Genomic DNA, 144,179 nt, shown 5'->3' with positions numbered 1-144,179 from the left:
AGCCGTAGGTGCAACATGTCCTCGTAATAGGTGAAGGAAAATATAGACTTATGGAAAATGAAATGAGGTATGAATGACCATAAGCGTGAAGACAATTACACCCTTCGGAAATCGTATATATTTGTGAAGATCATTTCTAGGGGAATCTGCGCGCTCGGACCCGCTGGGGTTACGCCATCGTCTCTTGAACTCTCCTTGAACTTGGAGAAGAAGGTTCGCTGAAGTGGGACGTGGCTATCTGCCCCTGCATCTGGTTATTTTAGCTCCAATTTGCTGCCTAATGCCACAATTACCCTGATCTATGGCTCGAGTCACCCCGTTAATGGCTCAGTGTCAGAATCAGCACATTCGCTAGAAGCACGAGGGCCTCAGAGGAAGTCGTGACTTTGCCCCGTTGATGGCTCGATTGATTCGGGGAAATAATGTTTTTGTCCACTCGACTGATCCGAACGGACTCGAGGTTAAGAGCAAAACAAATAACCTGACAGATAAAAAACCGACCGGCGGCGGGAAAAAAAAAGGATTAATCTCTGAAGTCTCCTTTATAGACGTCATAATATTTGTAATAAGAGCCCAAGTATTAGACTGACCGAGGTTAATAAAACCATTAAAAAGTGGAAAACCTGATAAAGCCTGGATGACGTCATTGGTTTTTCCTCCTCAACGTTCTCTGTCAATGAAACTGATTCTGTCCACTTTGATATCAGACGTCTTCGGTCAGAGAAGAGTTCCTGACAGCAGCGGTGGAGGAGGTCGTGATGACGCAGCATAAGCGGCTGTGCGGTAAACAGCTGTCGTTCTGTGAGGCCTTTAAAAACATCGCAACCTGAAAACGGTCGAATTCCGTCGTCTCGCTTAAACTCTTGGCTACACTGCCCCCCACCTCCACGATTTCCAGCGCTACTGCTCCGTTTCGTCTGTTTCCGTCAGCTTCCAGAAGACGCTCACAAATACGCACAAAATGAAAGAAGTGTCCTGCGACTCACCAAAAATGTTTGCTGTCTTAATGCGTCCAAACCGGAGCAAAGAATATAATGTGAGATATTATTATTCTGATAGCATGATGAGGACAGAGACTGCAGTGTGGAGAGAGTGACTCTGCTTTGGCTGCACAGACTCCTCTCTCAGCGATGAAAAGCTGCCCCCTGAAGTCCACTCCATCACGGCATGGCTCTCTGCCCTCGCTGTGGCGTGACTGGGACAAGGATGAGTGGCGGTAAAGGACAAACTCATGGACACCAGTTGGGCTCCCAGAACCAGCACACATTATTACCCCCAACAGAAGCCGAGTGGAGGCGGGAGCCAGGAGCCCGTCCTCCGCACAGCTTCGGTGGGAGATGCAAAAACAGATGGCCACCCCCAGCAAGACATTAGCAGCAGAGATTTGAAAACATCTTGAAGCCCCTGTCGCCACACAGGGACTGTGGTCAGGAGGCTAATGTGAGGAGAGTAAAACATGGGAGTGAACGGTGAAATGAGCTGCTGTCCGAGTGCATTTATCCGGGTCCACGGTGAAATATTCAAAAGGCCAGCGTCCGCTTCTACACGGGGAAACTGCTGAGTGAGACCAAATATGACGACACTGGAAAATAACAAGCCAATTAAAATAGAGATCTGCCGTCAAGATTCTTCATTAAACATATTCTCAACATTTTTTCCGGAGGAGCTGTACGTGAGAACGCACCAGAGTTTGTTGTTCCAGACATTTTCCAGAAGTTTTCCTGCAGTCACCTGTTAAAATGTCTGGAAAATGAATGAGCTCAAACATTTGCGATAAATTCAAGGTGAGCAAGTTGTTGACGTTAACATGGACTCACAACTCGAGGAAAAATAGAAGCCGAGGAAGATGTTACCTCGGAAAGAATACGAGATTCCTTTTGGAGAGAAGGATCGATGAGATGTAAACATACACTGATTTTACAGAATTCATGTCTTCTGCTGCTCCACCCAGACTCCACCCCTCGACGTCGTGGAGAATCTCCGGTTGCGTTCAGTCAGTTACATCGAACGTTAATCACCTAATCTTTTAAGTTTTACTCATGATTTTTGGTTTGCGTTGATTCAATCTGCCCGAACCTTTGCACGACACAGTGCAACACTCAGTTGCGTCCGTCCTCTCCTAAATGACACCGTCACCCAGAGTCGACTGTTCATCTGTGATTCACATATTCTACAGAAGGAAGCAAAAAAAAAAAAAAACACAACCAAAACAAATAACCCAAGGTGACACGCGTCGTTGTCTCCAGTTGTTGGGCGCTGGTGATATTTGTCTCCTCGGTGTCAGGAGACCCGTGAACAGAGGACCTGACTCTTCCTGGACATATTCTCCACACCTGCGCCTGGAGTGCACTGGGTTGGCATTTCAAACTTTATCACCTGTCACACGGCCGCTCTGGAGAGCATTGCACCCCGCTGCCGTCACCGCCAACACTCCCCCCCCACTTCACCCCCCCCCCCCCCCCAACCCTTCCCCTCGCGAGACATCACACCCGTCCGTGGAAGTCGTGCTTGGACAGAGCAGATGAAGATTCCCCCAGCAGGAGGCTGCAGCCGCTGGCCAGCCGACGTCCATATTGTCTTCGTGGCTCCTAATTGATTTGAGGACTATGAAAGCGTCTTGATCATGTGAAGCTGCTGCTTCATGTGAAAATATCCACTGGGCACAAAGTAAAGAAAGTGACTTGAATATTTAACTCGTCAAACTGTGTCAGTATTTAAAATATAATGAATAAACTCGAGTAGAAAAATATTAGAAAACCTTTTACTCAAAGTTTTATATCAGTACTATTATGAGTAACATTACAAATCACTATTATTGTGTGAATATGGTCAGGAGTCCCCCACGTCCATAAATCTGTGTGCATGTGTGTGTGTGTGTGTCTCCCGGGGACACAGTGATCAAGGTGACACGTCTCTCTGGACTCCATGGGGGGTGTCTGGGCTTCAGAAGGCCATGGGTGTCACAGCAACAAAACCCCACACTGGATGATGTCATATTACACACACACACACACAGACACACACACACACACACCGATGCCACTACAGATTGTAAAAGGTTAGTTTGTGAGTCTACTGTTGAGGTTCAGCTCATCGTGTGTGTTGGTCTAATTATAATGTTTTGTTAATTTGGGGTATCATGTCGTCCACCTTCAAACTCTGCAGCTACAGCCACCTACTCAGGCTATAGGCTACACACTGTGCTACCGATGCTAGTAATGCTAACTTAATGTCATGTCCTTCGAGATGAGGACCGGTCGGCTGAGGGAGGAGGGTCTGTGGCCCCCGCTGTTCTGGCGTTGGCAGCTATTATGGTACAAGTACTAGTCATAATCTGTCCCATAGTCTGCTACGCCCACTCAGTGTCTGTGTCTGCGTGTGTGGTGCGACCATCAAAAGTGCACGCCGGGGGGGAATTAGGGAATTAAACATAATGTCAGCAATAACACAAAGGACCTTGGTTTAACATTTCAGCCCGTGTCCCTGCTGCAGCCGGGAGCCGACCACAGCCCGCCGCCGCTGCTGCTGCTGCACCGAGACCCCGCACATCCACAGACTTCTTCTTCACCCACTTTTTTATTTTCCAGAGAGGGAAAGATGGAGATAGTCACTGTATGTGTAGGATTTAGTTTGGAACTCTGTTATTTGATTGTAACTTAACAGCAGAACAAGCAATATTTTTAGATTTTTGTGTGTTTCCAACTTTTTGGCAACAGTTTGGATAAAACTGTAAATATGTTGTTTAGACTGAATTCTGACAGCGATGACATCACCACTGGCATTAAGATCAAAATAAAAACCACTATTAACACTTAAACAATAACTTCATCAATCTCATTTACTTTATGTTTAAGTTTCTGTCCGTCCACACTCAGACACGACCCGGGAAGTGTTGCTAGTTTAAGCACGTGAGAATTGCACGACTACAAATATGCACAAGTAACAGTGAGTTTAGACAGATTGTACTGGCAGCTCATTGTACATTAACACCACTCAAAGACTGAAATCATCTCAAACAGATTCTGATTATGAAGCCTGCAGATTCCTTTCTCTGCACACACACACACACACACACACACATACACATATACAGTCAAACACACATATGCTACATTGCACACATGCAAACACACACACAGAAAAAACATCCCTTCTCCATGTTCACAGTTCTCAGTCATAAATCCCCTCCCCTCCCAACACACTACAACACCCACACATTTTCACCCTCTGCTTTTCCAAGTTCTTACCCCCCCTCCCACACACGCACACACACACACACACACACACACACACACACACACACACACACACACACACACAAACCCACGCATACACACACACCTCCTCAACCAAACTGCTTGAGCCACTTGCCTGCCAGGGAGGCAAGATGGCCCTCCAGCCCTCCAGCCAATCAGACAGCTTGGCTCGCACGGGAGATCACAGGCCAGCTGATGCAGCCTCCCGATTTCTTCCTTCGTCTGCTCTTCTGGAAACTTTTGGAAGCGAGCGCAACATCGGCGAGCGAGCCAGCGAGCTTCACAGGTCTGCTGGAGAGAGAGAGAGAGATCTAAGGGAGCATGATAATGGAGGACTGAGGGTTCAGGGTGTGTGTGTGTGTGGGGTTTTTAATCCTCCGTGTGCTTGAGAGCATAAAAATATATATATAATCAATCTCATCCCTGTGATTCCAGTAATGGGTAATGTTTCGTTAGCTTACCACAAAGCCTGGAAGAGGCTGAAACAACTGGTTGCATTAGAGGTGTCTTAACAATTTAATTTATAATTTAGATTATTACTTTAGATAGTAATTAAAGGCCGGCTGCTAACAAAGGCTGCGTAAAAAACAGTTGCAGTTGCCAGGAAGATCTAAATGTGAAATGATGACATACATTTGTAGTAGTATTTAAAAAAAGAGCAAAGAAAACTTGAAATATTTAGAGAAATAATTAGGAAATAAAATCAGTATCAGTGATAGGATTAATTAAAATACTGAATTCATTAAGACAAGTTGACATTATTCTGATGGTGTCATTTTAACAACAGGAGGTATCACAAGTAATTTCTTATATTATTCTATGTTAAAATGATGTTTGTTCCTTTGGTCTGACAACAAATGAAGCACACGTCTATCGTTTCTTTCTATACTTCGGTAAACTGACTCTGCACCGTGCACAGTGACTTGACTTTAACAGAATCTTGTTGGCACTGTAGGCGTTCAGCTGATGCTCCTGAAACAGCACAATGAGCTTCTTCTTACAGATGAGCACGAGCGACCAACGAGGAACGAGCGTGTGCTCACGCTCGCCGCGGCAGAGGAAACGCCGGTCATGCTAAGTGGCATGTGGCTGAGACGGAGAACTACATGCTCCGACTGTTCCACCTTGAAATCCTGCTCTCTCAGAGAGAAAGATTAGACGCAAGAGGAGACAGATTTTCCAAATGATGAGGTACAGAAGATCTATTTTTGGATTTGAAACACTTCTCTATTTGTAAACTTGTCAAGATAAATCCTGTTCAGGGTTTGGGTAAGACTTGGTCTCCATCAGGTGTCTCCACAAAATGATCATTTAAATCTTTCACTCAGTTTAACTCATTCACTTGGGAAGTGGAAACTATTATTTCCTGTGTCCATGTGTCCAGAAAAAAGTAATTCATTAGTATTTTATGACATAATAGAACATGGTGCCATTTAATCTGAGATAATCTTATATTAATTGTCAAATAGGTGTTTCTTTGTTGAGCAACATTAAAAATATTATTAAATCAAAGCTCTAAAATGTTTTTTACTCTTCTTCCATTCGCACATTATTACATTTATTACATTTACACCTGGCGTCCACACGATTCTGGAGTTCTCCAGCCCTGAACTCTGGGAAACACAAGCTGCTCATGCTTTACTTTAAATACTGCATTGGGCTGCGTTGTAGTCTGGACGGACAGAAACTGAAGAAATGCCGCACACGTAAGAGACAACAAGCGTTCAGTGATGAAGGCTGACGCTGGCTTCATCAGCAGGGTTTTTTTTTACGTCATGTCCGGCTGCTCTATCCAGGCTCCACCCCTCATCTGAACGCTCCAGAAACGCTCCTGTGGTTGTGAACGAGTCTGACCCGAACGATCTCCTGCTGCTTCTTTACGTGTGACGGACAAACTCCAGAAAATGTCCAGATGAAATGTTCCGGACATTTTAGTTGGAGACTGAATAGAGCGCTCGTTTGTGTTCGGGCTGTCGTTTGAAATGAAACAATAAATAAAATGGCACCTAAAACTAGTTTTAATCATTGAGATTAAAACACTGTAATAGGCTGTAAAACACACACACACACACACAGACACACACACCCATCCGTATCTGTCTGGAAACAGCCATCTGCCCACACAAACACACCACGCCGCACACTGACGTGAAAATCACATCCTCGTTCTACCGGGAGGCGAAACTGTTGTGTGATTATGATGAACTGGTTAAACTGCAATTACGCCGGCGAGCGATGGGAGAGGAGACGACAGCAGTTTAGACGACAATTTGGGAGGCGGCTGCCGTGGCTGCTGCAGCTGGGGCCTGTTTTAATGCAGTAATTGATAGACTCTGCCAGTCACTAGTGGGTTCAGAATTAAAACTCAAATTATCATCATTAGGCACCCCCGCGCTAATTGCTGCATCAATTGCACATCAGCACTTTTTGTTTTTCATGATAAAATTACACTTGTGTTATTTAATTTCATCAGCTGCACTGACGACGTCCACCAAGACCTCGCCGGTGATTTCGAGGACGTCTGTCAGAATCATGGGCCCCAAAAAAAATCCCTCTCTGGTATCTCCATCGCCCCCTGGTGGCCGGCAGCAGTACAGGTCATGAACCCCGCCTCCTCCATGTAAGCAGATGGGACCAAACTCAACAGTGAAAGTACAAGTCAAAATAATTTTTACTTAAAGATGGTTTAGGCAGTTCCTCTGACACTGATGTGTTCAGGTGTCCGTGTTTCTGATAAGTTTGTTTTTTATTTGTTATTTGATGAAACGAGGTGAGATGTTTTGATTGACAGGTGACGCAATCTAAGCTCGAGGCATCAGTGGGAATTGTAGCTGTGCCTAATAAAGTCCCGTCAGTTGGAACGTCTGCGTTCACAGTGGCGACGGCGTGACCTTTTCAGATCCTGCTCCGAACGAAAGGACAGTTCCCGGTTTTGCTCACGACACGTATTCATCCTTCACGTTTCTTCTTTCTAAGACAACATTGCTCGTGCACATCAATGTGCTACTTCATATCCACCTTCTACTCTGTAATCTTTGCTTTTCATGCTACAGCCGTGACCAACGGCGTTGAAAACCTGCACTCATGCACTCTAACCTCTGTGGATTAAGAAAACTATGAAATGAAAAGTAAGAAAATAAATAAATACACAATCTCTGCAAAATGAAGAAAATCTACACGGTGATGAGATCGATGCTAAAAAACAAAACACAGGTTACACAACATGTGACGTAAATAAACAAATCCATAGAAAACAGGAACGGTAATAATGAGACTCATCCACAAACTAAACAACACAATCGTGATGTCACTCTGAAAACATGAAAGCTAAACTGTTGTGAAATTATACAAAAGACAGTCACCTTGCCCCCAGCTCCGTTTGTGCCTTCGTGTGTGTGTGTGTGTGTATGTGTGTATGTGTGTGTGTGTGTGTGTGTGTGTGTGTGTGTGTGTGTGTGTGTACTACGGTAAGCCTATACATACCTCAGATATATGCTGAGCAGGCTAATGTTCTATCAGACTGACAAGAATGAGAGGAATCTGTGTGTGTGTGTGTGTGTGTGTGTGTGTCTGTGTGTGTGTGTGTGTGTGTGTGTGCCCTTGACAGCAGGCCTGACCTGCTGTTATCCAGCTGTAACACAGTCAAACACTGAACAATCAGCCTCTGCAGAGCTGCCAAGCATTTAGCAAGATGTAAATTAGCCAACACTGTATTCACAGCAGAAGTAAACCGGTCAAACGTAACACAAAACCTGTTGTCGACCAGAAAACTACACATCACACGTGACTGCTGTGATACTCTATAACACCACAACTGATGCTGGACCCCTGGAAACACTGTGATGATCGAAACCCTTTATATTAATGTTTCTGTCGAGAGCAGCTGACCTTGGAAAAACTTTGCAAAGCTAATCAACTCTGAATTACCTCAGTTACGGATCGTCACAACCTTTCTAAGTCTTTATTGTGAAGTGTCCTGCAGATCTGCAACACCAGGGAAACTGTTGTGTTCTTCAAGAGTGTTTTTCTCCTCACTAAAATCTGGCCCAATTAGAGAATATTAATGATTGTTAAATGTGCATATGTTGGAGCTGCAAAATGGGAAGGTTAATAGACAGGCAGCATCACGCGATCACATTTATCAGTTTCTATTTATCTCTCCTTGGGAGGTGGCAGGTTTACAGTAAATACCTTCTGTCCCCCTAATTTCCTAATGATGGTGATAATGATGGAGAATGGCGCAGTCATTAGCAAGGACAGGCTCTGTGCATCACTCTGTCAGCTACGTCTCTCCCAGGCCCGCGATGAGAAGTGATGGGGCCCAGCTGTTCCCCACATCCTCTCCCCAAACTGAACCTCTCCCAGAGACGGAGGAGAGGGGGATCGATGGAGAGGGAGAGAGAGAGAGAGAGAGAGAGAGAGAGAGGAGAAAGTACAAGAAAAAGGAGACCTGAATACCTGCCGACCAAGAGAGGACGCAAAGGTCACGGGGACATTCTGAAGCGACGATCCCGTTAACTGAGAACAAAGAAAACAAAATATCCCCACAAGTGTTGCTCAGCTGTTCACGCAGGTGTTCCAACCACACACTTCAGCTAAACGCCCTGATGTCAGAGATTCTGAGACGCTTCAGTGCAAAGGAACGATCCTTTTCAAGGCACAAGGCTCTTATTTTGAAACATGAGACAAGGAAGGACTTGGTGATTAGCTTGCGACGTGACACGTTTAACAAGACGTCACGTGAGACAGAGATGCGTGAACACAGACGTGATCCATGTTTTACTATCCAGATTAGAACAGATAATACTGTTCGTACTGTTCGATGTGCTCATCGTACAGAGGGCGACATTATCGTACAAATTATCGCAGATCTGGCAACACCGGGCGATGTCACCGATGTGAGCTAACGCTTTCCTGAGAGACGACAAGTTCAGTCAGTACATTTCAATGAATCTCTTACTCATTGATAAACAGTCTACAAGCTAACACTTTAGCAAAATGTATGCTAACAAACAGCAACCGTATGATGAATGACACGAATATCACGCTAACATTAATCAGTGCAGGCTCCATGCTAACAGTTTAGCAGGGATGATTGTAGTCTACGTGCTAACACTTTACGTTAAGTAATGAGCTAACTCTATGTCGAAGGTTAAAGGTACCACAGTTAATATTCAAACCTTCAAAATGTATGAAGCCACGAGGTAAACAACCAAAAAAAGTGACACAAGTGAAATATTTACTTGTTCGACTTCCCATCTTGAATAACGCTTGTAGGCTACGCAAGATAGCTTGCTCTGTGCTAAATACTCACAGGGACACTTGGAACGGAGCTAATAACAAGTCTTATATTCCTACAATTACTATTTTTTCATCATTCTTTAATTCCTCGTACTTCTCTGCACCTCAATCAGCGACCAGTCTTTTTGTTTTCAACATCTTCCTTCTTTTCACTCTGGCTCGCTCTCCCTTCCCTCTCATTGCACTTATTTTAATTGTGCACACTCCCTTTGTCTCCACCGTCTTAATTAGTAGTCCACACCACATGCACTACTATCAGCCTTGCAGAACATGTTACAATTAGAGCTGACAGCCAAATATTCCTCTTTTGCAACAGATTCATTTGAGAGTGAGGCTTATCAGGCGGGCCTTGCTTGTCCTGTGCAGCGATAGCTCTCCGTCAATGAGCGCTGAGTAATAGAGTAATCTGTCAGGGCCGCTAGCATTATCAGAATTAAAGTTAAACACTCGCAATCCACTGTATAAATTCAGGGGAGAATAAAAATGAACATTTTCATTTGTCTTCCTCGTCCTTTTAAACATTTTTCTCTTTGTTAATCGTTGTGCAAAGTGTTGAATCCTTCAGAAGCACATATTTGGCAATTAGGCACCGAGGCATGGCTGATAATGCGCCGCGTAAAACCTTAAGTTGAATAAATCATGCCCCCCGAAAAAATTCAGTCGGGCTGATTTAAAACAGGCGACGTTCAAAAATTTCAAAGTCACCTCTGATGAATAGCGCAGGGTGATTAATTCATGATGGGCTACGCCACCTTGTCAGGCCGAGCCCTTCACTGGGTAATGGCAACACATGCATAATAGAAAGATGGTTCTCTGCCTCCCCTCGTTGTCTGAGTGACTTCAAAAGAATTAAAAATGAAGCCATCAAATGACATCTGTTGTGTTACTTTTCTCAAACAGTTGTTTCAGAACAGGGGAGTCGATCATATCGCTCGGACTGAGTCTCTAATGGGGCGAAATACTTCAATGAAGTTTGTGTAAAAACTTTTATTTCATTTGGTTTCTGTGTATTAACGCTGTGTTTTTCTTAATGATATAACGCAGACAAGTTCACTGAAAGGCAACAAAACTAAATTAAGTAATTTTGCTCTTGACATTCCTCATTAGCTGTAGTGCAGCAGCAGCAAACTGTAACGACTGGGACTCCTCTGTACGTCTCCCCTTCACTGAGAGAGAGAACAGTCAGTTCAGCAGTGGAGTGACCTTTTCTCTAAACCCTCCGATAGCTCTCCGGCTGACAGGCCGAATGAGCAGATGATCCCGGACTCCTTCATGCTATGTTGCGACTGCACTCGGTGCAAAATGACAAGTGAATCAAGCATCTATTTTTACCTCCGGGTGGGGAACTTGTGTCACTCTCGACCACTGCACCCAAGAAAATCAGGCATGAAGTTTGGTTTTGGGCAATCTGACCGCTGACACCGCGGAGCTGTCACTGCGATGCCCTTCTCCTCCATCAACCAATCCCCCGCCTCGACCTCGCACCACTCCTCACACCTGACTGGCACCAGGGGTAGCGTGCCGGGCCAAAAGTGTGATTGACACCTCGCCCGATCTTCTGTAAACACCTTGAGATCTCGACACCCTCCAGCAGGGAAGATCAGTGACTTGTGTGAAAGAGGCCTCTCCTCCTGGCCTCGGCTCAAGTCTGCTGGCGCTCGCTATGATGCAGCTCGACTTGTCAGGGAGAGTAACGAGATGCTGAGTGACTTAGCACCTCTGGAAATGTCAGCCCCCGAGCCGGCAGACGCCAGGCTGAGTGGAGTGGCGAGTGCACAGACCCCACTGCGACTGGCTCAGCTGCTGCCTGTAAGAAGCAGGGAGGACGACACATACGCTCGATGAGACAAGACAAGCAGCAGAGATGAACTGGGCCCAGACGCTGCGTAGCGTTCGCGCCCCATTCCCCCACATTTCTGTCCCACGTCTTACGCCTGCTTCTCTTTTCGGAGAAGTGCATCTGCTATTGTCCAGCTGCTGATGTGGCTGAAACAGACCTTTGCTGCCCTAGTGCCCGATGTGCAGTGGGTACGACAAAGTCCGCGCGAGTGGGGTGGTGATGATGATGATGATGCGGGCGAAAGCAGAAACCGCAGCATGCTTAAGTGCCCCGTTATTGCTCTGGTGAATCATGTTAAAGGAGACAAAGCGCCAAAGAGACACCCAACACAGAGGGGAACTCCGTCACGACACAGTCTGTCAGGCCGCAGTTATTTAACATGCCGACAAACACATTTTTTCTCTCCCCGAGGAAACTCAAGGATGTATAACGCGACATATTTAGTGCCACATATTTATAGAAGTCAAGCAGAAAGTCAGTGTGGTGAAGCATTAAGGAAACCGGAGGCACAGAAAGGAAAGCTTTTACAAAAAGAGAGAGAGAGGAGATACTTCGGAGCACGATGATGCTCAGTAAAATCTAATGGGCTGTTTACTCACCGCCTGCCGAGATCCACGCTGCTACATTGACTCTTGATTTATATTGTGATTCATAGAGGCGCATGCACCTTACTTTAATCAAGGTTTTCCCAACAACCCCACCCCACCTCTGGCTGCCATCCCTTTTTTCCCCCACAATGCACATTAACAGCAAAAAATATAATCAGTTTTATGACAGACTATGTTTTTAGCACATGATGGGTGAGTATAGCATTTTGAAAATGGCCCGTCCCTATCCTCAATCTCCAAATAGATCCGCTGGGATGGAATGCAATATCAGCTGAGAGGACAAAGTCTCAAGGGTGCGTGTGTTTGTGTGTGTTTGTGTGTGTGTGTGTGTGTGTGCGTGAATGAATGAATGGCTGCAATCTGATGCCTGCTATTTTTCACGTTTGTTAACAAAATACAATTTGAGGAAGGAGCAGAGAATTGAGATAAGGACATAAGCACATTATTAGTCAGACAAATAAAGTTCAAAGTCCGCAGAGTGTCTGGGACTAAGAGGACAAGAGTTTATCGAATAAACGGGAATAAGACTTTTCATATTCACAGAAATTAAAGTGATAAGATTTTACAATCACGCTGTAAAGGCTGGTGTGCAACACGCCTGATTAGACTGTCATAAATATCTGCTCACGCCACTGAGGCGAATCAAAACACCCGAGATCAAACCACATTCGTCACGCGGGCGAACAATAGCGTCTAAATGGTCTTGAATGCGACGAGGAAACTTTGGCTTCCGTCTTCCAGGGGTTAAGTTTCAGTTTCATTTCTTGCTGGCTGCCATTAGCCGCTAAGCAAGAGGGCAACAAGGCACAGGTTCGGCAGATTAAGGCTGGGGGGATTTCTCTTGACCTTTCAGCCAAATGCCATGCTGTTTGAGGTGTACAAGCATAATTAGATCTGATCGTCCCGTTGCTTTCTAATCTTTGCCAGGAAAACTTTTTAGCATCGCAAATCGCTGTTGTTCATTAGTGGAGTTTAAGATGCACAGGGCACAGGCTAATGACGAGAGCTAGTAGAGTTGAAGTAATCCTGTCGTGTCTGATGCTTCCACATGATGCCCACAACTGTTGCGTCGCTTGCTTTCCTAGAAAGCGTCTCGTTAATGAGGAGGCCGGCCTTCCGACGGCCCCGGTTTACTGATGTACATACAGTTCGTCGTCTAGGAGAGAGAAAAACAAACAAACGGAAAGAATTATGCGCTCTCCCAGCGAATGTAGCCGCCAATTCACAGTGACATTTGCCATTAGCTCCATGCTGACTTCGACCGGCGACAAAAGCAGAAGAAAAAGCTCAAATCATTCCCAATTAACGGAGGCATCAAACAGGAAAATCCTAGCAGGAGATTTTTACGGGCAGTGCACGGAGAAAGGTCAGGCTCCAGTGGAACAAGGCAAAGTCACAGGATTTATTAGAACTAATGAGCACTTTTGTTAGAGCGAATTAACGCCAGCACACAGGCACAGTAAATAAATAAATAAGTAAAGGGGTCTGAGCGTAACATTTGTTTTGTGACACACACACAAACACAGACACACACTCGACTGACCCAGACGCAGCTCTCAAATGGATAATGTCACCTCAAATATGTTAGTTTGGTCAAATTGGACAGTTAAACTATACAATTATGAGACATATACAGTAGATGCTGCAAGAGACATGCAAATGTGGAAACACAGGGTGTACAAATGATGTATAAATATAACAGTTACTTCAATTTTACTTTATAAATTGCATTCTACATAATTATTTTATTTTATGACAAAGAAATTTGAGGCTTGATATTTCACAGTTGTGGTATTTTACATTCCCATAAACTTCACTTTAAATAACGGTACATTTAAATGAAAACACAAATTCAATCAAATATATAGAAGTTAAATTTAAATTTAAAAAACAAACATGAATTAACATATTGTCTAAATGATCTACTCATTTTTCACACTGGTGCACGAACACTGACACCGATGTGTCTGTGAAACGCAGCGACCAACCAATAATTTATCTAACTCGATATCGTCTATAAACATTGGTTTTCTCGATTTCGATCTTGTGTGTCTCCATCTACCTCGACCACCTGAGCCTCCGTCTAGAATCTCCTCATTCTACTCACGAGCCCTGAGCTCCTGAAAGGAGGAGAATATTTATAGAGATACTCAGATGGATTCTTTTGCTTCCTTGTGTTTCTCCCTCTGTGAAACCGACGGAGGTTTGGGTCGAGAGCTGTAACAAAGATTGGCTGTGACAGCAGTAAAATGGGGATAACAAATATCCTAATGAAGAAATGCCAGCCATGTTCCCTCGGCCCAACCGCACCAGATGAGCTGGCGGTGAGAGACAAGAAGCTACAGCTGAAACGCAAACTGACCTCTGACTGAAATACCAACGAAAATATTTAAGCACAAACTTTTGTTCGAGTCTGTGTACTTTGGAAAGTACCTGAAACTTGTGTTCTTACGAATAACCAGCAGAGGGCGACTCAACTGTTTCTAATAGAAGTCAGTGTATGAGAAAATGACTCCACTTGATTTATAACATCAGAGTTTATGTCTCAATCTTTAGTTTCAAGTCGTCTTCAACACAGCTGATGTTCATTTTGTAAATTATGACGATTATGCACAATAGTCATTAGGGTGTGGACACTGGGTCATCGATATCCAGCATCGTCCAATGGGTGCAAGCTCTCTGTCAGGCTCCACCCCCTGCTCCTCCATATTTGGTTACTTGTCGTTCACTAAAAGATAAAGATGGCTCGGGACAAAATGCTGAAGTAATCCAAGACGACCAAAGTTTTTGGTTTGGACGAAAACACAAACCCCTGTCGTGAGTGTAGTTAGAACATTCTCTCAGTTGGATCAGTTCTCGTGAGGTGCGCTCACATTCTCCTCCTCTGTTTCCTCGGGACCCTGAGTAGTCACCTCAGGGACCCCTGAAAGTACCCAAACCCCATTTTGACAACCACTGTCCCACTCAGACAAATCACACTCCCCTTGCATCATTCCGACAAGACCTTTCAGACCAGAGACGAGGCCTGATTGTGACAAGCGATAACATTGCACACAGACGTCTCTGAAATCTCTGTGGAAGCTGGATTCCATTAGAGAACAACAGGGACGGGCCCCTCGGTCCCCCGGGTCCTAAAGCAACATATGACACGGAGCCCGAGGGCAGAGGAAGTAACTCAGGCTTAAATAATCCACTGGACAAGCTTCACAGGAGACAGACTCTTAATGCAGGGGAGATATTAACGACAGTCCACTGCAGCAGTGATATCACTAATGCTGCTGATAATGACTTATTAACTGACCGACAAAGGCCGACAGCAAATTCAGACCAGCGCTGAAGTTGATTAATTGATTCCTTGATCAAGAGAAAATCAATAGGTAAGAGATATGAGAAGTGATTAAGCTTTACGGGCGCTCAACTTTCCTTTTTTCCGCTTCGTCACAAGGTGTTTTATCATAAAATAAGTATTTTTAATCAGTTCTTGTGGATATTCATCCTTATTTTTGTCAAATTCTGTTTTGATTGATAGTTTAATTATGACAGCGGTTCCCGCCCTGAGGAACAAGATGCGATGACCAACAACATCAAGCAAAACATCATAAACGAAGCAGCAATATCATCATCATTTAACAAAACAAGAAACACAGTGCTGCGGAGAAACTCAAATAAATAAAGTTCAATGAGGAAACAGAGGTTTGTGTTTTACTCGTGAACCCGTCGTCTCCATCTTGTGTGCGTCCCGATGAAGAGACGGACGTGTTCTCGGGTGATGACAATGGTTAGTGTCGTGTCGTAGCAGGAGGAAGAGAGGGATGTCTGGGCTGGGGGTAGTGGTGGTGGTGGGGGGGGATTGGCATATGGTCACATGAGAGGCACGATCTTGAGTTAGGGAGTGAAAACCCTGCCTTGTGCATGATCTGTGCTGTGGCAACAAACATGGGTTGCGTGTTTCTGAGGCGTGTAGGTTGCAAGCACGGGTGGTGGAAGGGGTAAGGGTTGGAGGGGGAGTAGGGGGTGTAGGGTTTGGGGGACGTGTGACGACGGGCTGAATTGAAAAGAGCCACCTTTTGATTTTGGACGGGCCCCGTTCCTGGCACACTGGCCGGCCATAAGGCGGGGTGGGGCCTGAGGATAATGGCAGCAGAAGGGAGAGGAAGCCGACAGCTGGCGAATTCTGCCCCAATATGTTTCCATGAAAGAGGCGAGGAAATTTCAGAAGACGCGATGCCCGAACGACACGCTCGGCGGCAAAAGGGAAGATTAAAAATAAAATTAGTTAACATCTTGCCCGTTTCACCCCACGATGCACATTTCAGCGCGGGGGGAGGAGGAGGAGGAGGTGGAGGAGGAGGAGTGGGGGGGGTTTGGGGGTGACGCACTCCGACGGCCGTTCACATTCTGACAACAACCAGGAGTAAAAAAAAAAGAAAGAGTTAATTAGAGGAAGTCATGTGTCGCCTCCTGAAGCTCGTTCAGCTCACACAGATGTGGCCTGGAGTGTTTTAAGCCACTTTCCATCATCTCTCTCTCTCTCTCTCTCTCTCTCTCTCTCTCTCTCTCTCCTCCCTGCATGCATTTCCTGTTTTCCCGTCCGAAGCATATCGTGAATCTAAAATGCAAATGACTCCCCGTCCCCCACCCCCACACCCCCCTTTCTTATTTTTAATTTTTTTTTTTTCAACCTCCAATCACCGTGCCTCTAATGAGGTGTAAAATATGTGCATTAATGACAGAAAAGTTATTTAGATCTGGGGGAGAGTTAATTAGTTTTAATCACGGCCTACATCCATCTGGTTCCACGAGACAACAAACTACTTCATCCTGATGCCTCATTAGACATATTGTGAGCTGCTACGACTAAAGGAGACACTCGTCTTCAACCGGCTCGCACACGCTAACTGTTCAGCTGCAGAGTGATTACGATCGAGAACGAGTTAAAGCTTCGTCCACGTGCTCTTTGACCAACAGGCTGGCGTCCTGTAATTCACTGTGCGACCCCTGACCTCACTGCTCCGATCGTGGAGAAGGAGACATGACAGTGAAGCTGAAGCATCTCATCCGCCCCTCCCCCCCTGGTGGTTGGCTGCAGTATAGATCATAAACCGTGCTTCCTCCATGTTAGCAGATGGGACGTGGACCATTGAAAAAAACCAGAGTGCACGTTTCTCATAAGTTTGGTGTCAATAAACAAAAAACAGCTGAACATTCCACGATGGTCGACGTTGTCAAAATAATATATCAGTAAAAACACTTTTGTGCTTCAGATTAGCTTCACCTTTTTCAATATTTAACAAAAATCACAATATTAATGTAAAAATAAGGAAAACAAATATATATATACTGTGGGAAAACGAATAATACGCCGTAATAATAAAAAACAAGGTATTTGGACGTAAGACTGAAAAATATTGTTGTTTTTTGTTACAGTTCAAACCTTCTTAGAGAAATTAATCCAATAATAACTGTGCTGACGATCTGATCTTGTGTCTGAGCTCTAAAGGGATGAACATTTTAAAAGCCTACATTATCTTTGACAAGATAAACTCTACAACAAACATTTATCTTAACATAACAAATCATCTTCTTCTTCATCTTCATCATCATGTAAGTGTCACAGTAGCCCGACCGCTTCAGGGCTCGACCTCATGTTGTCCTCATTCGTCTCAGTTTTTCTTAGTTCCCGATGAAAGCTTCGTCACATAAGTTTAAAAACAGACATTAATGACGCCTCAGGGGAGCATACATTTCACGTCGGCGCAGTTTTTTCCGTTGACGGGGACGGGTCTGTGTAACCAGAGCCCTCCGCTATCTGCTGCCTGTCTCCATCCGCTCAGCTTAAAGATGATCTCACCATCTGTTGGCGGTGTGACCATGTCCAAAGGACCATGTTTCTGAGGATCCTAACAGGCCAAGAACTAAAATGTGTGAAGTGCAGGCCTGCTAATCCGAAGTGTTGATAAGAGGCTTGAAAACATACCATGTGTGACTTTCACCATAAAAAATATGAGTTCACTGGGGATTCAGCCAAGATCCAGAGGGGCTCAAAATGAACCTTAAGGTTTTTTTTCAACAAATAAAGCCCGAAAGAATTCAGATCTGCCGCCCTGACTTCGTTTACCAGTCAAATCTGTCTTAAAGATTTTATCGCATTTTAGAGTCGTTAGTTTGAAAATCTAAAACATGACCTCGTACACTTTTTTTAAAGTTTGCAAAAGGAAGTTTCTCACAGATGACTCGTCCGCATGGGAGGAGAAGGAGAAGCCTCGAGCGGCTCCTGTTCCGATGAGCCGAATGAAGCGGTCGTGTTCGGGCGCAGCCTCACCTACAGTTATTATTTAGTTTCCCTTCTCGAATCACGGCGACGGTTGTTGGGTTTCCGTGTTTGCTTCGCTCATGGTCAACAAATAAAGCGGAGCTGCGTGAAAACAACGAGCTGTTTGTGTATTCACTGAACGGTTACTGTGATCTGTCAGTACACCGGGATGTCAGCGAGGGATTCAAATCGTAGATCTACACAAACTTAAGTTTATTGTATATACACATTGTACTGTTAAATACTACATCTTAGAAATCATAATATATTTAAAATCATAAGCGTCTGATATTAGTATTGGCATCGTTGATCGAGACACAAGAGACTGAGGGAACACGAGGAAAGAGATTTTTTTTGTTTTCTTTATTTCTGTGATGCAGCCTCGAGTCCTTCTGTCGCTTGTTGTCCAAGACTTTCTGTCTGATTAGTAAAACATACATGTTAATTATAGGAAATCAGTATAGTTGCACGCCTGTGTACAATAAGCAAAGTCGTGCAATTTAGTGATTTGCCGGATATGACAGTTAAACCAGCAGCAGCAGTGATGGAAATTGCTGTGGTTATAATTAAGAAGACCTTAGCATATTTAGCTAAATTAAGCAGTGTGATAGGCTCCATATTTATGGTGTCGTTTCCTGGCTAATTTGCCTCGCGTCCTTATGCCCGGTGTCAAAAATACTCTCTCGCTCTCTCCGTGTTTACATTTGGTTCACGTTTATCCGCTCGTTCATTCTGATTGGCGTCTCCGAATCTATAGGACCGGAGCGTTTGCTGATTCCAAACAAACCACAAGTTGCGGAGCCGGGAAACGACGAGTGTTGACGATCATTATCAGCGTCTGAACTTTGACTCCTAATCATGAAAACAGTATGCAAGAGTATCTGCAAGTGGTGCAGATAATTATGTTTGTGAGTGTGTGCAGCAGTTTGCCTGCTAATCATTCATGACTGGAAAAGGCCACTGTGTTTGGAAGAGGCATAAATATTCAAATCTGGATCCGAGTTTGTGAAATCTTCCAACTGAAAATGTGTATTTTTCAAATGCAACATATTTGTGTGAGTTTTATTGTGTATAGAAGAATACTTAAATATTAACATTGTATTTGCTGTTAAATCTTAATGGCAACCAAAGCTTTTATATACTTAATTAAAATTCATCATTATCGGTTTTGGTTTTAGTAATGCAACCAGTCATTATATGTGTGTGTGTGTGTGTGTGTGTGTATATCGTTTGTATTCAATTTTTTTTTAGTTTTCCCGTGTGCATTAATTTTGCTATTATAAATAAAGTAAGCATCACGCGGCTCATCAACTCCTAAAACTATGACCCTTGTACGCTTTATTATGAAACTGCAGTAAATTTAAATATTTTTTTTCCATCTCAATGAAAATAAGAAATTGTGAAATGAGCTTTAGTTTTCACTGCATGAAGCTGTATTGTTGTGATGGTTCCACAAATGTTAACCAATAATGTCAGGGAGGATTCAAGTTCTCTGGATCACACCGAAGGCCTCCGCTCAAACAGCATAAATGTGCCCTTGTAACAGTGCTGCATCATGGGAATGGATGTGTTCGAAAGGTTGACGGGAAGGTTTCCAGGCAAACACATGCAGGCACACACACACACACACACACACACACACACACACACACACACACACACGGAGCACTGAGGCTGTAAAACCACAGTGGATTTTTACATCTGTCTGGCCTCATTGCTATGCACAGAGCCCCGAGCCACATTTCTCTGCGTCCACCCAGGGCGAGAGCACATTGGCTACGCCACCGCCCTGACAGATTACCGCCCTAAACAGTGGTGCCTCCGCCAGTGAGAAAGAGGCCTGCCAGCAACAGCTGTCCTTTAGCATTGGAAATGCTAAGTTCCCCTTTGACGCAGACCAAACGGGAACGAGTGTCAACACTGCTTCGCCCCGCAGTGGTGGCTAACATCTTGTAACTTTCTGTGCTCCTAACCACTTCTGTTAGATACTTTTGGACCAGCTCAGCAGCTCAGTTGTAACATGGCTGGTATTTAAAAAAAAAAAAAAAAAAAAAAATTGGCCCATTTTTCCTCCTGTTGAAGAGGAAACCCAAAAAAAAAAACCCCCAGAGTGGAAACGTTGCTCCTGAACTTCAGCGGTACGTTTGCCGGCTGCTATGCAAATGAGTCTGGAGGAGAGGAAAGCAAACAAATGTGTTAATTGATACATCCTGTCGGCGATGGGCCTCGGGGATTACCTTGAAGAGCCGGAGAGTCACCGCTGAGAGCCTGGGACACACTGCAGGAGTTTAAAGTGCATCTAATGGGGATGCTGGGGGTCGTCCTCTACAGACTAATGGAAACCATTTTGTCGGCTGTGGAGAGGTGCCCAAGCTGTTGAGGGACGGGCATTTGGAGTGACCTCGGCGACCTGCGGCGACCCCGGCATACAAGTGTGCACGCAGGTTCAACAGCCTCTCCAGAGAAAAAAATCCGTCCGCGGCAAGAAGACACTAATTAAGGTAACACGGGCGGCTAAGTCCCACAAGTGTAGCACACAGTTGGAGTGTATACTGAACCTTGTCATGTAGGTCACTTTGGAGCTTTTAGCAAAGCTATGCATATTAATGGACCTCTGCCACAGCAGTCACTGGCGCTACGCTCATGGGGGGGGGGGGGGGTTGTGTACTAACTGTGGGGCTCTTTTCTGAAACATATGCATTGCAAATTGAGATTACGGCTGGTTACAGTTAGCGCAGGTCCCTGTGGCATTATTTAGCCATAACAAAAATAAGAGAACATGATGCTGAAAGAGTTATGAGTTACTCATGGATGAAATTATTACAGGAAGAAGGTGTAGAGGGATGAACATATGCTTAGGAACATGAAAATACATCTGTCACACGACTGAAACCCACAGGAATCCAGAGTGAGTTTTAAGCAGCGATTTACCTGAACATCAGGTGGTTTGTTGATCGCATGTTGGAAATATAGGCCACTCTTATACCGCACCGATCCATATGGTTTCCTGTTCATGGGAGCTTACGGTCCTTATGTTTGGTTTTAGAGATCCTGCTGCGACAAAAAACTCCGTGAGCGAGTCAGGAAATATAAACAACCCACAGAAATACTCGTTTTTTAAATACTTTCATTACATTTACCGACAGCAGATTCTTCTCAGTCTCGGTCTTTTGAGGAATAGATGTGATTATTGATTATTATTGTTTTAATCGAGTTATTTTAATCTTCACCTTTGAGTCCAAGTGAATGTTTGTGCCGAATAAGAAAGAACGTCCTCAAGGTATTTTTGGAGATATTGAGTTCATAAAGTAAAATAAACGTAAGGTCACAGTGACCTTGACCTTTATCGTCATCCGTGAAGTTAATGTTTCGCCAAAGTGGGTTTAAGTCGCCATTACAATAATCAATGAGAGGGTTCAATCAGAAATAAGTCACGAGGCGACACATGAAGTTGTTCATCAGGTGTCGTACGACTGCCCAGTGTCGTGTTGTGTTCCTTTACTCTGATCTCCTTCAGCTCAGTGGCATGCATGTGGCACGGATCTTCAGCTGAGCCTCACAAATCGTCTGCCGCCACGTCAGTCAGGCCTTGTTTACCGATACCCATCATCCCTTCCCTCTCGCTTGGCTGTCTCGACCGCAAAGTCGGTCGGGGATGTGTGATGTACATCATCGGTAATCAGATAAGTTGGGTAGCATCCTCCTGCTTTCTCTCCAAAACAACATGTCCACTGAACTGAAAGCCAGAGTGCAACTGTCACATTAGCAGCCAGGGAGTGCTCACCCCCGCTGCATGCCTGGTAAACAAACAGCGAAGATGTTTTGCATGACAGACAGACTGACGGCTCTCTGAGGCGAGGCCAGAGCGTCGCAGAGAAACAGCCGCCATCCTCTCGCTCTCTGTTGTCAGTTGAAACTCTTTAACCAATTAAAATGGCAGAGCAGGGTGCACATTTGAATATGCATGACAGAATGTTGCATTTATGAGGAAAAGGGGTTGAAACTGCTAATTATGTGGTCAACAGTCCTAACGCTGCGCTTTTTTTTTTTTTTTTTTTTTTACCCTTTAGTCAATTTGCACATGAAATCTGCCCTCTCATGACGGCAACCTGCATTTTGATCTTTTCGTCCAATTGCGTGAGCTTTCAAGTGCGCCGCTTTAATGAGGTATTTCATTTTCACTGACAGGGATTCTGTAAAAGAAAAGTGATAAAACCTCCCTGATCCCAGCTGACTGTTGTTTGTCACGTTTCATAACGAGCCTCGGCCTTATTAAAGTTCCTTTTTGTCCTGTACATCGTAATCGAGTCGTCAAAGCCCCCCCCCCCCCCCCCCCTCCTGCGGAGGTGATTCTACATGGTTAAATTGATCTCTTGATGAGTTTTGCTCTGAGCACTCTGGCAAAGTTGAACAATTATTTTTTGAATCCCTGGGCTCTCAGAGGAGCTAACGTGAGGGAAATGCCCAATTATGGATTGTGATTTAAAACAAAAACAGTGTTTGTGATGTTCTTGGAAATGCCGTTAAGCCAAATCGTAAATGTCTGTGAACACATGACTGACAGCCTCATTAATGCAAAACTCAGAAAGTAACGTAAATCTGAATGTTTCAGGCAACGCCGACTTCCATTTCAGTTAGAAACACAATGTTTTTACACAATTTCACTGCTTCATCCCGCGGCCCAGCTGGGGCCCTGAACGCCTTCCTCTGTTTCTGAGGTATGGAGAAAAAATTCCGGTCAGACCCGGCACCTCTTGCCAAAAACACTGCTCATCCAAAGTCATTTGCAGCAAAGTCCATTATCATCATCACTTGTGGTGATGAATTCCCTATGATGGTGGCAGCCCCGCAGCAGCCTCCACTCATAATGACATTCTGCTCTTGTTGGCAGTCACTCCCCGTCAGATGGCTCATTCCCAACAGCCAGCGTGTCAGACAGAGCGCACACACACACACACACACACACACACACAGACACAGACACACAATGCCGGGCTGGGCCACGCCGCCAGAAAGAGGAGGGACAACGGGAATGGCGTTCAGAAAGACAGGGCTTCAGTTGTGGGAAGGCCGCAGTGTTGAGTCCAGTCAGCATCTTTCCTTTAACGTGGTCGACATTTTACTGAAAAAATATTTTATTATAAATATAGCTTTATGCTGTTGTTTGACAGTGTCTACACTTCCTGTTCTTAACACAATGACGGGCAGTTACCTTTAGGGGAAATATTATTTTTTACCATTTACAGTTAAGTAATAAACAATTACGATACAAATATGGAGAAAATAAATAGACTGAAGATTTAAGGTTGTTTCTGAGGACGGGAGCGTTTAACGCCGCGGTGAATGCTTCATGGATCCATATTTGACAATCCAGTCGAGGAGTGAAAGGAACCATCGTAGATCTTAAGTTAAGTGAAAGGGAGCGACATTGATGAGCTTCCAGGACCAAATTAAGGTTGATGCCCCATGAAAAGAAACGTAAGAGGAGCTGCAAGGCCAATAATATTTAAAACACCATGCGGCCAAGTCGTCAGGTTAGAAATAAAACAGCTCTGTGGACACGCTGGGTCTGTTCGCTCCATCAGCGCCACTCAACAACTCCATATAACAGATGAGGAGCAGAGCAAAGTTGTGGAACCGGCGGCCTTAATGTTTGCCAGAGGGACGCACGGTTTGAACATGTGGTCGTGAAACTACAATACTTTATAGGTTTTCAAAAGTACTATCCCGAGCGCTGAGGTAAGTCAGCACATGATACTGTCTGCAAAGTAAAAATATATCGTGAGTTAATGGTGCTTTCGTTTTACGGATATTAACTTTACTTTTACGCTAGTAACTCGTGCCTTACAATTACAAATCAGTCCAACGGGAATGAACGAGCTCGTCTAACGATTTATAAAATTGCACACGCTGAAATACTTTCAGTTTCGGAGCTGCATCGGTTTATTGCTAATTGCTAATATTAGCTAACAGTGCTAACCTGATCTCTGCTCTGGTTTCCACGGATGATAACTACGCGCGCCGCCAAATATACACCTTGAATAAAACTACATTTTAGAGAGTACGCAGCGTTAAATGAAGGTAGATAAAATAAACTAACCTAACTGTACATTGTGATATTTTATCGTATTTAAGAATAATTCGTCTCCTGTGAGTCGACTCAGCGTAGTAACAGAGTAGGAACCATAAGAAGAGCAAAATGTAATTTCCCCTTCATTCTTGGCGATGCTAACTCGTACGATAACACAGAGCGGTGCTGAGCAAGATGGCTGAAGGTGACTTTAAGCCCGAGCTTATCTGGGGACTCGGTAAACAAGAGGCCTGGCAAGCGCCGCGCTCGGCTGTTGACAACCGGTGATGGTGACCAGGTGGGATATGTTATCCTAACAGTCTGGAACTCTTGTGAATTATTTGCTGATAGATATAAACAGCTGTTATTCTTGGTAATGGAAAGCAATTAGAAACATCTGTATACTTGGCCGTGAGCGATGCCTCCGAATGGCGGCCGCGGCTCCCGGGTGCCGCTGGGAAATAATTACATCATCGGGACAGAGGCCGAGGCTGGAGGAGTGCTAGTGATCTGTGAAGAGCAAGGAGGAGCGAGCGCACGCACACACACACACGCACACACACACACACACACACACACACACACACACACACACACACACACAGTCCTGGTCAGACATGTGAGGACTTCATGTTGTTTACATTTCAACCTCTTCACTGTTTCATTTGTCCTTTTAGTCCAATAACCCTGAAACCTAAGATCTGTCCTACAACCTCAGCTTAACCTGAACCCTTTCACCAACTTATTCTAGTTCATGTATTAGAATATTAATTTTTTCGTGTGGTGGAGGACGACCGACACAAAATGAATCCCATGAGTCTACAACCATAGGTGATCAAAATGGAGCCAAAATGTCTCATGCTCCCCCTGGTGGCTGACTGCGTTATATAACTCATGAACACAGCGTCCTCCGTGTTAGCAGATGGACCAAATAAAAAAAAAAAATCAAAGTGCTCGTCAAAAAACATCTTCTGGTATAGTTTTGAGATATTTCTTATGACACAGTTTTGTGGTAAGTTTGAATGAGCTATAAAAATAAACAGAATAGAATAGAAAGCTTTATTGTCATTGCACATATTTGAACAATGATTTTGTTGTGCAGCGCGTACACATCTGTCCCCATTCATCATTAATAAAGACATAGTCCCATCATGCACATGGGCACTGTAAAAAAAAAAAAGAAAGTGTTATTGTTCTTCACGATAAATAGTCTATGAGTTTGTCCTGAGGTTTTTAAGGATGCAGAGGTGGAGGGTGTTTCTTCCTCACTACCACAGCTACACCCCCTGAACGCTGCTGCACAGACCCTGCCTCTAGATGGCGCTCTCGGTGGAAGATGGCAGCGTTTGTAATCGGGATATTTTGTCTTCATTTCTGGTGAGTGAGAGGTGAAGATGTACAGTGTCCCGCTAAAAGTCACTCTAACACTTCTCTCTCCACTGATCGGGGAAGAAGAAAGTCAACCTTCACAGCCCCGTGAGCGCGGACGCTTCCAGGTTCATTTCCATTCATCAATCTGTGTTTTCGGACTAAACGTTTGATGTTCATCAGGTGGAACATCACACTCGGGCCCAGACACGTTACCCATCACCTCTGTTGTGAGTTGTGAACGACGGCAAGCTGTATGTTTGGTCTGGGTCCAACGGTGTCTCCTCCTCTAATCTCATTCTACGATCGTAACGAAAGACGAATATATCGACAGTTTGGTTCTGGAATATTCCTAAAACAGAAATGTGCTGATGTATATTTACTCTTTTGGTTTATTAGATTATAATCTGAGTGTTAAACCCAAATAGTTGCCCTGGATCCTGTTTTCTTATCCACAACTCTGACTTGAAACTGCCAGATTTGTTAATTTCGTTCCCCGCGAGCGTTCCAACAGAGATGGAGCATTTAAATGTTTGTGAAGGGAAAGAAAAACCCCCTCAAACGACTGATTCAAACATATTATTTGGGTGAAGAGATGAAGTGAGACAGCGTTGGCAGCGTCAGCGGAACAGGTGCGACCTGACAAACCTGATCAACTTTCCCCGACAGCAGAAAAGCATTTGCAGCTGCTTTGCTACATTCGACCAGAACTACAGACACGGCGACGCGTGAATTAAGGAATGTTTGAACATTTTGCTTTCAGAATAACCTCATTTTGTAAAATTGTCCTCTCACCAAACTGCTTCTCACAAGCGTGCAAGTGCAAGAACACACTGATGGACACGTACGCCCACAGATGAAGACAGCAGACATTTGTTATGGTGATAATTTATTCTGTTCCTCTCTCGGATTTTTTTTCTTCTGAAGTATGAGTTCAGTCTTTATGCCAATAACTCTTCAACCCAAATAAAGGCGCATGGTGAACCTGAGGAGCTGGTGACAGCTTCCTTGGACTTGCATTTCCTTTAAACAGTGTCTGGTTACAGCTTCAGAGACGGTGGAGACACCAGAAACAGGAGCTGAGACCTTTGACCTCTTGCTCGGATACAAAAACGATAAATCATCTAAATGAGTGTAATGATCTTAAAACAGATATCCCTACACCATCACAATGTTCGGACTGTAAATAAAGATGGACGACAGGACTGAGCTTCTAAACTGCCCCCTGGTGGATCGCTGCAAAATTTACCATACACCCAGTCTGCACCATGTTAGCAGATTGGACAGGGACGCAACTAAAACGAATCAACCTACACTGATGTATGTTCGAGAGTATTCTATTCTGTCGTCCTGTTACAAGGTTTGAATTCCTTGTGTAATTCACGTTTTCTGAGAACAATAGAATAGTAACACGTGCGAGGACGAGTGGTTTGAGTCTATGGATGTTCGGACGTGTAGTTTCATTTAGTACCACTGCACCGGAGCGGACCACAGTTGATTTCCATCGATGAGGAAATGTTTGAACCACCTCGAAGTCCAAACTGTTGAGTGTTTAAAGTAAAAAAATATTTGCAGCAGAGTGTCGCTTCAGACTGAAACTAAAATATCTGTCGGGCCTCTTTTTACTACAAAACGTCCTCCTCCTGTTTCACCAGGTCTGTGATATTTGATAAGCCGTCAGTCACGCCACAGCACGTCCTCCTCTAACTGTATTGTGTATGGATCCACTGACCTTCTGCCCCGGCCTGCTTCTCTTTCCAAACAACACTGTGGCTGCGAGAGCCCCCGACTGTGCCATGGCTCTGGATTTACCTCAGCTAAAGCGTGACTGTGACGCTCCACATATATCAACGTGCGGGCCCCTGCCGTGCGTGCTCATCAGCTGTAAATACCAACAGTCTGCACTGCCGTGGTGAAACGAGCAGTCTGGGGTATTTGACCATATTGTGAGGTGGCAGGCCGGCGTGATGGTTAGAGATAGTGTCCGGTAAGCAGAAGGTCACGGGCCTGATCGGCTCTGCAGGCAACGAGTCCTGACTAGCTGTCCTTGAACAACACACAGACCCCCCCCCCTGCACAAAAACCTCTATTAGCTGAAATGAGAGTCTCAGATAAAGGGTCCATCTATAAGCTTCGTCTGCAGAGAATGAATCAGGCAAAATGTTATTTCAGGACAAATCACTGTTCACCTGCTGCAACTTCCTCACGCAGGTTCAACGTCACCGTGAAAAATAAGAGAAAACAGCATTTTAAGGTAAAAGATTTAAAGGTGAGGAGTCATATTAGTCAGTTACAGTCAGTTGAGTTGGATTGAGTTTTGTTAGCTGCTCTAATCCCTCAGCGCTGGAAGACTAATTTCTGCAAACCGTAATATTCAGTGACCGGAGGAGATCGATGACCAGTTTCTCAACTCAAACATCAGAAGTGAAGGTGTGTGACAACCTTCCAAAAGCCCTGCAGTTCAACCACCGAGCCAGAAGCTGAAAACGTCTGATCTGTTGTAGAAATATGACTTTGATGAAGATTTACACAAAAACAACACAGCAAAAAAAAAAAAAAATATATATATATATGGTGTTCTCCTGCTGTGGCTCTGCAGCAGACAGGAGATACAAGCAGCTCCAACACAAAACATTATGTTTGTGCCTTTGTTTCATCGGGGGCCTGTAATCCCTCGGGCAACAAACAGAAAATATCCGTCAGAACGGATGAACCTGCGGCCGTGAGTCGCGGCTGCTGCGGCCGGATATGTTGATGCCGGCTGGCGTACCTGTCACAGAAAGCTGCAAGTGCAGTTCAAAAACGAGGTGGCTGGTGTCACACGAGTCTGCTGAGGGAGAGGGGGATGAATACGAGCACAGCAGCGCAGTCTGGGTCCGTCAGCACTTTCTTATCCTGACTCTTTTTTACTGCTTTGTCGTGATTTTGGGGGGTTGTTGTTGTACAGGGGAGGTTAATGTCAGAGACTCATCCACAAAATCAGGCTTTGGTCCTAATTTCTGTCTCTGCTGTGTGTCGCCTCAACGTTTTCATATAAGACGACTAACAGCTCTCAGAGTAAAAGTACACATGTATGCTTTAATCACACACTGATGATGTTAGTATCATTTTAAACACCTAATCTCATTTTCACCCTCAACCTGAACTGGGTTTTAATCATATGTTTAGTTTCTTAATACAAACAGTGCGCAACGATTGAGCGTTTGGATAATTAGATAAGACACAGGCGGCGTTACCATGGAAACCACATGGACTATCGACCTTATCCTGAATAAGACACGTTGTTTACATGAGTTGCAAATGTAATATTACTTCTTGTTCCTTTGATTTGAGCTCATCCGGAGTATGATCTAATTAGATAGAATCAGAAAATGCTCGTTACGTGGCAGCGTCTCATTCAGATTATTGTCTTAATTGGAATATTAAATATTGTTTGATTTCAGAATATTGTTGTTTTATAATAACAAATAAAAATATCACGTTTTACCATACGTGACCGTTAAATATCGCGTATTTTTGTATGTGCAGTGATTGTTGTAAATACTATATTTCACCATAACAAAGTAAACAACATACTTTTTTGTGTCTCCTTCACAAAGTCAATGAATAACTTGAGTTTGAGTCAGAAACTAAACATCGTGGTGTTTGCAGCGGTGCGGCCTCTGTGCTCTCCCCCTGTAAAACTATTGTTGTGAATAACGTGACGCTGACGTAACTGGGACTGGTTCAGTCTGTTAATCTATTCACGGGTTCTGTTGTGTCCTCATGCTACAAGTCAAGAACATGATCAGATCTACTCTGGGAAATGCTTTTCATTCAACCTGACCTGCTGCTCTGAGTTGATGAAAAACAATAATAATAATTGGTGTGTGTGGGTACAGTAGAGTACAGCGCAGCGGATGAAACCAAAATACTTTCCTCCTCCCAGATGGTCCTTCAGCCTTTTAATAATGAAATCTGCTTCTGTGTTATTTAAAAAATTACAATAACCTTTCTGCTAATCCCCCCCCCGACTTACGACCCCGTACACCTGGATTTCTGCGCTGCACGTACGTCCGAAATCCCTCCGGCTCTTGATAACATATTAGGATTATATCTCAGATATGGTTCTTTAATAAATAGTTTAGATAAGCATATCTGTTTAATTTTATCCCCCTCCCCCCACCACCGCCCTCCCTGCATGCAGGATTACAATGAAAGGGTTGGTTTTGTTGAGCTCGTGTTCCGCAGTCCGCAGACAGATCATGCAAACATCTGTACAACAATTCATCAGAAAGAATTATGTATGGCAGACTGGAGGGCTCTAAGCTGTGTGTATTTCAACATCCCAGTGTCCTCAGTGACGGAGGCACGTCATAAATAATGGAGGAAGAATTAATTGGTTTATGTTGTGAGCATGTGTCGTATATATATCGACGGCATGTCGCCGGTGTGCTGTTTGCTCTGTGCTGGACTGAACATGTCGATCTGCATTTGTAAGGTTGAACTGGAGTCAACACGAAAAAAAGTGATGAGACAAAAGAAAAGTAAGAAACTTCATCAGTTCAGGTTGGAAATAAAATAAGTTGTTGACACTTAAAAGGTGCAAAAAACATCTTTAGGTCAATGGACAAACTTTATATTAGTGTCTGAAGAAAATCAAATCTTCCACCAGGTTCAAACATCCTGAGGAAAACCTGGAGACTGAGGATCAATAACTGGTTAAACTCGCCTGATTTATCAGTAACACATCGTCCAACATTATATTTAAGTTCATGGTTAAATTGTAAAATATAAAACCTCACTCTCGTCTCTTTGTCTTGAGGGATAATTGTTTTCTGTATGTGCTGGTTCCACATAAATACTGATGCGTCGGTGCAGGAAGTGTTTTACTCCCTGATCCTGGTTTTGGGGTGAACATACAGAACTAAATGGATTTAATTTAATCGTCTGGTTTCTTCCTTCATACTCAAAGTTCCAACCTATGAGACAGAACGTGTGACAGACCTCTACATTATTCATGCTGCACTTGACCATGAGGTCTGATTTTCTAGGCCAAACACCCCTCTCTCTGTGGGTCACGACCACAGCCCCCACCTCCTGCTTTGTTTTTTCTCTTTACCTTGCGTGCTGGGGTAAATACCTCAGCACCTGCATGTTGCACTGATTTCACCCAGCCCCGGCAGATGGTCCTCACCCTCCACTGAACACACACTCCGGCACCTGGGACGCTGGGGAAATCCTTCCGTGCTCATGCCACTCTGTCCGAGCGCACATGCACACATTACAAACACAGATGCGGCGGCATGTGTGCAGGCGTGCGCGTCCGCGAGCGCGCACAAGCAATGACGTAAAATGCAACAGCGAGTGGGCGCGAAGACGGGCGAAGGCCTCTCGGTTCCACATGCGAGAGCAAATTCATCGATGTGTGGAGCAAAAACCAAACAGAAACTAAAAGTTAACCGGTAATCAGAGCTCAGACCTCCGCCCGGCAAGAGATCAAGACGAGTCAAGATCCATGAATTATTCTCTGGGAAGTTAGTGAGAACAAATTCTCACCATGTCAGAGAAAGAACATTTTCCTGGATCTGCCCCAAAGTTTAATATGTTCAAGATTCAAGATGATTTATTGTCCAAAACAGGAAGTACACGAGAGGGAATGACACTAAGAACTCTGCAATCTAAAAACTAAGCAGAAGCAGCAACTAAATACAATGAAATAGAAACAATAAGACAATAGAATGAAAACAACGCTAATTAAAAAAGGTACAAACTGATAAACATGAGTATCGACACCAAGTTTTGTGGAAATGTGTTTCGTAGTTTTTGCGTAATCCTGCCGAGAAACAAACGACTAAACAAACAGACAGGTGTAATTCTGCTGTTCTTTTGTAATTTGACTTTAAATAGAGTCATGATGTTTATATCGTCTGCTTTAGTGCATATATAAACTCTCTCTCTCTCTCTCACACACACACACACACACACACACACCAGCCGGCAGCTCAGCTCCAGACTCGGTGCTGTCGTCCCCTCACAAAGAATCACGTAGTAAACACGCAGCCTCGCTCAGATTGGTTGTGATGAGGAGGAGCTGTTCCTTCCTTGAGCTTAATGTGAAAATATGCCCCACAACCCAGAGAGAGCGTGCCTGGACGGACGCGACCGCAGGCACCGCGTATAGACACATAAACGCCTTATGGCGACCGGGGCTGCGCTCCTCGCTGATTTAATTAAAGAAGCCTTCTGTGCTAGCAGTGCAGCACAAAGGAATGTTGATGATGGAATTAATGGCGGCTGTTTTCCTCGCTGAGCGCCGCACCGGCCTCGTGCCGTCCGACGAGTGTCCCTGAGCTGAATTACAGGAACTTCACATGCACGGAGACTTCGCTTTGCATATCTGCACTGTCAAAGTGAGCAGCAGCAAACGCCTTTGGATTTTTGGAGTTAATTAAAATCTCCACCACGCTCATGTGATGCGTCGCTTCAACCACAGTCTGAGATTCATTTAACAAGCTGAGCGTAAACAGCTTCTGTCAAGAGGAGGGCCGGCTTCGTTCTCGGTTTGAGGCGACCGTCATGTCGCAGACTTGAGTGACACCGAGGGTCTGCAAGTTCAAGTCGATCACGAGTCACGAATGACACAGAGTTTAATTTGGGCCTAAATGAGAAACTTTATTTACAGTAACACAAAACATGTTGTCACACCAAACACTGTAAATAAAGATTGACACCAGGTTCACCAATTCTTCCCTCTTTCCACAAATGAAGCCAAAACCTCCTGGACACAAACGCTGCCATCTTGGACGGTCACGCCGATACACGCGCCCGATCAATCGTGAGTCAGTCTAAGCTGTCAATCATCATTCACCCTGTTTTTATAAAATCAAATTGACCAAATTTATCAGAAACATGACAATCGGAACACACATCAGTTTATTTTACTTTTCAGTTTGACCGCTGACCCACCTACTATCATCCAGGAGGCGGGGTTTATGACTTATACTATAGCCAGACACCAGGGGGCAGTCGAGAGGCTTTGGCTTCACTTTTAGCTGTCATGGTGTCTAAACCCTATCCCTGCAATTTCTTATGGATGCATTTGAAGTAAATATCAATAGATATTTCAAACCTGTAAACCTCCTCACCTCGGGCGGGGGTGTCTCTACGTGACTCCACTTCCTGTACCCGCCCTTTAAAATTAAAAGCGCTCTGCAGAGGCTTGCCATTGCGACTTCATGACATTGCAGCAGCAGCGCCGACAGTTCGGCTCCTGCTGCAAAAGGCATAAAGAGGAAGCATCAGTAGAGTCGCCGCTCTGGATCGGAGCCGTTAAACAGTGAAGCCAGTTTCCCTCTGATCTGACGGGTGAATTTACCCTTGGCCTGTCGGAAATATTTACACACAAAGTGCGGCCGAACTTCACTCCAGCGCCGGCTTCATTTTTGTTCAGCCTTTGGGGATATTAATGAAACTTCGCACAATGTTTGTTCAAGAACTTAAATGAATCAGAGGCAGTAAATAACGCCCACATGTCCGCAGCCCCGGGACACCGTCAAGGGAACAGGGCGATAAATCACCGGAAGAAAAGGTAATGTGGCCTTATACTTCAAAGTTTAATCGTCACGCAAAGAATCACTCTCTCCTCGCAGGCGACAGAGTCAAAGATACTCGGAGGTCTGGACCTTCACTCCTGTCCCACATCAATCACGGCGGGGCGTTTTTTAATTTTCTGACTGTAGATCTCTGCGCTGCTGGAGATATTAAGATTAGTAAAACTCAACACGTACAGTAACACCTCTAACCACATGACATACAGAGGGAAGCACGGACTGGACGAGTGAAGGCAACACACCGGACGTGTAAGAAGTGAGCAACAACACACACACGATATGAAACGTACATTATTCTCAGCAAATTTACGTGGAAAGCAAATGAAAACAAATGTGTTTCAACAAAGATCGTGAGTCGTCTGGTTCCAGATCTCTGACGGGTTCAACGATGGTTTCATGTCTTCCTACATCTCTTCTTTAACAGAAGCAACAAGAAAGATGCTGGATGAGACCAGACCAGCTCAGACAAATAATCATTACCTTCATCGTCTTTAAAAATATGAAAGATTAACTTGTTATCTGATGTGGAGATTTACAACTTCTCTCTTACATGTGTATCGTAAATAACATTTCTTTGAGTTTTTCCGCCTTTATTCAGATGAAACATGATATTGAAACGTGACCATTTAGAATCTGAGACCATACGTGGGCATTTAGACTTTAGTTTGAACCCATAACTGATATATTGATATATCGGCTTGTATCTCTCTTTAAGACAATAATAATAATAATAATAGTCAAATGGGTTTAAGATCCCAAATTATGCTTAGTTCAAGTTTCAGATTCTGACAAACGCAGGATTTTAGTGAAAGTAGAGTTCTTCAGGTTAAGGAGTTTGTTTTCAAAAAGTATTTAATATTTAATTGACCAAGAAAATAATGAATCTTTGACGTTCATAGAGTTTAACGTGGTGGAGGTGATCGGTCCGAGCTGTACTTCTGTTATATGAAGGTGTTTCAGGGTTCAAGGAAACATCTTTATTTTGTTTTCCTGTTTGATGTGTTTGTTTTTTCCTCCTTCTCTTCGGCTTGTTTCCATTTTACATTCAATATTAAAAACCTGATCTTCGTTGACTGGTGACCTCCGGGGAGCTGGTCTCAAATCTGCTCAGTGGAATATCTATCCAATGTGCTGCACGGATTGGATTATCTGGCTCACCATGCATCCAATCTCAAAGATTCTTTCTTTTTGTTTGGAAGGTCGAGACGCTGCACTGACGGACGTACCTCCTGCGCTCAGATAAATACCTCACATTCTGTATTCACACAAAATAACCACACGACCCCCCCGCCTTCATTAAAGATCTTTAACTCAGATGAACTCCTCCGGCTGATGCATCTGTTTTATTTCTCAAACTCTTAAAACTCATTTTTATCGACTTGCCTTTTGTGTAACGACCTTTGTTTTTGACAGATTTGTTTTGTGTTGACCTCTCTCTCTTTATGACTCTGCCCTCTTTTAAATATTCCCCCCCTCGCTGATTTTATGTTTTTGGATAATTATTACCGCCATCTTTCTTCTTCTTCATCTAATCATCATCATTATTATTATTATTATCGTGACAAATTGTTTACTGCAAACTTGCCACAGATGGGAGCGGGGACATCGAGTGAAAACAAAGGATCGGACGCCAAGCGTTACATTAGCGGTTCAAATCTCATGTTAGCCTCACACTCACATTTTGTCTTTCACATGAGTCAGTGACAGTTTAGGATGCGAGTCAGTGACTTTCTCACGTCTCCGCGTCCTTGTGCAGTTCAAGCTTTTTTCTTTTTGCGTATTTCTCTGCACTCTAAAGATTAACCAAATACATCTGTGCCAAAGTGATGATGCTGCAGTTTGGGGGCCAATAGATTAAAACACTAAGCTATTGACCCATAACTAAAGTGATGTTTGAGCTCATAATCTTTTCATCTCGTGGTAGGTGAAACCTGCTTTGTTGGATTTTGACCGGCAGCAAACAATAGGGAGGGAGGATCATTTTAACTCCGTGCCGAGCAGGTGGGAGGGGGGAGCTACAGAACAAGGGGGAGGGGCGGCGGGAGACTAATATTCATGAGTCGACGAGTCTTGACGTGTCTTTCTGCACGATACCGTCACCCTCAGTCTGTACTGCACAGTCTGTCCTCATACTTCTACAAACAAACTGAGTAAATCTCATTTACAAAAAAAAAAAAAACCCCACGAGAAGCATCTTCAACATCCTCTCGGGCTTCTCCCACCGTCTCTGGCAACGGGACTGTTCCAATACAGCGATGCAGAAAGGAGGATGCACATGGGATCCAGGCAATTTCATTACACCGAGTCAAGCTGTTTCAGTTCAGGATCCAGGCCTTTGTGCCGCTTGCCCAGCGCTAAGAGCTGGAAACATGGCACAGACAACATTATGTGTTATAGCAACTTCGCGCCGGGCCTTGTGATATGTCCATCTGCCGCGACTAGTGTTGCAGATCGCGCTGATATCCCTGCCTGTGTTCCCTCGCCTCCTCGCACTGAAGCGCTCCAGGTTGCACAACCACTCAGCCATAGTCGCCCTCAGTGCAAACTACTTTTGTTATGGGGGGAAAAAAAAAAAAAATCTTTCAGTGCTGTTATGCTCTTTGTGTGGATGTACAAGTTTCACTGGCACGGTGAAGTCTCTGGTGAACTTTAAGGCTGAACTGTAGCTTCGTAATATCAGTGATTACATCTTATTCTGCAGCGAGGAAACACTGTGTGTGTGTGTGTGTGTGTGTGACAGGACGTGCACGTACGGATGAGGTGTTTGCAGATGTTTAGCTTGAGAAAACATCTTGATCGCCACCTAGTGGCTGGTTACAGCACATTTCATAAACCTCTGTGTTAGCAAATGAGTCATGTGACTTAAAAGTCAAAGTACATGTTAGAGAAAGTTTTCTCATAGGAAGTTTGTCATTTTAAGTAGTTTTTATCAAGTATGTGTGTGTGATGATGTTAGTTGATAATTCACACAGGCTCTGGCTGCAAATGTGCAAAATGCTAGCGTCGTATCCGAAACATTTCGGTTTAATCTTAAAGTCTCTGGCACAGATCAGGTCATTGCAGATGTTAAAACTTTTGGCGCCTGATAAAGTTTTAATTTTGCATCATTAGTTGAGGTTGGACAGAAAAGTTTAGTGACATTAGAAAATAGATAATTAACTTTATCGTTGCCTTGTTTTAAATCTTTTCTTCAGAATGAAAATGTGAGTTAAGACGAATTGATTCAAACACCCGAGAAAAATTTTCATTGTCTTGAAGGAAAAATTCAAATTCAAACATCAGTGATGACGGCGTGAGCCGAAATCCAAACAAGCGAATGAAAATCTGTTTTTTTTTTTTTTAGCTTCACACCTTGGATCTACGTGATCTGATGTTGTTCCCCAAGATTACAACATCACAACCACACAGAGCATATTGACAGGGTGGTTCACAGACGGCTGATCCTTAAATCCGACCAAACGAGGAGATGATTCATATCATACATTTATTAGAGAGAGGTTTTTTTTTCTTTTTATCTTTAGGATTGACATTTCACGGGGGCAGGCGGGTCGACGTGGACGAGTCTATCGGGGTCGAGCTGCAGCGTCTTGCGGGCTAAGCTCATCCTGCAACATAAGCTCATACACTTTCATCTTGCGGATTATTGTTTCTTGGGGAGGGTCGGACAGACGTTTGTGGGCAGATGATATTTTGAAATTTAAATAAACAAACACATGTCGTGGAGGGTAACGAGGGTGAGGGAATGAGGGGCCGGGGGATGGGAGGGGAGCAGAGGGGAGGGGAGGGGAGGGGAGGGGAGTCACGGCCTGCAGCTATCTGGAGAAAGCTGATTATGCTAAAGTCAGGGATTCAACCAGACAAGTTTATGTCTGTATTAATCAAGGAGGAACAGTATGAACGCAGCAGCCTCTGTCCTGGTGATCACTTCCTTCATAATCAGATAAGGTGAGAGAGTTATCTACAGTATGGAGGCATACGGTGATGAGAGCAATCTGGGATGTTCTGGCTGAGCGAACACGATGGTGCTATGATATCAGTGGTGCAGTTTTATGGGTTTAGTGGCGTGCTCGGTCCACGCAGGATCAGCCAGTGGAAAAACGAGTAACGCATTAATACCGGAGACAATCGTCCTTTTAATGTGACGCAGCGGAAACGAATTATTAACACAAAGAAATCCTAAATGTTATCAGAACTTTTCTTGCAGCAGCTTATGACTGGAATTTATCCTTTCAGGGACGAAGACAAAGAGAAGCAATAATGTCATAAATCATTCAGGAGAAAAGAGACACGTCTGTATCATCACACCACTAATTAACTCCACCGTGTTCAGGAGGAAATACAGGAGACTGAGTGTTTTTAGCAGCCGGCCGTGAATCAGTCCAACACTTAAGTGCAATCCATGTAATTATTTCACAGGAATTAAATAAAGTTTGGTCAAAATCTACGGACGTTTTCACATTTGAAACTCTGGATCGAGTTTCTGGGAGCGAACCAAAGTATTTTATATGATACGCCTACGAAGGGGGCGTCGATTGATTTGGTTTGTGGATCAGCAGTTGGGCGGACGGACCACTGTTCAGTGTGATACGGATCGAGGTGGCACGCATTTTGGTCGGACTAAATTTTGTCTGTTGGTCCGGATCTCGGTCCACCGTAACTTTCACATTTCACATCATGTCTTGGTTCGGACAAAACTGAAAGATGTCCAGACCGAACAGGGAAGGTGTGAACCACATTAAAAGTTAATACCATGAGGTGCAGAAATACAGGTGATCAGTCTCTGTTGGAGAACAAACGAGCTAAATATGATTAAAGTGAAATTTGATGCGAATGCATATAATAAGCACATAAACGTGTGAATGCATCACTGCTGCTAATAAAATTATACGCTCGCATGAATCGATTTTACAGATATTTTCAGGTGCAGCCCCATAAACTAAAGTAATCTATATTTTGCAGCTTCATTCCTGACCTACGGGTTTTCCACAGCAAAATCTGAACAAATACTTTATTTATCATGCACATTTTATATTTTCCATGACTTCTATTGTCTGTATAGTTGCACCGGAGCCCCTGTTTTCCTGGTTTTAATCCATGTGTCCTCGTGTTAATTGTTCATTTATCCCTTACATCAAAATTCATGTCTTTTCTCCTCCTGTAAAATGGCTGCAACAGTTTGATGACTCATCCTCCACTCAAGGGCGTGACGCACAAACGGCAGTAACATCAATATCTGTGCAGTTCTCCTCCACAGCTTTGTGTTTATATCAGACACATAAACACTCGGGATCGAACAGTTTCACAGGGTCTTTAACGCCAACGACAGAAGTTTACAAGACTTTAATCACCTGGAGGAATTACTGCTAAAAATAAAGAAATACTATATACAATTATATAGAGTACCACTATATATGTGTATATATATATATATATATACATATATCTACTGTATGCAAGGCTGTTTAGAGTTTAGAGATATGGATCAAAGTTGCAAGTTCATAATATACAAAGTAAAAAATGTCTTATATTATATGTTATACGACAGAGCAGGGTTGTAACGGTGGAACCACGGCTAAAATCAGCGGTGTCTCAATTCCCGAGGAGGAGGACCCGGTCTACGAAGAGCATCCGTCCTCGCGTCTGTCCAACTGAAATGAGACGCTCTGGTCTTCTTATTGCATCACCCGCTTGTCCCGCCCCTTATAGCCGTCGCCTAGCAACGCAGCTCCCGACGGAAAAATGTTTGGTTGATTCAAAAGAACTGTAAGATGTAATATTTGTTTAAATACCTGCATCGTTAGCTGGTCGGTTGAGCACTCGCATTTAAAAAATAAATTCTTTTGAAGTTTTCGGCTCGCTGTCACGGAAGCGCAATGAATCGTGGGATAATTTGGCCCGGGAAGGCGGAGCCTCCCTTGCCTGGATGGGAGGAAGGATGCGTTGGACGGTGTCATGACGCCACCGTGACGCAGCCGGTCTTCGGATGCAGCCTCAGAAGGATGCAGCCCCGAATCCCTTTTGACTCTAAACTAATCTCCAATGTCATTAATGGATGAAGCTCATTTCTACTTTATGTCGAAGCGAGAGAGGAGCGAGGCGCGTTTCATTCGCCGCCGTAATGACATAAACATCAATCTGTCTGAACTGCTGCTTAAATGACTGTGTAACCTTTACAGCTCTGTTAAAGAAAGATGTATAATTCCTGCATAAAACAAGGCAGAGAAGCTGAGGTAGTAAAAAAAAAAAAAAAAAAAGAAGAAGAAGAGGAGCTGAGCCGATGCACTTTCACTTTACTGGGCCTGCAGTCTTTTTTATGTCCAGTGAAAAAGTCGCGCCCTGAGAGTCACTTTGTAAAAGACTCACTGATATTTCCTGACACGCACATTAAGATATTCACTGAATTTTAACAGATTTAAAAATTGCTGGGAACAACAACAGATTGAGAGCCATAAAAAGTAGAATAAAGCCTTTATAACCCACTGACATTCCCCACATAATGGAAATATTTTACAATGCCTCCGATTTATGGACCTCCACCTACTATAAATTATATTATGCAAGAAACATTATCACGACTGGTGGCATTAACTACCTTATATTAAATAGGTTTCCAGAGGGAAGGATTGACTTGCTGTATGTAGCCTGGAACAAAATTCAATCTGCCGCCATGTTTAATGTCACATTTTTTATTATCTTGCAAGCATATGTTGGAATGGCTACAGATGATGAAGCTAGCTGCTGGGCAAAGTGATCATCGGTGCTGTTTTTCCTTTTTTTTAATTTTTTTATTCAAGCTCTCTTAATAACTGGATCCGGCAAATTGTTTGTGACCTTTGTCAAGGTTTTTGCTTTAAACACAGAGGCTAGCAGCGGCTGTGCTCGCCCGCGGCGTGTGTGAATATGCAAAGCTCCCCCTCGTTTTTATTTTATTTTATCTCTTTTGTTTTTTTTTGTTGTTGCAAGGTTTCAACATGAAAACGTGAAATCGTTTGGAAACCTTTTGCCTCGCAGGGCCTTCATGGAGCGGAGCCACGTAGAGCTGAGCTCTGCAACAATGCTTGATGTCGCATTCCTTAGTTGAGCATATGCCACATTCTGTTTTGGGGAGTCTGTGTGTTTGTGCCGTGGCCTTTTTTTTTTTTTTTTTTTTTCACGGCGCTGCGACCGAGGCACCGGGGAGGAAGGGCCGGTCAGGGACAGCAGCTGTGCCGCCCTCAGTGAGCATCACGACATGCGTGACCGGGCCGAAAACACACGAGGTAAGCAAAAAAAATTCTGCCTCGTGTCACTGGAGGTGGCGGGTGTGTGTGTCATGATGTCGCTCAGTTTGTTCACTGGAAGCGACAATGCAGGAGAAACATGTGGGTCAGGAGGGTCAAAGAGAATGGAGAGGCTTAATGGAGAGATCAAGAGAAAAGGCCGCAGCTCGGGGATGAAGGAAGGAGCCGCGAAGGAGGGAAGGTGTGGGGGGGGGGGGGGGGGGGGTCGGCCCGGGCAGGGGTATGCTGGTGCATCCGCCCGCGGCGCTGGTACTGACGGACATATTTCCCACAGCTCCGTGTCACGGCGGGATCATCGCACGTGATTACGGGGGGGATCAGCATGATCGGCTGTCGCTGATTCCGCTGACATCTGTCGTTGAGGTGATACAAGCTGTGACAAGGATTGTCCCAGACATGAAATCTTGAGCGGCTTTTGAGGCCGCGCCGGACGAGGCTCCTCGTACGCCGGGCCCGCGGCGACGTGGCGTCTTCCTCGTGGTGTTTCAGCTCCGCAGCGAAACCCCCCCCCCCCCCCAAAAAAAAGTTTCTCCATCTGCCAGCAGACGTCCCACACGCTTGAAAACAATGTTTGGTGGAGCTACAGCGAGAATCAGTGAAGAGAAGAAAGTTGTATTCACATGGATTGTGTGCAGATCTCAGTTTTTTAGGATATAACAAAAAGTTTATTGGACAATTTAAAAAAAAGGGAACGAGAAAGAGGAATCTCTAGCTTCATTACGTTGTGATAGAATCACTATATAAAATAATCTTACACCCAAACTTCTACTAATCCGTGGATTAGCAGGGTTCACTCACCAGCTGCCTCATGTGACATGTTCTTCATTGATAAGTTGATGTTCAGCTGTGATCTCTTTATTATAAGACACCTGATCGAGACACAAAACTTTTTTATATTCAGCTCAGATTCGATTTCACATGAGCTGTGAAAACCTACTGGACCTGTGACACTGCTCTGGAATCAGTGAGGAGACATATCGTATATCAACAAGTCCACGATCGTGATCCACAACCTGCGGGTTCGGACACAAAACACAGAAAGTCCGCTCTGTTAACTTTCTCTCAGATTGAAAGACGCACTCTACAATGCATCCATGGAAATACACATCATCAACGTCACCAAGAGCCGGCCCCTCTGTATTATAAAGTTGTTGAAATTTAAATAAATCTTTATAAATCTAAGTCAATCTGCATACGGCCGTAGATGCATCTGCAGAAAAACCGATTTGTTTTCTTTGTTCTCGGGTTTCAGGACCAGCACACATCAGCCTCTGTCGAAACATGTTCAACCAGCGAGAGTGAAAAGCAATTTACACATAATCCACTGATTGAGCGTCCTTTACTGAAACCAATATCTGTCCAGCTTCAAAAGATGGATTATTTATCCTGCGGTAAGTAATTGCATGGTTCATAACAATGAGGTTCGGATTAAAGAATTCATTACGGGTTAGAAGCGGAGCACAGCTTGTGTACAATTACCTTTAAGTCCAGCCAAAGAGATAAAAAATCATTTCCTCAATATGGAGCGCAGGGGCCGCTTTCATGTGACCCGCCATCACAGCGGAGGCACAGAAAATTATCTCGCCGCTAAATCCTTTCTTCATTTCATCTCGGAGATTTGAGGGAAATTCTTAAACATATGGATTAAATTGCTGGTAATGGCCGAGTCATCTGGGGCCGGGGCCTGAGCCCTTTCTCATTTTTTGATACGAGGTTCCATCTCTGATTAAATGTCCGACTTTCACCGTCACATATGCTGCAAGAAAATCCGCCTTTTTCCTTGGAGGTTCCTCATTGGGTCGTTTCCAAGAAAAAGATCTTAACTGCAACCTGACCACGACGGAGACTTCCTGCACAATGCTGCTTGTTCTGGTCACGAATAATCTCCGAGGCTGCATTCCACAAACCAGTGGACGGAAAAAAAGCTTTTAGTTTTGATTGAGCAGAAAATGTTCTGTTGTAGGGTCACAAAAGCTTTTTTTTTTTTTTTAAATCATGGTGCACAGCAGTAATGAAGCATCAGTTTAATTTAATTTCTGGATTTCAAACATCAATCAAATGCCTTTTTCCTGCCCAGCGAATAAACAAAGTTAAAAAAAAAAAAAGGTTTGTAGAGAAATTCTTGAAAAGCGATTAAGACTCAGATCTGTGGCACTGAACACAGTCTGCAGCGTCTAATCCGGCTGTCTTGATAATGTGTGATTACAATTTACGAATTAATCTTTTCCATTTAACGCCTCGTTTGAACCAATAATGAATAAAGATTTAATCACACGGTTAAACAACAAACACGGAGCTGCAGCTGAAGACGTCACCACGGACAGTACGATTCCTACGGAAGAGAAATGTAGAGAGGAGTCGAGAAACTTCAGATTTTGTCGGCAGCAACTGACAGTTGAAGACGTTCGGTAGCTGTGAAGCTGACGTCTTGTTTGAGGTTGTTTATCGCGTATATGACCCGTCACTTACGTGAATAATGCCCCCCCCAGCCCCTCCCCCCACACACGCTTTACCACCAGAAGTGTTTATGACAGATTAGGAGGCCGGCATCCAACTGCATTTTCATTCCAGTTATTTTTGTTTTAATGCATGTGTGAATCAATTAATTCTGTCATAAAAGGCCGCCATAAACTGTGTGCAGAAGTTAATGAGTCCGGCATTACCACATCATTACACCAGCTGGCATAATGGAGCATGTGTTGTTTGTCATAATATACGCTGCCACGCTTAACAGTCATAAATTGTTTGGATTGGTAAGTTTGGTTTTTTTTTTTGTGTTTGGTGACAAAGACGAAAAAAAGGTTTGTGCAGGTTTCCATGGTAACAGCAGGTACATGTGAACGGTGCACGTGTGCACGCAGGTGACTCTGAGGCTGGTGGGATTCATCAGGGTGATCTAGAAGCAGCTCATGAGCGTCTTTGGATTCTGTAGACAGAACTTTATTCGTGCCGTAGATGTGACGATGTGGAAGAGGTGTTTATAGAGGCCTTGTGTTGTTCTCACGGAAATCTCAAACACACACTTTTGAATCTTAAAGGTGAAGCTGGTGTTCGGAGTTTGGTTTAGGAGCCTCCGGACTTTCTGCAGATTTTCGAAAGATGTTCAACAACTGGGGGAGTAGCTCCAGAATTCACTTCTCCAGCCGTCAAGTTAAGAAAACATGAGAAAACTAATAAATACTCAGAATTGTTCTCCACATTCTCAGAAACCCTCGAGTGTTTTTAAAGGTATTATTCTCACGTGTGATCCAAACATACAGACGGAATCGTCCACATGTCTCCAGACTTCGCTGGAGCCTCCTCCGGCTGCGATCTGTGAAATGTGGGCGTTGCTGACGAGCTGACTCCTCACTAACAGTTCCACTGTGCTCAGTCAACCTTCCCACAGTAAACGCAGGTTAAAAGTGCATCGCAGTGAGTTCCACTCATGCAGCTCATGTATCACTCAGTCACAGGGTGAACGAAACGTGCCTCCATCCATCCCCTCATAAGCAGCCTGCAGCACGGCGAGGGGGAGGAGCCGCGCCTGTCTCAAGGTCACCGGGCCCTTCGCTGTACGGTGGCATGATGGGTAGCTCCTGCCTGTGCCAGCCAGCCAGCCAGGAACTACCCATGTCCGCCTGGCCAGCGTTACCTTGACAGAAAGGAGGGAGGAAGGCACCGGCGCCCCCCTGCCGCTCCGTAACTGGTACCAAATGGTGCCTCCCCTCTGGGGTCCTGACCCACGAGCAGGCGGAGTCCCAGGACGTCTCAGAGCCGAGCTGGAGGATGGGCAGACAGCTGTCTTCTGTCAGTGGGACCGTGGACCTTGAAGATCATCTTTTTCTACACAGCCATTTAGCAGGAGACTTAAAGAAACAGGGATGAAGAGGTCTCTGCAAAACCGGGATGTTTGGGTTCCGTTTACCCCGAAGCTAAATTCAGATGTTTCCTCACGCACACGATGCAAAAGCAGGAATTCTCATCTGACTGAAGGTTAAAAACATAATCATCATATTGAGCTCGGGGGGGGGGGGGCAGGTAATAGCTTTAAATCTGTCTGCACAGTGAACATGGAAAGTACAAAGTGAAACAATAAATTGTCTTTTTATTCCCATGAGGCAAGTTTCGGATCTTTATTTATTTATTTATTTATTTATTTATTTTAATTTAAGGGACACCACAGAAGAATTTCACTTCTGCTGAGTCTCGGTGTGAAGCCAGCGAGGCTCTGAGGAGCAGTGTTATATGGATCTTGATGGGAAGAAGCTGCATAATTAATTTGTATATTCTAGAATGACAGATGTTTGATTTTGGCCATAAAAGTAATTAATAAGAGAGTGGAGGGAGAGGCAGATTGCTGGAAGATTATTTATGAAGACTCCTCACTGAGCCCGTCGGAGGTTGGGAGGCGGGGGCAGTGTGTGTGTGTGTGTGTGTGTGTGTGTGTGTGTGTGTGTGTGTGTCAGGGGGGCATCAGCCCTCACTCGTGCCCCAGCGTCACCTGCTCCCATGACTGTCCCAGCTGTTAGCCTCGCTGCCACCACCATCATCTCCAAACATTTGTTTAATCGCTCCTCTTCACTCGAAGTAAAATGACTTAAATACACGAAGAGAGAAAAATATTCCTTCATCCTCATCGAGCTCAAAGGTTTTTTTTTTACACAGGGAGCTTTTATACTGGGAAACTAAACCACGGACACACAGTGAAGCACACGCTCCTGCTGGTTCCACAGGGAAAACCCGAACACCTGCTTATACTCACAAAGGGGAACGGAGGAATTCATCTCAAACAGATGTTGACATCTGCCTCACGAAGACGGAACAGGAAGTTTCCACCGTGGTCTTTGTTTGATGGTGTGTTCGAGGACGAGCTCTGTGCAGCAGAGATGATGACTGACACGTTTGTTACAAAGAAATCAGAGCAACTGTTTTGTAAAATGTAAATTTACATGGAAAAGAAGGGGAATCTCCAGGTTTGAGAAATATCCACCAGTCATGATTTTAAGAATATGGACTCCTACAATCTTCTCTGATTTCTTTGAAGGGGACACAAAGACAAAGATAAATACAGGAATCTGTCCTCGTCACATTTGTCTCCGTTTACCTGAAAGTTTTATTTGTTGCCACTTTGATTTAAATTCTTAAGAAAGAAATTATTCCAGGAAATAACTTTGTGTGACTGCACCTGTGTCCTTATTAAACTTAATAATCTTAATTCGAGTTTTATACATTTGATTGTATTTGGGTTTATAGTTAAACCAGAATATTAATAATTAACAATATTTTACAAAGTGAAGTCGGGAAATTGCAGAGAAACACAACAGTTCCCACAATGAGCAAACATTTCTCTTTGGTAAAGATAAAACAATTATTTTTTATAGATAAATCTGCCGATATATATCAGAATTTCTTTACCCTTGAATATTTGTATCGGCCTTAAAAATCCATATCAGTTGTTAGCGTGCTACAGCAGCACCAACGACTCCAACTGAAAGTTGAAAAGTCGGGAGTCGATCCAGATATTGTGATTATGGATCACACCGCAGCACAGTTTTCTGGAGCCGCCTTACGAGTGTGGCTGAAAATAAGTCCAATACGAAGCCAGGCTGCAGAACGTTGGTCAGAGAGCAGGACCTGGACTCACAGACACACTGTGGAGGAGAGGGACAATAATTACATACGGCTCAGTGTTTTGCAGCAGCAGGGACGGGACAATTTATGCCTCAATCTCGGCACAAACTTCTGCTTTTCTTTTTTTTTTTTCCCCTTTTTTTATTGCGGAGCTGTATACGGCTTCAGAACATAATAATGAACTATAATGGATGCCAAACAGTGAGGACAGGGAGTGAATGTAATTTTCTCAATGAGGGCATAAATCTCAAACAGAGGGTGTTACTCGGAAGTCTTCGGGATATTCAAATCTGCTGCCCTGATTGAAGCAGTCGCGGTACATCACGGGTCCGGGAACCGAACAGAAGGTTAGCACAGGGCGGTGCAGCTCTGTATGACCTGCAGGGACGTCTTCGTCAGCAGTGATTAAAAAAACAAAGCTTTGATAGCAACGCACAGGAAGATTTAATCAACCCCCGCCCGTCTTCCGTGACACACACACAACAATAAAACCAAGTACATGCTTTGTTGTGACAACAATAGGGTCTTGTTTCATTCAGCTGTGAAGTCTATGGGTTTACAATAATTCAGACCGTAGCCAGCGCTGTGGATTATGGGAATTAAACATTATCGGAATGGGAGCAGAGGTAGAGAGAAAGGCCTGCATGGGCAGCGACGGAGAGATTAAGGTCTGACTGATCTCTTTGTTGTAACTGCGACGTGATGAGAGCCTCCTGCTGAACAGATTTCTCTCCCGACTTCACTCAGGAGTCGTTGAGAAGAACCTTCGCCAGCAAGTTTCCATCTTTTACATCTGAAGAATCCCGATTCCCCAGTTTAGACTTGTGTGGGATAACTGAGAGCACTCAGGTGTGATAGACTATAAATAAAGATGGGTGGCGCATTTCCACTTCCTGTTATATCAAAATAAAGCTAAAATAATGTGATCTGTAGTCTCGCTGTAGTGACGGTGGAGTGTAGATACCCGTCAGGTGCCGTCAAGTTGGTCGGGCTCACACCTTCATTTAATTCCCTTCATGTGACGGTAATCTGCAAAAAACGCTGGTGTCCCGTCGATCGGGTCACGCTCACGTAGTTTTTTCGTGGCACCAGCTTCACCCTGGAGAAGAAGTATCCCGTCTTCTTAACCAATCACGGTCAAGAGGACTGTGACTCAGCTGTCAATTCTTACCATCCGATGACTTATCAGTGTTTTAAGAACCACCTAAAAATCCACTTTTGTTGTCCCTTCTACTAACATGGAGGAGACAGGGTGTATGACCTATGCAGCACCCAGCCACAAGAGGGCGATCCTGGCTTTATACAGACTATATGCAGTCTACGGGTGTGATGCCTTCACGACCAGATTTCAAAAGACAAGTAAGTGAATGATGATGATAATCGAGTTCGAGAACTCTGGGAGGCAGTAAAAAAAAAAAAAAAAAACACTCGAGCCAAGTAAAATATCACTTCAAATACTTGTTTGACCTCCTCTAAGTCATCAAATTAAATCTCTCTGGTGGTAAATGGGCGAGACTGCGGAACGGACAGGTGAGCTCGGCCATCGGAGAAGAAATTCTGCGCACATAACGGTGCAGATGTGTCTGATTAATGGGTAATGCATTTGAAATTAATTACAGAGCAATAAATTAGCGCTCCAACGCAAGACAAAGTGAACTGAATCTTTCTCTTTCTTGAAGGATAAATAGAGAGATGAAATATAATGAAGAAAGAGGGAAAGTGATCATAAAGAAATACATTTGCATACTAATTAAAGCCGACTAATAATCTTCCTGGTATTCTTCAAAGGAGGGTACTCAATAGAAGTCATTTCCATAACTTACTGAATTATTGTGGTTCTGTCCTACAGCGCTGTGGGGAACTTCTCGGCTTCGGCCGCTTCTCGCCTCGTTTTTAAACTTTCTCGCCGCTGAACTTCAGCGTCATTAATTGTAATTCCCGGCACGCCCTCAACACAGGGTTAAATGTCCTTTCAATCTGTTAATTGCAAGACTTTATAATTCAAAAGGAAGAGATCCAGGACCTGCAATAAATCACATGACTCCTCACAGGGTTGTTTTAATGAATTCCACTCTGTGACATTACAGAACGTCTAACCTGAAGACTCAACAGCATCCGGTGAGCTCACTCATCACCGTGAGACGAGCTCGAACAAATCATCTGCAAACCGAGGTGGGAAAAGGTTCATTCAAATATTACATTTATCAACAAGGAGTTAACCTCAATCCAGATGTGCACTGTTCCTTCAGAGCCGAGGGAAACATGTCGCCAAGAAAGAGGCTCGGCAGCAAACAGGGAAGATTCTCCTGCAAGGATTCAGAGTCAGAGGAAGAAAATAAACTGACGAACGATGAAATGATAGAAAACAGAAGAAAACCAGACGCTAACATCGGCTCGGCTCTTCACAGAGGTGCAGACAGTTCTCGGTGAGCAAAGGAACTCGCAGCGTTTCTGCAGCACGAGTTAGCAAACAGCTGTAAATGCTACTGTCGGCTGTGCAGCAACAGAATCTCGGTTTACAGACACGAACCGTCCGTGAAATTTGAGTCCAGGCATCTTCAACAGTTTGTCTTTCACATAAAGAAGCAGCGGGACATTCTCTGAGACGAGTTCACAACAGGAGAGAGTCCAGAACATTCATTTTGCAGAAATCACATGTTCTTTTCATGTTGACGTGTCTCCGGACGCAATCACTTTCTGAGCTTTCCTGCTGTATCGTCATTTTCACGAAGGGGCTGCAGGAAAAGTTTCAGGAAAGTTCTTGAAGCAACCGATTCAGACGTTTGCTTCCTCTCATACGACCACACGTCTGACAGCATGTTTACGTATCGCACCTTTAATCAATATTCTGCTTTTTGACAACTTAGAAAATTCCACTTCCTGCTTCAACACCAGAAACAAGCATCGCAGGGTCTGACGCGTGTGTTCACTGTATAAACGACCCCGTAAGTTACTCTGTCGGTAAAACGCAAAAAACTTTCACCGCTTGAGTTTAAATATCCTTCTGTTAATTTCCTGTCCGTCTGTCCCTCATGTGCCTCCATCCCAGCCGGGGTAAACCTCTCAGAAGCAATATGTAATTAAACTCAGAGAGCATATTTTCTAATCCTAAAGGCTATTATAGATTTATGGTCAGTACATTGTCTGAGCCCCACAATGGCTTTTCCTCACTGCACTCTTGTGGATACCGTGAGCCCATATATGTTCTTAAATGGGTAGATAAAGGTTTTGTAACCCTTTTAAATCTGGCTCGGTAATGGGAGTGCTACAGTGGCTTACTGCCCTCGTGGGGTAATACGCCGGCTTTTGTGTTTGGCCTGGTATGGATGGAAAAGCTTAGACAGGATAGAGGAATCTGTAATTATAATGCATCAGCCGTCATCAATGACATATTTCTGAACCCATTTCCAGTCACATTAGAAACAAGAGGAGCTGCACATGAGAAATTGTAATTACGGTATATTCATTTTTTTAGCCGGCAGGGATTAAAGTATTGAGTATGTTTAATTGTAAGTGTTCTACATTAGTGGAGACGTGATTAAGAGTGACGGTATCCCCACGACAGGATGCTTTGAAACGACATGAATACTTCACTTAATTGCCACTTTTATTTGCAATATTTTGAGTCAAATCTCAGACTGCAGCTCTGAGGGGAACCTCTGCTGTAACGTTTCATCCTGATGAGCGTTGGTGGAAACTGGGTCTCCCTTGATTTATTTGGCCTGTTTTAAAAAGATCGTTTATAAAACGCATCAGAAACACTGGATATCTAAATAAGTTCCAACTTCAGAGGTTTAATCTCAAACACATTAAACAGCAGCAGCAGGTAGATGATGACGGAAATCCAGGTTTAGATTATTTCTTATTTATTTATTTCCTTGCATTCATATCACATGTTTACTTATTTATCACAGCCACACAGCAAATTTAGGAAAACTATTAAAGGTCTATCTCATCCGATCTTAAAGGTACAGTCTGTAGAATTTAGTGACATCTAGTGGTGAATTTGCACGTTGCAGCTGAACACCCCTCACCTCACCCTCTCCTTCCAAATATGGAAAAGAACCTGTGGCAGCTTCAGTCGTCATAAAAACTCAAAAGGTGTTTAGTTTGTCCAGTCTGGACAAATGTAAAAAACATGGCGGCCTCCGTAGAGAGGGTCCCCTCCATGTAAATAAAAAGTATTTAAATATAAAAGGTATTTTCTGGGGTAAAGAAAACTACAATTTAGATGAAACAAACTCGTGAAAACATCATGAGGATTATTCTACATTCAGTCTCTCATTCACCTAAATCTGACACACTGGACCTTTAAGTCTGGTTTGATTTTCATGAAGATCTAACGAAGAAAGGAATAATCTTCATCTTACAAATTAACCAGTAAACAATCCTCCGGTTCTCTTATAAACGTGCATGTGTGAATTCTGAACAAACCAAATTTCGGATGAACAGAAAACACAACACCAGGTGTGCGATCGCAAACTTCACCCTCCACAAACAAACAGGCGACTTTCTCATCTGCTCCCAGCAGCAGTCGGACGCCTTCGTCCTTCTCTGTCACCCGCTACTGAAAATCATCAGGTCCCGGTGCCTCAATGATAATGTATTCTCTCTTATTTGACTTTTTAATGGGCTTTCGCCTAATTATCATCGCATGGTTCCTCAGATGTGAGCCGGAGAGGGAACTCTGGAGTCAGGGAACAAAAGGAGGTCAGGTTTGGAGGTGTTGGCACATGGCCTGATCCGCTCTGCTACTCCCCTCTGCCCGATTTTGCGCGATGATAAATTTTCCCCTTGAACACGATGTCAATATGTTGATGTGCCTTCCTTTATTAAGATACCATCCAACTGATAACAAGTCCTGCTGTGTGTTACCAACATAAATAATTAGAACAGAGACCGAGGAACGGCAGGTGGCTTTTGGCAGAAAGAAATAATCATACTTGATGTGGAAAATAAAGTAAAAGGACCCATCTGTTCACGGCAGGGGGAGGCGAAAAAACACGTTAACATATTGTCAGTAACATTATGAAATACACAGTTAATAATTTAGTCATGGCACACGGCTCCGGACACTTGTTTTAAGTAATCTAACAGAAGTGAGCCAGCGCCTGTGTTCAGGCTTCAAATGAAGCCCAGATTTGCACATGCATGACTTGTCCACCGGCCATTTTTTCCCCACGCTCTGCCAATTACTTGCTCAGAGGGTTGAAGGAGGAAGAGTTAGCAGAGCCATGCATGTAAAGCTGAAATAATCATCTCAGAGAGGAGATCGGCCAAGATGCAGCAGCAGTGGAGTGGAAACTGTCGAACCCTCAGATTCAATACCCGAGTTCCTCAGTGTCTCCATGAGCAGAGAGCGTGAGCCGCAGGAAGTCACAACTCTTCACCATGAAGTTTATTCTGCAGTTATTCTTTTTCCTTCATGTGTCAAACAATGAAAGGAACTAGTGACCCAAAGATTTGTAAAGATTTGTTCTTGATTTAGAACTAGAACCTTAGTGATTTGTTGAAATTCAATAGATAAAGATAAACCAGGATAAGATGCATGCTGGGAAAACTACAGGAAATCAACCTGTAATGTAGATTATATCAGAAACATTTGAATTACGTGAGTTAAACTGGTTTGTATGCATGAACTGCTATATTATATTAAGTCCACATCTTTACTGTGACAGATCAGACTGGGGACAAATGGACAAATACAAGACTTGACGGTAAACGATCCGTCAAACAGAGAAACTTTGACCCCTGACATTTAGTTTTTTTTTTTAGATTATTACAAATAAATTCATGTCACGGGAATCTGTACAGTCTGTGACATCTGCATGCACCCAGGCTGAGCAGCCATTTTGGAAATAGCGGAGACACAAATGACTAAAATGAAGAGGCTGTGTAGAAAGGCCACTTCAACCAATCAAAGATCAAGAGGGCTCCCGTCAAGAGCTTCTCAGCTGTTATGAGGCAGCACTGAGGTATTAAGGCCTCGGCAGGAGTCGGCACTCATGTGATTTCATCTCATTCTGTTGTGTACTATCAGGTTCATCCGCGAAAAGCAGCTCTGCAAATCAGACATCGCCCTCGGTTTACAAATGAGATGATCAAGGCTAAAGGGCTTCCCCGCTCGGGGGAGTGGAACACAGCGGCTCTTCCATTACGAGACCGAACCTCAACGCACATCTTCAGCTCATCAACGCTTTAAAGACGCGGTTATTTTAGTCTGAGCGCAGCGGCGTGCGCAGAAACCTGTGATGAACAAACCTCGACCGATCACAAGGAATCCAGTCCTCGGGCACAGATAATGGCATATAACCGCAAAAGTAGCGTAAACAAGGCAGAGGAGAGAAACCTTTAAACCTGTGGGATCATTAATCACCTGAATTTGCTGCTTTTCTTTGTCTTAATTGTCTTAATTCAAAAATTAACCTGCACTTTGAGGATTTTTTAAATTAGTCAGCGGTATAAAGTGCTGAAGGACGAGTACAACATCCACAGCTTTAACTTGAGAGTTGTTATTCTCATGTAACTCCCCTTAATGCTTTATTTTAATTCCCCTTCAACAGTACATTCATCTCAAGGCTCTTTCCAGTCTTGTTTCAATTAAAGCCGACTTGTTCCCCGCCGACGCTGAGGTGCAGCAGCAGCTACAGGGGAAGAAAAAAACCCACACGCACACACACATCTCCCCTAAAATGGCTGCTGCTGTGTCCCTCGCAGGGAAACATTATTCCTAATAAAACTCTTTAATAAATACTTCAGGTCCTTGGAGAGTTCCTTGAACCTGAAAAGAAACAGAGTCTATACCCACGAGCAAAGGAGGCCATTACAGCCTGTAGTGGAAGATTTAATAGGTGTCATAATTTATCATGTAAACCCAAAAGTGTTTCTTAATTAAGTGCGGACGTTAATGAATTTTTTAATTTGATCCCTGTAAGTACTTTGCCATGCTAATTGCAATATTCCACACATTAGTTATCGGCTATTGCCCTTGGCTATTTGCTGCCGTGAGGGGGGGACCCCGTTTTTTTTTTCCCCCCTCAGCTTAAGTTCATTAACAGAGACGGAGCCAAACTTCGGAGGCTGTGTCGTGGATGTGAGTTCGTGGGTTTTATGTTCCGGTGAGTAAACAGAAGTGAAGCCGTCTGATTCTTGAGGGTAATTTGAAATTATTGCTTGTTCTTCGTATTGATAAACGTCAGCCGGTTGCATTTCTTTATATTTCCAGCATCTGTTTGCCGGTTACACCACATCCCTGAAGCTCAGAGTGGAATTGCCGATGAGAGTAATCACTGAGTGAGCTATTTAAAATGACTAATGCGAGCCGGGCTCCGTCTTGACGACTGCCTTTGTATCCAAAGTCTCGCTATCACCGGTGGCAGGTTCATATTGTTCACTGCAATTAATCTGCTTGAGAAACATAATAATGAAGTTGCCAACTGCTGCCTGTGCTAGTATTTTATTAATCAACTGCAATTAGGCAGTGCTGCTATGTCCTTAGGATGACTTTTCATTCACTTGCAGAGGTGGGGGGGGGAGAGCGGTGCGCCAACACAACAGCGCGCTCGGTGAGAGTCTGTTTGCTGCGACAGAGATCACAGATGAGCTCGACAACGTGCAACAATGTGGGGAATCGAACATTATGCCTCCAACCAAAATGCTAACACAGACTTCTGCAAATAACAAACGCTATTTGACTCCATCTGGCTGCTAGTTTTCCCACAATGCAGTTCGTACTCGAGGCTGTACAAATAGACCGAATATAAAAGATGGACGCTGCGTCTCCACTTCCTCCCACTATCCAGAAATGAAGCCAAGATATAAGGAGCGCATGTCATCTCGCTCCAATGACGTCATTTGGACCCAGAGTTTGGAGCGACCGGGGCGTAGAGCTGCGACATCGAGGTCCTGCCATTACACACGTTCGATCCCGAGTCATGGTCAACTGTCAATTGTGGGAAAGATTTAGTCGAGTTGTAGTTTGACCTTTGAGTTCAGTCGCTCAGGAGGCGGGTTTATGAAATATAATGCAGACAGCCACCAGGGGGCACTCAAAACGCTTTGGAACATTTTATTTACACGTTTTAGTCCCGCCCCACTTCTTATTTAACGTTGTCAATACTAAACTTTAATCACAACTTACTTAAAACTTTACTATTTCACTGTACAACGAAAGTCAGGTTTTTGTTTTTGGAGTTTATATTAATTTTTGGCAGATTTTGAGGATTTGTGTAAGAATTTATCTGTTAAAAGATGAAAACAAGAAGAAAGAACTGGATCTTTAATTCAATAATTACTCAAACTAAACTAAGGCATAGATTAAATTTAGTTGGTTAAGGATCCACATTAAATTAGTGACCACACTAACAACTTCTCCCGTCTTCGCTCCCTTGCAGCACAGTCACGGTGAAGATGGATTCGCTAAGCTCTTTAATTTAGCCAAAGCCAAAGGAACACAAGGCCATTAACACAAATTTTTTATCCTCAAACCCCACCCCCTGTGTGTCATGACATTCAAGCTTAATGGAGAACTCAGCAAAGGCAAACGCTCCCCCCCCCCCCCATAAATGTTTCACGAAGTAATTCCACCCATATGAAGAAACTCAGAAAAAAATCTGTTGACATTATCCCGCCGATGTTGTCGGAGCATCTGCAGAGGAAATGTATTTAATATTCACAGGCCGTCTTACACTCTGACATTAGCCGAGGAAGATAATCCCTCAAAGATTAAATTAAATGTAGGCTGGAGTGTTTAGTGCTGCTATTGTTTTCATTAGTGCAAAAAGGAATTGTACTTGCTGCACATGATATTAAATTGTGCTTCTGGGCGAGCACTTGACATCAATACCCCCCCCCGCCCGCCCCACCCTCCACCCCCCTGATGAAACATAATGTCATTCAGGGTGCATAATCTCCAAGCAGCAGGTTAGCATTATAGTTTTTAACTACTCTTAGCGGTTACTAAATATGCATTTGTGGTATTAAAATAAATCTTCTGTTGAGATAAAAGCAGAAGGTGCATTCACTCCCCGGCAGCTTCCAGCCATTTGCTCCTCTTCACTTCAGAGAGGTGAAGGGTGGGGCGGGTGGGGGGGGGGGGCGGGGTTTGACGTGGCATTGTGAGGATGATAATAATGCATTTTGCTATTTATTCAAGCAATCAGATGCTCTCTGTTGCGAGGGCTTTTTGGGGGAAATGTCAACAGGTTGCAGTGAAGCAACATCTGTGAATGTTGATTAATTATGGTTTGACAGATGTTACTGAATGTCTGCAGAGTCTCGGATTTGAGAAAACAGCAGAGAGCTTCGTCCAATCCTGTTAGCAGCAGCAGCAGCAGCAGCAGCAGCGGACGAGCGCAGCTGCGTTCTCCACCGGTTAGCCTGGACATCTTCTGTGTTTATGCACAACTACATTAAACACTGTCAACCACTGATTATTAAATTACACCAAGAGAAAATATTGTTCTGATGCAGCTGACGAATGCATCCTCCCATCGCAGAGCGGCCGAAGATTCAGAGGGTGGATCAAAACTTTCCCCGGATTCATTTCGCGCCAGTGACAAAAGAAATCCTGAAGATCCGACCGTCTCCTTTTGGTTTTGCGTCCCACGAAGACGGGGACGAAGCTAATGTGGTACATCGCTAATATCTTTAATATATGAAGGACAGACGTTATTGTTCAGTCAGAACTTTGTCCGGTTTGCTCGACGTTGGGATGTGTAAACTCATTTAAACTCATTTCGAAACAGTACTGGTGTTTCGACCTTTCCCCTTTAACGTCGTTAATAACTCGACCATGATTCAGCCACATTTAATATCTTAATATTTACTCTCACCTTGTTATTTTCTAACTGAAAACTGTGTGTGGGGGGGGGGGGGGGACTCACCTTGTGCTGGACGACTCCTGGAAGTCCAGACGAGGTCGCGGATGGTCGGACTCTGCCACCTCAGGATCCCTGACTCGGAGCGCTGCCCCCTGCGTCACCCTGGCGTGGCTGATCAAGCTGTTCCAACAACTGGAAGACATCACAAGTTAAACACTCATTATTTTAATTCGATGCTAATCATGTGTTAATGAGACTAATCCTCGCAATGATTCAGGTAATTTGCTTAATGGCTGCCTAGAGTCCAGATTACAGCAATCAGTCACGTTTGATAAGACGTCTGTTGTGGGGCAGGGGGGGGGGGGGGGGGGACTCGGCGGAGGAGCGGAGGACAGGGAACAGGTGAAGGCCAGCGGGCCTCCGGGAGAGCGGAGACATGCAAGTTCACCAACCCTCTCACCTCTGAGCCCTTAATGTCTCGTCTCATCATCAGGCGCCGAGCCTTTTCATACTTCCCCTAAGTCATCACGCCACACGCCACTCGCCACACGCCGCTCGCTCCACGCCGGATCCTGAACATATTGCAAACAACTCAGAACAGTTTCCTCCTCAGAGCAGACGCACAAATCATTCAATGAAGTGCAGGTGGAAGTCTGGTCATCATGCAAACTATTATTCTACGACTTCACATCATCAGTTAATGATATCTGGTGTTGTTAAGAAATGTGCTATATAGATAAAGTTTAATTATTATTCTCTACATTAAGGTTTTCAAACAGAAGGTAGAAAAACATGTTTGTTTTGTTTGACTCGGTCACATGAAGAAAGTGAAGCACAAGACACGCTGCCTGCACAGCTGAGGTGGAAGTATTAAATACTCAGTGTTACAGCCGGACCCCTGGTGGGCGGACACGCTGTCGGACAGTCGTCCCTGAGAGGGGGAGGAGTGACGGAGGGAGCTCTCCTCCTCACTCAGATCAGGAAGCTCCGTCTCTGACAAATGGCTTCAGCATAATGACCTGCTAACAAACATAAATCGTTTTCTCTTGCATTTTTACTGTCATCAAAACAAATGCTCATTAGCCTTTTATGAGGGATTGTGTGAATAATAAATAGGTCCTAATTACCCCCCATCACAAATGCAAATGTGTGAATTAAAAGCAACGGGTAGTAAAACAATAGAGCTACTGTCCTGGCTTAATATTATTTGTACAGTCCCTGAGTTATTGAGCAATTAATGCTTGGAATTAATTTTTGTGTGCAGTTTCTTTACATTATCGTGTCCACTGATTGATCTGTGGGGGTTTCTGCTCCTTTGACTCTAATTATCATTTTATTTTAGCTGCTCTGTCGGCGGTGATTATTAAAACAGCTCTGACCTCTGACCCGTGCAGAACGTTTAGAGTTATGTGCAGAAACATGTATTTATTACCTCTTCCTCTAAATGTTTGTTTTTGTCTTTGTTTGTCTGTTGGTTTGCAGGATTACACAAAATCTATAGGATGGATTCCCATGAAACTTGGAGGAAAGATGTTTAATGGATCAGAGATGAACCGGTTGGTCCTCGTTTCCTTTTAGATTTTATTTGATTTCTCCGACAAATAAATTAATATTTAGGGAACTGAATAAATGATGTGTGGTTTCACGAGGGGCGTGTTGGGCCTCGGCCGAGGTGTGGTTTATGATATTAGCACCACAGTTATGTGCGTAGTGTTCAACAAACAAACAGCATTAGACGGCATTATCGTGGCGCAGGCATTAAAACAATGGCACTTAGTCGAATCGCCATCACTGTCCCTGTTTCTGGGAAGCGTACATGTCACCTAAATCAGAGGATAACCTATATTTTACACTCTAATCTGAGCTAAAGCATGTCAGATGCCTATACAGGGGGGCCCGGCCCATTGTTCAGGCCGAGGGCTTATCCATGTCTCACATGCTGAGTGACAATGGACTTATGAGTCAGCTGGGCTGTTCTCTGCAGCCTCTGACCACACAGTCCACCAGGTCCTCTGCAGCTAAATCTGATGCATGTGTTAATGCACCCACACCTTCTGTTGATGCTTCATACACACACACACACACACACACACACACACACACACACACACACACACACACACAGGCTCAGGGTGTGTCAGGTTTTAATTTCTTTCAAATTTGCTTGTTGAAAGTTTCAAACCTTTTTTTCCATCCAGGCTCTTTAGCTCACTTTACTCCTAATGTTTTAAAAAAGCTGGTTGACTCTGAAAATAAGACGATTGATTCCATTCCCCTTCTGTTCTTTGAAACGTTTGTTGTGCACTTCACACCAAAGTTGAAAACCCAAGTCACAAGTAGGATTCTGATTTTCCTTGTATTGTCCTCACATGTATTTTCTAAAAGCAATATAAATGAAGAGTATAATAATTCATATAACACTGTAAAGATAATCCTGATCACATACTTGTAGTAATTATTGTCACACCAGTAGAAGCATGTTGATATTGAAGTACACATTTGTATTTTTAATACTTTTAATAATGTGTACAATGTTCGACATCATGAAAGTGAAACCTGAGGTCCGCTGTTCACAACATGTAAAAACAATAAATGCACAAACGTTCATGACAAATGAAGAATGGAAATATTCATTAACTTCAATGTGCACAGTCTCAATCGCCCGGTGTCATGTCGACAAAAACCAGAATCCACTGCTGAGTCATTTGACCTGCGAGCGACTGATGATTATTCTCACTGGAAACAAACAGATGTTGGTGAGTGTTGAGGGTTTGTGACCAGTGGAGAAGCAGGTTTCCTTATTGTCTTTATACGGTTTATCAGCTACAATACAATTTAATTTCAGAACTGATTTTCATTTAAAAGATTCACCGTCCAAATGTGATTAAAATGTGTTTAGGTGAAAGTAAACCCTCCGTGATTGAGGTGATGGATGCATCGGGCTATAAGGTGCTTTGGATAAAAGCTGCTTGAAATTCCCTCACAGACGACGGGGGCGAGCGACACTGACGGACAGATTACGTCCAACGACAGAAAGCTCTTTCTCCTTCACTTACACTCATCACGGGGATTACAAATAAAAAAGGTAGCTCAACACACTGACTTTCATTTGTGTTATTGTTTGACAGGCAGCTGCATGAGGACTTAGCTCAACTGTAACTGTGTGTGGATTAATCTGCCTGATCCATTAGATGGATTATGATTATTACCACATCCCAATATCATTTCAGTCCTCACACCCCGATGCTTTGTTCCATGTGAGCATATGATTTATGTAACGGACAGAAGGACTCCACTGAAATAATGTGCGGAGCGTTCGCTAAGTCACTTTTATTCTCTTTTACTTGTGTCGTCTTGTTTTTAGACGTACGACAGAAGATTGAATCAAATTCTCATGTTTCTGTAATAAAGCAGAGTTTTATTTCCTCTGTCGCAGAATCAAAGGTCGAGTTCATCCCGATTCAAGCTTCTGCGTCGAAGTTACGCCGTCGCCTACACGTAGACATGTAACCTACACGTAGACATGTTACCTACACGTAGACATGTAACCTACACGTAGACATGTAACCTACACGTAGACATGTAACCTACACGTAGACATGTAACCCACGCAGAGCCGTGCGAAAATGGACAACATCTTTCTTTTCTTCGTTGCAGTTCTTTAACATCTATCAGGTCCAACTCCAGACCAGCACAGAAACTCTACTGCCACTAATGGTTCCGCGGTGTAATTGCAGCGCGCCGAAGCATGAATCAGCCTTTAGGTGAAACCTGAGGAAGGTAAATATCTCTGGTGAGATGAAACTCCACGGATGATGCAATAGAATGCAGCCACTTTGACTTTTTTAAAGGATGACGTCAGCAACTCACAAACCAACATTTTCAGCGACTTTCCGAGTTGTTGTTGTTGTTGTAGTTTCCATCGCACCACAGAGTCGAGGGCATTAAACAGGCAGGAGAGGCCTAATGAGAGAGAATTGCATCATGTGAAATGTAGTTAGAGACGAGAGGTCAGGATCCCCTGAAGTGATTTTATTTATATTTGAGTTTCTCGCAAATCACACAACTTTGTGGAACAAGAATAAACTGCTGGAGCTTTGTTTCGTCAGTAGTTGTCAGGAGCAATTGAGGAGGTACACCGAGAAAATAAAGCAATTAAACAAAGGTCACGAATGGTCAGGAGGTAATGAGATGGATAAATCAAACAAATAGACATTTCACATTTACTGTATTGTCTGGTGTGACATGGCAAGAAACTTCTAATGATGCTCTGTGGTTCAACAGTCGATGAAAACTTATTCTGTCACGTTCTCTGAAATGCGGAATGAAAATTAATACAAACGACTCGTGCGAACTCTAATTTGGAGCAAAAGCACAAACAAAAAGAGAGGATGAGTAATCTGAACAGAATAAAGCCCTGAAATGATGATTATTACCTTTCCTGTTTCTGAACTAACATCCTCCCTGTGGTTAAACGTCAAACCTTCTCTGGGAGTCTGCAGCCGCTCAGGTCTCTGCAGGAGATGCTCTGCAGCCTCTCTGATCACTGGCCTGATGAATGGGGGTCTGAATTGGAAATTTAATTGGATGTGGTTACAATTATAAAGCCGTGCTCTCCCCGGAGCGGAAACTCCTACTGTCGGACGGCGCCGACGGGGGGGAACAAGTTATCAGCGGGGGGAACGTGTTCTGTCACGCCGCCCCCTCGTTATTCCAATCGACAGGGTTGTGAGGTGTGTCGGATCGGCGTCGCCCACAGCGGAGCCGTTAAAACACCTGGACTGCTCTGATGGCGGCTGGTTGACCTCTGTGATGGCCTCCATTGAACGGCCAATTTATCAGGAACGGCCGGCGTGGGAGCGAGATTTCCAACACTTCTGCACGTTGGGTGCCGCGTTTTTACTGCAGGTGACTTTTGAGGTTGTCGAGGCGGAAAGTCTTATTACAGTATCGCGGCGTACAGACGCAACACTTATCTCCAGTTTTGCTCATCACGAGAACACAAAATGCTCGTCTGTCCTGCAACGTTAAACACATCACACGCGGGAGCCGCAAAGATGGAGTTTTATGGCGGAGCTGCTCCATCAGAGCAGCACTGTGCTGTGCTCACAGGGAGCCTCACCGGGAACCAATATGCTAAGCGGGGGCTTGTGCAGACATGCATGTTCTCTCCCGCTCTGCATCATTTTCTCTCCCTCAACATTTCTTCAGCATGTCTACTTTGAGTATATTTGATCCATCCACTCTCATTTTCCAACCGATAAACCCTCTCGCTCGCTCACGCGCCGCCTTCCCCCCCTTTTCTCTGCAGCTGCAAACCCCCCGAAGGCCTCCGGAGGTTGAGGGAGCCCTCTTTTGGTCAGAGTCAGTACAGCAGCAGCTCTATGGCTCCACAGTCAAATCTCATCGGTGAAAGAAAAGCTCTGTCACAGTGCAGGGATCGCTCCACACATGCGTGCTGTTACTCCAGCATACATTATAATCTCTGACATATGTAGGATCTGCCTCGTGCTTTTTTTTTTTCCAGCCATAAGATAAAAAAAAACTTCAAGAGAATGAATCTGCTCTGATAAGCTGCTTTTAGCAGAAACCACCGACTGATGGAAATGGAGCAATTATCAGATTGAGGCAAAGAAGCAGAGACTGGAAACTATTGTCAGGTTCAGCTGCGTCTCTGAGTCGCTCTGTTGTTCTACAAAGTAAACAGACTTCAAGGAAATTTTAAAAGTTGCACAGATTTTAACTCTGTTTTATCTTCATCCGTTAAATCGCTTAAAGCCTGGTTTCCTCAGAGAATCTTTGAATTACATCTGTCATATCCAGTTTTTATTTTAATTAAATCCACATTTTTAAGAAAAATAAGAATAATAAGAATAATAACTACTATTATTATTATTAACTATTCATGTAGCACATTTTAAAACACAGTGACAAAGTGCATCACAAGTTTAAAATGAAGAATTGAAGGTAAACATAGGAAACAATTCAGTTTGAAGATCACAACATGAGGTCAGAAATATAAGAATAAAATGTTACGGATGAGAAGAGAAACTAAATAAAATCATATTTTGTTAAATGATTAAGTGAGTCAGTAAAATCAGAGTGAGGATAATAATATCAATAATGGAAGAAACTCCACAGACCTGCTGTTTTAGTGTCGATGACAAACTGTGTCTCACTCATATGTTGCAGGTATGATTGTGCACAGTGACACACGTGGTGTCTGAATCCTCGTGAACAGACTTTTTAATACAGACGTTTTTATTATTAACATTTTGAACGATTTACCTGCCGCTCGCACCTGATGCTGGAAAGAAGCGTCAAAATGTTGTTCATCAACCAGAGTCCGAACAAAGACTTCACAACTCAGCAAACAGAACCTTCAGATGTGAATGCACAGTGCGTCCACGAGTTAATAACTGTGTCTCGAAAACTGAGAGATGGGGTCAAGCAAAAGTTTTTAAAGTTATTCCGTTACTGAAGTTTGGAGACGCAGCATGGGATCATCTCCTGTGACTCCATTAATAACATTATGTTTACATGGTGGTTTCTCTCCCACCGTGCGGACGGAGAGAGAAGCTTTAGTGTCTGAAGCAACAGTGTGTGTGTGTGTGTGTGTGTGTGTGTGTGTGTGTGTGTGTGTGTGTGTGTGTGTGTTATCAAGTGACTCCTCTGACTGGGTTCAAGGCTACTTAGCCATGTGTGTTAATCTCTCCATCTCCAGATCCCCCTCTTTACTCTCTCTCTCTCTCTCCCCCTCTCTTCAAAGAATGTCTCTTTCCTTCTCCCTCCCTCCCTCCCTCCCTCGCTCCTCCTCCTCCTCCCCTCCCTCACCCCTCGCTCTCTGTTGACATTCCAAGCAGTTGATAAAGAGAACGTTTCATTTCATGCCCGGCATCAGCACCGTGGCTGCTGTGCATGAGCGGGCCGTCCGTCAGAGCGAGAGACAAGTGGGGGGGGGTGATGCTCGTCGAATACGTGAAGTCAGAGGGAAAGCAAATGGGCCAAATAAAAGAGAGAGAGAGAGAGAGAGAGAGAGAGAGAGAGAGAGAGAGAGAGAGAGAGACAGACATATGTGTGTGTTGGAAAGTCATGTCCTATTTAAGTGACTATTATTAGAGCGGGTCACCATCTGCAAGTCTAGATAAAGCACAGGGGGGGAGGGGGGGGTGACAGTGGAAGATTATACTTAAACACAAACAAAAATATTAGCGCATGCTAATTCTAGCTCGTTAGCAGCAACATAACATCTGAAGCCACAGTAACGAGCTGGAATCCAGCGATGACGTGTTTCACAGGTTGTGATGGAATCATTTGAGTGTTTGTTTGTTTATTTGTTTGTTTGTTAGCAGGACTACACAAACAAACACTCAACTGATTTCCATGAAAGTTAGTTTAAGGGGTTGGCCGCTGTTCAAAATGTGATGCTGGTCTATTTGAGGTATTACGGTACAGGTACACGAGAACATACCTGCACCGCAACACCTCAAATAGACCAGCAACACATTTTAAGCTGCGGCTAGCTTGTTTTCAAAAACGACAGCTCACTTGACCACTTGTTTGGTAATCAGCATTGTCTCTCACTAATGTAGCGATTGTGTTGTGGTCATTTGTTTTTTTTCCGTTAACTTCCCTGTAGTTTTTGCAGCAGACACAAAATGCATCAACAAAACACAGGCGGGTGAATTCCTTCCCTCCTGCTTGTAGCGGAGCGGCGTCCGAGCGAGGCGGCACGATGAAGACAGACCTCTGCAGAGGCTCCAGTGTGCAGCTGATCGGAGCGGGGATGTTGTTCTCAGAGCTAATGTCACCTTGCTATGAAGGCACATATTGCGCAGTGTGAGAGCAACTGCTTTTCAGCCCACACAAACAAAACAGATGTTGCGGGTGTCAGGGGTCGGGTCTGCAAGCTGGACGGGACTTAATCAACTATTTAAACAGCTGAGCGGCGATGACTTCACCACAAACACAGATTTACAGGCACTTTGAACTCGCTCTGCGGCAACTGGACGCATTTGATCTTTCGTTCATCTCATTTCATTATATTTGTTATTGTTGGCTCGTCATATCTGCGTTACTGAATGTGAGGTGACAGCCCCAGTTAACCAGGTCACCGGGTCAACTCACCGGTTATTTCAGGATCTATGTTTAAGATTCATCCTGTTTAAGAATATTCTGCTAACATAAACCAAACTATCATTAAAAAAACAAATGAACTAATAGCACTCAGAATAATGCAAACCTCCACCAACAGTCTCATAAACTCAAGAAGCTGCACCACATTTTACACACAGAGATATAAATCCTCTCAATATGACACATCCATTAATTATTCCCCCGGAAATTGGTAAAAATGTAAAAAAACATCTTGATCTCACCACGTTAAAGAATTAAACGGTTAAATAATATTTACGAGTTCTTTCTCTTCTCATCCATCCAGTGATCAGAAGAAATCTGTTGGTTAGTTTTTGCGTAATATCGTTGACATACAAACATGGGGGGGGGGGGGGGGGGGGGGGGCATGTAACCTCCTCGGCGGTGTGGATCCAATAAAATTCTGGATCTTGCATATTTAATTGCACTTTCATAAGAGAACTGTTGGGCCTTGGAAAGTCCAGACTGATGAGCCCTTGATTTAACTGATCATCCTCCAATTCCACTGTAGCATCAGACGATTGAAGAACAGATAGCGGAGACAGCGGAGACGACCGTGTGTTCCAGAGGCGGCCATTGGCCGCTGGGACACTGATGACGGCGGCCTCCTGTCTCGCTGAATGACAGAACAGCGTGGCGTTGGCGGAGCGGACATCAGAGGACTGAGACGGACAGACAGAGAAGAAGGGAGAGGGAAAAAAGAGCCTGGGGGTGTTGCAGTCAGTTTGTCAGAGAAACTCAAGGGTCCAACCTGCGTCACTTTGAATTCCTGGTCTCGCCACATGATATCACCCACCCCCCCCCTAAAAACCAGCAGCCCCACCCCATCCTGTCCAACTGGAGATGGTAGATTAGTAGATAGATGCCCAGGCTGCTAAGAAGGCCGGCCCTAACAACATGTAGGCCCCGACAAATGATTGATTCCCTCCTAATTCTCTCAAATAGGATGTGTGAGGCTGAGGAGGGAGAGCAGAGGAGACTGAACGGTGATGATGGTGGTACATTCGATGGGTGGGGGGGTGTAGACGAAGAAGAAGAAGAAGAAGAGGGGCGAGAGACAATAAGTAGGCCACCCTGTGTCAGGTAAACTTTGGGCTTGTAGCTAACTGGACGTGTCAGGGCGGCTAAATGTTGAGCTGTCGCCACGGAACAATGGGGTTGAAGATATGGCCTAAAAATCTTATGCTAGCGTCACATAAAGAGAGACGTGAGGGGGGGGCGGGAGGTTGGGTGAGGGCAGGGGGGGCAAGTTTAACTGGGAGTTCCCGTATTGGTTGAGCGTAGTTAAACTACTTTTAACGACAGCTGTTGTTATTTCTGTGAGCTTTAAACCTTTTCGTTTCAGTCATAGTCACTAAGGCGTATTTATGCTCAGCATTAAGCACTGATGAAGTTTTCTGTCTCTGCGTTCATTCCGTCTGTAGTTCTGGACGAAAGCTTTTGGATACAGACAACAAGGAACAGCTGAAACACCTGAAATCATGGGAGGGCAGTGGAGCCAAAAGTTCAAGCAAGACGACCGAGGAGCGATTTTGAGAGTTGGAGAGAAACTACAGACGTCTGTGTTGTTACTTACAGACACCAACAGAAACCCATGAAAATGGACGTGGATGCATTTTTCCATCTGACCCTGTCCGAGTCCAAGATAGAAAACTAACTGAACCCAACTCAAACCCACGCTCAGCTTCATTGAGTTTGTCGCACCCTGTTCCTCAGATGCCTGGTACATTACAGACATCTGCAGCGTAAAAAGAACAAACCCGGCCAACGTGACCGACCAGAACCCCGATATGATGTTTTCGTCCAGACCTGGACCTGACGGGTCCCGAGGGGCATCCGTGGATCCAGATGCGCTCGGCTTGGGTATCAACACACAATGATATAGAACAGACAAACCAAGCTAATCCTTCATTTCCAAGGCTTAACTGGAAATGTATCATCTTAATCATTAATAAATATTCAACAAATCAGCCGTTACCAGCTGTCAGTCATCGTTTCAATCATCCGAGGTGTTTTAATGTTGCAGCAGGCAGCTACTAGCTGCTCTAATAAGTCATGTTAATGTATGGGACAAACAACTGTGATCCAGAGCTCCTCTACAGAGACTGGGCATCTGCCTTTGTTAATCAGCGGCCCCTTCCCCCTCCCCGAGTAGGAATCAGAATAATGAGTCAATTAATGTGCTAAAATTGCAACGAGAGATAGAGAGAGAGAGAGAGAGAGAGAGACAGAGCGAGGGAGGAGGGGAACTGGAATAGACAGTGACGAGAGAGAGAGAGAGAGAGAGAAAAGGAAGGAACTGAAAGGGAAACAGTACAGAAGAAATAGTGTTGTGCCATTTCATTGATAATTGACTGTGTGTGTGTGTGTGTGTGTGTGTGTGCGTGCCAGCAGTTGTTTTTGGCTTTCTGTTTTTTTTAATTTTTTTTTATATCACATCCACGGAGCCACACAGCAGCATCCAAGCATGACTGATGGTCTCGGCTGACACCCGCCTCCCCTGGCCTGTCCGTCTTAAGTGAGGAACCCCGGGTTTAATTGCAAAGGGCACATTGGAAATGAATCGTGAGAGAGAAATGAGACGGGTGAGAGAGGGAGTGTGTATTAGACGACAACAGAAACAAACACATAATGAAAATCTCACTTCAAGTTAACTGGCTCTGCTGTGTTTATTTTGGCAAATCTACATTTTCTCTTTGTATCATGATTCTTACTCATATATGTTTTCATGTTCAAACGTAAAACTGAAAGTCTCTCCAGACGATTCACATGAAATCAACTGCATGGACTATAAAGTAGATTTAGTTTGTTGAGAACTTTTTAAGCAATTAGAAATAAAGACGCCTATTATCTGCATCATTGTTGTGCTGCAGGTGTCAGTCAACAGATCGTTGTGATGGCAACGATCACAGTTTCATGCAGCTGGTTCTCATCGTGCCGCTAGCTTTCAAAACAACGCTTAAAGGAAATACAAGAGAAACTAGAGTGGTCCTCAGAATGCAGGGCCCAACAGTCTCCTTATGAAAACATATTAAACCTACAAGATCCGCATTTTTGTTTGGATCGCAACCAGATTGTTATCAGTTCGCTAAATATGCCAGGTTTTCAGAGAAATAACGAAAATGTTAAAACATGGTAGAAGACCTGAACTTTAAAAAGAAGTAAAACATTAAAATATACATTTATTATAACAAATCATCTGTTTTATGACACTCACACAAACAAATGTCAATTATCATTTCAATCATCTGAGGAACATCTGAGATCATTTTATCTTCACATGGGAGCTGCTCAGTAAACCCACAAGCTCCAGCTGATGGTTCACCTGAGATAACCCAGAGCCATCGTCACTGATCTTTAACGTGTCGGGCTGACGTGTGAGCGGCCGCCTGCCGACACCGTCGTGCACACGTGGCATTAAGAGACGCTGGTTTTACAAATTGACCGTGAGCGTAATTACCCCGTTGCTAATTGTCCCCCGTCAAAGTGGCACTGCCCAGGCCATTACGATGCACAGCCACTTCAACCTCACCGATCAATTATTTCCACTCTTGAATAATTAATATCGGCTTAATTGCCGGCGCCTCATTGACACGGAATGAGCAGGATTCTTTATTCACATCCTTGTTGTACACGATGTTTCTTTCTCACTTCCTGAGAAACTGATTTTAATTACACTTAAACACACAAGCGGAAGCGGGAGATGTTCACACGGGTCTAATCCATAGCCACGGTGACCTGAGCGATCAATTATTCAGAGCCATTTGCCTTTGAATCAGTCACTGACACACCGCACGGACGACAGGAGCTTGTACAGCTACGAGGAGAACACCAGGGGGTCCGGGCCCCAGCGGAGAGCCAGGTTCAGACGCCCGCACTCTTACTCTCAACCTGTCACTAGGAATCACCGACGACCTTTAATGCTCTCGCCCCCTCCGCTCGTCCTGAAGCTAAAGTAAATTAGCATGTGTCTCTGAGGAGGTTCTGCACAAAGCAAGGGTCTTTTAAAATACAGCGTGTCTTATGAACGTGTGATCGTGAAGTGGAGTCACTGTGGCGTTCAGAGGGATTCAGGAGGAACGGGCAGGCGGGGAGTGATGGCAACGACTCTGCAGGGCGGAGGATCAAGGAGGGAACAACCTGAATGTGTAAATCAACGAGAGGCTGAGTATCAAGACGGAACAGGAATAAACCTCAACGAACAAAGCTACTGCTGGTGCCTCAACACGTGAGTGTGAATCATGCTACGACCTGATGAGCCGGCAAAACAAAAAGCTCTGTATCCATCTATTTATCCACACAACTCATCACAGGTGAGCTGGAGCCACGACAATTAACCCAACTCCAATTTGTTTGTCACTGGTCTGTGGTAGCATCCGGAGAAAAACCACAAAACTGCAGGAAGAACTCCTGATCGGCGTTCATCCCTCAGAGAGACCCAGAGACCAAGAGAAGGTTGAATCAAGGTTTTTGCTTCGACCAAACACAGGAAATTGTTACTACCTTTAGTTAGAATATCCTAAAGTCAAATCTGTGTGGTCCAAAGTAGTTTATCAAATATGTGCTCATCTGCCTTTTTAGCTGGTGATGTAAAATCAGGCTGATGAAACTAGAACCTTTGCACAAGAACTTTTTCCAGTTAAATAATAAACCTCTCGGCTTTAACCCATCTCTTTAAAACAGGTCTGTCCAACCCCCTCTTCGTCCTTGTCCAACACATTTGAAATAACGCATCTCCCTGATTTCACTGGAACACACAAACCACAGAATCTCCGGGACAGAGGGGCCTTGAAAGCCTCTCTTTCTCGTCCAGATGTTGGCGACGTCTCCCAGGCCATTCACGCCTCACACAGGCGGCCAGAGAACACAGTCAGAGGGGAAATTACACGAGGAATAAGAGCCAGTTTGTGTTCTTTTCCATGCAGTCTTGAGGGAACAGTGGGGAGGGCGCCTGAATGCGACAGTGCGAGAGGTGGTGCGATGGCACTGGATCCATGGCAGCTGTTTCCTTCAATGTTTCATGCTCATAGCCACAGCTGCTCTCCAAATGAGAGTTAATATTGCAGGGGGGCCGTCCACCCTGGGTCGAGCCTTGTCGCATGGTCTGAATGTCAAACTCCGCCCAGCAGGGTGACACTGGTTCAAAGGACACGCTGCGTGGTTTTCCCCTCTCTCCTCTCTCTTGCCCTCTCCTCCCTGTTGATGTGTCTTTCTGCCTCATTGGATCTTTTTCCCCCAACTGGACAAGGGTGAAATCTGTATTTTTCATGGGCACGCCAACGTGGCCTCCGCTTTAAATGAAAAATAAATGAGGGAATAAAGGACGGTTGTGTAGCTGTCGTCAGGAGAAGTCTGCGTTGACGTGGAGTTTTGACCGGTGTCTGTTTTTTTAGGTCGTCTGACACAAAAGGAACAAACTGTATGGATTTTACATATATTTTTAAAACCGACTGAAACCTTCTAATTAAACTCTGCAGCCATTTGTTTTCTATTTTTTAATGAAATTCAAAGATATTAATTTCCCTTTAGAACAATTCGTCTACATACATTTGGAGCCGGAGAGATAAAGTGATGTGCGATTGTTCAACACCCAGTGATTTAGTGTTTCTACTATGATATACTATGAGAACATTTACATAAAACATGCAAATGAAGTGCATTGTTATACAGATAATCCCAGTGGTAGAGAGGGAATGACCTTTAGAGTATTTAAAGTACTAAACGATGCAGATAATTACCTCCATAGAGGAGCTCGTGTCTTTACTCTCTGTTTGTTGGTTTGTACACAGTTATTTTAAATTTTATTTGTAAAGCACCAATTCACAAACTACATTAACACAAAGACAACTGAACGGACGTCCTCCTGTGGGACGAGTCAGGGAAGAACTGTTTTGGTGCAGATCGGCTCCGATGCCTCGTTCCTGGACTTTCATATTTGCAGATATGATAATGTGTTTTAACAGCTGTATGCCCCTAACTCTGTCGCACCACCGCTGGCTCTTCAGATTCATCACCTCGATGGTTGAGAGGTTTTGCGACGTCCTCACTATTATTTCCATAAATACAAAATATCAGAGCTACACATTCTGATTCTAATTGTGTGAACAAATTAGCAGCGTTTTCATCTGCCTTCATCCGAGAGAGGGTGAGTTCCACAGAACATTCATCAGGATCGACGATCCGCACAATCAAAGTGAAAATGAGAAATGTTGGATTTCCGACCCCCATCAAACACTTTGGGCCAGTTTGAGTCAAATGACGTGAAGCCACATGAAGCATTTCAAGCTGGACGGCTTCGATCGTGGATATAAATGGAGGAAAAGGCCTTGACGCACTTCCCACAGACCGACACATGACCTGCAGTAAACCTGTGCCTCCTCCGTGCTGATCATATCCATAGTGATAGATGTGGGGTGCCCCTCCACTCTCCACCAGATCCCTCTGGACTGCCACGCACACACAGCGGTGGCAGCGATGAGCATGATTTGAAGTGTCCTGTCTGCGGTGGTGCAGCTGCATAAAGGAAACAGCTGCTGAAATATCACATGCAACCCCCCCCATGTCTCCTGGTATCTATCTCACACACACACACGCACACACACACACAGTGGCCAGCTCAGCTCGGAGACAGCGGACACAAAGACATGTGCAAGATGGCCTCGGAAAACACAACCCCACCGATGCGTTTGCTGCTGTGATGTTGTCGTCGCTGGGCGGATGACGAGCGCGCTGCTGTGATGAAGCTCCTCTTTCTTTGGGCGCCATCCCGCTCCTGCTGTTTCCTCTTCATGTGGACTGACACGCGAACAGGAGATGATGCTCGGGGTCTTTGTTCGAGGCGTCAGGATGAAATTTCTGATTCTGCGTCCAGGCCTCCGACGCCCGCTCTTATTCTTGAAGTTGTTCCACAGCTCCCGGTGATTTCACCACTTTTTATTTGTGTCTAAATATTTAAATCTAAATGCAACAAATTCCTCAAAGCTGATCTTCATCACGCTTTGTGCAGGAGGAGCATTTACCAGCCCTGACCAAGTGTCGACCCACCGTGACGTCACCTGGTGGTTTGTGAGCTGCTGTGTCAAACCATCAAATTTAACATTTTGTCCAGCGCCGTCCTTCTGAAACCAGAAGTAACCATATTTGGAGGAATGTGGGTGGAGCCAGGCAGACGCCACCTGTCACCTCCACCCATTGGAAGGTTTCTAGCTGTCAATCACAGGGTATCTAGCACCGTTCCGATACTAGCGCTGTTATAAAAAACGACTTCTATGATACGAACAGCTGATTTGATTTGAAGGAAACTGGATTAAACCTAATGAGGACGTGTTGTCAATGTACAAACACTGGAACACATTAAATAAAGAAAACCTCTCAAAGAACATTTACTGCTCATCTGTGATATGATCCCACAGGACTGGATTCAGAAAATGAGAATATTTGACCTGAACATCTGTCAGGTGATGATGTCTTATTGTTCCGAACCCACAGTCCAGATATGATGATGATTCTGTTCCTGCAGGAAACTCTGGAGGGTTTTTCTTTTCACCTCATCAGCTGTTCACGTCTCAGTGGGAGTTTCAGGTTGCCGGATTCTTTGAGCTTCCACAAAAGCGTTTTATCACATTGTGAAAGGAAACACAAACCTCCGCCAAGTTATTTCTCATCGACGTTAACCCTCGCACCTGTTGCCTGCGAGCTCCGTGGGGGGATGTGCCACAGTGCTTTACATTTACACGATTACACGACACAATAAAGATAATGTCGGAGGCATATGGATCCTGTTTGAGCAGTTGGGTTGAGCTCAACCAGATGTTTTGGAAATCAAACATGTTGAAAGGTGGAGTGTGTTATTCGACAGACGACCCCGCGGCCCGGACAAGAAGACGACGACGACGTCCAAGAAAAAAGCTCATTGTTCTTATGTGCAAAAATATTTTCCCTTTTCTCTTCTGAGAAAACAACGATCGCACAATCTCCGAGTCTGACATGCAACAAGTAATTTCACGAGAACTTCGAGAATATTTACGCTTATTTCAAATTCTGAAGAGTCAAAACACAAACACACCGTCTGACCTGCAGTGATAGATTTATTTAAGTATATAACTACGTCACCGCAGGAGCATTTTTAAATAACATTTAAAGAATGTACTTCTACATATTTAATATAAATATGACATCAGTACTGTTGCTGCTGCAGTTACTCAAAATAAACATGTAAAACTCAAACTACTGAAGCGTCACAGTTTCTATTATTGTTTTTTTTTATCGTTCACACTTCCATGTATTTATTTATATGTATCTTCTAATTCTATATTTGATTACTTTCCTTAGAGGTTCCCTTATTTCCTGAGTGGGGAGTTTTGTTTTTTTTGTCCTCATTCTATGAAGCACCAATCATATTAAATCAAATCTGACTTATTTAGATAAGAAATAAACAACAGCTGTGTGATGAGATGATATCACGAATCAATAAAGAACAATTGTTCCAATGAAGAAAACAGAATTATATTTAAATACAGTAACACAGGATAACTGAACGTAATGGATCCATCCTGGGTAACGATGGTTTCTGTCCTGCAGAGCTTCACACACATTTTTAAAAACGAAGATTTTGTCTGCGTGATATTAATGCGCATTTCGTAGCTTAAATATTCAGGATATTAAACATGTGCGGCTCCGTCGAGCGTTTCCATTATGTCAGAGTCGAATGAGTGAGTCGCTGAGTATCCGAGAAAAACATTTCTGCTTCTCTCCCTGTGCTACTTCTCACATATGGCCGTCCTCGGAGAAGCAGGTCTCCGCCCACAGCGAGCGTCTCGGAGCAGGGTGACGCTGAGCTATATCAACAGTGACAAAAGTATATTGAATAATTATCTTTAGAATTAATACATTAGCCCAAACTTAAGTAAATGTCAGCAGATCAGTATATCTGCGGCTGAGAGGCAGAGCGGGGGAGGAAAGTGAAGGACGCTGTGCTTCATTAATCACGTCTTCCAAAGTAATGTCGGCAGATGAAATGATTCTTACAGAGAGCTGTCATTACAATCACACCGGTCATTTCAGATATCTAATTCACCATTCAGCATCACAATCTTCTCCGTGGACGAGGAGGGAGGAAGATAATTAACTCATTCTGTGCCGATTACCTCCATCCGGCTCACACACAGGAATATTAAACAGAGAGCTTCAACCCAAACCTGAAGATTCTCTCTGGCAGAACAATGAGACGACAGATACTCACAGTTTAGTTCAAACACTCGGGTTCTCGGTCCAGATGAGTCGATCGCGAACCAGACGTCCAGAAACACCAGTCTGGATAAAGACGGGTCCGAAAGTTTGGGTTTGAACACATGGAGCGAACCTGCTGCAGTGTGTGAAGGGGTTTACTGGAAGGACATGCAGGGACAGGAAGTTGTCAGGTGACAGGCGTGAACAGGAACCAGGAAGTGAAAAGACAGGAACTGTCAAAACTGACTAAATAAAACAGGAAGTAGAACATAAAGCAGAAAACGAAGGTTTCAAAACACCGACCCAGAGAAAAACTGAATTCATTATCAAAGTATTATTCAGGAGAATATTTATACTATGTACTATAATATCTGAAAATTCACTGTAGCAGATAAAGTCGAAAAAATCAGCTAACGAACCTGATCCAAAACTTTAACGATGGATGAAAGTTGTTGCGTAAACTCGATTAACACATTTTATTTTCTACTCCTTCCAAAATGTTGGACGGAGACGTTTGTCCCTGGACTCAAAGCTCTCGTCTTCTCTCAGCCCGCGTCGCAGCGGTTACTGTAAAAAAACTCAAGCTAACTGTTGTCTGCATCTGTTCAGTCAGCGCTCGCTGGACGTTCCCCCACAGAGGAGCGTGATTGATATTTCCTGTGACACGAACATCGGTTTGTCGTGAGCTGAACTGAGTCGCACACACCCGGACCCGGAGCCCGCTCGCTCAAAAAAGTGTGCGTACATTATTCACTGGTATGAATAAATCACTCCGACTCCTGATTGTGCAGCATATGTGGAGCCTAAGTTGTGTTCATCTGCCATTCCAGGCATCTGCTGAGCCGCTCTGCTCGGGAGTGACCCAGCCCGAGCTGGAGGGACGAGAGGATGAAATATACATGACGAGTTTAGACAAGAAATCCAGGAGTGAGTGCAGAGCGGTGGGTTATTGATGATGATGCTCCGTCACGTCTCCGGAGCTGCGATCCCTCTTCTTTTGTTTCCCAGAACTGCTCCATATTACATGATGCTTCCAGGGGTCGGAGGGGTCCGCACACTCCTCTCATTACGTTTCAGGTTCGGAATGCACGCAATCATTGTGCTGTGCATGCTGGGAAGAATTCTACGTAGAACCGATTTTGGACGAGATTATTAACTCGTGGTGACGGATGCAAAGTGATTTACATTCATCTGTAACACTCAGTCACTCATCAGTCGTTTTTATATCCGGATTTCTTTTCTTCAAGATACATTCATTGTTCTCTAATTTCAAATCGTTCATTTCTGGAATTCTATCTTTATTTACAGTCACTGACTGTAATGAAGTTTATATACAGGAGGAATTAAAAGGGAGTTTTCTGGCTTTAAACTCTCGTGTTACGTAGTTTCTGCAAAGTGTCTGTGTTTGAGAAACTTCAACTCTTTGCAACTATACTTACGTTCCTCCTGGGAACTATACCGTTTTCTGATGATGAAGACGAGGCGCCTGCACGTCTGCTCTCCACATTGATCCAGATGAAGTCGTCTTGATCCAGTTTGACCTCCTCCGTGCAGCAGCAGGTGAAACGGCCTCGGGTGATTGATGCCTTTTCAATTGGTCACGATGTGAGACCTTCACATGTCACTCTCTCTCTTTATTAATGACATGCTGCGTTAACACCGGACGAGTTCCACCGCCGACCAATGAGCTTTGTAATTAACGCGCGCGAACTTAAAGACGCGATGGAGGAATCGTCCGATCGCAGCTGCAGGTGTTTCACTTTCACTTCTTTCTTTTCCAGCACGTATGAGACATCAAATTCTGTATTTATAAATGATAAGTTTAATGATATCGTGACATTTGATGGATGGAGGAAAGATTCAATCTCCTCCCTCCCTGAGGCCTCCTCCTGTAATCGTGTGTACAAGAGCGACGTCTCTGATGCGTTTCACACTCATTACTTTATTACACGTTTTAGCCAAAAGCGTCAGAATAATGTCGGTAATTTCATTCGGGGCCATAATTAAAGACTTTCTTCATTTGTTATTCTTCTCAAATCCACAATGAAAGTCTGACACGTCGTCGTCCTCCGAGCTGTGACGATCCATTGTTTCATAAACTCATTAAACACGTGACGTGAACTTCCTTCGTGCACGTGATCACTGAAGTTTGTAACTGATTCTAACTGAAGACAATAAGAGATATTTCTTTATGTCAACACGATGTAAACAGGATTCAGTGCAAGAAGGACGTTTGTATGAACTTATAGAAATGATGATATAGGCTACTTATTATTATTATTTTGTTATCTTAATGAAGAATCACTAAACAAAGACGCCGTATGTGTGTATTTATAAAAAGCGCCTGCGACTGACGGGCTGCTCGTCTCCAGTCTCACACAGAAAAGACGCGTCGTAGATCTTTTAATCTCATTTTCAGGACATTTCGTGTATGTTTGGCTTTACAGTATTAAGAATACACTGGAAACAGGATAAGCTGCAGATCCGCCCTCGCGTGACTTCAGATCAACGCTCGCTGCCCTCACGAGTGCACGAGCTAAGCTGTGTAATATGTCCGCAGATTCCCCAACAGATTTTCATTTGGGCCTCATGACAACACCAGTGACCTGATAGCCATTGATCCTGCAGTGTAAGTTTGGTGGTCGCGTAAGTTTGGTCACGCTACTGGAGATTAGACGACGTCCCCGGAGAAAACACAACATACGTGATTACACAAGTGCAAATGAAAAAAACGCGTGTGTGTTCTCGGTTGCACGCCGTGTGTTGTTGTGGGATGAGTCCCCAGGAGACACCTCTGATGTCCACGCGGCTGAACTCTCTGAGGCGACAGACGGCTTCTCGACGCAATCAAGACTTTTTCTCACGATCCCATTGGCTGAAATTCCCTCAGGTGGAATATGAACGGAAGCTCGGTGAATGCAGAGCTGACTGAATCCCGTGTACGGGAGACGTCTGCGTAGCTCCGTCTTTTATATTAACGTCCAAGTAAAACCAACTTTCTTGTGAGTGGACAACCCGCCGCTACACCTGATCCGGAGCCGCCCATTATTTATTTATTATTCAAACTCTACTGATATTAACATGAACTTCTCCACTTTGACCAGAGGAGACGCATCGATGCAGCCGCTGTCAGATCTCCACAGGCCTTTACCCACAATCCCTCATATCGGCGTCTGAGTCCGGCCGACATCAGGGGAGTGAAGGTGGTGAAACGAGCGGGAGGGGGAGTTGCGGGGGAGGTCAACCTGCACCGGGGGGCTTCCTCAGGTGAGAAGACGTCAAGGGAATCTGGGGACGGAGACGGATTTCCACACGGTCCCCCAGGGGTCGCTCTCACTTTATCTTAATGTCATTCTCTCTCATCCGTCCAGCTCAGTGAGATGATGGAGGCTGTCCCGAACAATCGTCCAGAGGGATTTGATAGAAGAGTGAGTCGAGGAGGAGGAGGAGGAGGAGGAGGAGGAGGAGGAGGTTTCTGTAATGAAGAGGAAAATATTCACAGTCACATTAGTTGTGGTGTTAATATGATGAAGGCAAATAAGAAAACAATGAAAACTGGAACACGACAAATTACAAAAAACAATCACAGTAACTTTGAACCGATCAGGTTCATGTTTAACATCATATTTTCTGATTTACTGTTGTTTCATTAAACGTTGTTCTCTCATTAAATGTTAATTTATTTAACTGTTTCATTATTTGCTGTCGTGTTTAGTGATTTGTGTTTTGCACTTCAGGGCCACCGTAGAGTGTGAGGCTGCAACATCACGACCATCCAACGATAAAAAACAGTTATGAAAACATGCATTCATTTATTTCTTCTTCTGCCAGTGAGAATGAGAGCTGATTAAAAAGTTCATCACAAACTGTATTTTGAAACTCAGACTTAATGATATTTACCTTTATGTTTTGCAGCGTACCTCAGACTCTGTAACTATTTAATCTGGAGGCTTTTCAACAAAGCAGGATAATCAGGAGGATAATCTCCGTTCTAATAGGACGGTTCGAATATGATTCACCGACGGTTTGAACTCACGTCAGAGCTGAAGACAAAGAGGAGGAGGAATCATCATGAATCCTGGTTTTGGGCTTTTTGTTGGCTCTGAAACTTGCTCTCCATTGGTCGATTGTTGTTGATCAGGGATTTGAACCTTCACTTGTTTTCCTCTGAGGTGCTTGTCGCGGACTAAACGGGATTTTAGATTAAAAAACAAAAGTTCCTCCTGTACATAGTAAATAAATCCATCCTGCAAAACAGAGTGAGACTCGCTCGTGAAAGATCAAACTACGAGCGCACACTTCAGATGGTGGCACCCACCGTCCTGCCAGCCTCATGAATAAATTATTCCCCTCCGCGCTGCCAAACTGTGCGACAATGAGCGAGACTGTATTTTGCCATTTAAATTTCTGAGCCCATTTTCATGCAAATGAGAAATTTATTGTCACAAACCATGTAACGTTGGCAGTAACACCTTATCTTAATGAATATCAAGTGTGGCTGTATTTCGCTGCCGCACTAATCAAGTTTTAGTTGGACTGTGATTCATAAAGGGACGATTCATGGCTCCTCCACTCACACTCAGGCTCCGCGGCCGATACGACTGCGTTATAAGGATTGATGAAGTCATCCATCAGATTGATCGCCAGCATTCTACCAAATGAAAATGATTATCGAATTACTGTGGCCGCGCCGTTAAAGGACCCCGCGACTCGTAAAACTGAGAAGTTAGAGCTTCTCTGAGCCCACTCAATTAAAAAGTACGAGGTAATCGCTTCTACATGCTGTTAGTTTGAGTTATGGTGGTTAGCACAGTCCCCCGCCGCTGGTGCACCTCAGTCTATTGTGCAATTACTTAAGAAATGATACATTAAAACCTCAGAAAGCAGCAAAGGTCACTTCAGGTGACCTTTAAAGTGTCGTAAAGTTAAACAGAAAGTTGAACTGTGGTGTTTTTTTTGTCCGTTGAACTGCTCAGATGTTGCCGTGGAGCATAATCCCCTAAGCCTCCGTCCACTGTGAGTAGCGTGACATGGATTCTTAGCCGCTGAGCCAAATATTGATATTAATCAAAACCTGAAAATGAATTAAGCTTCTTTACTTGTTTATCGGTTTGTTTTTGACCTTTCACACGAGGACGGAGCCGCAGTGTAAACAGTCGAGGCCTATTGTTGCCCGGAGGCCGGAAGGTTTAATCTGTTTTGTGTAAATACAGACAAGGTTATTATTTATTAAAAACAACGTCTCACGTCTGCGCAGCCTCGAACCAAAACCAGATCAAAAATAAAACTCTGACATGTTACATGTATGTGCTGCACGAACATCCACATGTTTACTTTTCTACCAAACTCAGTGACAATGAATTCAAACTCAAGATGCTGTTGTTTCCTTGTTGTTCGACAGGTGTAACAGACAACTGATAAATATATATATAAATAAATAAATAAATAATTACATGTTGTCAAAGGTTTTGTTTCTAATGCAGCATTGAATCATAATCAGAAGCAAAGTTTTGCAAATCTGGATTTTTAATCGACCAGAAAAGTTTTTTAAAGAATTCAAACAATGAAACTTGTTGAACAGAAAAAACTTCTTCAATGTTTTAAAATTTTGATCTTATAGGTTTTTTTTATTGAATCTGATATAATTTATTATGTTTATTTTGTTTCTGCAGAGTGAATCAATAAAAACAACATGTTGCATGATTTTCAGTACATGTATGTGAGTGAACGTATGTAAACATGTGCAGGCACCTTCATTCTAACTTGTTTCTGTCTTTTACTCTCTTTTAGTTTTAAATTCTTTAGTTTTCATTATTATCTTTATCTTTTTTTATTTCACAGAAGTAAAGTTACACTGACGTTCGTAGGATTAACACTTAAAAGTTTCGATCACTCTCCTATAATAACAGAAAACTGTTCAACACATCATTAAAGTACTGAACATGATTATCTCTTGTACTTGTACATATTTTCTACACGATCACCTCGACTGTACAACAACAGACGCTGCAGCAGAACATTTCTCACAAAGATTTGAAAAACAGCAACGTTCACTCTCACTGATGCAAACGGAGATTTTAACTCCTGTTGTTGTGTTTTGTTTTGGTTCAACCATCAAAATGAAAGTAAACAAGCTTCGTCTAAAACTGAAGATGTGAAAATACTCTCCCTCTCTGGGGGGGGGGGGGGGGGGAATCCCCCCCGAGGGCTTTGTCCCTTTGTTTTTAACAGATACTTCAATTACCAGCATGTGACTCAGGGGACAAGGTGACAAACATGTTGTTGTGTGTGTGTGTGTGTGTGTGTGTGTGTGTTTTCAGGAGCACCACCACACTCAGCTAATACCTCACAGCCTTCGCTTGATTACACAATGACTGAGGTGTCAATCAGCCGCCGCCACTTCCACCTCTGCACCGTCACTGACCTGTGCACCAATAGGAAGTGGCGAGAGGAGTCGTCGCCCTTCACCTCTCTCTCTCTCTCTCTCCCCACCCCCCCAACCCCCCCTACCCCCTGACTGCACTCCCTCCGTCCTCCTCTCCCTTCATTCACTGAGGATCAAGCCTCCATAATCCCTGGATTTTATATCCGCCAAAACAGCTTGGGCCCATCAGCAAATTGCGATGGCATATGGTATAGGTTTATGATTCATCTGGCACATGCATAGCAATGAGAGCCTCATCATCCGTGGGCAAACACCGGGAAAATATCGTAATGTTAAACGATGCCAGCCGTGGAGAGAGAGAGTGGCACAGGCCGAGTGGGGGGGGGGGGGGGGGGGGGGGGCTGTGTTTGCTCGGCCCGGCGGGAGCAGCAGCTGACGTCCTGAACAGGGTTTTGGATGTTTTTGGATGTGGAGTCCGAGTCTGAGGGTCCGACAGGGAGACAGAGTGTCCAGAGGTTGAAGAGGACGGAGACACAACGGGCCCCGAAACACAACATGAGTGGAAACGGCAGCGTCTCACCGGTGACGACTCTGGTTCGAGGAAAGAGATTCATGACATGTTGGCTCCACATTCATTTAAGATGAAATGAGAGTTTTTACAGCTTCAAAGCATAAAGAACATTATCTCAAGGTGGAAGGTTCATTCAGTCGTTAGTTAACGGGACATATTAAAGACTGATGCAGGTTTCAGGCCAGTTTGTGGGAAATAATTAATGTAGAATAATCCTCATGATGTTTTCACTAGTTCATTTCATCTAAATCGTATTAACTGTAGTTTTATTTACCCCAGAAAAGACCCTTTATATTAAAATACTTTATATTTACATGGAGGGGACCATCTCTACGGAGGCCGCCATGTTTTTTACATTAGTCCAGACTGAACAAACTAAACACTTTTGAGTTTTTATGACAACTGAAGCTGCCACAGGTTGCAGCTGCAACATGACACTTCACCACTAGATGTCACTAAACTCTACACACTGAACCTTTAAGGTTCTGTATCATTTGGATTTTTCCTGATTAAATCAAAACTTCTTAAATGTTTCTGAGGCCTAAACTCTGCCAGAACCAAAAAAAATAAACACAGGACAAGTTCGAAGTTGAAATTTAACACTGTTAATAATTTAACTCCCTTTTATTTTCAGGTACGTGTTTCATCAGTTTAACATTTTGTTATCGTGTCGACTTCAGTGTGAGGTGGATACTAGCTGAACATAAGTATTTTATTATTGTAACCGAGCGTCGTATAAACAAGTAGAGTCCCTCACATCTGATCAGATATCACAGATATCAGTCCTCTGTTATTTATATTCTTCATCAACATTCAGGAATTATTCTCTGGGAAAATGGTGAAAATGTTTAAAAACGTCCAAAAGTTCCTCAAGTCAAACAAACACACAAACTTTTATTTTTTAAGTAAATAATGTGGATTCAGTTAAAGTACATGAATGTGACTGAAATGTGTAAAAGTATTTTTTTATATTGAGCTTAATTTTCTCTAGTGTCAAGAAAACAAAACTTAATTTAAATATCAGATAAATGATGATATCTATAAAACTACTAAAGAGAAAATATCTGATTGTGTGAAACGTTTTTTTCTGAACCTGTTTCAGTTTTAACACAAAAATGTTTCAGACACACACACACACACACACACACACACACAGAAACCTGCCTTTACACCTGAATCTGGGCTGCGCTCCGTGATGCTCCTGCTAGGTATGAAATAATGATGGCACAATATGTGTGGCGAGGCGCCGGGGGGGGAAACGTTGAGTTAGACCGAGCGAGATCACCTGTCTGTCCGGAGGGGGCGGGGGGTGGGGGGTAAGGGGTCGCAGGTCCGTCTGTAGCCGATGATAAACAACACACTGACTGTCGGCTCACGGCTTCTCCGAGCGGCCCGTCGCTTCTGAACCGGCGTTGACCCGAGCACGCCGGCTCGGCCCTCTGAGCCAATGGCGTCGGGGGCATTGTGAGCCCGGGCTTACCCGGCGGGGGGGTGGAGCCCTGGCAGAGGAGGGTGGAGTCACCTTGCCAGCGGCGTCTGCTTTAATGAAGGCAGAGGGGAACTTTGGCTTCGAGGTGTTTGTGTGGAATCATGTCACATTTCCAAAGAGGCACGAGCGGCGGAGGCGGCCGATCGCTCCTGACTTCTCCAGCAGATGTTCGGAAATGGTGCTAATGTTGTGGATGATGTGAAACTCTGACGCTGATGAGAGCTGAGTTTAAACTCGGATTAAACAGAAGTATCTGCATCAAACATCCAGATTTATCAAAGTGTTCCTGTTGATTCCTCTGTTTCAGAAGCTCTGTCGTTGATTTCAGTTAAATTAAAACTCACGTCCGAGCAGAGATTCCATTTATTCCATTTTCAAATCAGTTTCACTGTTCGACATGAAACATGTTTAGTTTTAATTAAATTTGTTAAAGTTAAAGGTTGAAACACCGACAGACAAAAAACATTTGTACGTGAACTCAAGTTTGACACAGAAAAAATAAATAAACATGTGAATTTTTAAACTGCAGATAATTTGAGTCTGTTTCTATGAAGCTTTAAGTTTCGGGGCTCAGATTTGATTAAAGAAATGTTTTTAATCGTGAATATTTTTCCCTCATGTGAGTAGTAAGTGTAAAAAAAATGTATATTCCGAAAAAAAAAATTGTCTTAAAAGCGACTAAATACTCTTATTACCTGAATCAAAGTCAATTTAAAGCCTTTAAGAGTTTAAAGAGTCAAATTCATTTGCTCATTGTCTTTACTTTTCACTGCAGCGAACACAAATCTCACATGTAACACGACACATTCAGTGAAATACATTTTCCGTTTCCCCCTGCTGCTCTCCTGAAATATCTGAACACCACCACTGACACAGTCTCATCATCTTACAGGAGTCGTAAGTCTTTATCAGCATTTACGGTACATTGGGCTTTAAAATTCACAGGCAGCTCAGAGGAAAAGAGCATCAAGATAAAGCTCTGAAATCCTGAGTTCTGCTAATCCGCCCCACCTGCATTTCCCACAGCCGTCGCTGAACAGCAGCCCCGCGTTTCGCCTGAGAAGGGGATTTAGTTGTAATGCTCTCAGAAAATACAAAGCATAAAATCAAGTGTCAACTCTAACAAGCTGTTCTCAGGGGCGGCCCGGGCTCAACCTGGGGGTCCGCAGGGGCTCCGGCTCTGGAAGGTTAGCGGCTGCATTTGATCCCACAGTTTCCCAAATTTCAGAGACAACTGTGCAAATCGGGAATAACCTGTGAAGCCAGACGGGCTGGTTCTCTGTGCTGGTGGTGGTGGTGGTGCTGGTGGTGGGTGGGGGGGGGGGTTTGCAACAGCTGCTTGAGTCTGCTCGCTGCCTGCCAGAGAAACTTTATCAGGGGAAGTGGAGGCTGAAGTTTTATGGCACTAAAGCGTCTCCATCAAATTGTGAAAACAGACCCTTGTGGCGCAGCTCAGGGCGGATTTAGGAGTGTGCTTTGTGTTTCCTCGGCTGTTAGCGTTAATGCAAAAGTGGAAAAAAAAACAAAAAACCGCAAAGAGCTTCGGAGGCTGTTGTCCTCGTGTGCCATCGACTCCTCAGAGCATCATCGTCCTCTGTGAATCCTGAAAGAACCCTTTTGTTTAGAGTCGCACGTTTTCTGCAGAAATGTGAGTCACAAACATTCGAAACTCAAAACTCAGCGGATCGACAGATTCCTCGTGTGTCTTGATAGTTGTGAGTTTCTTTGCAGCTGAAATAAGAAATATTTGCAGCGTCTGAGCTTCTTCAAACACGCGGCATCTTTTCGGGTGATTCAGCTTCTTTACTCTCCTCTCACTCGTCTTTTATTTGTTCGTGTCAAAGCTCTAAATACTGAGCTCCGTTACATGTCACTTCATGATGTACGAGCTTGAATGGCAGCGTGGAATATGTGCATAAAGGCGATTCAACAACCCAGTGATTCGTCTTCTTCTTCCACTGAAAGAAAAAATGTCCAGAGGAGAAGAGCATCTTTTTTTTTTTTTAATTTTATTTGTAAAGTAAGTTTGTTTTTCAATGTTTAAGTTGTTTTTAAAACAACACATTCATTCACAGGTTTGTTTTTCTAAGAGTCATTTGCAGATATTTTTGCAGGATTTGTCCTTTTTCTTCTTTTTTTTTAAATCACTTTTATCTTCATCTCATCTTCAGTAACTTGTGTATTTTGTTTTCAAAGAGAGAAGACGTCACATCACATCTTCACACTGAAGAAACTGTACGAACTGAAGCTCTGACAGTTCACAAACAGATTCGTGAACGGTCGCGCTTTGGTTTTAAAATCTCGTCTGGATCTTTAAAATAAACTACGATGAGCTCGTTCGTTCAAATCCAGTTCGGACGCAATGATTTCATGAAACTCTGGATTTTATAATAAGTTATAGGGACATGGTGTCGCTCCACAACCTGATGAGAGGAAAAGTCTGATATTCATGAAATCAGACATGAGACAAAGATGATTCTAACAATGAGGAAGGGTTATTGTGTACACACACACACACACACACACACTTAAAACACACACACACCTCAGCTGGCATCTTGTCACAGCATGCAAATGTGGATAAAGCAGAAGGTGTATGAGCGCATATTTTTACTAAATGCAAGACCTCATTTTTGGGGCGTTGGAAACCTTAGGGGTTTTTGTGTGTGTGTGTGTGTGTGTGTGTGTGTGTGTGTGTGTGTGTGTGTGTGTGTGTGTGTGTGTGTGTGTTGTGCCTCCGGTGACTGACTTCACAGGGGGAGAGGCTGCACACTGTCCACTCCTCTGTCCACACACACTCTGTATAATCACGTTCCCTGTCGGGCCCTATAAATCTGTAAGGGCCCAATTAAAGATGGCCTTCAGCGTGTCCACCCCTACCAGCACACACGTGTTAAAAAAACACACACGCAAACACTGTTCGTTTTTTTCATACAATATATATTTAACACAACAGAAACAGCGTTTATTTCTTATTATAAAAACAGTGTAAAACTCCAAAATACAAAAAGACATTTTTGGAATCGAAGGTGCTTTTGTGAATATGCGAATATAAAAACACAAACTTACAGAAAATAAAACGATAATTTACAGTCAATGAGTTGAAACTGAGCAGAAACTGAAGCATGCAGATGAAATCAAAGCTACAATCTGGCGGAAATGTTTTATGAAATAAAATAAAATGAAGATCAACAACTTGTTTTTGACCCAAAGTTCAATTTAAAGTGTTGAAAGTTAAATGGTGAGAAAAAAAAAAAAGAAAAAAAAAGTAAACTTATCTTTTTCTTCACTTTTGAATCTTAAAACATTAAAACAACTTTAATCAACAAGAGCAGAAACACAAAAATACACATTTTCATCAAAAACAATTTACAACAAAAATATATCTACAATACAAAAAGTGTTGGACAATTTAAATACTGTGTGTGTGTGTGTGTGTGTGTGAGGACACACAGGGGGACATGTGATGTGTTGTTACCGTGGCGACTTGTGTTGTGACTGTTGTGTAAATATCTCATTAGTCCGGGTTGAAAACATTCTCATGCTCGTAACAAAGATCCAACCGACGCAGTTTCCTCGTGCACCGTGCGTCCAGATAAAAAAAAAATAATAATCCTCCCTGCAAAATTATGCAAGAGGCTAAAAGTGTTGAAGTCGGACATAAATACCAGTGCACCCCACCCCGAGGATCCGATTCAGGTTTATTTACGTCCCTCCGATCAGGACGAACAGGAAACAAAGGAATAATTAGACCGGCGTGTCGCGCGGCGCCCGCCTCGCACGCGCTCATGCCCACCGAATGTGAGACGCTCGCCCATTCCCCCTGAAACTTGATGGTTGTTGAACTTATTTTTAGTGTCATTTGATAAGCTTCCCTGCTTGCACAGAGACATCCCACTGACCCAGCCACTGGTCATTGTCTATACCGCTTCCCGTCAAAGCCGCCGCGCTTTGTCAGGTTTCGACTCGAATATCCATTTTGCATCTGAAGTACGGAATCCGAAGTGACTGGATCATTCGAGCCTTTTTCTTCAGCTGCTGCCCCCTTTCCTCCCCCACAGTGTTTCCGCTCACGCTGACATCATTTGGGATTGGCGTCATGACAGCGCGCTTGAGAAATCCACAATATATATAAATATATATCCCCTGCTTTTTTTTTGGGGTGAGGGAGTCGTGGGTGGAGGGGGGGGGTCACATAATTTCTGGAAATGAACAATACTTATCCGTCCATCGCATCCGTTGCTTTTAGTTTGCGTTTCGGAGGTGGCGCGGCGTCACCGTGGCGCCGTGTCCTCTTTTTCCCCGAGAACAACGCGGTATTAGGTCATTCAATGTCAAAAGGCATAAAAAAAGAGGCTTCACAGGCTGCTGCTTGCTGTTGCCTTTAATTATTCTAATTAAACTTTGATATTCTGGTGCCGAGAGAACTACTGGGTCGTGACGCGGCCCGAGCCCTCAGAGGATGGAGACGCCGGGCCGAGCGGCGTCCAGGCGGCTGTATCTATATCTTAGAAGTCTAAACTGATGGGGCTGTTTATGGGCAGTGATGTGCTACGCCTTGCTGAGCAGAGAGCAGACTGCGCTGAAAACAGGGGCAAAAAACACCAAGCGCCATGTCAAGGTCTTCAAGGCATCAATCCCTCAAACGTAGCTGGAGATCATGATGGCGAGGAGGCTGTCCTGCGGTCGAATAACGCTCTATTAATTTCCTTGTCCCGAGTGCATAATGAAAGGAAGGTGTCTTAAAAAAAAAAAACTTAACTAAAGGGCGAAGTCTTGATGCCTTCTAGTACCTTAGGGGCATCCTGTCTACAATTTGTCATGCGTGTGCACTTCTCAGTGTTAAAATGACAAGATAAGCCGGTCAGAGGGCGGCCGCCGGGCACCCGGCTCTGCTGAAGTTGGACAGGAGTCGCGAGGAGACATTGCCAAGAGGCAGTGGACTTCTGCACTAGTGAGGCCCCACTGGGATTATTCCGACTTCCTCGCCGACGGCAAACAGCCCCTTCCTCCATGTTTTTTTTTTTTTTTTTTTTTCCGATAGCTTCCGTCTGTGTCCATGAAATTTGTTTTTTCACAGAAGGCACAATATGGTCAGAATATGTTAAAGCCTTTGGTGCGGATGAAAAGCTAACCCAGTCTGAGCGCTGGCTTCTGAGGGGGGGGGGCCTGTGTGTTCCTTATTAAAATTAATTTAATTTATTAAAAAAAAAAAAAAAAAAAAGTTTAAAGAAAAGGTTGTAAATAACTTAACGGATAATTTCAGCAATAATTACATTTCACCCTGCGTGTGCTTCGAGCAGAGAAGCAGAAACTTAGTGCAGGAAGTGAAGCGGAGTGAACAGATAGTGGTTCTAGCTGCAGGATCATACGTCTTTTTAAAAAAAAAAGAAAAGTGAAAAATGAAAAAGAAAAACCTGAAAATTCTTCTCGTCCACAGAAACAGCTCCGGTTGGTCTTCACACGCTCGTCTGTGTTTTCTACTGATGCTGCACTCGGTTGAAATTAATACAGCGACCCTGAAAACAAGAGACAGAGAGATTTTTAATTAAGATCAAACTTATATTTGTAAACTTATATTTATTTTATTATCCATATTTATTAATTCATATAGAGTTTAGAAACAATTGTTTTACTTTTAACACCTTTAGGAACCGATATTTTTAATATGAAAATAAAGAATAAATATTACAACCTAATATATAATAATGATAAATGCTCTTCACAGATAAATTCACTGTCTCAGCTGAGGTCGAATAAATCATAAACTCTCAACTGATGAAGCAACGAGTCTGTTCGCAACCTGAGAACACAACAAGATAAAAAATCCAGCCTTCCTCTGTGTGTGAGTGTGTGTGTGTGTGAGTGTGTGTGTGTGTGTGTGTGTGTGTGTGTGTGTGTGTGTGTGTGTGTGTGTAGCAGTTGTCTGAGCCTCAGTGCAGCAGTAGGCCGACTGGCACCAAGAGGGAGCTCTCACACAGTGAATCCTCCGCAACTCAACGGCCTCCAGCCTCACACTCTCACACACACACTCTCTCTCTCACACACACACACACACACACACACACACACACACACACACACACACACAGACACACACACACACGCCTCTGTCTTCACATGTGTTTACTACCACAACTGTATTTCTTCAGCGTTACAACCCGGTAGTTGTAGTTTTACCTTCAAAGACACAAACAGAGACTGACTCCAGACCTGAGGACAAATTCCTCCTCAAGAGCAACAGCAGAGTTTCCCTTCATGAAACATTCACTCAAATATTATTTAAAAAATAATTTCACACTTTCTCCTACTTTCATCAATCTCTCCAAACAATGAAGGGGAGCGGAATCTTTCTTTGTGCGTCTCACAGCTGTGGTTGTGCGACAGTGTCTCTGCTCTCACCAGGACGATCAAGTGGTTTTCAACGTCCTTCAAATTCCAAAACAGATGACAGAAACTTCCGGGTGTTGATTTCTGAGGCTCTGTGAAGGTTGAAGAAAACTTGACCACGCGGCCACGAAGACACAAACCCCAACTTCTGCTGTGTTGCACGAGTGTGTGTGTGACCACACTTCAAACAGAGAAGTGGCCAGAACCAAAGAAAAGAAGAAGACACGTCATGTTGCGTCGTTTGAAATTATTCAGTGAAAAGTGAAACTGAAATAAATTCAGGGGGAGTTACAGCGACTCTTCAGACACAAATGCTGTTCGCAATAATTCTCTAATCTGAAGAAGATGTTAGATTAGAGAATTCTCTCTCTCACTGTGAGACTGACGCCTTTTTACTTTTATCTTTAAATCTGACAAATATGACTTTATATTAAAAAAAAAAAATGCTTTTGTGAATTCAACTCTCTTGGAGAGACGTGATCACAATAAGTGGCCTTCACTGTGTCGAGAGTGAAACAAGAGTAAAGAGGAAAATTAAGAACACGTTTCTGAGCCTGAGTTCTCTCAGTCGTCTGGTTTCTCTCAGGACGTGAACGTGCTCTGGTTCTTTTCTCTTCCATCAACCGTCACTTTCCAGGCCCGATCTCCGAGGGTTCACTGTTTCCGGACGAGTGTGAGCATCTACACTAAGTTGATCGTCATAGTAACCGTGCAAACACAGACTTTTCTGACCTTTTCTGTCCAGCATCTCACGCTACAACCCCCCCCTCCCCCCGCTGTTACAGCACAAACTATATTTTAAGAAAACGTCTCAGTGAGTCCAGAACCTTTTGCCAACAGGTGACGTCATGTTCAGCTCCAGGTATTCAGTCGTCATGGTGACTCAGAGGTTTTTTACTCGATGTTCAGGGGAGAAGTTTTGGAAAATAACATCAATATTAACAAACTCTGCAGCTTTTTTTTCTCTCCTGGGAAAATCTTCCTGGAGAAGCTGAAAACCGTGCAGGCACATTCTTGCACATGCAAGGCCGCGCCCCGTCCAGGTGGCAGCTTCCTCGCGGAGGCTTCACCGACAGAAATGACCACGAGGCGCCGGTTCGTCGGCCGCCTGCTCAACGCAGACCTGCCAGTTCCTCATCGTACAGTATCGGCACTACAGTCTGGCTCGGGAGCAGAAGCGTGCATGGACCGACTGTGACGAGGGCTTTAGACAAGCTGGAGAATCTTCCATTCCTCATTATTTGGCAGGACCGCTGGGTGTTTGGTGGAGGGGCGGGGGCTTCGCTCCATCTCTGCATGGTAAGCCCCTCAACGTGTACCCTCTGCAGCTAATCTCACACAGTCAACAAATAAGGCACATCAGATGCTGTTTTGGCCGCGGCCATCAGAGCGGCTAAGTTCAGTGGATTTCGCTGGTTTTACGGCGAGGGGGGCTCGGCGAAGGAGGGGGGAGGGGGGGCGCTCTCTGCAGCGGCAGGATGGGAAGGCAAAGCAAGGGGGATCTGGAGCGAGGGCGAAGCAGGTGCGGCACAATACGGTCAAACCCATTCCAGCTCCTCGGTTCCCGGATGAGCGGGGCCCGACTTGGCAGCGAGCGCCGCCTTGTAACTGGGCCATGTTGGAGAGACGGGGGCCCACCTGTGCCACCCGGAGCGGCAGAACAATAGTCTGGATATGTCAGCACGGAATGTCAGTGAAATCTCATCAGACAGACGGGAGCGTGACTGCAGATAGACGGGTGGATGAGTCAGGTGGTGAGACGGAGAGGTGAAGAGACAAGAGGAGGGGGTCAGGGCGAGAGGCATCAACTTCCAAATGAGGACTGAGATTAATAATGTTCATTGCTGACGCTCCAGTGACATTATGGTGAAATAAATGGAAATATACTGAACAGGGACACCAAAGCACCAAAACACGAGATCCAGCCGAGAATCTCAGAACGACTGATTTAAAATGTATTTGTCTGTTTTTTATCAGAATTCATATTTAATCTATAAAATATCACAAAATATGAAACCAACAAAGTTTTGATTCACTGGTTCATTTTCAGACAAAATTCAGCGTAAACTGAAGCTTCTGAACTCATCCTGTGGCGTCGTGTGTTAATATCTCTCAGTATCTCGGGTCGAGCTCATGTCAGCTGACCCTCGCTGCGGTGGCGAGGTCGGGAACAGATCGGGTACATCCAGATCTTTATCTGGATCTGCAGCTGTTCATAGAGATGAGCGCTCTGAACTCATCTATTTATCTCTGCATCGTTTCCTGAGAAATACATTTAAAAAAAATACTTCTCTTGCAATGCAAAGTGAAAAAGTAAGTCAATTTTACGGATTCTTCCTTTGTCCCAAAACTCAACCTTCCACAAAAAGCCGTAAAGTGAACACGAGTCATATTTTGAGAGCAGGTGCTGCATCTGATCCGGTCCTCGAGTCAAACCCTGGAACTTTCACTCGTACGTTTCTCTGGCTTTTCCTTCGCTCATCTATCAAATTAAGCGTTTGTCTCTCGATGACGTCGACTCAGAACAAGTGTCCCCACGACAATATCATGGAGACAAATAACAGAAGATAAACACAGCTGATCAGGAATCAGCTTCCTTCCAAATATTTGCACTGGCTTGTCGTATTAATCGATTAGTTTGTCACATTTGCAAAATCAATAAAAAGAAAAGAAGCCTGAAAGAAGCTTCCATTTAGGTTTCAGAACAAATCTCCCATCTGGACTGAAGTGCAAAAACACTTTCTTGCTTGGGAGTTGTAATCCAGTTGCAAGATGCTTATTTTGCAGTGATAAGCTTCAGGCTTTGAAAGATTTTATCACCAGAACAGAGACTTTTTTTTTTTCTCCCACATTAGAGCTTTGCAGCTATACAGTATCTGAGTTAATCCAGGGTTTAGTTAATCCAACAGCAACAGGACGACTGCAACATTATTCCAACACTTGTCTGTTGTTTTGGTAAAATAATGTCGACTTGAACCAGGGAGGGCATCGAAACTGTCGGACGTGTCTCAGACCTCGTTCTGCGGTGGTCGAGAGAGCGCAGCGCACTACTGATAGAAAACACACGCAAATAAAAAAATCACAAAGTAAGAAAAGTGCTTCGTCAATTTGACGACAAACAGTCACAACTCATGCAAATCCAGAAACACGCTGCAGAGAGTGAAGACAGAAATGTTTCCAGGGGACCCGGAAAAGTGATGAACCTGACCGTGAAGTCCCATCACCACTGACGAGTGGCAAACTTCACAATACTTACAAATACTTTTACTGAATCAAGTCAAGTTGAACGGATCAGTCACAACCTCTTCTTACGGTCGATCGCTCTCAATAGTTCTGTTATGAAATGTTTCGTGAGTCCAGAGTTTGTGACACACGTCTGGATGAACGACCCGAACCACGACCCTGAGCGTTCTCAGCAAACCTCAGTTTAAAAGCCACGTTGATGCAATTCACCAAACTGCCTCTAAGTGTTTGAAATCTTTGACGAAAAAAATGTGTGAACTGTTCCTTTATCAGATCCACAGTCGTCCTCTTTGGACAAAATCTCCACACAGTGTCACCGTCGTCCGTCGAGCCCCTGCCTGTGAAACCTCGGCCTCCAGACATGTGTTCTGTTTTACTCCGTCCTCTGCCACATATTGAACAAATTAAAAGTTCAAGTTGGACGGACGAAGCACAGCTGCACGGGGACAGAGGAGGACGCCAGAGTGTGAGCAATCCTCCCTCCACGAGGCTGCTGGCCCTCTTCTCACAGCACCTCACACACACAGACACACACACACACACACACACACATAGACACACACTGCCCACACAGCGCAGCCATCTGGCCTGCTGGGAAATCAGAGCCACCTGAGACTCGGCCAAATACATGATGCTTGCTGACAACTCGGGCATTTCTTCTCATTGTAAAGAGATGAATAAAGATTCTACAGGCACATAAGGTACATGGGAGGACGACGTTAATAAATAAAAAACAGTTACTCCTTACGATGCCGTGAAGTTAAATCCTTGAACGCGACGTATGTGAGCTGAAATCTATCTCCTATTACAAATTAGTCGAGAATTCTCCCCCTTTGGTTTTGTGCTGCCACCAACCAGTAAAGTTTTAATCTCCATATTGCTTTTCTAGATTATCTTGAGGTCACTGTGACCTTTGACTAATCTCATAAAGCTGTTTGGAATCTAATCAGTTAATCGGTGAGTCTAAGTGAACATTGAAATTTGAAAGATTTCTCTTAAAATAATGTGTTCACAAGGGGAAAAAAAAGAGTTTCGTGAGGTCACATTGACGTTTGATTTCCAAAATCTGATCGGATCCTTCATTAGTTCAACAGAATGTTTGTACAAAATTTGCCAAAATTCCATCCAGGCGTTCTTGAGGTGTCGTGTTCATAACAATCATAAGGACGGGCAACCCCAAAAACATAATACCTCCGACCAGCGGCTGCTGCTGAGGCACTACCACTGGTTCTATGTGTACTAAATATTCAGGATATAAATACCTTCATATTTACATATGAACAAGGCAACGGCCGAGTGACATTTACAACTTTGACCCTCGTGGACATGTGGACATGAGGACATCAGAGCCATGATACGTGATTTCTACACATTTCATAATCTGCTCGTCTGTGAAGGTCGGATTCAAACTGGCAAGTTCTTCCTTTTAAATGAGGGAAACCATTTCTTTATCGAATCAAGGACACATTGTTGTATATTTCAGCTCTCGTCAAAGAGGCTTCTTCCAACCTGACTGATCAAACCACTGGTCTGAGTGAACATGGATACACAACCATGAGCTGTCCCATGTTCTGCCCCCAGGTGAATAAGCTCGTCTTCCTCTCTGTCGCCATTTTCTCTCTAAAAACACCAAACGTTCAGCATCTCATTCACTTGTGCGCTCTTTGAAAACTGCAGGAAAATCTTAAGACCACAACAATGGTGACAAGTATAATCAGCGACAACGAGTCGGAGCTGTGACTGAAAACAAGCGTTTTACGTTTTCAAGCTCCTCAGTTTTAGGGGCAGAAGCGTGGGCGGGAAGGCGTAAATGTAGCAACAGTGAGGCGTTTGTAGTCTGGATGGAGCGTTGGGCTTAATTCCTCAAGCTTTTGTCAGCCTATATGTGTTTGTTCCTGCAGCCTGGTCAACACGCTGCAGCTGAACGTCTCAGATGAAAAGCACCAAGCGGCTTCAGACTCTGAATCTGCGGCTGCGGCTGCAGGGAACACTGCTGCCTTGCCTGAACATGGACGCCACACTGTACTGTAGGTGCAGCTGTTTCCTGTCTGGGCCTCCTGCTCGCCGCCCCACCAAGCCTCTCAACTCAACCACCCCGCCCTCTCTGGTTTTTGTCAAGAGTAAGCGCACATCATTGGCAGCTAAAAGCTCTGGGCACCGTCCCTCTGGTTGTTCCAGGGAAATGCCAATCGTTTTGGCGTCGACAGGGCCCTCACAGACGGTGCAGGAAGGCACAGATGGCACTAATGGACGCGCAGAATCCAACCGAGGGACCGGGACAGAGCCACACCGGAGCGCCGTCCAAATAACTGTAGTGTGAATGTACTGTATGGCCAACGCGCCACTCTGCTCTAGCGGGGCCGCTGCCACAGCGATGCGGCATAAAGAATTTAAAATGATGAAATAATCATAAGAGAGGGAGCTGGTGGGAGGATCGGCGTGGAGCGGTGCCAGGAGGATCAGACAGAGGAGAGATTGTTCTTAGGCCGATATGTGTTGAAGCCACTTAGACAGGCCTCCTCCGAGTCTGCGATAGGAAGAGCCAGTTTATAGACTGCACCTTCTCCTGGTACAATGATACTCGTGTAGAAGGTGTAAACCAGCTGATAGTCTGTTTCATGACCCCCCCGAAGCGATAGACTCTCTCCCTCCATTTCCCACGTGAGGGCCCACATGCTTCAGATTTTAACATTTGTTGTGCAGCGCATTCACAAAAAACACTCCGGTCTCTGTAGCTGGTAGCGCTAAACAGATGCTTGTAGGAAGAGCTCGTCGGTCGCAGCCAATGAAAACCTGTTTGGAGCTCCGTGTTCTTTTGATAAAAGTTTGAATACGTGAACAGGGTCGCGACACCTTGAGTTTCAGCCTTTTCCCGACCGTCTGTGTGTTTTCTAAAAATGTAAGCGGCGAGCGCAAGAGCACTTAGGTGGGCAGATTGGAACCGGAGAGTTGAATGGAAAAAAGTTTCTCAGGTGCTAGATGGCAACGGGAAATATACGAAAAAACATTTTGCGACGTACCTTCACGTGAAAAGACGAGAATTTAAACTGCAGCAACACCCGAGTTTTTCAGAAAACAAAAAAAAACAGAAGCCAGTTCTGCAGTGGACACGCAGACACGCAGCTGTTCCGTGTCCCAAAAGCTCAGATCTGCAGCACAACACGCTCAGATAACATGTGCAAACCTTCTGAACGTGGACTCCAAACTTAAAAAAAATAAAAGAGGGGAGGGGCCCATTTGTTAATTTTTCCTCTGGGTGCCACCGAGTATCAGCGTCCACAAGAAGCCAGTGGGCTCATCTGTACTTTTAAATTATGTGTCATCGCCACAGCCGTCCTCGCAGAGAGGCCAGGAGAGACGCCACGAACACTCAGAGCTGCACTAAAAACATAAGCTCACTTCATGTCTCCGGGTCACGGCCCCATCAACAAGCATCTCATGTCGATTCGAGCACGTGCACAGTTTGTTTCTCTGTTTTACGCTAAAAGGAGCGAACCTCGCTGACGCTCACACCTCAGGGTCTATTTTTCCTTTTAGATGCTTAAAAGTGCAAAACACCACCGATGAGTGAAATCTGAAAAAGCAGCATCCACGAAGCTGGTGAGGATTTGAAAACAGGAAACTTAGAGAAACGATTTAAAACCTCCCGGTAAATAAAGACGTAGATTTCTTCATCACTTCCTCCTGCACAAGAGAAAGACAGAAACTAAATCCACACGCAGTGAGTGTGGATTATAGATCTGTACTTGAGGATTCTAAATTTGATTAACAGTAAATCTCACACACACACACAAATTTCTGGAAATATGAAATAGTATCAGCCATCATTTTGCTCAGGCCGCAAACCAACAGGCATCGTGTCCAAACCTGAGCTGAGCTCTAAGTTCTCCACAATAACAGGAACATGCAGGATTCAAAAAAATCAAGTGGTCCGGCCAATGTGACCGAACGAGACCCAAACACGAATGAATATAAATCTTTAATTCACGATATCTTCTCCTGGGTCGTTCAAATACTGCAAAGAGCAGAAAAGCTGTGTTGGGTCGATATGAAGACACTTGCTTTTACAGTTGGTTCTCATTTTTTGTGTTTCAGGACGAAATCAAAGATCTACTGTGACAAAACTGTGATTCTTCATGAAACTAGATCCACCGATGGAATATTCTCTCTGTGTTCTTCGTCTGGAGTTGAAGGTAAAAACTGTTTCTAACCAGAGATAAATATGTTTAAAATCCATCTGGGCCAAACTTTGTTGCCTTGAATTTTAATCTGTCAATATTTTAAAAACAGACGATTCAATCTTCACAAACCTTTTTGTAAATAAAGGTCTTAGTGCGACTCATTAGCAGCAATGTGCTTTACTTTGATGCCAGTCGTGTTTTTGTGTGAGCGAGCAGATAAATTCTCAAGTGCCGAAGATCTCATTTTGGAATGGAACTCTTTGATTGGCCTCGATTTTTGGAAAGTGTCCCTTCAGTGTGTGTAAATGTGTGTGTGTGTGTGTGTGTGTGTGTGTTACTGCTCCTGCTCCCTGCATGGTTCCCCCACTTCCCCCTCCACCGGCGGCATGCTGGACGGGGTCACATGCGATCTGCTCTGAGCGGAGATGCAGGCCATGCGACAGCGAGGGCCAGTAATTGGAGTGAGCTGTCAAGACGAGGTGGTGTGTGTGTCTGTGTGTGTGTGTGTGTGTGTGTGTGTTGTGCACGTGCCAGGGCGGCTCCTCTCCTACAGGGTGGCACGCATTAAAGTCCCTGATGAGGCTAATGCAGGAGGAAATGGTTTTGGCGTGGCGCCCGGCTGAGAGGTGAGAGGGGAAGGCCGGTCTGGGTCGACACTGACCTCGACTGAATCTGGAGCGAAGAAAAATATTAAATAAAGGCGCAGAAGAAAGATATTAAATATGTGTTTCTGTTTATTCTGAATAAAACAAAGTTTGCACCTTCAGGTAGAAGATATGGACGTTAATCTCGTTTAATTGTACGACAATTAAATCATCTGCAGATATGTGCTTTTAATTTGTATTCATGACGGTTTGAATGTGTCTTTTTAAAAATGTCCCTCGTGTGTGTGACGTTAAATTAAAAAAAAGAAATTAATTGGTCACCTGAATTTATTTTCCAACAAATATTCTTAATATCCATTAACTTAAAATTCAACATCTCATATTTGTGTAATTATTGAATCATTGAACCTTCAGACGTGATAATCCAGAGAGAGATCACAGCCCTCGTTTCTCTGCTGAGAGTCGATCAACTGATTAAAGATGCAGATTTGCGGCTAATGATGTGTCGACGTGAATCCGCCACAAAAAAAAAAAAACACGCGACGTCTTCCTGCAGTTGACATAATTAACGACAATTACAGACAGAAAAAGTCAAAGAAAAGAATTAATGGCACGCTGCCTAATCACAACGGAGATAATTGTGTTGTGGCTCGATGAATTACTTATTATTAGCTTCTCTGACAATTTGGTGTCATTTTATTCTGGTCAGCACATGAACATCTGTAGCTGCTTGTTAGCGTTCGACTCTGACGGACAGAAAAGTTTAATTTCAAACGCACATTTTCATTCTCAGATATTTTAGCATTTAATTCTGTGTCATTTTAGGTTTTTTCTGATTTATTATTTTGACAAAAAATAATTGTGAAAGAACCTGTTTACTCTTATTCTACAATAAATCTGTTCTTATATAAATTGAAATAAGATTTCAGGAGCTGTGAAATGTTTGCATCTACTCAACTGTTTTTTCATACTAGTGATAAAAAATGATTCTTTAACTCTTGTGATTTTAACCCACAAAACAGATTTACATCATTTTAAAAATGTCATATATTCTTTTTTTAGAGGCAAAAAAAAAAAGAGCATATATTTTATCTTTTGTTTATTAACTGTTAACTCTGTGTTGTTGCTGTATACGTTCCGAAGGTGTTCTGCTTATTTAGCAGAGCGCACAGTTGATTTGCACCAAAGCTTCACGGCTCATAATTCACGACCAAAATCTGTCTTCATGTTCAAAGTTGAATTTGACTTTACAGCAGAAACTCTCAGCTTTAAATCTCAGCGGGAGAAAAAGTTGTTATTTACGAGGCTGTAAACTAACGGGGTGGAAATGCGGGCGGGCGAGCGGCGGCGGCGTCCTGCTACAGCGGGTGGACGAGCTCGGTGATAAAGCATCTTGTTAGCTCTACTGAGGAAAATATGCTTATCAAGCCGCATGTTAATACAAGCAGTAAATAATGTGATCATCGGCCAGCGATGCTGGAAATATAACAGCGTGAAGGAGCCTGAAGCTACGCTGACGACAGGGAGGTGTTTATGTGTCTCGTTTTTTTCCACATGGGGTACAAACTGTGAGAACTGGGCTAATGTGACCTGAGCGTGGAAGACATGAGCACTAACACACACTGGGTGGACCAACTGCAGGCTATTTACCCAACATGCATGTATGAAACCTCACACAGCTGCGCTAAGGCTGCAAACACGAATAACAATCAGAGTAACGTGATAAATTTACACAGGAGACAAACTAGAAACAGATTTTTTAATCAGGAGATTTTTTTTTTTTACTGCGGCGGCGTCCTGATGCTGGAAAACTGTAAAATTCAGGTTTTATGAGTTTTCAGGTGAAGTGAAGCTGCAGGTTTTATTTCGGGGGATGAATTATCTCGTGCTCAGTTGCAGGAAACATCCAGGAGACTGCACGTGCACGTCAGGACTCAGAAGACTGAGATTAAATGACGTTATTATTGTTTTCAATGCACATTAAGAGGAAGTGGGATATCTTTAAACCTCTTGTTCTCATCGCACCTCCGTGGGCTCTGAACGACCCACATGTCGGTGAAGTCGATAACAAGATCAGCAGGTTTTTCATGTAAGCAAAATGGACTCTACTTTTCTGGGTTCACTAATCTGAGTGTTTTTTGAGATCTTCCCTCCCGCTCACTGTTCAAGCTCTGACACAAAATGGCGCCACGCGTAGCAGAGGTCTCGGAGTGTGCGACACCTAAATCAGTCCAGATGAAAACAACTGCTGTGAGCCTCTGTGGTGCATCTGCTTCTTTTTAAATGGTCGCCGCCCTCGTCAGCTGCACCGACGCTGGTCAACATTCTCGACTGTGACAACAAACACGACTCTGGGGGGGGGGACCTTGATTTGTTTGGCAGAGCGGCGATTCCTTTGCAGACGATGACGGGCCCTTGCGTCTTTGTCTCAACGGAGACAAATCCTTGGCGGACTGTTTGTTTGGAGAGGGGGTGCGAAAACAGTGCACGAGTCTATCAAATCAATTAAGAGTCTTATGCAGAGAACGGCCTGGCCCGGTCTGGAGGAGCTTGGCCCCGGATCTTTTGTGAGGGGTTATGTGAGTCAGAACGTTTCCGCAGCCAACAGTCATGACTCGTGTACTAACACCACCAGTACGAGCGGCGGGAGGAGGGGTGAAAAGCTTGCATATGGCCAGAGCCAGTGTGTCACATTTGGGCTAGAGTTCACATTGGGCTCAGACGCTCACACCAGTGAAGTGAGGCGAGGCGAGGATCGGCTGCGGCGCCGCGTCGGAGTTTGAGGGGCGAGATTTACCAGCTTAGAGAGCGGTGGGTAGAAAACCGCACCACATGTCCGCTGACATCGTTTCTCCTCCGTCTCCTCCTCGACTAATACAACGGACAGTGTTTACGTTCCTCTTATGTTGTGAAGAGAAACGAAGCGTCAAGAGCTTCTTCATGTGCCACTCAGGCTGATCCTGGACGGCCGCAGGGGAAGAATTACTACTTCCTTGTCCGTCAACATTCAAACCTGGATTTCGTCCAGATCAGCGTCAACGCAAAAACATCACACGCGCCACCGTTTGATTCCCCAGGTGACGGAGCCCTTCACACCGTGACTTTCCTGGTTTTTTTTCGAATATATGCAAATGAGTCTGTTCTCACTTTCCAACACGTCTGATTTGATTTTTCTCTCAGTGGAATCCACAGACACACACGATGCCACGGGCAGATTACGTCCTCTGGAGGCGTTAGCGCACATGCGTGTTTGAGTAACACACAGTACATGTTACTGTGATTGGCACATACTATAGAATAAGTGAAATTTCTTCTCTTTCTCGCAAAAAACTTCCAGCAAAGACTTGTTCGTCTTCTTCGAGGTGCAGATACAAACGAAACAGCAGCGCAACCACAAATCCTGTGGGGGGCAGCGTGGGCGATAGTTGCAGGTAGACGAGACACGAGGAAGAGATTCCAACAACGGTGAAACTGATCCGTTAAAAGTCAGAATCTCTTTAAAATCCGCGGGTTTAAGAATTTCTGAAATTCGGATTTACGTTTTTTATTTCTTCTCTGATATTTAAAATCATCGATTATTAATTCAGAACACAAAGAAATCGATAGATGAATCAGTTTGATGGATGAAGGAGCGTAGCTGCATCGGGATGTTGTGAAAAAGGTCAATTAACACATCAGACGATACGGAAACATCTGCCGACAGATTATCAGGAGTGGTATCGGCCTGTTGCTCCATCAGTCTGACGCTCTCTGCTCTGGATTCTGCCGTTACACTGATTGCACTGTTTAATTAAGCAGGTTTTCAGACTCGGCGTCGGGTCAACACTCGCCTCAACTTCTGCTGCCGCCGTCAGCGTAAATCTGAGAGCGGCCTGCATTATCTTAATTTATTTGCATATGTTGGAGACCACAGACATTCACAGTCGCCCGAGGCCTCATCTCAAACACTCGGCACTGAGTGTAATTATTCAACAGTGTGGAGCGGCTCCGTTTTCTATTACAAGGCATTAAAAAGGCTAATATCGCTGCTGGTTCCCTAATGGCGAGGTTGGTGGCCATGTCATTTATTACTGCGCGCAGATACTGCGAGTCTCCCCGAGGATATTTCACCAGGAGGACGCACATATGATGCCGCAGCGACCGGCCGAGAGCGTGTCTTTGCAAGTTTGCAAGTTTTTTGGGGGGGTGGGGAGTCACGCGTCTTCATCGCTCTCCCGTTGCATGTTTTTTTTATTCAGCGTGTCGACGTCACTTCGACTGAAGGGAAAACGCCAGCCACCATGTTTTATGCATTAGCTTTTCAGTTCAGTTTCTCTTTCACGTCGCCGGAGCCAGACGAAGCTTGACTCGCGCTTCGGCTTTTATATTTTACAGCAAACAGGTTTCATACGTTCGCTGCGGATGCGTCGGCCTTGATCGCACGCCAGCCGACGAGACCCCGCAGAGAGGACGATGGAACGTGACACAGATGCAGCGTCTGGGATGGGAATGTGTTTGGATGCAGCCTCATTTCATCTTTATCTCGTTGAGACAGTAATGATTTTTAAGTTTGTGGTTTTCCCTCGACGGGTGAAGACAAAACGTGTTTGTGCATCAATTAATAATTAAGAGAGATGCACTCAAAAACAAAGGGAACACAGAATGACAACAGGTGGGAACTAAATCCAAAGAATCTTTGACAACAAGGTTTTTACTCTCAAGTCTCTTTCTGTTCTGACAGAGAAGAAACTGTGATTCCAGCTTCAGTATCTTTACATACGACCGTTCTAACAACACAGGGACGAATAGAATTTAAAATCAATATCACAATTTGTGTTTGGGTTAAAGGCCTCAGGTTCAATTCCGACCAAGCCCAAAGAAATCTTAAAAAAGGGTCAACGTTAAATAAAAATGTGTTAATCGTGGCGTCAGTACCTGAGTTTCAGAAGCGACACAGACATAAATTCACTGCTTTTGTCGGGACTTTAACACATATTCTTGATATTTATATTAACTCACGTCAGAAAATTGTTTAATTTCTGCAAAAATCCACAAGAAAATGTTTATAACTGTTTCATTAGTTCCATGACTCAAGTAATGAACAGATGTCATGATACTCTGTCTTACTTTCTTTATTTTAAGCATTTTAACATAAAATATACTCATCTTCGATGGATGACATGTACACGTCCACTGTTCCACTAATAAATACAGGAAACTGTTTCAATCTCACACAAAGTTTAAAAAAGTCTCAAAGAATTAACATTTTTAAAGATGGACTCTGTTTTTTTTCAAATATCAATATATCATTTTTTACAATATCCCACAAGATTCAGAGAAAAACCTCGTCACAGGATCGTGGATCTGAAATAACTGAATCCTGACAAATCTGATGTGACTCCACCTGAAAGTCGACAAGAGTCGATATCGAATCGTCTTCCAGCCGAAGTGACGGAGACGATGACATATGAGCAGGAGGTTTATCGGTCAACTTATCGGTGATGGTGCAGGGCAGCAACTCTCACGCACTCGATCTGTCTAATTGACTCAAATACTCTGCCCTGAAATCCCAAAGGCCTCGAACGCACACACACGCACACACACACACAGACACACACACACACACACACAGAGGCCCCCTGTCCCCTCTGCTCTCTCCTCCCTCGCCCCGGCTTCATTAGCAGCGGTTTGCATCATCCCCGGTGAAAACGTCACATGTCATCAGTGACTCCATTCTTTATCACTTCCTGCGGTATAGACAGTGTAACCTTCAGAAACCTGCTGCCCACAGTTTTACGTCTTAATTAGGCGCACTGTCACGGGCACCCAGCGCCCCTCGTCCCGATGTGAACGGACAGAGAGCGATGGAGACGGAGAGGGAGTGCGAAAGACGCAGAGGAGGACAAAGTCACACACCGAGGCGGCAGACAAAGGCCGAGCGAGAGGGAAAGAAGAAAGGAGAGGATGTAAAGTGGAGGAGAGAGAAGGGCAGGAGCAGGGAGAGGAAGAGGAGGAGGAGGAGAGTGGAAGTTGACGTGCGGTCGATCAGATGAGAGAAAGTAAAGGTGGAATATTTTGGGTGAAGTTAAATTACATTTTTAATTACGGAAACATCCAAAAGAAGAAAACACATTTAAACAAAGACCTGGTGATCAGCATCAATATCAGTAATTATCACAATTAAATCTCAGAAGCTTTAAAAGAATTCAATATATAAAGTTCAATATATGGATGAAGCAGAAAACTAATTTATCTCAGATTTATAAAACGTTGAAAATTGTTATAAACCTTCACTTTAAACTTAAATTAATTAATAATGCAACTTTTAGTTTGACGACTGACGATATCGACTGATGTGAAATTGTTTTTATATCGTGATATAATTTCTGGCAGAATCGTCAGCCCATACTAATGATCATCTTTTAACATAGGTACGATCAAAATGTTTAAAATCATCGACGCAAGCAGCTCAAACACTTACTCAATGAGCAAAACAATAAAAAGCAGGAAAGAAATAAATTAATACATTATTTGAAAGTTTCAGGTTCACGAGCGGTGAGTCTGTGAAGCTGTAGCTGCTCCTGAACTTTAAGGTCCTGAACAAAGCCTCTTCCTGTTTCCCTCATTTACGTTCAGTTCTTTGATCAAAACCTTATTTCTGAAATCTGCGTTCTCTTAATTAATGTAGGTTTTTGTCACAGAGAAGCGTGAAGGAGGAGGAGGAGGAGGACTTTCAGTGGAAGAAAAGCAGAACAGAGCTGAGAATTGTGTTGGCGACTCGCTCGGCGAGAAAAGAGTGAAAATCCGGCTTAGCGGCGAAAACACTGGAGATGCTTGTGTCCTCAGTTTGGGGACAGCTGACGGGTTAACACTATTAAGACTGCGGAGAACACAGGACTGAATGTGCATCTGTGCCTCCGAACACTGCGACTGAACGGAGACACGGACGCACAGACAGACGGACGGCAGAGGAGCGAGGGGACGACGCAGGAACACAGATTCTTTTTGTTGCTACACTTCTATATGACGCCTTTTTCTTTCTGGAAGCAAAACGCAGCTTTAACAGAATTTGTACGACCTCGTCTCACGTTTTCCACCGTAACATAAAGTATTTCTACACTATAACAGACCCCCCCCCCCCCCCCCCCCCCGAGAATACAAACAACAAACAATAAGAAGAAAAAACCCACAGACGCTCGTCTGATGAGCTGCTGTACGACGGCCGTGAAAAAAAAAAACCCCATCCCAGCACTTAGGCATCAATTAAATCTGTATCATCATCACTCAGTGTAATTGAAGGTGAGACAACCTATCAATTGTAAAAGATCACACTGTCATTAAGGTTAATAAGCTGTTTTATAAACTATCGCCATTAACACCGGATACATCTATTATCATGATGAATGACATATTGATAAAATAGGCGGGGGAATCGTCGGGCTGGCGTATACGAGAGAGACGCTGACACGAAAAACACTCGACTCAAACTGGAGAAAAGTGGAAATTTCATGAGCTGGGACCTGAGAGAGAAACGACAGCTACATCTGGAACCTCGTCAGGAGTGTTTTCAATTAGCCGCCGTGCAGTTTTGCCAGCTATTATCACATCTACATCTTTTCCCATCAATTCATTATGAAACGTGATGTGATTTATTCATGGGACACTCAGGCTCCAGTCTGGAGATCATACGATGAATTTAACCCCTGGACTGAAAAACGTGTGCAGCAGCGTCCTTAAAGAAGACGCCTGTTTAAATCAGTGCATAAAAAAACTATTTTAAATGTGTGAGCTGCATTTCTAACATCAGAAAAGTCAAATTCTGAGTTTTCTTCCAGCCACGATAAATTATTTTCGTACATCTGATTCCTTCTCTTACGTCAGAGTCAGTTTAGATTCATTCACTCTGTCTGTGACGACACAAAACCACGTCTCAGGTCCTTTTCCTCGTCTCATCCGAGGTCACTTCACACAAGCAGCAGTAAAAAAAAAAAAAAAAAAAAAAAGATTTTTTAATTAGTGTCAAATACAAATTAAAACGTCTTTAAATTGCTGTTGAGCCCACAGTTTGGGATGAAAGCGCTCGTGCTTAAGCTCATTAGCGTAATTAATCTCACGTTAAAGAAGTGGCAGAGGCCCGGCGCTGAAGGAGTTAACGAGGTGGAGCCAGTAATTGGACGAGGAGCGACCCTTTCAGGGCCAGTGACGCCGACATCCGCTAATTCACTTAAATGGTCACCAGAGGCGGAAGAATTGGATCCGGAGAGAAACAGGGAGCGGCGTCGAATCTCAGCATCATCAGGGTGGATATCACAGTTTTTCGACTCTGTGGTCAAAACCAGAAACGTCATAAATCAGCTGCAGCTCGCTCAGAGTCCTTCTACTGGTCTCCTGTCAGTTCTTAAGTCACACGTGCTCCCAGTGTATGAACCAGTGCGGCTCGTCTGATCCTCTGGTGCGAGTCAGCGGCAGGTTTTTTTTTTTTAGCTTCTGTGCTCCAAAGCCGCCGGAGCGTCGAGGACCTGAGAGCAGCCGGACGAGCTGAAATCTTAAAAAACGCAAACTTAAAACCTCCTCCGCCTGGTTTATGGTTTGTAGAAATCTTATTTTATGATCACTTGAAACGGACGCGCAGCACAAAAGAGCATTTACATGGCTATGATAGCTGTACCTAATAAACTGAACCAACATGATGGCAGAGCAACAGAAGTTTAATTAGATCATTACTAAATAGGTTTAATCAAACCTCCACTGGTTCCAACATCCTACGTATATATTTCCTTTATATATGTGTTTCATTTGAGGCTTCTCGTTGGATGAAATAATCAAAGTGTGGACTTCGTATTGTTTTTCGTATCGTTCTGATAATTTGATGTTTATAACAAACTCAATATTGAGAAAGGTTCAAGTTACTGATGTGATATTGAAATCAGACGTATATCACCGATCTGAATAAACCGTGCCGGCTCTTTAAAGAAGATATCAGCGTTTAAAAAGTGAGTGACCTGTCGGAGTTTCAGTGACTTTAGAGAGAAGAGAGGGGGAGGCGTGTGTGTGTGTGTGTGTGTGTGTGTGTGTGTGTGTGTGTGTGTGTGTGTGTGTGTGTGTGTGTGTGGCCTGCAAACCAACCAACAGAACCACATCAGTGACACTTCACTGCTATTCATAATAGAGACGAGGGGCTCAGAGGGTGAGACTTTCAGGGGCTTCCAGGCCAATTAGTTTATTTTCTGAGCAAAACAAATCAAAAATCAAATTCATTAAAAACGGTTCCTGCCTGGGAACAGGAGTCAAGATATTCGAGTTGAGGAGGAGGAGGAGAAAAGTGGAAAACAATGGTTGGTCAAACAGCTGCTGTTGTATGTTCTGTATGTTCATATTTACATGTTTATTCATAACGTACGTCTCTTATCAAACATTTCAGAGCGGATCACATTACACGCAGCTTCATGCGACGGCCCTTCACTACATATTAGCCGGCGCCGTCACACCGTTACATTTATGTATACAAAATACAAGCGGCCTAATTGAATATTCACTGTGAACATATTCCCTGCATAACATGACTCCCAGCTTCCATCACTTTAAAAATTCAAATCAATGGGAGGAGAGGAGGGGAGCATTAGAATACATTACTGCATGTATGTGTGATCCTCCTCCTCCTCCTCCTCCTCCTCACCTCTTGACAGACATATAGAGGAGGAGGAGGAGGAGGAGGAGGGCAAAGTGCACGCGACATCGCCGGCCTCGGCAAAGCTGACGTTAACAATAATGTAATTTAATTAAAGCCAAGATCCCAGCGGTCCTCTCCAAACGACGGGGGCTTTTGATTTTAATAGGTGATGAAGAAATGGCTCAGCAACCGGCCGACAACGCCACCGACCAGTCTGAGGGATTCTCAGATAAAAAAAAAAAAAAGAAAGAAAGCGGGACATCAGTTCAGATCGTATCAGGCAGGGGGTGCAGGGGGTGCAGGGGGTGCAGGTACCAGCCCCGGCCACCCAAATACAACAACACTGATCAGCTACTGGAGAGGAAGAGGGGAGACCCTGAACGCAGCGCGGCCGGAGGGTCCCGAGAACAACAAGGCTGGAAAATACCCAAAGTGGATTTCTCCGCAGAACAAGATTTAAAAGAGAAGAGGATGAGAAAAAACAAGAGCTAATCCAGAACTGAGCGAGCAGAGATCAGAGTCAGAGTCTTTACATGCTGATGAATGACATTAAATCTGGACGGATATTAAAATCTCACACAAACAGCTTGTTTTTGTTCTGCGTTGCCGGAGAAACAGTTTTGTTTTGTTGTTTTTTTTTTGATCTGTCACCACAGCAACAAAACACATGAACGAAGAAGAATTCAATTCATCATCTCTATTTATTTACTTTAAGCCTTTGACCGTAGAAATACATGTACATGTAAGTGAGTATTCAATGTATAAGAGTCGTGTTTTAACGCTCTGGACGAAGTCTGAAGAAATAAAGTAATTTATATTATCGTGCGTAATAAAAAGTCTTTATTGTTGTGAGTTGTTTTTAACTGAAAAAATCTTCGACGACTCAGATCGAAGAATCAGATTCTGAGAAATGAGGAACATGAAGGGATTTGTTCCTGACGCCTCTCTAATAATTTTCTCATTAATTCTCTCTTTTTCTCACATTAGGCTTAGTTTTCACTTTACTCCTCCAACCAGCCGCCACCAACAACAATCTCACACACACACACACACACACACACACACACACACACACACACACACACACACACACACACACACACACACACACACACACACACACACACACACACACACACACACACACACACACAGGGTTCCCTCATTGGTAATCCTGTTACCAGCCAGGTCCCATCTTGGACTTGCCGTGCAGGGCCGTGGATGAGGAGGAGGAGGAGGAGGGGTGAGTGAGTGGGTGGGTGAGGGTGGGTGTTTGGGGGGGGGGATTAACATGGTGGTCATTATCGAATTTACAACCAGTCATACAGACATCTGCCCTACTTTTCCTGTGTTAATGTAAAAAGAACTAATCTGGTTAAGAGAGCGCGGGCGCGGCCTGTAAATCGGCGGCGCTCTCCGCCATAGTTAAAGCTGTCACTTCTCTTGTGGGGGTTGCGGCGGCTGAATGGAGCTGTCAGCCGGCTACTTGTTAGGGCTAACAAGGCCGTCCACTGATAGGACTAATGAGGCCCAGGGCTCACCGCTACCCTGCACAGCAGCCCACCACCGCCACCGCCACCGCCACCACCGCCACCACCACCGCCGCTGCAGAGTTCTGTGCTGTGCGACGTCTAAAGAGCTCCAACGTGAGACAGAGCGCAGATCGATACGGATTATTATGAAAAGACTAAAAACATAGAGACACTTTCCGATGCAGATCCCTTTGTTTTAATCATCATCGAAATCTGTTGAGGGAGTTTTTCCTCCACAGTCGCCGAAGTGCTTGCTCATTGTGAAAACTGTTGGGTTTCTATATATTAATATATATATATATATATTAATACGATTATAAGGTCTTGACCTTCTATGTAAAGTGCCTTAAAATAATGTATATTATGATTTGGTGCTATACAAATTAAATGTAATTGAATTGAATTGAGGACATGAGAGACTTTTTATGTTTTTACTTTTAATTGAAACAAGTGGAATAATCTCGAAGAAAGAGTTCTGCAGACACAATCAGTCGGGAGAGTTGATTTTTGAGGTAAATTCTCTTTTACCTTCACGCAGGAGAAAATACACTAATGCACGACCCACAAATAAGAAGGTAAGAGAAAAATATTAAGTAGAGGAACATCTGAACTCGCACTTCGCACATGTATATGCGATAAATACCCATGTTGCCTATGTTATCAGCAACATCACATGAGATTTGTTTGGAACTGAGCAACAAGACTTCAGGGGTTAAACTGCAAAAATGATTTAAAAGAAAAGAAATGTCTTGGAAGCCGGAGATAAACTAATAAAGTCCAGAGTTTGTAAACTGTGAGACTTCCCCCGTGGCCTGAGAGTAAAGATGAATCCCTGCACGTTCTCCCACATGTTCTCTATCTCACATCTTATTCATCTTGTCCATTTCCTCCTCGATTAAAACCCACACGACGCTGATCCTCTCTCAGCAAATAAACACCACTGACTGAATTCCTCCGTTTTCACACAGAGGTAAATTAGACGCTGGTTGTGGGTTAAATGTCAAGACTTTTTTTTTTTTTTTTTGTGTGTGTCTCCAGCCTTTCCCAGTGAAGACGAGTTCTCTTCTCTCAATGCTTCATTATTTGTGACGCCCTGGTTTAATTCCAATTACCCCTGTTAATTAGGAAATCTCATGCTCTCTGATCTGGAGCTTCATTTCAGCCTAATGTCATTTGCCAGGTTGTTTACTTTCGATTAAAAGCCTTTTATTGTGAAATTAAGTGTTACATTTGTTTTCGGTGAGGTATTTCTCCGCGTGACGGTAAATATCTCGTCAACACGTGGATGTCCCCTCGCGTGCATTAGCCTGTGTTTACTCGACATTAGCTGTCAACTCTTTCTTAAGGATATATATTAGTACCACATTAGCATATTGTCTCATCAGACGTTTAGGTACCAAATTATTCTGTCCGCCGGCTGTGGAGGGAGCAGAACGTGGGCCTGCCGCCACGCCGCACACCTTCAAGACCGTGTCATCTTCGCAGGCCTTTTTTTATTCTAACGCCGAACAATGCAGTTCGACGGCTTTTATTAGTTTCAAGAAAGATGTTCTCACCATATTCAGTGTGGCGTCGTAAAGACACAGGCAGTAACAAAAAGGGAAGCGTGAAAGGATGAGTGTGTGCATCTGTTGACATTTGTTTTGTTTTTTTTCTTCAAACAATGCAGAGCTAGTGTTTGCTCTGCTTTACATCTGAAGATGAGGCGACTAAAAGACGGCGAGCAGGAAGCTGCCGAATACGTCTTCATGTTCAGTTCCATAGAAGACTGAATAAACAGTCTGTCGGAGGAATCTCACTGTCGTGCACAGAGTAAATTCTTCCGTATCGTTTTTTTTCTCCTCACTACAAAGAGTCATTTTTCTTCTTCACCTCTTTCAGGATGTAAACTGGGTCATTGTGTTTATCTCTTCAGTTCCTGTGAGGCGGCCATTTCCTGTCTTGGATCGTGTCCATGTGACCAGACTGCCCAGAACATACTGATACACCGGTTCACTGCTGATCCTATGCCGTGGCTATTGTCCAATATTTAAATCTGTATTTAAACCTGATTTACTGGAGTTGGGTTTATCTGATCTACTGCTGCTAATATTGCACTTTATCGTCCGATCTCTTTCTGTGTGGACGATGCAATCTAAACATATATCTGGACAAAACCTAAAAGCAACGGGTGAAGGATTAAAAATCTAAAGTTGGATGATCAAATTTAAACGATTGGAAGGTTGGAAATCTAAAATCATGCCCTGCTTTGATAGTAATCTGTAACTGCTCCACAAAAGACTCCATTTCCCACAATCCTCTCTCTCAGCTCTCATCACAGATCATGGCTGTGGAAGATGATAAACATATTGGAAATATTTTTTCCTGCCACACTGATCGCTCGCTCCTCGACCATCTGTCGCCGAGAGAAACTTCAGCTCCCTTTTCACTGGAGGAACGTTCCCCCCACAAAATGTGACCCGGTGGCTCACGATGTAAAAATGCAGCGTGGAGGCCAGAGAGAAGCTGCCAACACTCGGAGCCATGCTCCAGTTTGTTTACACTCATTATTCTCTCTTTTCTCAGGATGAATAATTACTGATGACCTACTGATGTTAGGATCCTTCGCGAGGCACCTTCAGTGAAATACTGAAAGTAAAAAGCAGATATCTAACGTTTTCACTTGGCTCCGGTTCCGTGACGACGATCACCTCGCAGCGTCCTAATTGAGCCCAGAGAAACCGGAGGCCGCTGCCGAGGAGGGAGAAAATAGACCCGAGCATGTATTTCTGTGACCTGGGAGGACAGCTCTGCCGTGCCACGCCGTGCTGTGCCACGCCAGGCTACGGCAAGCAGACTGTCACCTATACCCTCGGTGGCCCTCGGCTTATGCCAGCCTCGTCCTCGTTATTTCTTTTTTCGCCTTACATCCATCCCTCCCTCTCCCTCTCTCTCTCTCTCTCTCTCTCTGTCTCTGCTCCCTCCATCTGACGGGACTCTTCCAGAGCAGGTCCTCGGAGTCCCTCTGCTCACAGTCACTTAATTAAACGCTCCCACAGCTCAGTCTACGACGTGACCGGCGGCTGTTAAATTAAGATGCTGTCACAGCCGGGGCACGGAGCGCTGGCAGGGTGAAGGAAAGATAAAACAGCTGAGGAGAGGAGAGGAGGAGAGGAGTAGAGGAGGAAGGAGGGAGGCAGAGAGGTGGGAGGCTGCTTCTACGACCACTGTGCTCTGCTGCCTCCGTTTGTTTTGGTGAAAAACCTCAAAACCCTCTCACATATTCCGGAATCCTGACGTAGAATGTTTTCATATTCTTGCTTCCTCCGAGGAGCTTCTATTTTTATCTGCATATGTGGTTTCACCAGGGGACTGATTCCTTTCTGTATCTTCTGAATTATCATTATATGTCATGGGAATACTGCTCGGGCTCAGATATAAGAAAAATGAAAATGAAAAATGAAAAAAGTCTAGTAGAATGAAATTTAAAGACAAAAATTACATAAATAGAGAAATATATAATAATAATAATGCTATGATGCCAAGTATGACAGCGACATGTCAGGATGACAGAAATAAGCGCAACAAAGAAAAATGTGTTTTTTCTTTTCAGATGCGATACGATGATATTTGAGATCTCAAACAACTAAACAAGTTTCTCATCTGCGTCTCGTTTCTCTCTCACTGACAGTCGCCTCGTTAGAGCTTTAAAATCTAAAAGATTCAAGAAGGAACTCTTTGCACAGAATCCCACAAAAAAAACGTCTTTTCTGAGCTCGACAGTCTAGAGGTGCATCAGATAATAGCATTAACCTCCACACACACCAGCACACTCAGCCCACACGTCCCCCTGGCGAGGAGCAGACGAGCGTGAGAAGAACAAATGGAAATCCAAACGGACTCACAGGAACTCAAACGCCTGCTCTCCGTTTCTGGCTCGCCCGCTCGCCCGCCCGCCCGTGTGTCTTTTTCTGTGGGACTCGGAGGGTTTAATGTACAGTGATGCATCATTCATCCAGCACCTTGTTGGGACATTTTGCGGACAGCTGCTTTCAGAAAACAATACCTGGAGTGTGAAGGTGGGGGCGGCGAGAGCTCACCACCGCCTCTTCAAAAAGAGCCAGAGTGAGCATCAGAATAAGGCCGCCACCCCCCCCCCACCCCCCATCTCCGCCACCTTCCTCTACCTGCTGTCCCCAGTCGATCCCCGGCAAAACTTGGCGGCAGATGTTGCTGTGCTAAGTTGGCTCTGAAGTGCCTCCCCGGCTCCCCGGTCTCACCGACAACACAGTCAAACCACATTAGATCTCTTTATTTGTGCCTGGGGCAAGTTCGGCACTGCAGCTGTGTCCACCCCCGCTCTACCTTTGGTGTTGAAGGCCCTCAGGCGCTAAATGTGAGACCACAAAAAAAAAAGAAAGACAGAAAAAACTGTTTCACTCTCATTTTCTGTCTCTCTTCTGCATCTGCTGACAATCCAGCAGTCTGGCTGCGGGCGGCAGCCCTGAGGGAGGGAGGGGTCAGCGAAGGAGACCACTGAGCGAGGGAAGGAGGGTGAGGACGGGAGGAGGAGGAGGAGGAGAGCACGAGGTGGCGTGGACACCCGGTTCCCCGAGCTGAGCAGATGTCTGCGGCAACCTGCTTCCTTACACCTGTACAAGTCCTTGTAACCTCCGCGGAAGCAGCCCGCAGAAAAATTCATGACCCTGGAGATTTCCTGTCCGCCATCAAAGAGCGCTGCCCTGCCTCCCCGCCTCCCCCCCCCCCCACCGTCCCCTCTTTCCTTCTCCTCCTCGTCTCCATGTCCCCGCTGTGCACTCCACACCAAACCAGCAACAGGACACATTTTAATCAAGCCATGTTTCCTTGAAAAGACTAAAATAACAATGGGGACCAGGGTACAGAGGCAGACCACACCATATCAGTCGATGTGAAGTTTTTATATTAAAGAACTCCACTACAGTGAGGTCATAAAAATATAAATACCATTTCAATCTAGATCCAAAAGTCGGGATGCAGCTTATTTTCTGACGTCACGATGTCGTTGTGTTGAATATCACAAATAAACAAAATCATTTTCTGATCAACACGAGCTTCAGATGTGTTTGGTTTGTCTCAGCTGTCAATCATGATGTTTCTCATCAGGAACATGAACACTTACATTAGTGGTATAATAAACTGCAAAACGTCCTAAAATGGTAGAAGTCTATTTATTTGACGTGCACTTTGACTTTTAATTTTAGTCCATGTCCCGTCTAATAACATGAAGGAGGCTGGGTCTATTACCTGCACTGCAGCTAGCCACCAGGGGGCGAACGAGAGTAAGGTGTACATTTTAAAACAGCTCGGTTAAAACCATCATCTCACAAACGGCGTCCGTGGCCTGGTGGCTGATTCCCTCCCGTGTCTCATACAGTCTTGATCACGGACTTGAAAGTGGCGTTGGGCTCGGTGATCGGCATGTGAATGAAGCGAGCCAGCTGTGTCAGGGACTCCGCTGGCAGCCCATCCTCTCCCAGTCTGAGTGCTTTGACACAACTGGTTTACTCACCAGCGGGTTTCGCTCTCACTTTTCTCCTCCTTCAGAACAGTTCGCTCGGAGCGACTGGGGCGACCCCATGTGTGGAGACATCTATCATCTCTCACACCGTGGGATCTGCCTTTTTTCCTGCTCGAAACTCCGACGGTCGGACGAAGGTCGTGCAGGGGAATTGTTGTCATTTCAGCACGAAAACAAAGCCAGTGAGCGCACTGCATGAAAATATGTAGGATTGGTCATCTCGTAAAATAAAACCTGGACTCACCGGGATGCCTCATAAAACAACCAGGAGCCAGGGAGCTATCGTCGTGCCAGAGAAACAAACTCACATCATACATGAGTCATTCTTGCTCTGACAGGGTGAAGTCGTTTAAAGAATACACACACACACACACACACACACACACACACACACACACACACACACACACACACACACACACACAACTGAAGTCCGGACATATTCCTGAAAGGATGCAAAAGAAGAGCCAGACATGTTTAAGACAAAGACGCAGATTTTGACGTCAAGAACCGATGCCGGTGTCGATGTGCTGCAAACAAACACAAGTATATACATGAGGTCCTGCCACAAACTCCTGCGTTGTTCCTCAGATGCGAACACAACACAACACTTGTGAGGAGCGTGCTCCCCCGAGTGACCGCCGGTGTCAGGTTTCAGTGTGTGTTGGTTTCTAGCAGCAGACCAAGGCTGAGAAAAGTCCAGGATTTGACCGTATTAGGTCTCGTCTCCCTGGTGCGTCCTCCTGTGAGTCGATGCAGCTGTGTCCTGATTAGGAAACAGCAGCACAATGACAGAGTTGTGCCAGCAGCTTCCTCTGCCGAGGCCGAGCACACAGATTACTGAAACGCCACAGCTGTAATGCAGCACAGCAATAAAGTAATGAGTCCTTTCGTGTGACTGTGGCGACTGAAAAGATTCGCAATGATAACAAATGCAGCAGATTAGGGGTTTTTTATGGCGGCTACAGCAGCATTTAGAGAAAAAGTGTTTGATTTAAGGCACCTCAACGCAAACCGTTTGAAACCCCTCCCCTTAACGCCCCCTGGAGGAACCTGCTCGGGTGCAAAGCTGACGTGAAAAATCCAAAAGGTCGTCGCATGCAGCCAGCGTGGGTTGAAAGTAGATAGATAGTAGATATGAAGGAGTCACTCTGAGCAAATGAGAAACTAAAACACGATTTTGAGACTGGGATTGAACTGACGACCCTCTGGTTGGTGGACGACCCACTCTACCTCCCGAGCCACAGCCGCCAATGAAGATGACGACACATTAAAATACAATAAACAGCACCACTGGTGTGACTCACTCCCTTCAGGCGAAGTTTAAAATACAAAAAAAAACCCAACACAACACTGAAACACTCATTTCCTGTATCCGCCCGCACACACACACACGCACACACACACACACACACACACACACACGCACGCACACACACACACTGAAGTATTGCACGCATCTGCTTTTTTATGATTTCTTCATCATGTGCAGGATCTTTTGTGTTGTCGTTTTGTAGATTTTGAGAAGTTTGGGTGGTTTCCTGTTGTTTTTAGCGTCTTACCTTCTCTGCAGAGCTGGGACGCATGAGGGAGACTCGGTCGTACTGCCGCCCCAACAAAGCCCACAATGCATCGAGACGACCCTGATCAAACAGAAAACATGGGCCTGCATTTAGATAACAAGGTCCCGCCATGTGCAACTGATGGTTTTTTATTCAACTGGTCTTTGACCCCGACCACTCATCATTAATGAAATTCTATACTTCGGTTGCGACGACCATCAAAGCTCGTTCAAATGATTCACATCATTATTATAATAGCAGTAAAGTAGTATTTATTGTGTCGCAGGAGTATTTACCTTGATGGGAGTGTACCATTTATTCTCTGCCTGGTAGGTGGGAGCCGGCTTCGGGGTGGGACGTTTCGTTATTGGCTGCTCTTCGTCCTCGGGTATGGACACGATGGCGTTCTTGGCCTTCTCCAGCCGGGCCCCCTCCTCCGTCGAGCCCTTTTCACCCCAACGCACCTGGACACACAAAACCAAGAATCAGGAGAATCTATAACGCAAATATCAATGATTCCGATAACAATAAACTCAATGAGGGTTTTCTCAAAGTTCTTAAACAACTGAAATTAAAAAACAATCGCTGGTTAAGATTAGTCTCAACATCCGTGATGATTATAACAAAGTATTTGAACAACTTCTATCACTGCACCGTAAATCCATAAGAAAATAAAACCACCTGAAACCCTGTTGTTTCCTTTGTTAATAAGCTACATGCTGTATTATTTGTTATAGTGTGTGAGTGTGTGAATACAGGTTTGTGTGTTTGCTAAGCTGTCCTGTCTTTTAATTGAATTCCTCACATCTGTTGCAGGGAGGAGATATAAAAAAAAAAAATAAAAAAAATAAAAAAATCCACCATCGCATGAACGGGGAGAGGTGATTAATTAGCGACACCGTTTTCAAGCTGTAGGTTAAGCCGTGACAATATAGAACAGCTTTTCAGAATCATCTCCGGGATACGTCCCTGGCCTGCAGCGTCATCAAGAGAAGAGAGGGCTGCGATGAATAAAAGATATGTTGTCACCTCAGCCCGTTAAATACACGTTTGACATATTGGCAGCAGGCGAAGCAGTGGAGCCCCTTTTTTTTTTTTTTTTTTTTTCTTCTCCTCAGCTTGACGTCGAAAACGCGGATGCAGAAGAAGAAAGAAGCACCTTGTTCTCCGAGCGCGAGGGGGCGAAGCTTCAGAAGTGGAGACGGACCTGTCGGTGGGAATCAACCTGCTGCGGCAGGAAGAGAGAGGAGGGAGTGCGGGGTTCGCATCTCGCCAACGCTCGTGGGGATAAAGTCAAGCGGTAGGAGCTCCCAGAGGATGCTGGGAAATCCCTGCAATGCCACCAACTTCCTCGAGGCTGGGAAGCGGTAGGGGGTACGGCAGCGAGGGAGGAGGGGAGGCTTTAAACCTGGATTCCCCGCGGGACGGAGGAGGCGGATAACAAAGGCCCTGCCAAGGTTTGGGGGAGGAGGAGGGGGGAGGAGAGGTGGGTGAGGTGGATATGTCAAGTTGACAGCAGCACTCAATCCTTCATTCCCACAATGACTTGATCCAATCAGGCCCGAGCGGCCAAGGACGAGATGGCAGGGCCTGTCACGTCGGAGGCATCAGTGGACTGACGAGGACGGCGGCACGGGTGGACAGCGTCAGTCCCACCTCCTGCCGCCTGTGCATCTCCACTAACTTCTAGAAAAAAACCTTGAACGTCAGCAGGTTTCTCTGAACATGATGCAGGTTTACAGGGGAACAGATGTCGGGTGCGTCACTTCCTGTCCGTCCAGGGATTGGATCTGACATTTGTAGGATTCCAGGGTTTTTATTTCACATGAATAAAAAGCAACAACACATTTTATTTATTTATTTTTAAACCATTTCACATCTGGACGGTGACATTAATCTGTTATAACAAAAATAACAGGTTGACCCTGAACCTCATGTTTTGAAAACCAAACAAAGGAGAATGATCTCTGACCTCCATGCGTTTGATTCCTCCAGCTCCTCTTCCTCCATAGTAGGAGGCGTCCACAGTCGGCCACTTTGACTTGGGCAGCGGCTCAGGCTCCTGAGAAAAACATGGAGGGAGGTTCAGAGACTCATACACACGTTAAATATCCGTTCACCCGCTGCAGCCGGATGCAAACTTCCTCTCTTATTACATAAACATCGTCATTTATCAGATCTGCAACACAAAAGGAAGTGAGAGCAGGACTGTGTCGCTATTGTTCTTTCTTTTCAGCTCCGTTTAACGTATGAATCCTTTTCCTCCCGATTGCAAAGATCATTTCCGTCATTTTGTCGAGAAGGAGAAGACGCTCGTGTCCTTACTTTCCGCTGCAGCCGTTAAAAATAATGTCACATCCTTACTGTGAATCCAGAATTACACGAGGTTCAAACTAGAGACCAAAAGAGATTTAACGACATAACTTTTCAACAAGAGTTTTCAAAATATAGCTCAATATTTCTGGAAATAAACGTTTTGACTCGAGTCAGAGGAAAAGATCTCTACCACAAATCAATCTCTTCTTCTTATTTTGAAAAGAAAGTCATTAAGCCTCATTATGCAGATTGAAGAAGATTATCTGATGAGTTTTCTGTTCAGTGTATCAGTTTAGAGACAACAGCATATTAATACTCACAGGTGGCGGAGGACGGGTAGGTGGAGGAGGAGGCGGCGGGTCTTTGATGACCTGGATAAACACAAAAAGCACAAGAGCGTCAGCAGAAAGTCCACGGAGGGACGAGTGCAAACACACAAACACACGCCCGCTCAAACCATGTCAGGACGAGCGCAGACGAGGCTGACGGAGGTGACTCGTGACAGGTGACTGAGACAAACAGAGACGTCCCTGAGCTCGTTGCACGGCAGAGACGCCGCCGCTGCCAGGCTGCTCTGTAAACGCGGAGCGCCGTCACCCCACTGACTACTGATTACAGGGATTCTGCTTGTAAACCAACATCAGGGGCCCCCTGTGCAAAATAAAGAAAAGCTGAAAATCAACTTGTTGACAGGGGAGTCTTTGGGGCGATCACTGTTGCCCGTTTAGCTCTTAATTAATTGGATGGGGTTCAGTGCTCCCGAGCAATACCCCCCAATCATAAAGTCCTAAGGAGTTAATTAGCTCCAACGAGATGCAGAGGAGGAGGCTCGGGCTCGGCTCGGCTCCAAGCTCCGTCTGGGTGGAAGATGAGTGGCGGCAAACACACACACACACACACACACACAGAAACAAACCCGACACTCTTCACCCACAGCAGAGTGACCAGCCCGGCGGCATTGTTCATGACAACACTGGGTGACATGGCACCTGAGGAGCAGGTTGTCCACAATGTGATTCCACTCAAGGACAAGATGCCTCGACGAGGTTTTTCAGATGTGCATCGCGAAGCAAAGGAGCGTCCTGACAGGGACATTTGTCAGGTGTCAGTCAGGACGCTCCACATTCTGATGTCCAACTTTTTCACTGCAGGTCGGCTGGAGACGCCTCGCGTGAGACGGAGTTTATTCTTTGGCGTTTTAAGGTTTCGAGGGGTTTTACGTCAACGTCAGGGCTCCGAGAACACGGAGGCCGAAGATGTCAAACATTATCTGGCCCCGCCTTCACAGATGTGAGGGTTTGCTCCTGTTTTCTGTTGAATATCGTTGTAAACTATTTGTTGGACTGAGACTTGAAGACACCTCACCGAGCTCCGGCAACACGACGAGATATCAATCACAGGAAGTAGAGACGGCATTACACAACAGACGAAGCTGTACCGTACTGTGTAAAGACGTTACCGTGGCAACAAAATGAACCGGTTCCATTCAAACCAATCAGGGTCCAGTACAGGTAGGTACTCGAAGGTCGATGAACGACACAACGTACGACAAAATTCTTTAGTCCCTGAGTTACAACGTGAAACCAGAACTAACCGGATCACATACAGAGCGTGGACACGAGACGGAGCTAGAAAGGAACAGAGCTTCCTCTTCTCTTCTCCGCACAGATTGTGGTGTCAGATAAAACATTTTCACAGTCTAGCGGACGTTCGCACCACACCGGTCTATAAATACTGTACATATAATTACAGTGAGGACGTATCTCAGCTGGAGCGGTGGTAAAGTGGAAGGCAGACCTTCGTCCATTAGTCATCAAAGACAGATAGTACACTGTCATCGCTGCTTGTGCATTTGCTAAATTGGTTTTTGAGGGGAGAAAAAAAAAAAGAGCAATGTAATTATAGCATATCATAGATCCTAACAGCTGTTTCGTTCAGGGATCCCACCACATTGGCCACATACTGTTGTCATTAGAATAATGAAAAATAATCAATTACCGTTAATTAATTGCTCTTTGACACACAACTGGCTGTAAGCAAATCCAGTGCGGGTGTGCGAGTAGCCTCTCCGTACGCTGATTAACATGATTTGAGCCACACCTCACGCCGACGGGATTATCTCTTTTTATTAAGTGCAGCAGATTTTCACGACATATTGTGGGATTATTTTTCCGATGACGGCACGAGGCTGCGGTTTCCCAGCTACCTGACGGACAGATGCGAAGAGGAGCGCTCAGCGATGCGGCGGCATAATTAAAAACTAAACCGCAGGGTACCATCTGACGTCGGCTCGCCATGACACCGGGGGAGAATCAGTCCAATCAGAGGAGCTCGGGGCGTCTAATAGAAATGTCTCCGAGGGGGAAGAGGAACACAAGACGATGAAAGTTGTGCATCAGGGAGCAACGCTGAAATTAAATAATAATAATGATCCGAGGTTACTAACATATTAGGCTCCAAGTGAAAATGCCTCCAATTTATCAGGGAATCGTTTGTAATTTGGATAAAGTGCCGATGTTATTGAAAACTGCATCTCCGACACTAAATTCTTCGGAACCGAAGGGTGACACCGTTCCGAGTTTACTTTCCAAACAAATCATAAACAAAGAAATCACCGCTCCACAGCTTGTATGACCTCTCTCCTGGCATCAGGCCACGTGGGAGAGAGACAGGGAGAGAGGGATTGTGGGAAAGAGGTTGGGCGAGTGTGGGCGAGTGTGTGCGTGTGCGTGTGTGTGTGTGTGTGTGTGCGTGCGTGGCCTCATCCTGACTGCTGAAACCTGGCAGACTGGGGGTTTAAATATTAACAAGCCACACATGGCCCTCCTCTTCTGCCGCGTCCCTCGATGGAAGGCAACAGCAGCTCTCTCCACCAAGACAAACACGTCCGCGGCCAGACATGCTGCAGGGGGTTTACATTTTAATGCCTTTGTTGGTTTTCCAAAATATGCTTCCATCTCATTCTGGATGGGCTCCCTTCAGGTCCACAAAGCCAGGTAACGTCGATCATTTAAGGGGCGGCGTGATTGAGCCGGAACGGAGGTGCTGAGGGGAGGAGGAGGGGAGGGGGGGGGGGCGGGGTGGAGGGTAGATTTGCCTTCATCAGATCTCCGTAGGAAAAAAAAAATTAAAGCGGAGGCACAGAAAAAGAGCGGGTGCACCATCTGTAGCCCCGCGCTCTCAGCCCCAAACCATAATCTGCTGTGGGTTTTTCTAAATTGTTAAGTGGGTGAGGAAGGAGGTGAGGAGAGGTGAGGAGGGGTGAGGAGGCAACAACGGTTTCCAGGAACGAACAGAAGTTTTAACTTGTTAGAATATCATTGAGTGATTGTTGCGGCCTAAATAATTCGTTAAAACTTTATTATCACCCTCATATAGAAAGTTTGAATAATAATCATCATAATACCATCTGTGAATTCTATCTTTAATATGTTTAGAGTGTTTTTTATCTCGTTTATGTCAAATGAAATATGTTCAAAGCACTATAGGGTTTTTATTACTATACTACACTTTATTATATTATACTATATTATATTATACTATACTATAATACCCACTATTGTGCAGATAGATGATGATGATAGACGATCAAAGCCATAATGAATTTTGAAATGTAATTAAAGCTTAATGTTTCACAATTTAACCATAAACTTACTTATAAATAACTATAAATAAAAAGGGACCAGTAACATGTGACCAGTAACATGTGACCAGTAACATGTGACCAGTAACACATGACAATCCACGTTTACACCAACAAATCTAAACCAACAAATAAAATTCACTTTAACCAGCAGAGTCTATATTTTCTGTTGCTCTAAGATTCCAGCACATTGACGTGTAGCTGATCCGTGTTTACCAGAACACGCTAAGTATTTTAATCAGCAGCAGAAACGTGACAGATTTTAAATGTGATCAAAACACAAACAAACTGTGTTTATCATGAATCCCTTCGGTCCCCAGGTAGATCTAATATCAGTCCTGCACAAACACAGATCCGTTCACTGAGGAACAATCTGTCACTTCTCGTGTTTGTTCTCCGACTTCATCTCTTCTCAGAACTGAGATCACGTGATCCCCTGCAGGATGTGGGCTCTTGACTTCCCTGTTGAGGTTCGTCCTGTGTGGTGTTGCTAAGCCACCGCGGGTGAACGAGGTAACCGGGGTCGATGAGGTTGAACAGATGTTCCTGCACCGCTTCCCTTCACCGCCGGCTGATGAACAATATCGAACCCGCTGAGTGCGAGCGGCCTCGGTCGAACGTGACCCGACCTGCTGCTGGTCAGCGGTCTGCGGTTCCAGCTTTGGGTTTTCACGAGAGGCCGTGAACGTCACATTCACCGAGACGCTTCATCAAATTCAACTGGATTTAAAAAACCACATTTTCAGTTGAGCTCAGTTGCTTAAGACGAGCTGCGCTGCAACAGCAGGATGTTTGCAACACGGAGAGCGATGTTCTTACAGCTTGTCACTGTGAGGACATTCAATAGAGAATCATCAACATCTATAGTCCTGTGATTAAAACCAGTGTAAGTGAAGCACCAGTGACACTCACCAGTGTGCAGCACAGAGGCCAGAACCACCACATGAGGGCCAGAGCCACGAGGATGAACAGCACCAGGAAGACGATCGCCACCGCCAGACCGTCCGACTGGGGAGGAGCAACACAGTAATCAGATTACACGCTGTGATCAGGACTTTAAGTTTGGATTCCTGTGACAAAACGATGATGCTGGACCATCATCACAGAATTTGATGACTGCCGGTGTATCTCAGTGTATCTCAGTGTATCTCTGTGTATCTCGGTGCATCTCGGTGTATCCCGGTGTATCTCGGTGTATCTCTGTGTATCTTAGTGTATCTCAGTGCATCTCAGTGTATCTCGGTGTATCTCGGTGTATCTCTGTGTATCCCGGTGTATCTCTGTGTATCTCTGTGTATCTTAGTGTATCTCTGTGTATCTCTGTGTATTACTGCTCCTTTAAACCAAAATTTCCCATTGAGGATAATCATTCCACTGCGATCCTCACATCTGGTAAATTCACATCTGGTTGTTCTTAAGACCACAAAATGGAATTCATCCTGAAGATCCAGAAATCTGGTTCGTGTTACAAAAAGAGAAAAAAAGGACGAATGTCATTTGAGGCGAATGTAACTTGTTGGTGCTTCGGACTCACACAGGTGGAGGCGGTGATGGTGTACGAGCTGGAGATGAAGGATTTGCCGTCGTTCAGGCTGATAAGAACGTCCATGGTCCTGGAAGAAAAACGTTTCATCAGATTAACTGGAAATTAAATAAATATTTTTATTTGACTGACGATGGACAAAAAGAGTCAACTCCATCTTCGTCAGAACTCATTAACGATTCACATATGAGGAATAATTTGTGATTTAAAAATAAAACTAAAGAGAAATTAGATTTCCATTCCCCCGAGCCTACAATTCGGGGCACAACAGCCTTCATGACTTAACTATCAGTCAAATATTATCTATCAATAATCCGTATTTGCCTCTAAGGGTTTGACGAATCAACTCTGGAGAGTAAAAAGATAAATGTCATTGTTTCACCGGTGATTTAAAAAGGATTGAACAAAGTGCTCACATTAGCACGACGCTCTCTAAACAACACAATGGCTGCAAACTGGACGGAAGAGCCGAGAGCCAGGAAAGCCTCTCATTATCACGGCCGCCAGCGAGCGCGGACGCAGCGATCGGACTTTCGGTAACAAGGCTCGTGAACTCCTACGACTTATTTAGATGGAGAAGAATAAAAAAAAAAAAAAAAAAACGCCAAAGACCAAAATGGGTGCAATTAAAACCCTAATGATGAACGGCACCGCAATTTCCATATGTCTATTATGCCCGATCCAATTACCGCAGGTTTAATGAGAATTCAGGATACGGAACAAGTGAAACGCCTGAAATCCTCCAACACAAAAAAGACAGAGGAGAGAAAGAAGTGCGGCAGCGTGTGTGTGTGTGTGTGTGTGTGTGTGAGTGTGTGTGTGTGTGTGAGTGGCCAGCTGTGAGTGTGTGGTAGTGTACAGGGGAGGCCTGAATAAAAACTGGTGCTGCGGAATAATAACAAGAGCGCTCTCTTTGCTGAGGATTTAGCCTGAGGCAGAGCCTTGGGCCACCAACTCTCCTGTGGTTCAGAACAGATGAGCGACCAGACCATGTGTCCATTTCTATGCGTCGTATTTTAAATAGTCTGAACTGACTTCTTATTTACCGACGCTAAATATTTAAAAACACCCAACTTTGAGACCGCGTGATGCACTTTGACAAGGAGGTGAATGTGTCACTGATGTTCATCTCTGTCCGTCCGCAGGTTTACACAGAAACTACTGAGATGATGTCGAGGGAGGACGGAACATGGGTCAAGAAATTCCAGGATTTTTGTTGTGAAACATGTTTGTTTTGGTATTTTTTGCATTTTCACTGTTTGTAGTTGCACATTGCAGATTTCTCTTTGTAACGTTCCGCTGCACTAACACAACACAGTCCTCTTCAACCAGACCAAGACCGGCCAAGTGTTGACTCGAACCAGCTTTACTAAACACAAAGAACTTGTTCCAGACCAGGCACTGGCTCTGAACCGGCCACGGTTTCTGCCTTGGGGGGTGGGGGTGGGGGGGGAGAAGAGTCTGATCTAGTTCCATCCTATTCCGGGATCCTGACTCGTTAAAACTAAAAACATTTACAGCCCAGAATTCTGCAACCACCACAAAAGAGACGACACAAACAGAAGAAAGTCAGAACATGCAACATTATAAACCTTCAACTGAAATGAAACCTCGTCGGGTCTCGTCGGCTGCAGCGCACAGGGTTTGAATCCGGTCCTGCCGAGATCAACGCAAACACAAAGTTGAGTGAAAACTGCAGTTTGTTCCTCGTCTGCATTAAAACGAGTGAACGCTCTAAAAGAACCAGTTTGCTTCCATCACAAATCGTCTCTTTGTGTCTGACGAGACTCTGCGGAGACGTTCCAGGTCCTTGCATGTTAACTAAGTGCTTGTGCTGAATGGGTGAGGGGAGAGGCTAATTCAGTTGACACCCTCAATCCGTGGTAATGGCGGGCAGGTTGTTAATCAAGCCGGAGGTGCGGACCCCCGGCGTGTGAAGGAGGAGAAGCTCCCAAGCGAGTTACACTGACGAACGCCAGCACCCCCTCCCCCCCACCAACCTGACACGGCTGGACATCCTTAACGCACCACAACCCAACCAGCAAGGCCTCTTCCTCCTCTTCCTCCTCCTCCTCCTCCTCCTCCTCCTCCAGACTCCGGCTGCTAATTTACAGAGTTACTGTTGAGTGGGCAGAATCTGCTCCAGCACTGAGGCTCAGGTCGTATATCCTCGCCTCTTTTCACCCTTTTATTTCCAAAAGAACGACCATGTGTTTAAGTGGTTCAGCTATAACACATTTTTACAATTAGCGCTGAAGTGTTTAGTCAGTCTATTTGTCACTCGACGGAAAATCAATCAGTTATTCAGATATTTAAAGATTCCTGCGCCGGACGCTGTATTTCACATTGTGTCTTCTTTCATTGTTGTTTTTTAAATGTATAAACAAAATACCAGAGAAGGAAGAGGAGCAGTTAGAATAGAAAAGACAAGCGTTGGAACAATAGATTAGGCACCGAACTGTTTCTGAGAAAACTAAACTTTTCCAGAGGGGCTGTGCATGTGAGAAAATGTCACAACGAATGAGTGGATGATGTTTCTCAGATGTGACGGACGTGAAAGTGGAAGAATACAAATATCTCAGGAAGACAAAGAGTCAAGCTTCAGCTTGGTGAGACGACGGGTGATTCATACGTCATGTCCTGCTTCCTGCTCCACCTGGACGATCTCCAGGTGCATTCACGCAAAACGTCCGCACCCAATTTTCCAAACATTTTCCAAATTCATTTTCTGAAAACGGCTCAGGTTTGTGCCAATCCGGTGATGTTGCACGGAATATTTTCATCTCTGCGAGAGGGTTAAAAAGAGTTTTGAATGAATAATTTAAAACAACACTCCCTGTCATTCAACTTTTACGCAGTCAAAGCCGGTGAGTGACACTGAGGAGAGAGCTGCAGCTGCTCGGTGGGTCGCCGCTCGTGTTTGAATAAATGGGAGATGAGAGGGCAGATTGTCACGGGGCCCAGGGATCAGTCAAAAATTCGAGCAGAGAGCGACACAGGCTCCCAGGGACACCAGTTGAATGGCAGAAGGTTGCTCCTCGCCGCGGATCTCTGGCACCGCGCTGGAAAAACTTTGTCCCTGGGCTCGCTATAATCTGTCTGAAAGTGGGGCCCGCTGTGACACTAAGCTTTGGTGATGCGATGCAGCTGGAGAAGCTGACAACGATGACGCTAATGGCTTTCAAACTTCCCTTAAAGATGTGAAAATTGAGGAGGCTGAATAATTCACAGCGGAGCATATGCGAGGGCTGTCACTCGGCATCCACGAGCCATCAGTCTGCACTCTGAGTTTGTGTGGCAGAAGTTCTGACGGAGGGAAAGAAAACTCGGCTGAGGCGAGGGATCACGTCCTAAAGCCCGGGACCGGATGAGACGTCGGAGCGAGACTTCCACTAAAAGACTGGCTGATGGAGCAAAGTTCAAAATAAACAGGAGGTTTTGTGGCACAGCAGCTGGTAACGTCAAAGAGAAAACACACAACATCTTGAATACACATCTTTACATTTTCAATTCAGGGCAGAGACGTGGGTCTATTTTCTTACAAGTCCAGGAAGAATTCATTTCTTTTACTTTCTGTATCAACAGCAGAGAATCCGAGTCTTGGTGACCTTTGGTTTCATTGTGTTTCTGCAGGATTGCACAAGAATTACAAGACGGATTACCACGGAACTTGACGTGTTCTGGGTTCAGAGAGGAAGCCATAAATTTTTGGTGTGGATCCAAATAAATCCAGGAAGTTTGCTTGCCTAACTCCGCAGCAGAGAGAATTACACAGAACTCATTCGATCTCTTGAGTGAAATTGATTTTCAGAGATAACAGATAAAATAATGGACGTTACGATGATCAAGGGCTGATGATTTCAACGAATTCTCTTATTTCTCTATTTAAAATCATCATTATCAATATTTGTGTTCGTCCAGAACAGCTTGAATCACTGATCTTCATTGAGGATCTGAGTCCGACACATTGCTTCCTTCTCCAGTCACAGAGAAGCTGCAGGTTCCTGCTCCATCACGTGACAACAAATCCATGCACGTCCAACAAGCCTGTGCCACATGGAGGACAATCAAACAACAGGACATTTCTATCATAAACATTTTCATACCCCCACTGGAGCAGATGGAGCGATGCCACAGCGAGCAGCAGCCCCGGGACGGCCTGTTTAATTATTGACGAGCATTAGCATTAGCTACTGTACCTGCTTTGTAAAGCAGGTGTCGACTCCCCGCTCAGTTATTTTTGCCCTTCATCATTATTGTGAAAACACCAGGTGAGGACATGCTGCTGCAAGAGCGCAGCCACTTAACCTCTCGATCGGCGCCCCAGCAGGGTTTGCCGGGTCTCCTAATGGGGATACACAAAGGGGGGAGGAGAGAGGGAGGAGGGGAGGGGAGGGAAGGAAGGGCATCAGCAGCTGCCAGTGTTTGAAGCCTGATGCCACAGCTGTCAGCACAGATGATGCCTCTCCGTGAGTGCTCCTACACAGCTCAATGACCAACTGAGGACACTGTGATTCCTGGACATCGAGCCTGGACGAGGAGCCGCCTGCCTGCGCCGAGACCCCTGTGGGACGGGGGGGGGGAGCAGCGGCTTCCTCGGCCCGAGCGGCTGCTGTATTTGAAATATGTTTCCCAACAATGCACATCTGTGAGGTCAGGACAGGAGGTGAAGCAGCGCTCGCCGAGGAGAAGGAGGCCCCACGTGTAACAAACATGGTGGAAAAGGGCAAATGCACAATGAAAGATTCTCCTTCGGCTGAGTAGAGCGGTGTTAACAGAGCGCCCTGAGCGCCCGCTCTAGTGATGGAGCAGAAGCAGACAGATGGACGGAGACGGAAGTTTCCGGGCTCTGGCGTTCCGTGCAGGTGGTCCGGGTGCATGGATTCTCAGTGCATGGTGAATAATTCAAATGGGGAGCGTGGAGCAGGGAATGGCTGCATCTGTCGCATATCCTTTTAAAGCCCCTCCAACAGATGTGTTTACTCACCGCCCGTACCAGCTAACTACTTAATGGGTCACCACTGGCAGCCAAGAGTTAATTAAGCAGGCCTTCTGCAAATGGCGGCTGCGGAGCGTCGGCTCAGGTCCTATCATAAGGCGCCGGCGGCCCGTGGTTTTACAGATGTGGTCGCTGGAGTGAATCTTTCGACTGTATCCTGAACAAGTCGACTGGAAAACACGAGGATGTTTTTGCTCTCCTGATTTTTATTCAAGAGAGAATCAAATCATTGCTATCCCACAATTCGAGGTAAAGAGATTAACTGTGAGATCAGGGGGATGATAAATACGGAAAGCAGCAAAATATACGTTTTCAATCTGCTGCAAGATCCAGATTTATAACAAAAACATGAACAAAACTTGGGACAGATGCAGAAAATGTAAAGTTGAAATGAAATAACCTGCAAATATATTATATTATATTATATTTATCCCCAAAACAGGATTTTCTGTTGTTCTGTATCTTTTTAATCTGAATATCTTTGGATTTAAAAACTGGGATATTGAAATACACCCTGACATTTAACAACAGAGTAATTTAAATGATTAATTAATTACATTTAATACCTGATAAAAATCATAGAAAATAACTGTATCCCTTATCATGCAATACATAATCTATATCTATATAATATCATTAATAACCCCGTGTGTGTGTGTGTGTGTGTGAGACAGACACGTTCAAACAGTATCTGAGGACATGAATGAGTCTTTTTGATTTGTGAATTTATGCTAAATTAACAGTTTTCATTGTAGTTTGATCAGTTAATTTACATTTTCTTCACTGGTTTGGGAGCACTGAGCAGCAGGTCCCTGTTTCCGGTCGCTCCTCACCCATAAAGCTTTGGGCAGAAAAACACGTCATCCTGAGCCGCGTGGACTAAAACCCGAGCAGATTATCTGAGGTGAGGCTGTAGTTGATTTGACGGCGTCACCGACATCATATGATATATAATCTGTTTCAGAGCCGAAGCGCCTTCAGGAGCCAGCGGCACTCGTAATCATACATTTTTGATTGGATTGCAGTCGGCGAGGAGATGAAAATCTGCTGTTCCATCTAGAACGCCTTAGCGATCATCTGTTGTGCTTCGGGATTAAAAGAGAGACGGAGTTAAAGTCAAACAATAACTAACGCAGCCAGAAATAAACGCTTATTTACACTGTTTTCGCTTAAATCTTTGCGGGTTGTTATGTACGGGATGTTTTTTCCTGTCGAGTTACATCGACAGTGTTGACTGCGTCTTTATGCTGCAGCAAACTCTTCATGTCCTCAGATACGGTTTTAACGTACAGACGGGCGACAAACTAAATCTGAGAAATAAGAGGAGGAGCAGGAAGAAAAGTAGTTAAGAAAACAAAGGTCCCACCCATGCATGCATCGACCAATTGCAGGTCATTCCCAGCTGTCAATCATGATGCCACGCCCCTATTTTTGTAGGCGCTCTACTTTAACACGATTTATGAAATATAACTTAATTTTCTCATTTTGTCGGGTGAAGTGTTTCTTCTGTATTTAAAAAAATTAGAAATCAGTTTCTTTCAACTTAAATAACCAAGAAATGAAATTAAGAGTTTGAATCATGTCAAGGTGGTAAAACCCTCTCAGGCTTTTAGTTTGAAAGAAGAATCAAAGTTGGATTAAATCAATTAGAAGTCTTAATTAACTGGACCATTCACTTACTGTCCGACTTCATAGAGCCTGGGTGCAGGACACAGCAGATAATCATTGCGCACTGTGCTCGGCTTGTTATCTGCAAAACAAAGAAAAACTACATCAACAAGCTTTTTACACGAATCAGACAAATTTACACATTTACAAACATCACGTTTTCTTTTTCAGACATTTTGTCATTATGCAAAATGAGCTTATGTCACTTTTGTAAAACAGCGGCCACTGTGGTCAGATGTGGTGACTGCAGGATTCATCTGAATCAAGAAGTGGACGAAACATCAGCGTTAAACTTTGAATGAAAACTTTATTTCATTTGTTTTCACTCTGAGAGAGAGCGGACATCTTTTTAATTTTGAAATGCTCCGAATGTCTTTTTACATATGAAATAGAAACATGTGTAATGAGCAACATCCAAAGTTTTCAATTGTCAAATGTCCAAAATGTCTGAGTCCAATTTAAGCTCATTTCTCTGACTGATTATAATATGAGTGTTTATTGTGTGTGTGTGTGTGTGTGTGTGTGTGTCCGTGCACGTGTTAGTGAGTCTTTCAGATTATTGATTTTTTTTCTTCTCTGGGCTGCGACTGGTTTAGTGACGGAGAGGACTGTAGCATCTGTTCCACATATGTGCTGCTTGTTCCATAGTTGCCACGACGCCCTGTCCGTAATTATAAGGTGCCCCGCTGTTAGAAAGGTCGGCCTGAACACATGCAGAAGCCGATGAGGGAATAAATAGCCCCAAGTGGGCAAATGTGAGGAGGCAGCCTAAAACTGGGAAAGGACAAACAGGAAGACATCTGCTAACGACCACTTCCTCTTTCAGACGAGAGTTAAAAAGCAGAAGAAAAAAAAATATGCTGAAGTATTTTAGTCAAATGATGAAAAATCAAAAATAACTTGTCAGAGCGGGAAGTGTTGTCATTGGCAGCCGTCAATCCCACAGATCCTGCGGCCAAACGAGAGCTTGAAAAGACCGGATTTCGGTGCCAAATGCTGTTTGCTTCCTGAAAAAGGATTTTCTTCTGAGCAGAGTGGGAGGCCGAAAAAAAAAAACGGAGGCACGGTGACCTGCAGAGGCTCCGCCCCTCTCACGTAGAGACGACGGAGCTGCCGGGAAGCAGCAGACGTTTGTTTCACCTCCAAACACAAACCGTCAACCGGCTTCAAGGACGGCTGAGGCAGAGGATGAGGTTTAACAGAAACACCAGCACAGGGCCCAACGAGCCGGGGCGTGACCTTAGATGATGTCATCAGTGACATCATCAAAGGGGGGTGGGGCCCAATGCTGCATGCCAGAAAAGTTGGGAGTCTCTCGCTTGAATAGAAAAAGAAGAAGAATGTTTGTTGGTCTGAAGGTTTGCTAAGGAGACTTATGGACCCTGGTGGAGGAGTTTCTAAAACTGATCCCTGGTCAGTAAAGGACTGGTACTTATGAGTCTGGATCTAGTGAATTCAAATGTGGTTTCAGGACGGTGGACACCTGCGGAGGTGTGTGCTGTAGTTTTTCAGACACTCACTGATGGTTTGCTGGTCGACTATGAAGCTGCAGACGACGCCTTCGCTGCTGCGGCCGAGTTTGAAGCCGTTTCCTCTGAGGACGATGTCGAAGGACTCTGTGGAATGTAAACACAAGATAAGACGGGGGGGAGGAGGAGACGACCTACATATAGTTAGACTTTCCTCAAACTGCATCATGATATCGTTTCTGTAGTTTCTATGCACGTTTAATTCTACAGGGAACTTTCACAAGTTTGAATGGACTCAACAGATATTTATATTTATACTCTCATAAAATACTCAATACCTGTCTTTAAGCATCTAATACTTAAACTACGCATAATGAGGTGAAGGGTCACCGACAGACAGATTCTCCTGATGAAGCACAAATTAAAAATCCTGGGAACCGCTGATATAAATCGACTAATCCTCAGATGTGAGAGTTAAAAAGCTTAAAAACCTTCAGTAACTGAAACGTTCTGAGCTTCTGTGGCGGGTTTGAGTTTCCTGATATGACCCGAGTGCTGTCAGATTGTTTTCCAACAACCCACACTGATATTCGTCGGCTCTGACTCACGACGTCACCACTGCTCAGAACTGAGACGTCTTTCCAGTTATTCTTGGACAGACGTCTCGAGTCCTGTGATGCTGCAGCGAAAAAGAGGGATTCCTGCAGGAGGAGGATCTACTCACGGTTCACACAGACGGTGGACGGCTCCACGCTCAGAATCTCTGTGCACGATTGCTTTAATATCTAGAGGATGACAAATAAAAAAAATTTAAAAAATGAAATGGGTTAATTATCGCTTGCAGCCCGAGAACAAATACATCAACTCCTGTGTGTTATCAGCTCTGTCAAGTTTAGAAAACAGATAAGGGGCGCAACACCTGAGAAATGTCTCGCTCTTGATCGCGGCCTGGCGGCTGAAGGAGAGCGTCAGCGGCGAGGAGAACAAGAGGCAGAAACGGCAGCTGTGTCAGCCTTTATGGGGAAATTATGCAAGACTATTTCATTCCTCAGTTCTATTAAAAACCTCCGGGATCCTGCATTAACATATAAAGAGGCCCGTGAGAGCCCACTGTCACGGAGCCGCACTGTCCGCTATGATTCAATAAATCAACAAAGGACAACTATGCAAATCCGCGGACACAGTCGGTAAAAAGAAGCATATTAACGGCAATACAGGACACTTGAACCCTTCATTTGATGTTGGGCAAAACTTCAATCTGAGGAGTGTTTACAGCGGCCTTATTAAATGTGATGGTTTGATATGGAAGCGTCAGGAAGGGAGAGGGGTGCAGATGACAGCTGGGAGGAAATGGATCTGCTGCTGTTCCTCTGTTCCACCATTTCCTCCCTCTAATCACTTCCTTGGCAAAAAAGGAAATAAAACAAAATGGACCGCGAGGACGTGAGAATTACGTCGTCTTCTTATCAAGAGAAGAAATGTTCAAATGTTAATAAAGTAATTTGGTTGGAGGATGGACACGCTGGAGGTTTGCAGATGCTGTTTGGTTGAACGCTAAACAGCAGCTCTTCATTTCTCCAGGATCTTGAGACGAACATTATTCTCCCGGCTGCAGGAGGAGACGGAGGCAGTCGTCCAAATATCTCCAGTGTTGTAAGTCGTGGGGTTTCTGAAAGGATGAGGTCGTCATTTGGTGGAAATAATTAGGTGGAAAAGTTCACGCAGGGCCGTTTTCTCTCATACATTATTAAACAGGAAGTCTGCCACACTGTACATGTTGCTAAGCTCAGCTGGGTGTGAGTTTAAATGACAATAACAATGTCGCCGCTTTGCAGTTTGGGGGCAGATTTCCCAAAAGGCAACAAAAGCTCCAGTGTAGCAGAGAAATAAAAAATAAATGGTCTGACTGTGAGAAGGAACCTCACTATGTCTCTCTGTCCCTCTCTCTCTCTCTCTCTCTGTGAGTTTCGTCATGCCGGTCACAGAGGCAGAGTCGATCCTGCAGCAAAAGGCTGCACAGATGATCTCAAATCCTCACAATCCAGCAGAGGAAGGCGGAGGCCAAGTAGTCAGCGATCCAGAATTACAAATCAGAGAGGAATGCTGCACGTTTGGATGGGATGGAGGGTCACTGCGTCTCCGAGGGCTGAGGGGATGAGCTCTTTAGTTGCTGTGCAGGACTCAGGCTCTCAGACGTTTCTCTAAAAGTGTCGATGTGTCATTAAAGATGCAGAAAATATGACTTTAAAAAAAAGAGGAAAAGCCTGGTGAAAAAAGACTGTGAGCATTTTAAGAGATTGGAACAAATGATCGATAATCAAATCCAGAGGCTTCAAGCTCACTTAAACCTTAATTATTACAAGATGGATTCACAGGCTTCATGGAAATGTAAGTTATCTTCATTAGAACTCATGTTACACCTCATCTGCTTTCATCTGCTTTCATCTGCTTTCATCTGTTATTCAGGAGGATTCACAAAAACTACTGGACGGATTTCCACGACACAAAGACGTGGGCGGAGATTCAGGACTTTTAGAGGACTGATAGTTACGAGTGTTTGCAAACTGGTTCTGATCCAAATAAAAATCTGGATTCAGTGAATTCAAATAAGGGGCCTGTTGGAGGTTGTTCCTCTACAAAGTAAAGCTCCCTTTTCATTTTCATGGTTTTTAATTTATTCAGTATATTTGATTATACTGTAAATGTTTTCTATTTTTTCTACTTAATGTTAGTTCTGCACCAAACACCAAAACTAATTAATTTTAATAAAACTTGATAATAATAAAACCTTTATATATATATAGCACAGGGGAAACTACTACTACTAATAAACTGCTAATACGAATAAAGGAACAAAAGTAATAAAACTAAAGGAGATAAAAAGCAGTATCACATGTAAAAATGTGGTTTAAGAAGAGATTTAAAAGAAGTAATTGACTCTACAAGCGTTTTATCCTCAGGCAGAGCGGCCCTGAGGCCTGGTCACGTTTCAGACACGAGGACCCGACCTGCTGATCTACAAGTGGCTCAGTGTTTCGAAAAGGAGAGCGTTTAAAAATGAAAACTGAAATCCAAACTGAACAGGGAGCCAGCGAGAAGCCGAGCTGCTGCGTTCAGAACAAATCAGAGGTGAGAGAGTGACGTCGGATTCACGACAGAGAGAGAACGGAGTCACGGTCAATACGGGAAAATTAATAGAATTCTGAAGATGGAATCGAACATGCGTATTTATCATCAGACGTTGTTGTGTGTGTTCCGCGAGACGCAGACTGAGCCTCAGTTTCAGACCCTCCTTCACACGACAGCAGCTCTGTCGTGCATTTCAGAAAACAAGTCACACCCATGAGGCTTTGCGTCATTTTCTGTCGCCGCACGTCTGAACAGCTCTGTCTGGTTCCGCTCCTCGACGCTGCCGGCCCCGTCGGCTCCGACACCCGTGTCCAAGTCCGGCTCGGGTCAGAGAGCCTCGCGCCACTCTGGGCTCACGTTCATGTACAAATGTTGCCACACAAACCCCCGCCTTGGCTGACGGCGCTCAGGCCGAGAGCTGCAGCAAACGGAAAGTATCACTAATTGGCTGGCAGCGGAGGACGAGGCTGCACTGGGAGGGAAACTTCACAATATAAACACTGTTTCACGGACTCTTACTCTCAAACTGACCAGATGGATTTGATGCGTTTTACTGGCTTTTTATTCTGAAGTTTTTATCGAAATAATAAAAAAATACAAAAAAAAATACAAAAGCTTTAAGGCGCTGCCGCAGCTCTGAGAGTTCTGACGCTCAACACAATGAAAACACTGTGAAGACGATGTCATATGGACAGTGACTAACTGTCAAGCTGCTCCCACTCCAGAGTCCAATTCGCTGCAGAGCCGCTGCAACATTTCGTTTTCTGAGGAAACAACGAGCGGCGTGTTTTCCACGCAGCTTTGCAAGGAAGTTCACTTTAATGAGGTCAAGACAGGGAAACATATTTTGGTGAATTCCCAAACTTTCCATCAGTCTGCACCTTCAGTTATTTCCAAAAAAAAAAAAAAAAAAACAGGATTAAAACCTCTGCCCGTCTGCAGAGAGCAAAGATTCAACCCGATCTCACTTGAACCGACACACACACAGAAGAAAACAGCCAAACTTACAGAGTTGACGATGCTTTTGAGCGCGTGGAAGCCATCTTTGACAGGAAACACTTGGTCCTTGGTGTCGGCGATACCGGCGAGCTGTCGGAGAGACACGAGAGAGTGAAGACGTCTGATTTATCGCTGCTTTCTTCTTTATGCTTTTTTCCCCTTTATGACTGAGCACTGTCTTTCTTTCCTCTCGGATCATGGGCAGCAGGAGACGCAGCAGATGGCGTGACTGTGGCAAACACTTCATAACACTCAACCGTAAAAAAAAAAATCTGCACAAACTGGGAGCGACATTGTCTTTGTTTATGACTTAATAAGAGCCGATGGCAGGATGGTTACCAATGGTTACAGGGGACAGGCCTTCGTGATGGGTGGAGGAGAAACAGAGAAACTACAGACACCACTACAGACACCACTGACTTAATGAGACAAGTCCACAGTAAAGATTCCGACACCAGACGAGTGATAAATCAACGAGTGACCACATCAGATTAAGCAGAATCTAAGGGACTGTTGGGTCCCGGTGGAGGTTTGATCTCTGCTGAGGGACTCTCTGGTTTGTTTGTGCGACTGATTAAACACAGACGTGTTGTTTTCTTAGTTAAATAAATTAGACGCATTTATGCCGAAGCTCTTTTCCATTTTTTGAGAGCTGGTCGTGATGCTAATCATTTAGCATCCTGTAGGCACACAAACATGGAGTGAACTGCAGTTTAACATGTGAAATGTGTTTTATTTTATTTCTACGTCACTAAAGCCTCTGTTATTAATGACTTCCCTTTCACAGTCATCTTTCAGGAAGTGAGAGTTTTGGTGGAATATCTCTTTAAGACTTGATGTTACAACTGTTTACCTTTCTTGTCACACTTCCAACATGGCAGCGTGTCTCATGCTGAAGTCGTCAGCGGCGAGCGTACGTTCGGCGACAGATTAAGACTAAAGCTCTCTCACCTGCTGCTCGTCAAAGTCCTTGATGCCCACGCAGTAAACACGGGCGCCATACTTCCTCGCCTCGTTCGCCTGCTCCGCCACACGTAGGGGTGGAGGAGGTGCAACAGGTCCGATGTAAAGAAAAGAGGAAAAAGGTTTAAAAACACGGTGAAGAAGAAAACTGCGGGTGCACCGCAGGACAGACGAGATGATCGGTGTCCAGGGAAACATGATGAATCTGACCTCGTTCACCGTGAGCTCGTTAACGTAGACTTCAAGTTTCCCGTCCGTCAAAGCCAAGATGATGCTGGAGGACTTTATCGACTCTTTCTGGATCTGCGCCGAGGCCTTCGGGGCGGAACAAATGAAAAACAGGTCGTCACAATCAGCTTTTCAAAAGACCCCAGTTGTCCGGTGGAGTTGTTGGAGGGTTAACTGACCTCTTTGATTCCTTCATGCATGTACGTTTCACCTGCTGGTTTCACGTTTCGCAGACGCTCCAGACCCGCTTCTATCTCGTACCTTAAAACACACACAAGATAAACGATGAGCACGTTCGGTCCACGTGTTCTCTACCGAGCTGAAATCACAGCAGGACCCTGGGTGAAGGTTTTTAGTTTCCACCTCCAGACAAAGCATCTGAACACAGATCTATTATTAGTCACTAAATTTGTGGTTGTGGTGAAAAACATTAGCACGTTCTATTTTAGCACGACAAAAAGAGAAGTTGCTAATTTGATGTTTCGGCCTGACGTCAACATGCAAACTTTTAAAGTTGTAACTGAACAAAAACAAAACAAGCAAGATTTATTTTTAAAACAAGTTTGGAACATGGTGCAGAAAAAGCCTCGTAAAGAAAACACAGTATAATCTGAAACCACTTCTAGTCATGTCAATTATTTCTATATCTATATTGTAGAAACAGTCCTGTCTACATTGTGTATATCATTATATATTATAGTATATATCATTACTATCTTTATATTACCTCATGTTTATACTGCATGTAAATTCATTCTAGATATAAAAACACTTCCAGGTCAAAATGTGAAGAAACATAATGAAAAAAAATTAATACAAGTTCTTAAAACTTCTTCACAAACACGTTCGATGGTAAAAATAGATGAAAAAAAGGACGATTTCAGATATCGAGATATAAAACGAAAAACAAAAACGCAGTAAAACGTAGAAAAAAACTGTCATTTCCTTCCTAGAGTACAAAATATTTCTTAAACCGTGTAAATTATTTAGACCATGAGACGAGCGGAGGAGCTGGAACCACGGACGTTGTGCTTCAACACTGTTGCTGAGAAGTAACACGTGTGATGGTGATATGATGAAGTTAACAGTGTCATACGTGTGCAGAGAGTGATGTCACAGCTGAGTACCTGTCTCCGGTCAGAGGCAGCAGGACTTTAGCTTGGGACGAGAAAACGATGAAGGAGACTCTCATTCTGGGGCTGAAGAGAAACAAGACAATCAACAATCCTCAATTAATTCAGAATGTCTTAACACGGAGGCAATCTTCACTTGTGTCCTTCATCCTCTTCATCAAACATCCGCCCCCACACACACACACACACACACAGAGACGTGATGGAGTCAGAGTCACTTTTATAAAAACAGCTTCTACGTGAGTTCACTTCAGGAGAATCACAGAAGCATCAGCACTGAAGCCGACAGCCTGTGGATTATTATTAGTGTGTGACTGAAGCTTCTGAGGACGAAGAGGAAGTGATTAATCGATGTGCAGGAAACATGTTGCGGTGGTGACGAGGGCTAGGTAAGAGACTGACCACGGAGTTTGTCCATCGCTCCTTCACACGACACGAGCGTCAAACCTGACGACATGTTTTATTTTTTTCAAACACAGCTGGTTTCTGTGTAAATACTCAGCTGGAGAAAAATATCCCCCACAGAGGACACGTGTTTAAACTTATTTTACAACTTAACTTATCTTCAACGGTCACAAACTGTGTGAAGGAATAAAAAAGTCCCTCAGTAGTAAAATGTACACAAGTATTAGATGTAATATCTGAATTGTAATAACTGTGACACAGAAATACTGCACTTTCACTTTCTCTTTCAAATTATAGTAATAATACAAATAAATTACATATTATTTTCTTTAGTAAATAAACTATAAAAATATATCTAAATTGAAATACTGAAAAATAAGTACACACAAATAACAAGGCAATATCTGGTGAAAAACTGCAGTATGTGAAATATATCCACATGAAATACTACATTTGTTATTACAAAGGTAGAAACTTAAAATGCGTTCATTGTTATAAGACTCTTAGTGCAATGCACTAGTTCAAAAATTAGGTTTGGTTTGAGTTTTATTATTTGTATTATTTTATTGTTATTGTTTTAATTTAATCATTTAATATTTTATCCTCTGATCAAATCCAGTCCTGAAACGTTTGGATCCTGTTTCAACCACGTGAAGTTCTTTGTAACTGTGTGTTAAAAAGTGCTGTATGAATTAAATCGAGTGTTCAGCCCTCGTATAAAAGTACAAAGTGAAGTATAACAGTCAAACGTATCCCAGGAAAGAACCAAATCAAGTTCTGAAGCAGTGAAGTTTTGGACTGGAGTAACTTCCCACCTGTGTTCCACACGCACACTCAAACTTCAGATAATTAAGCGCTGCAGTGTTTCCGTCAGGGATCTGAATCGTTCGGAGCATAAGGAGAGGTGCTGATATTTCTCACCCACATGACACATGGCCCAGCCGCGATACTCCCCCGCAAACATAGCACAATCTTTAGGCCACACGGACAGATTTGGCGAGAAGCGTTAGCAGCCGCATACATCCACATCCTGTCTGCAACTTTCAGTCATATGTGGACTAAAAAACTCACGGAGGAGAAACCGTGGGTGGAGACTCATCGTAGAAACTCGTGTACGTTACCTCTTCTGCTGATATTTTCTACTTGTGAGAAAGAGTTGGGATAAAGAGGCGGCGATGCCAAGGACAAATCAGGGGGGAGGTGGTGGGATCTGAGTTGGAGTTGGGGGGAGGTGAAGAAGGGAGTCCAGTTTGCTCCACATGGCGGAACAGAAGTGCTCTTGGTGAGCGAGCATTGTTTAGCAGATTGTCCTCGTCGCCTTCCAGTGTTCTTTTGCTTTACTGTACATTGTCTGCTCGTCAGCCGCTCGGTGGTGGAAGCAGGGGCATAAGTGTGGAGCCGGACCCCCACCACCGCCACCACTCTCCTCTCCCCACCCCGGTGCAAATGGCCATTCTCACAGCCCAGAAGACTGCTCCTCTCTGCCACCCACTCCCACCTGGTGCATTTGCTATTTTCTTCAACCAACCACTTCATTCTGGCTGGGTCGCCACCGTCTGTACTGTGCTGGCAGGCGCCGTTTGACTCAAACGTTATGCAAGCTGAACGTTTCAAGCCGGTTTCTCCGATTTTTTTTTTGGTCATTTTTTATTTAATGAATTATGTAGAGAAAGGAAGCCGTGGTTTATGCAAATTAAAACAGGTGGGAAGTCCTTTAAACAGTCGCCCGCTTGTAAATTATTGACGTTCATCCCATAAAACAATCACAGTGATGTTAACTTATCATTTGTTTCTATTCACTGCCGTCACTTGTGTCAGCGTAAGACGACAACTTTTCAGGAGATGGTGAAGATCTTTCTTGGCATTAAATCCTTGTATTTACTACGTACTTGAGTTTTTATTGATTTATTATATGTTCACTGCTATAACTCCATGTCGCTATAAACATTAAATTACTGCTTCGCCTCTGCTCCGTGCAAAGCCAGAATTGTGTAAAGTGTGATTTTCACTTCTTTATTTTCTTATTTCATAATATGAGCATTGTGAAACACTCCCTGATGCACATTAATAAATATATCACACTTCCACAGAAGACATGACTGGACGCTTGTGACCTCATGCTTACCTCACAAATCTGTCGGTGAGGTTCTTCACAAACGAGTAAATCTCAAACCAGTTGGTGGCGACGCTTCCAGACCTGAAACCAAGAAACAAGAGTCAGATCACAGCTCGTCAGCCGCAGCAGATTGAGTGCTGGGGAGTTAAAAAAATAATAAAAAATACTGTACAGTATTTGTGCTTTGTACCACAACCACAGTTGGACACTAACACCAGCCACATGCTGGATAATTGTGCGGATAAATCTGTGTAGTTTAGCAGCCACTTCAGCTGCTCGAGCCCTCACACGTTCACAGGAGCTTTAAATCGAGTTGGCTGGAAGAGTCGGAATTTGTTTTCCGAAAAAAGAAGGTAGGAAAAACTAAAGTGATATGGCCGCATGAACTGAGAGCTGTGAGACAGAGTAGGAGTTAACTGCACCCCCACCATTCGGAGGTTGTCAAGTCAACGTTAATAATACGAATTCACTTTTTTTTTTTTGGTGCAGCACTTTTCAAAACAAGTTTGAAACTGGGTGAAAACAAATGAACTCAGTAGAATCTAAAGCTATAAAAAATACAAGAGATGTCCCGTCGCTGTATTCCTCTGCCAACCACAGAGGTTCTCCTGTGTTGCGTTAGGTCTTAATTGGTTTTAAAGAGAGTCTTTAAACCTAATTAGGGCTTAAAAAATAAAATATAAATGTCTGGCTGAGACCAAGGACGAACCACTGTGAGGTGGGTGTCAACCTGTGGCCCCGTGGCCCCGCTCGCCCCTCGATAAGTCAATCTGACCACGGTGGGTACAGTGTGTAAAATGTGCCCTTGATGTAAGAGGTAATTAAACCAATAATTACAATTCAATGTATGTGCGGAGAACATAAAACAGAAGAGTTTGACCATTAGGAGGCTCATCTTTCATCCTCTCTCTCCTCCCTGCTGCCCGAGTCAAGGTCACAGCGGAGGGACGAGGTGGCGGCTCGGGTGAAACAAAGTTCCGCGGTACTTCGACAGTATTTGAGTGTCACGGGGTAATTAGCAGTGGTTAATTGTGGGTAAGTGTTGGCACCGCTGTTAGAGGAGGGAGACAAATTAATGATATCTGCCCCTGAACTCATCTGTTATTGATCAGATGAGGCGTTCGAGGCAGTCTGGATTTTCAACTTCTCTGTTTTCTGCATATGTGGAAGCATTCATCCCTCTAGCATCTCACTCTGTTGTGCAACGGTAGCTTCCACTGCTAATGCTAAGCATCCAGATGTTTACCTGTCGATCGCAAAACACACGGGCAAGTAAAACGAGGCAATGAATCAATGTAAGTAATGTACAGAGACTCAGGCAACATTCACACGACGATCATTTTCACTCTGAATCAGAAAAAACCTCTGATCACACTAATACACCTGCAAATGCAAATCACATGAACACACATGTGCACGCTGCCGTAAACAAACATATAAATGTACAGAGGCAAACATTTAACATCTGTGATGGAAAATACAAAACTTTCCTTTCTGAGGGGGTGGAACTGTTACTGACAGAACGAATAAGAACCAATCAGGAAGTAGAAGTCGGTGTTTGCACAATAAAATGAAGCTTCAACTAAAACTGAACCGGCAGAGTCTGTTTCAAACTCCACAGCAGAATGTGTTTTAAAAGAAGTCTGATAATATGGAGTTCTTGTTTTGAGCCAGTTTGAAGACGAGTGAACATTTGCTAAACAACAGTGAGCTTTGTATTATATCATTACACTGTGCATTGACTCTGAGGAATTTGTTTTAAAATAGAATTAGATTTAAGAGTCTCTACCTGATTATTAGATTTTCACCAGTTTCTCTTCTCCTCAACTGTAACTGCAGCTCGAGTGGAAAACTTCCCTGAACAAAAAAGGCTGAGAGACACTTCACAGGACATTTCCTTGGAAAGAGCTACCTGAGAGTGTGGAAAACCAAACAGTAAAAATTCATTGAACTGGCCTGAGAGGAAATCTTCTTCTGTGGAAACAAAGAATTCCAAAATCTGCACTAAGAGCTTTTGTAAATAAAAAATTCCTGAAGTCAGCGCATTAGTGTTATCAGCAGAATCAGGAAACTCCACAGTGGAGCCATTTCTCCCTGCAGATAACACTCAGGCAAAAAAGTGCTGCAAACTCAGACTCAGACAAACTTGCATCTGTTAACCAAACACACCCTTAACGTACAAATGTGCACAGAAACACAGTCCAGCAAATAATCAATGTCATCATCCTGTAATTTAGCAATTGAAACCAGGGTGGGGTGGTTTTGAAATGGGTCACGGGAGCAGAGTTTGAATTCAACGGCTCCGAGTGGTGGCTCGTTTCCAGGCCGAGGGGAGGACAGGATTAAAAACAGTTGCTGTCAAGACCGTAAAGCGTCTCAATGTATTGGAGGTCTTTCTGCATGACGCTGCTGCAGCTCTGTGAGGTTCTGCTGAAACGACTGAATCTGGCAGCGAACCGTCTGAGTGTTTGAGGCAGAGCACAGAAAATACACAGGAAGTCAAGGAAGTATGCTCTAAATGAAAAAGCAGTGCTTTGTTGTCAGTTTGCTGGTGATGAACGAGCACTGACTGGTTTCGGTCTTATTCCACGACTGAAGAAGGTCGCATATGTTGAGGTGACACGAGGATAAGAGTCTTGTTAGATGATCCCATAGGACGGAGAGAAACTTTTAAAGTTTGGAGGAAAGTACAAGGTGACAAGCCTCCATTCGTCCTTCAAACCCTGACATTGGTCCAGTAAGATAAGCAACACATGGACAAACAATAGACTGTAAAGAAAGATGGACGGCGTGTCTCCACTTCCTGTTAGGACACCAAAACATGCCGAAAACAAACGCTGCCATCTTGTTCTCAGCAGTAACCATAGAGCTGTCGATCAGCTGTCGATCATAACGTTTCACTGTTCATCATCGGACAAACATCAGTGTGATGAGAACGACATATAATGACAGAAACCAAGAGGAGAAAACTTTAATTTGGCCCATGTCCCATCCACTACCATGGAGGAGTCAGTGTTTGTAATTGATAGTGCAGCCAGCCACCAGGGGGCGCTGCCATGTTGACCATCTTTATATACAGTCTGAGGGACAAACCACATAACCAACTATACTCCCTGAAGGCAGCATGGTTCAGGTTTGGTGATCTCTTTGGTCAACCCCTCCTCCTCCTCCTCCTCCTCCTCCTCCTCCTCTTCCTCCTCCTCTTCCTCCTCCTCCTCCACTTCCTCCTCAGTAACCACTGAACTCAACATGATCACGTCTGTTTTTATTTAGTAAAAGTTCCTGTCGCTGCACATCGATTTCTTTCCTCCTAACAACACGACGACGGCACTTCTTCAACATTATAACACAAAAATGTAAAAGAAGTGAAACCAGTGGTTGTTACTGTTTCAGTTGTTATGGTTGTCATGTTATTCAGAACCCTCATGTCTGTGGTTTTACACTCAGGTTGAGTGTTTCCTTCTTTGTTGTGTCATTCACTTCATTATGTCATGTTGTTTTGCTGCTTTGGCTTTAAATTAACGCAAATGAAGTGTATATACAATTTACAGAATAAATCTTATCAAACAAACTGGAAGCAGTGAAGTTAAAGTGGATTATCAGTGTCCATATAAACACGTCTGTAGCATAATGTGACATTAATTCTATTCTATTCTAGTTGAATGGGCCCAAATCAAAACACACATTATCTCAAGGCACTTTATATAGTTGGGCTGAAATCAGAAGATCAATCAATCAATCAATCACATTTATCAACCTGTTTTTTTTAAGGATGGACCAAAATCACAAGCAGCCTCATAGAGTTGATCACATCCACTGACTGTGGGTCTGTGTTCAGTCTGTTGTCACATGTGGAGCAGTGATTCAGTCAACATCATGGTGTCTGTACTTTAAGTGACTCTCACAGGTATCGAACCTTCTTTCCTCGGTTGTCTCTATGCAGCAGAAACACAACACACGCTTTGTCTCCTTCACTTCTTCCGTCTCTCACTTACTTGTCTAAGACGAAGTACAGGTCGTAGGCTCCGTGACAGGAGGCTTCCTCTGCCCGGCAGGACGCGGCCAACATGCCTAGCAGGATGACGGCCACCGCCGCGGAGCTCCACCGACTCCGGCCCTCAAACACATCACCCAACGCCGTCACATGTGCCGAGAGCTTCCGCCACATTGTCTCTGGCTGCGGGGACACTGACTGGTGCAATACAGAAGGAAGCAGCTTTAAAAAGTCCAAGAGACTCAAGTTGATGTCAAAGTTCTTCCTCCAAAACAAACTGAGCGCACACACTGACCTGCAATAAAGGAAACCACGGCTCTGACGTCAGCAGGCGTGAAGCGTCTTCATGGTCCTGAGTCACGGTTCAGTCACATCCTCTGTAGCATCAGGACAACAACACTCCAGAGCTGAGGACACCAGCCGAGGACACGAGCCGAGGATCCTTCGCCGAGCTGAAGGAAACGAGCCAAGGGAACTTCAAAGGAAACTTCAAAGACAAACTTCTCCGACCTGAGAGAAACGAGCTGAGAAAACTTCCGAGCAAACTTCAGCGAGCTGAGAAAACTTCCGAGCAAACTTCAGCAGCTGAAGGAGAAGTTCAGGGTCCAGAGAAAAGCTAGGCTGCGTTCAAGTGCGCCTACAAAGCTCGGATATCTGAGCGATCAACACCTGACCTACACTTACCTCACATTGTTATGATTTGCAGAATTAAAGAAACGCAGGAGATCTTTTTAGTTTGCATGAACCATGTAACTTTTTATTTATTCTTGATAAATACTTTTCAGAAATACACAAACTAGTGGAGTGCTCATTCTAAAATCTGTGTGCTTGTCCTGGGTTGATGCCGCAGAGTTCAGAATTATTGTTCATCAGTGAGTCCTCCTCAAACAGATACTGTTGTCACCTTCAATTGTTTGTGTGCTGGACGTTAAGTCAATGGAGCAGAGTGAAGTTAGAAAGCTTTGCGCTCATCCCACCTGGTTT

The 144,179-nt window shown here is 44.3% G+C and overlaps 1 protein-coding gene and 1 long non-coding RNA gene across 3 annotated transcripts; both read right to left on the bottom strand.

The window, feature by feature from the left end:
* Positions 1–45,183: 45,183 nt before the first annotated feature.
* Positions 45,184–74,729, bottom strand: LOC138407379 (uncharacterized). Its single transcript, XR_011240800.1, has 3 exons — positions 73,458–74,729; positions 56,126–56,254; positions 45,184–46,261 (listed from the first exon to the last, which is right to left on the bottom strand). It is a non-coding gene; the product is annotated as an uncharacterized lncRNA (long non-coding RNA).
* Positions 74,730–85,060: 10,331 nt separating this feature from the next.
* antxr2a (ANTXR cell adhesion molecule 2a) lies at positions 85,061–143,824 on the bottom strand. Of its 2 annotated transcripts, XM_069523334.1 has the most exons (18): positions 143,491–143,824; positions 143,197–143,393; positions 139,211–139,282; positions 136,675–136,746; positions 135,727–135,808; positions 135,530–135,634; positions 135,308–135,376; positions 134,366–134,446; positions 130,953–131,013; positions 130,280–130,375; positions 128,772–128,841; positions 122,084–122,162; positions 121,462–121,557; positions 117,227–117,277; positions 116,563–116,652; positions 114,887–115,054; positions 114,591–114,671; positions 85,061–87,408 (listed from the first exon to the last, which is right to left on the bottom strand). In XM_069523334.1, the coding sequence occupies exons 2-18, from the start codon at positions 143,367–143,369 to the stop codon at positions 87,370–87,372; spliced, it is 1,485 nt and encodes a 494-aa protein (XP_069379435.1). In that variant the 5' UTR covers positions 143,370–143,393; positions 143,491–143,824; the 3' UTR covers positions 85,061–87,369. The 2 variants fall into 2 exon arrangements, with proteins under 2 accessions (XP_069379435.1, XP_069379436.1); XM_069523335.1 differs by lacking the exon at positions 143,491–143,824 and having other exon boundaries at positions 143,197–143,484.
* Positions 143,825–144,179: the final 355 nt, after the last annotated feature.

Source organism: Paralichthys olivaceus, chromosome 4, assembly GCF_024713975.1.
Source record: "Paralichthys olivaceus isolate ysfri-2021 chromosome 4, ASM2471397v2, whole genome shotgun sequence".
In the NCBI taxonomy this organism is placed as follows: Eukaryota; Metazoa; Chordata; class Actinopteri; order Pleuronectiformes; family Paralichthyidae; genus Paralichthys; species Paralichthys olivaceus.
Note: the sequence above shows the minus strand (reverse complement) of the source record. Positions and strands in the feature narration are given on the sequence as shown.

What these genes read in the sequence shown, in the direction of transcription:
- antxr2a (XM_069523334.1), bottom strand. Translation starts at nt 143,369, where the DNA reads ATGTGGCGGAAGCTCTCGGCACATGTGACGGCGTTGGGTGATGTGTTT. An exon ending in CTGCCTCTGACCGGAGACAG is followed by an intron (nt 135,809 to 136,674) that starts GTACTCAGCTGT and finishes GTGTGTTTTAAG; the next exon opens with GTACGAGATAGAAGCGGGTC. An exon ending in CTACCCGTCCTCCGCCACCT is followed by an intron (nt 116,653 to 117,226) that starts GTGAGTATTAAT and finishes TGTTTTTCTCAG; the next exon opens with GAGCCTGAGCCGCTGCCCAA.